This window comes from Melozone crissalis, unplaced genomic scaffold (genome assembly GCF_028551555.1).
Source record: "Melozone crissalis strain CALT ecotype California unplaced genomic scaffold, PUWL_Pcris_2 ptg000013l_1, whole genome shotgun sequence".
NCBI lineage: Eukaryota > Metazoa > Chordata > Aves > Passeriformes > Passerellidae > Melozone > Melozone crissalis.
The window spans coordinates 2,577,408-2,721,586 of record NW_026535791.1 but is presented as its reverse complement, the minus strand read 5'-3'; the positions used below and the strand labels follow the sequence as shown (position 1 = coordinate 2,721,586).

At 40.7% G+C, this 144,179-nt stretch overlaps 2 protein-coding genes across 3 annotated transcripts; one reads left to right on the top strand and one right to left on the bottom strand.

Moving 5' to 3' along the window:
- Positions 1-10,367: 10,367 nt before the first annotated feature.
- Positions 10,368-54,811, top strand: RDX (radixin). 2 transcript variants are annotated; one of them, XM_054271437.1, is made up of 15 exons: positions 10,368-10,495; positions 18,590-18,661; positions 27,365-27,448; positions 32,338-32,433; positions 33,729-34,003; positions 35,317-35,400; positions 35,843-35,989; positions 37,490-37,586; positions 38,203-38,366; positions 38,983-39,113; positions 41,205-41,365; positions 42,111-42,203; positions 43,045-43,287; positions 44,258-44,418; positions 54,115-54,811. In XM_054271437.1, the coding sequence occupies exons 2-15, from the start codon at positions 18,650-18,652 to the stop codon at positions 54,149-54,151; spliced, it is 1,785 nt and encodes a 594-aa protein (XP_054127412.1). In that variant the 5' UTR covers positions 10,368-10,495; positions 18,590-18,649; the 3' UTR covers positions 54,152-54,811. The 2 variants fall into 2 exon arrangements, with proteins under 2 accessions (XP_054127412.1, XP_054127413.1); XM_054271438.1 differs by lacking the exons at positions 10,368-10,495; positions 18,590-18,661; positions 32,338-32,433; positions 33,729-34,003; positions 54,115-54,811 and having other exon boundaries at positions 27,390-27,448; positions 44,258-44,648.
- Positions 54,812-67,629: 12,818 nt separating this feature from the next.
- ZC3H12C (zinc finger CCCH-type containing 12C) lies at positions 67,630-106,009 on the bottom strand. Its single transcript, XM_054271643.1, has 6 exons — positions 105,931-106,009; positions 85,383-86,149; positions 73,966-74,105; positions 71,060-71,294; positions 70,075-70,181; positions 67,630-69,326 (listed from the first exon to the last, which is right to left on the bottom strand). Exons 2-6 carry the CDS (start codon positions 86,075-86,077, stop codon positions 67,927-67,929), a joined length of 2,577 nt encoding a protein of 858 aa, XP_054127618.1. The 5' UTR covers positions 86,078-86,149; positions 105,931-106,009; the 3' UTR covers positions 67,630-67,926.
- Positions 106,010-144,179: the final 38,170 nt, after the last annotated feature.

Below are 144,179 nucleotides of genomic sequence, written 5' to 3'. Positions count from 1 at the left end.
TAAAAATCTCTTCCAGGGATTTTGAAAATGTAATGCAAAGCAAATAGCATCTCATTATGCTAACATCTTGAAGAAGGCCTGAACCTTCTGTAAAGCATTGCTCTGAAGGCTTTAGCTTTGATGAAGAAATTTCAGCAGCCGTTCAGCAGAAGTGAAGAAGTGAGCAGAGAATGTGCCTACATGTGCATGTGACAGTACTGCTGCTGGTTTTACTCACAATATCTGAATTAAAAGCCCTTATGCAGACTTCAGGCATATCTTGATTTTGCTTGTAAAACCACCTTAACAATACAGCCTTCCTTGCTATATTTGGCAGGATGTGGTGTTTCAGTTTTATCATATAACTACTAATGAAAAAGACGCATAAGCAAAAATGATGTGCTCTGCTCAGCTACCATTGGCACTAATATTGTGATCACACTGCTAACTGAAAGATAAGCAGGTTACAGCGAGAGCTGGACTCTCTTCTTCCATACAGTTGTAAAGCAGGACTACTGCCATCAGATTTTGGATATCTGGGAGAATGAATATCAAAATGAGCCTTTGCAAATACTGTGACCTATAAAGAATCTTGGGTGGAACCACGATAAATGCTTCCACAGGGAATGGTAGCACTTTTGAGGATCTTAATAGTTGGCTATTGCAGTTTAACTTAAAAGTTTAAATTTCTTAGATGAGCTATACACAGAAATCCACCTCACCATTTTCATGGTCTGTTGCATTTGTGAACAAGGTTTTCCAAGCCCAAATAGTTGTATAGTAACATCTGAAATGGATCTCTGAGTAAATGAATTTCCCAAAAGCCTAAGTAGCCTAAAAGAACTGACTTCCTACAGTAATGAAGGATTTTCTGAACAGTTCTGTAACATGTATTTCTTACATTCCCCTAAAGGGTACATGCTCCTAAAGGGAACTGAAAAATGACCTTTCAGAAAAAGAGAGTTTGGAGCAATTACTTGCTCTTCATCAGTCTCTTTGAAATTTTGCTTTACAGAATTAAACCTTAGAGATTCCTTCCTCTGCTTTTCCTTGAGGCATGTATAGTTTGATCACTGACATGCTCTCTCTGTGGGCTAAACCTAGTTTCATTTCTAAGAAAATGTTGAGCTCGCTGAAGCATATAACTTGCCATACTGCATTATGTTCATTTAGCCCAGCTGTGTATCTGTAACTGTTGTTGATTCCCAGTGCTTTTGAGAAGATGCAAAACCGAAGCAAACTCAAACATATTTTCGACAGAATTGGGGTGATGGAGGCTTCATCCTAACTACTAACTTGTTTAAACTTTGTGTTTCAAGCTACTTTTTTTCTTTTAGTACCTCTTATGTAAATAACAAGAATATCCAAAAGTACAGTAATCCGAGACGAGAGAATATTGTCCTCCCTCTTAGACTCCTGCTGTGTGTTTTGTCTTTAATAACATCCTGGAGCAGTGAGTTTTGCAGTGTATTTCGTTATTTGATGAAAAGAAAACACTCAGAGTTGTCAGCTATGCAGCCTGCCTCCTCTTGTACTACAAGACTGAGAAAATGAAAGCTCTCAGACCAGGTTCTCTATGCTATTTTTGTTTGCAATCTGTTTGCTAGACCTTGAAGAAGAATCTATAAGGGAATTTTACTAAAAAGTAACCTTAAAATACTGCATTTCCTATTCACAAACAGCTTAATCAAACAGGACTTAGAAAGGATAAAAGTAAAGGAAGGGAAACAGGATAGCAATTACACTTTCCTTTAAAGACAGCAGTCGTAACTTAGAGTGGTCCCCTGATTTCTCAGGGCAGGTGACAGCTACTTACCCCCTTAGGTAATACTTGGTTCACTGGCACTAAAGCTCAAGTCCAGTGTATCCACCACAAGCCTCAATCCAGGCTGGATTGTGTGTTGAAGCAACACCATGTAATTTGGGTTGGTGGATCCCAGTCCTCTGCTGTCCTTTACTACTTACCATCCTGATGGCTGTTGCTTTCTCTTAGTCACTTGTTAGAGATTTTGTGTTTTTTCATAGGAAATAACACATGAAGACACAGATAACCCTTGTTGCTCCAGGAAGATTGTTTTTTAGTCTTCCCTTCTAGGAGATGCTGCAACCCCAGGCCTAAAGCTAGGTTTTAGAGTCAGATGACTGCTAGCCTGACTTATTTTGCCCAGGCTTTTCACACATTACTGCAATTACACCACAATTCCAAATTTATACCATGTTCTCTTGCAGTGTCTGAATTGTTAACAGAAATGCAACAAAACATATCCTTCCAAAAGAAGGTTTCAAGCCTGCTCCTTTCTGCTCAGCTCCTATTGTATCCACAGAATGCAAATGGAGCACTCACCCCCTCTTAATTTTCCATTTCTCCACATTGCTCAGAGAAGGGTTGGCTTTGTTTTTTCAAGGGTTTTTTTGGTTTGTTTTGTCCTCTCCTAAGCCTCAGGCCTGCATATTTGAATCTCTTCTTATTTATTTAATTTCTTAGGCAAAATGTTCTAATTCAGTCACAGGCCTTTTTTCCATGCCAATTCTGTATCCAAATATCTCCTAATTCTGTAGCCTTCTAGACTGCCACAAAGAGAGCTCTGCAGATATCAGAGATTGTATCATTTGTACATATTATGAATCTTAAACATTTTCTTGATCATAACCAAGTACTGCACTGTCTACATTGATAGCTCTGTCTTTTTCTGGAAACAATATTTTTAATATATAATGCACACAATTAATTTTTTTATCTTCTCTACCTTGTGCAAACTTAAGTTGACACTGTGCTCCCTCTACACAAACACTGAAGAAATTTCCCCATTTAAGTTTCAGATTGACAACAGAAATGAAGTTTGCTGGCACCACTGAAGCAATGAAGGAAAAAAAATCTCAACTGTACTTAAATCAAAGGAATTATGTAAACAAACAAGAAAGGGCAGATCTTCAAGGTACTAAACCTTTATTTTCATGCAAAACCTCAATGATTTTGACTGGCTTCATGTAGAATAAACTCCATATAGAAGATGATGAGCAATCAGCAGGGCAACCAGAGTAACTCTCCTCTTGATCTGCTAAGTGGGTGCAAGGAACATATTTTGTTTTAAAAGAAACAAAAAGTGAGCAAACCAGACATCTTTGCAGAAGGAATGCTCCATCTCATCTAATTAAACTCAAAAGATGAACAGTTGGGCTACAGAGATGCATGCACCAGACAGATGTTCAACTTATTCCCAGAATTCAAGTTTGGGATGTAACAAAATATTGAATTTTCAGATGGAAAAGGGTGTAACCAAAGAATGTAGGCTGCAAGTAGCATGTAATGCCAAATATCAGATTTAATAATGTGTTATCTGCAGTCTAATCAGACCATTAGTTCAGGGTATAGGAAAAAAACCTGTTCATTGTTTAACAAGGTAAATAGCTGGGATTGGTATTTCTTCTGCCTTCATAGGGGATCTCAGTTTTATAACTTTATTTTCAGCCCAGATTTTGTCATCAAAGTAGGCTTCTCTGCAAGTTTACTTGATAACTTCAAAACCTGCTAGCCAAATGCAATAAAGGTAGGAGCCCTGAAAAAAATTAATATCCTCGAAATGTTATGTAAATATACATCAGGAAAGAAGAAAAAGACAACTGAGGTGTTGCCAGCTGGGAAGGACTGACTGAGCAATCTAGTAACTTGGCTCAGAGGGAATCCACACCAGGCAGAGCCCTCAAGTTTGCCTCAGCCGCAGGACAGAATCACAGCTACTCCAAGTCAGTCAGTCCCAGGGCTCTGTTTCCAAGCACACACAACCTAAGTCAACCTAGTTTTGTGCAGAAACTTCACTATTTTGTAATTTCAACTTCAGCAGCACCTGCAATCTCAAGTCTGCCCTTGTGTACCATCCTTTCAATCTCTATTTACCAGGTAACAGAAAACCATTAGCAGAATTTAAATTCTTAGGGGGATTAATTTCCTGTTTCTGTTTAATCATGTGTCATAGTTTTGGTACTTGTTATATTGTAGCCCACCTGGTTCTTCAAATGCCTTTGAGGTATCCTTAAGGGTAGTCAAAGACTGCATCTTTTAGTATTTATTTCCTAAGGCAAATAAATACTCTTAAGTCTTTCAGACCTTCTTTGTACACAGTGAAATGAAAAAGAAGCATCCTTTAAAAATACACTGGGAGACACAGCACACTGAAGATCTGAGCACCCTAGCATTATCTTACCTTTCTCCTTTTCCTGCCTTGTTTCTCTTTGATGAATTCCAGTGAAGGGTGATTTGATCTGATAAGTTTTGATGGCAACATAGCTGCTGCAAAAGCATGTGCCCTCTTAAGGCTAAATTACCTTCATGCCTCCAAATTACATCTTTGTAGGTGTGCTGATGATAAAGTTCTGTGGTATTCTGGTTCAGCAAGAGAAGTGCCCTGATACATTCCTCGCTTTTTATGCTTGCGAGGTGGAAAAAATTAATCTGGGGGATATCTGCTTCAGCAATAGAGCTGTAGCTGGTTTTAATAACACATGCTTTTGGTAATTTCAGCTCAGCCTTCTTGTTCCTAAATTCCCTCAGAAGTGTAGAATGTCTGTGCAGTTAAAACCTTGTACTCAGTACTGGCAGATTAACTCTGAAATAAGCCAGTGATTTTGGTGGAGGCACAGAACATTTAAAATAAGAGAGGAATTGTATTCAGTCTCTTGCTATCTCTTTACATAATGTTAATGTTGAGACGTTTTTGGGGTTTTTGCTATTTTTTAAAGCAGTCTCATGACTAAGGTTTAGCTGAAAACAACTTTGGCAAAAATGGGTTGAGGAAACTGTTGTGGAACATCCCCTTTAAAGAAGCAACGAAGTGTTTCCTCCAGGCATTTTTGCATCTTTTGTGATGCTACTGGAATGCCATCAAAAATGTCCCATATCCGGAAAACACAAACCTATTTAAATTTTCACTATTCCCCCTCCCTAACCCCTCAATACATACAAGTATTCAAAAAAAATTCCCATACTTAAAAGAGGCTGGATGTGGGAAAAAAAAATGTACTTCTATTTTGAGGTTTTGACATCTATATTTTTGTAAAACTGGGAGATGACAAAATATTGAGAATATATTTTGCCTGAAAAGTTGTAACACTCCTTCTATGGTTTTGCTTATTTCTACTTGTTAATCAAGAAGCAAGCAAATGCAGTAAAATTAGAAGGGACTAGGACCTGAAAATAATCCACTGATGGATTCCTAGTAAAAAGCTCTACTTTTTATTATGATTTTATTTATTCACAAAGTTTATGGCTGTCTCTCAGAACAGTGTACACCCATGTTAGAAAAAACAAGCAAAAACCCCCGCAAAACACAAACCCAACAATAACACAACCCCTGAAAGCATTTGCTTTGGCTCGAACAGGTGTATACATTTTTCAAGTTTTCAAACACTTACATTCAATTCCCTGGTAATCATATTAATTTTTTAGGTTTTTTTGCTGCAGAAATAGATTCTTCAAAAAAGTTGTCTGGATTGGTGCCCTTAAGTGCTTAGTACCTCACATACTATTTTATTTTGTTATAACATTATTTTGCTGAAGTGCATATGGTTATCAATGACTTTGATTTGCAATGCTATGGACATGACACAGCTCCTGCCACAATCTATCTAAATAAACACCACCGCTAAAAAAACAGTGCTGTCACTACAGAACAACTTGTACTTGTCATAATAATTATAACTATGAATGAGATAAAAATATTAAGTGGACGCAAGCAGGAAGTGCAGCTGAGTGTCAGCTGTTAGATGACAACCTTATGTAGCAGTGAAGGCATGTTTGGGTGACCTGACACAAGAAATCAGACAGCTTGCCCCAGCCTTAACTGTAAGCAGCTTTATTTGTTAACCTGTCTCTTGTGCAATTACCGAGTTGCAAAAAACAAAAAAAAAAAAACCATAACATTATAAAGGTGATTGAAATAATAGATGGAATGTAAGTGCTGCATAATACACACTTTGTAATGAGCAAATTATTGCCAAGTGATATGAATACTGATTCACTTGGAATGAATTGCTGATTGCTGAGATCCATATTTGGCACTTAAATAAACACAGTCTTCTACAAGTGATTCTGCTACTGCCTGTGCATTAAGATTTGATTCTGTGATAGGTGGACACCACTATGGTATGTTTGCTGTAGTACCAGAGACTAAATATCAGGGAAAAGCCAAAAATCTGTTGGTGGAAGAAGTCACCACGTGTGACAGACCATCAGTGATAAAGCCTTTGGGCTTCTTGCTCACCTGGGTCTTAGGCTTCCGGTGAGCGCAGTCAGCAAGAGAAACAATGTTCTTAAATCTTACACTGGCAGGAATTGATTGGGCTGCTGGACAAAGCTTTTCAAACAACCCTTTGGATTTTCCATGGGAAAGGTGTGTGCTGGCCAGCCAGGCTTCACAGTCAATAATAGAGGCTGTCTCTTCAGCCGGGTGATCAAATCAATGGGTGAAGGACAGAGCTAGCTGCCAACACTGCAGTAGATTACCCTGCCCACTGTTGTCCAGGTGTTTTGTCCAGGCTTTCAGGTGCTGATTTATCCTTTATGTCCACTGTGTGTCTCTGAAGAGGGAGCATTCCCCTTCCATATGGCTTTTGGTACACTAGGTCAGTCCTCCCTCATTCCAACACTCATGCAGGGGATTATCCTGGACATGGGCTCCTGGACTTCTTCACTGGAGCTGAGCATTCTGAAGGTGCTGCCCAAGTGCAGGATCTTGGCCCTGGGGAACACCTAAATAGGCTTCACACACCCATGGTATTTCACAGAGAGAAAATCCAAATTCCCCAGGATCATGCCATATTTTGCCTTTTGAACTTGATCAAAGCTAACACTGTACATATGCATGCAACAAAGGCAACTTGGAATTCTCAGTGTTGCTACTGGAACCCTTTCATTCTTATTGAAATCTGGTATGTTAATACCATGCACGAAAAATATTTTTTGGAATTAGATACATTTAGTTTTAAATGACAGGCAAATTTAACAAGAGACATAAAAACTATTACTTTAGACATTTATTGTAATTTCACCAAATATTTGAAGTATCTGTGAACTGGATTCATCTGATGACCACAGAATGCTTTGAATTCCATTTGTTTCTAGCAAAGACTTTAAGGGGTAATCTAACATACTTTTTGGAAAAATAATTACTATTAATATCCATTAACGCAATGTATCCTTTTATTGTTATTCAAAAACTAGCAAAAGAAAAAGCAATTTGGTTTTAGACCATGCAATTAGTAAGAGTAGAATTGCCCTGCAATAATTTTAGACAATGTCAGGTCTGCTTCTGTAAACATATTAATAGCTGAGTATGTGTGTGTTGAGTCATATGTATAATTATTCCCAGAATGGCTGCCTTCCAGGCGTGGAGGCTGAGTCCGTGTATAACTCCTCACGTTGGGGGCTTGGCATGGGCAGCACTACACTTCTACCCAGGCTGCTGGCATAAATCATAATTGAATTAGGTAAAGTCAAGGTGTTTTGCATACCGTTTAAAAATAAAAAAAGAAAATCAGAAATTTCTCATGGTAGTTTTTTTTTTTAGTTCTCCTTTCCAAAATGCCTTTTCTAGTAAATGCCCTTCGAACTGTACATTTGGCTTTAATAAAAGTAGATTCTAACACACAAATGAGTATTCACTGACTGATGCTTTATGCTTTTGCAGGTGCACTGAAGAAGAGAAACCTTGGCCCAAAAAACATTACTTTCTAAAAGGATTCTAGGATTGATTGCTCAGATCAGGCAATAGAAGTTTAAAATCTGTTTTTTAATGAAGAGCTGGGTTTTGGCATTACTGCTGAAAGACAAACTTTTATGTCTTGCACTTAGGGCATTCTTATCGTTAGCTTTATCTTTATAACCTACCTCTTAAAGAACTGTGTAATTTAAGTTGATAGGGGTATCTGAAAGCTCTCTTTATTGCCTGTAGTTCTTTCTGTAGTTTCAGTTTCATGGCTACAAAGAATATGATCTCTAACTACACTTCTGTTTTTACTGCCCTGTTTTATCAGACAAACTGCAATTTTACACCTTGTTAAGGAAGCAAGGTGAGAAGAAAACCACATTATACTGTTGACAAGGAAGATAAGACTATTATTTACCTTGACATTTCTGAGCAATAATATTCTTCTTGTAACAGGATAAGAGATAGAGCATATCCTGCAGTGATAATGCACAAACTGAAAGGAACTGGCTTCCACATGCTATCAACACCAGTAATGAAACTGAGCCCTAGTGCAATAATCCTACATTTGAGCCAGTTCAGAATGGACTATTTGAGAAGAAAGCAAGCCTTTAATTCGGTCAGCTAAAGTAAACACATTTTATCTGTGCGCTGCAGTGAATCATAGCCAATTTATTTAAGTGGCTGAATGAAACAGGGTTTGTTTTTCTGCATTTTGTTTGTTTGTTTCATTTGCCTTGCTCTGACCTGCAGGTAAAGGCCATCTGAAGGGGGAACAGTACAATGCACACTAACGGTGGCTGATCCGTGAAACTGTGTATCTGCAGACACTGCAAGATGCCTTAGAAGTTTAATGTACTGCAAAATACTGTTTCACACCAGGATGTTCTTCACAATGAAGAACAACAGAGACAACAAGGAATTAGCCACTGTCACTTCTTTGTTGGAGCAAAACGGCAGACAAAGCTGGAAGTGAAATTTTAGCCCTTGTGAGGAAATTAAACATACCTTTAATGGACTGAGATGTTCAGATTCTGTGATGATGACTTAAGATAAATGCCGGTTTGAAATAGTCAACAAAATGAATAAAAATGTCACCAAATAAAACTAAATGCCTCCCAAAAAAGTAATTATGTTCAAGCTTCTATCAATATTTAATTTTATAATAGTTTGTGTTATGTGGTCATTTACCTTATCAGAATGTTCTTTAAATTTTGTTAAAAATTTTTTATAATATTTAGTCAGTGAGGCTCCCACAAATTCTCTGGGAGATTATTCCCTCTTTGCCAAGCTGCTTTCCTTCTCTTCCCTATCTCTACTTCACCACAGAATGTTCTTTTTATTCATTTTGAAGCAGCTTTAAATTGAAAATTCCTCATAGTTCTTCCCCCAACCTCTCTTTATCAGACAGCCAGAGGGTGAGGTGTATTAATAGCAGCTGCATGACTCAGAGTTGGTAGCTCGAATGGATCCCTGTGCACTGAGCTTTGCTGCTTGGCCTCCTTGCTTGGGTTGCCACTGAGCTCCGGGAGCACCTTCGCTTCCTTGCAAACAAAAATAAACTGAGAAAGCACAGTGGGGGCTGGGATTGCCTCAACCTCTGTGTCCTTCAAAAGGATTCTCCTCACTGCTATTTTCTTCTACATTCCCGTTGTGACTGTATACAAAAAAAGGAGAAAAATATAAAAAAAAAGGTCTGATCCGGTCCACCAGCGTGACTTTTTCACACGACTGAGTGATGGAAAAAAGAGAGAACGCCCATCACTGCGATGATACGAAGGAGATGAAGAGGGTCAGTGCTCTCCACTCAGACTGCATTCCATGCTCTTTCCCTGAAGGCATCCCTGTTCTCGTGAGCCATCACAGCTCGACCCTTCCCAGCCCTGGCTCACCGCTCACCCAGCCCGGTGCTGCCCGCCGCACCGCGGGGCGGTGCCATCGCCAGCTCCGAGCCCCCCTATCTGCCGAGACACCCGGCCTCCCGCCGCGCCCGGAGCACACGCCTGCCTAAAAGGCGGCACGATGCCTGGCGGGGCTTTGAACGAAAAAAAAAACCAAAAACCCAGACCACGCCGCCAACTCCCCCTCGCTGGCTGAAGCCTTTTTTGAGATTGTCCTTTCCCGCCCGCGCTAACGGGAGAGCTGCTCCTCCTCATGCCCTCCTCACTCAAGCGAGCAGGGGGTTTCTGGCGGGCGGCTCTGCCGCTGCAGCAGCTGCTACAGGCTCTCATGACACGGGCAGGGCTGCGCTCGGCTGGGCTGCGCGGGGTCCCCGAGCACCGGCTCCGCCGGAGCGCGCGGAGGGGCGCGCAACCCGTACGGACAGGACTGCGGTCTCGGAAGCAAAGCGCTCGCCCCGCCGTCCCCTCACGGGAGCTCCGTCCCCCGCCGCCAGGAGCCGCGCTCCCCAAGCCATCCCCGAGCCGTCCCCGTCCCTCACGGGAGCCCCTCGCGGCCGCCGCTGCCGCCCCCGCGCCCCTCCGGGCAGCGGCTTCGCGCCGCGCGCCGCGCATGCCCACCCGCCCGCGCCGCGCGTGCGCAGTGCTTGCGCAGGAGCCACATCTGATAGGGGGGAAAATCCGAACGGCGGCGGCGGCCGCCATATTGCGGAGCTGTCACAGAGCCCGCTGCGCTCCGCGCCGCATCCCCGGCGAGCAGCGCGGGGCGGCCCCGCAGCGCCTCCTGCCCCGCTGCGAGGGGGTGGCGGGGGGGACACACCGCCCCGCCAGGAGCGGAGAGCGCCGCGCCACGAGCACCCTGCCCCGGGGGCTCGGCGCCCCCCTCCGCTCGGCGCCGCGGAGGGAGCGGAGTCCCAGGTGAGGCTGGGGCGGGGGGTGCGCGGGTGGCCGCCCGCGGGGCCCCGGGAGGGCAGCGCGGGGGCGGGAACGAGAGGCGTGAGCCCGCCCGCAGCCCTCGGTGGGCGGGGGGCACCGGGCGACTTGTTGCGGCGGCGGGAGCGCGGCACCGCGCCGCTCGTGTGCGGGACACCGCCTCCGCCCCGGAGCGGGACCCGGCTCGCCGAGCCCCGGCTCGCCCCGCTGTGTCGGGGGGCCCCGGGAGCGCGCCCCCGGCGTGCCCGCGCAGCCTCCGCTGCATTATTCATGTCCCCGAGCGGCGCGGCTCGGCAGGTTACACCGTAGTAGACATGTGGCAGTCGGGTCGGGCCAGCTGAGTGCGGCGGTGTGGGGGAATAATAAGGAATTACTTCATAAACAAGTGCTGTGGAGCATCTGTTGCTGTCTATTGTTTTCGACAAATGCGCGTTTTTAAGAGTCCTTAAGTACTGACCGACGTAATGGGCGCAGCGGCCCTGAATGAGCCTTTGTGCATTGTTTTTTTGAATGGATTAATGTTTTGTACAAGTCGTGGGCATTTGTAATTAACCTTATCGCTTAAAGTTTAGCGCAGATAAGGGGTTTTAGTTTCAACTTTGTGGAATTCGCTTGTCTTTTGTCAGTTTCTTAATCTGAACGCGAAAAAAAATTCTCTTTGGACTCCATGCCAGCACAACTAATCACTTTGGTTGTAAGGTGCTGTTAAGCTGTCTTTTCCAGTCTGTCTAACACCCTAGACAAGTATTTCGTGTTCCTCTTTCTAGTACAGGCTTTTAAAAAGATTCAGTTTCTCAAACTGAGTTACGGGAGTGGCATTTTCTGAGTTTCAAGGAGTTCAGCCTCTGTGGCCGGTTCGTGCCAGGCTTCAGGTGTCTCGCTGCACGTCGCTCCGGTTTGTTTCCCTCGGCGGTGCCTGTCGCCGTGCCTGTGCCGCGGGAGCGGGTCTGGGGCCGCGTGTGCCTGCGCAGCGCCTGGCACACGGAGGAGATGGTGGAGATGCGGTTGTTGCTGTCAGCTCCGGGTGCGTTGGCACAGCGCTGCTGGGCAACGCGTGCTCCCGGGGAACATGTGGAGTTGGTGTACAGTAACGTGATGGCTACTGCCGTGAAGTTGTTTTTTCATCCTTAAAGATGGCACAAGTAGCAACTGTTTGTTGGATTGTAAGACTTACCTCTATTGATCTATTGATTTAGCATGAGGGACTGTGAGAAAAATAAACTGCGAGTCAGTGCAGTGTTCCCAGATAAGCAGCCTCCCAGCAAATGGCAATTGCAAGGCAGTGGCGTATTTCCAAGCTTTGTACTCAAGTGACACAGTTGTTCTACTAGCTTGGGAAACTGGAGAGCAAAAGTGAAAAATCTTTAGAAAATGCATGAAAAAATGACTTGGTGTGACATGTCTGGAGCTGTCCAGAGAGTTTTTGTTGAATGCTGACTCAAAGGGAAGGAGTGAAAGTGTGTGTAGAGATGACAAAAAGAGTTCTGCTCTGACTGTTTCTGCCATTGCAGGGCTATGGTAATAGTACTGCCAGAAGAAGCTTGTTTCACAGAAAATTGGGTAAAGCTGTAAAGAGAGTGAGGATTTAGATCCACCTACGAGCTGCAAAACCAGGAGGGTAAGACATGTAGATGTTATGACGTGAGAAGGCAGTTCCTGGCAGAGTTCCTGTAGCCTTTGCCAGGATAGGTGAACGGCCTTTCTTCTTCAGCAGCCTCGCTCCACTTTTTGAGAAGGGCTGCCTCTGTTGCCAGAGGTGAAGAGGAAAGTTGTTGTAGGCATGACGTCTTTCTGCTGGATGTGTTAAATACATCAAAGCTGTCCTATCGCTTTATATTGCATTAGAAGTCTGTGGGAGTAGAGGAGAGGGAGGATTTTCAAGTTTGTAAATGTAAACAAAGCTTTTATACAAACTTCTGGAGAAAGAACTGATTGTGGAAAGATACTGATCCATTAAAACAGCAGCCAGTGTATCCTGCGTGCTCAGCAAGTTTACTCCAGAGCTGAAGGAGCCTAGGTGAACTCTTTCCTTTCAACACCAAAGAACTGCATTTGTTGGCTAACTGTACCAATAGGCTAATACCTCGCTGTACTTTGAATATAAAAAATGTTTTTTTCCTTTCTGCTTTAGATATTTATTAATCACTCTGTGAAGTGAAACCTTCAAGTCATGTAGTAAAAAGAAAAAGAAATATGGCATTGGCCCAAAAAGGCAGTTAATCTTTACATGAGTACATTGCAGTTTAAGAACTCTAGCTAGTTCATATGGAGAATGGTGAGTGACCAGTTCATAGGTTTCCTTTATTTTATGGAACTGGTTGTGAGAGACTTAACAGCATCGTTCAGAAAATACAGTACTTGACTTTGAGGTGAGATAAACCCAAATATTCTGGGTACATGTCCTATTTCTTTGCTAACTGTATGTTTAGAGAGAGGATTATTGCACTTGGAAGCTACAGTACTTCTATCAGTTTATATTCATGATTTCCATTTTTGATGGTGCATCCAATGGTAAGATTGGCCTTTCTATCATTGTAGGACTCTTCAGAATCTTTGAATTATTTCCTATAGGGCATTTGGGGGTACTTGAAATTAAGGTTACTAAACTCAATAAATATTAAATGTATGTAAATCGTGTAGCATGTCTAAAACATACCAATTTATGAACTGGCAAAACTGCAAGTAGTGCAGAAATATTCTTTGACTGGTATGAAGTTGCTTTTAATTCAATACTGTGTTGGCAACTGCCAGGTTTTCATTTTACTTCTGAAGTTGACAGGAAGTCCAGTTTAGAAGAACAGCTAACTCTTTGAAATGTATTTTCCTGTAGATACATTGAATACATAAGTTGTACTAGTTCTGTTGCCGTTATTTTTCAGACACAGCAAGCCTATTTTGGGTGTTTCAGGGAGGGGAGGGTTGGGGGAAATAATGGTTTTAAGAAGGGAAAGATACAGTCTATAAAAAAAAGTGTGTGCAACTCTGCATGTGGTGTCTAGCACTGATCAGATCTCAATTTTTCCATATTAGGTGTACAATTCAGGGTTGGATTTTTGGCTGGGGTGGTTTTTTTTGTTTGTTTGTTGTTTTTTTTTTTTTTTTTTTTTTGGGGTGAGATAAATGTCTTGTGTTAGTTCCCGCCCTGGTTTGCTTATATTGCAGACAGCTGTGTAGGCGGTCGCTCTGTCCGTCTGAAAAAGATGTATGCAGAAGTAAAGTGTGTGGCAAATGAACTTCTTTATTGGATTGCAGCAAGTGTGTCATTAGGGAGCTGTTAGTGTGAAAGATGATTGCCCTGCAGACATTCACAGACTGCTTTGGAGTGGAGAGACATTTTTGTAGAAATCTGAGACCAGTTAGTCAGGTCCAATGGCCTCTGAGTTGCCTATTGCTTCCCCCGCAAAGATCTAAAAACTTTTAGGTACCACAAAAAATGGAATGGGATAAGACTTTGAAAAGAACAAGTATATTAATTTTAAATAAGTTTCTGTTAATAAATGAGTGAATCATATTGCTGTGGGTAAAGCTCTGTGGTCCCTGACATCTATCTGTATTTAGGGAAACAGATGGCAAACCTCTTGCTCAAGCTTAGGAGGGATGCTGCTGGAGGGGCTGCTTCTGAGAGAGGGCCCTAAGCTATCAGACAGGGATCCTGCTTTTGAGTGTTGCTCCCCTACCAGCCAAGCATCCTGCTCGAGCTTTCTGCCTGCTGTCCCATCCTCACCTGACCTCAGAGCCAGGGCTGTGTCTATGAATATTTCTTTTGAAAACAGCTGCTGCATAAATTATTTGACAGAATTTTGGCATCGGGCATTTTATGCACCATCATTTTCTGAAGAAAGCTTTCATTGTCATCTTTCAACAATTGCTTTATTTGTTGCTTTCTGTGGCATAACTCAAAACTTGAGTTAAAAAACTTGATACTGATTTAAAAATCTCAAATGCCTTGTAGTGAAACTAATTGAAATCACAGCTTTTCATTTCAAGAGAGTTCTTGACATTCTGGATGACTTTATCTGTTTGTGCTGTGGAGCCTGCAGATACTTTTGTTGTTTTGGTCCAGAGTCCAGATTACTGCATATACTTCTGAAGGTCCTGAGTGTTGTAGCTGTAGGAAGTCTGCAAAGTCACAGCCCTGTTAATCCTGACTTGGAAGAGGGACCTTTAGGATTTTAAATGCTGAAGTGGTGAGCCTTTATGCCTTGTAGGTCACAAGCTGCTTTCAGAATGCAGGAATCAAAAGGAACATCATTCCCAATCCCAGCTGGCTGGGGTCTTTTTTGCTAGGGCTTTTTTTTCCCCCCACTATTTGCAATGCCATTTCCCATGAGTGTTGAGATTAAACTAAGTGTAAGTAATTAGTTGCTTCAAAGTTAAGAATTTGGCATCTTCTAAATGTAAATTTATCTGAACTGGCATTAGTAGCAAAAGCGAACTGCCACCCCAGTAATAACAGCGGAGATATACAATATTTTGCCTGGCTGCAATTTTTGGTTTCTTTTGGCCCAGTGTTTCCCTCATGTTTGTTTTGTTTTTAATGTTAGCTGGTGCCAATGATTGGGAAAGATAGGGTGATTTTTGGTTTTTATTCAGTGCTTATTTGATGTCAATGTTTGCAATTTTAAGATCTGTGAACTTCTTGATTTGTATATAAATATAGTTACAATGCATTTGTATGACTGTACTTTTTCAAAATTGCACAATGTTTTGAATATGAAAGCATATTCAGGCTGACACAGGCTGTTTTTTGTATTATATATTGTAAGATTGACACAGGTTGGTTTTTTGTATTATATATAAAATGAAAACAATGGAAATAAGTTCAGCACAGTTGGCTATAAATTTATACTTGGCTAAATTTTTAAAAAAGAAATTATAGATTTTTTTTTACATTTATAAAAGATACCGCAAGCAGACACTTCAACAAAAATACACGGGATACTGTTTGTTTTGCATAGATTTTATTTTTTTTTCTGTTGCTCTTATACTGTGATAATTTCTCAGGCCCATGAGGTCTGTGGGACTAACAGTGAGGCTAACTTCATTTCTATTGAGTTTTGCTTAAGAGGATTCTTGCTTTTTGCTGATAACTTTGTTCTCTTGCATGTGAAAACATGTCTCCCAGTTGTGGTTTGATGACATAGGATTAACCTGTAAAACTTTGTACTCACATTTCTGATTTAAAAAGTTACCTTAATGTTTTAAAGTAAGTTTTCAAATAAATAATTTTTGGTTTGTTGGTAGTATTATAGCAAAATGTTTGAGTAAATCCCGAAGCAAAAATCTCGGACATGTTTATGAATGAATTTGTGGTGATACAATGTATGAGGGTATGACAGTCATTGTAGTAATTGCTAGACACGTTGTCTCTTAGAAAGACCTCAGAAAGGAATCATTTGATAACACAGATCTTGGTCCTGTGCCATGTGCTGTCATTGCTCTCCTGGAGACTGGACTCCCTTATCAGTCATCTTACCATACCCCTTCTTTTCAGTGCTCTGTAACTAAAGGCACAGGAAGGTAGCTGTGCTACTTTCTGTTCCTTTTGGTACTGTCGAGTTGGCACGCTCACAAAATGGTGGATGAGAATCTAATTTAGCTTTTGCATCCTTAATTAACTGAGTGTAACTCTTGGGCTTCAATCTGCCTTCAGTTTGTCAAGCATTGAGCCTCTGCTGTCAGAGGTGAGCACAGGGATTACTACGGCTTGGAATCGTGCTAACTGGTAGCAGATATTGGAGCCAAGCTTGTTTTGGTTTCTGTTATTCTCTTGAATTTTTCCAAGGTGTACATTAGGGAAAGAAGGGAGAACAGGAGGCAGTCTCTTCTCTGAAAGGGAAATATGCTGTTGAATTTTTATCAAAAGCCAGGTTTTTTTCCTCCCCAGGAAGCTTTTGTGGTTAAAAGCAGAGGGGGGGAATAGAGGAAAAGTCTATTCATAATGTTCAAGGATATACTTAACAGTATCGTAGAACAGTAGTCTTACTGCTGATGTCCAGGTGTTAGAAAGATAAATGACTTGTCAGGGGAATTGCCTTGTTAAAGTTTGGGGCCTGACACTCTTCAGCCATCTCAGACCCAGGGGAAAGTTAGCAAAGTTTGGAAGAAGGATGTTCCATTGATAGTGGGCACAGGGAATGTAGAATTCACGAGCCGCAAGGACGTTTGGCAGAACTTCCAAGATAAGGAAAAAATAAACAAAGCCAACTCAGCAACTGTGTTGAATCACCTCCAAGTGGAGAAAAAGTAATTCTGGCAGGGTTGACTGTGACCACAACTCAGGGCCCACTGGCTCCTCAAGCCCATGACTCCAGAGGGGAATGGCTGAGCATGTGGAGTGATTGGCAGAAGTGAGGGAATCATTGAACCAGTAGAAGGTAAAATGTTGATTGAGAAGAGAGCCATATGACCTGTAGCCAATAAAATGTGACTTCTTTGCTTGCTAAAATATATGAAAGGTGTGAAGTTTGGGTGATGGGGGTGCCAGCCTTTGGTGGGTTCGTGCCCAGCTCCCTGCTCTGAGCAGATCAGAATAAAGCAATGGAAATGCCTTGGCTCAGTGCGTGAATTGGCACTGCACATCAGGCAGCGAGCCTGCATTTGGGACATGACTGATACTGTCCAGTTCTCTAGAGTATCTTCTGTAATTAAAAAAATCTATTAGAATGTAATTGTCTTTATGCTAGGCAAACAGGGTATTATTATACCTTTAGAGTTGGGCTGGATTGGTTATAGCGGAGGTAATGCAACTTTAGATGGTGTTTTAATGTTTCCAGGCCGATTTTTCATTAAACACCAGTTTTGTTCCATATCTGAATTATGCCATTAGATCTGTTTCTGTAATCTTTAGTCTTAACGTTTGTTTTCTTTACCAGCCAACAACAATTATGCTTCTTAAATTCTGTTTTCATCCTTTATCTGTTTTTTTTAGTCCATTTTCAAACATATCTCTACAGATTAGAAAAAGAAATAAAAAATAAAGGGCTAATGCACCTTAAATTGCTGTGCAAATGTTTCTAATATTTACTGTATTTTTATTGCCAAGAAGCAGGGAAAATTTTCTTCTTTAATTTTTTTGTAAAAATACTTTATTTTTTCATTTTTCCTTATGAATGAAAGATCAGTTATACAAAAGCTTGGTTTTGATAACTGGATCGCTCTCAAGTATTCTGTTTTTCTCTAGCTTTCTTTTAAGCACTTCTAAAGATTTTATTCATCTGTTATAGCTGTGGAGTTACAATACTGAAATTTCAGATTATTCTGACTAGCATATCACAGTCATTTTTCTTAGTATAAGAGTAATTCCAGTTAATATTATTTTTGAAGACAATGCAGTCTGTGATGCTCCTTGCAAACCAGCCACAGTCTGATTTGTGGAGGTCATTACTGTAAAAGTGTGCAGGAAGGTAACTAGCTGCTTGCTCGAAGTTAGGAGTTGAAAAGGAGGTAGGATGATATCTCCCAATAACTTTGCAAGCATATTTTTTCAAGGCATAAAAACTTCTTTTGGAATGGAAAATAATAGTGAATACTTTCATCACCACATAAATATAACTTACAGCCTTCTGCTTAAAAAGAAAAAAATCAGTGTTATTTTAAGCACAGCAGAATTTCTTCCTTTTTTTACTGTTGGTGTATTTGCATTTATTTTCATTTGGAAAAAATTACTGTTGTTCTTTTGCTGAGAGAAGCAAAGTATTTTATAGGCAGGAAATAAAAGTTTTGATGCTTTAAAATTATTAGAGCGGGTTTTTTGTCTTTATGATGTTTCTTGTAAATAATGTTAGAGGTTTTTAATAGTCAATGATGTATGATAACTTTTAAAAGAATTTGTAGCATTGGGGAAACTGTTGTCTCTTTATGGTAACATTACTGCATAAATGTTCTACAGAACCTAGGAAGGATGTTACTGCTTAGAGACGTGTAGATTCTGACTCTGGCTAAATTAGTTGCTCTTTCTACGTGTCACCTACTGAGACGTGTATTTTGTACATGTAAAGCACTTGTATAGGAATTTGTACTATTTACTGTGATTATTCATTCATTTAAAAACAACCCTCTTAATTTTATTTTTGGCAGAAGGGGGCAAAGAGTTTTTGGAAGATTTAAGTGGACAGGAGACTACAGAAAACAACAAAAATGCCGAAACCAGTAAGTAGCAGATTTATATTCATCTCAAATCTAGGAAGGTTTTTATGTTTTAGAGAGATAATCTTAACTGTTCTAATTGTTTTGACTCTGCCTTTTCTAGATTTTGTAAGACTTGATCTTGTACAATTGAAGTTGAGACAGTTTAGTACCAACATGTGGAAAAAAAGATCAAGAAAGCTTGGTACTGCAAATTGCATGGAGGACAGTTGGAAATGGGAGCAGTACCTGAAGCCCACTTGGCTGGCAGGAGGAATGACTTTTCAGGAATTGTTGACTTTGCAATGAGCTACTTACAGTAGTTATTTTGAGATATAATTTGAGCCTGACTCAGTATCTATGAGAATCAGTGGAAGGGTTTGGTGCAGGATTTGGCAGGGGAAGATAGAGCATGTGTAAAGTGTCTGCACCAAGTTACTAATTTTACCATGGTAGAGGGTATCACATAGAAAGTAAGTTTGAATGGAGGAAATAAGCAGAGTTTATGCTGTCCTGTTCTGCTCATTTGAGCTAAGATAAGGGTTCATCCACTTTCTACCAGGGGGAAAAAAAGATCATCATCTTTTGTTTTGATAATAATTCTAGAAGTCTTTGAGGAGATTATTATTCAGTAAGTTGATTCTTTTTCTGGTAATGTTATATTGCTACCTTAGGGTTTCATCTGCCATGTGTTAAATGACTTTTGCTTGTCTCTTCCACTTGTATCCAGTGAGAAAAGCATTCAGAAAGGGAACTGAATTGTCAGATTGTTTCTACTCAACTCGGTTGGTTTATGTAATAGCCTTCGGGCTTGCTTTGTTTACTGATGTTTCATTTTGGTAGCAGATTAGGAGCAGGGCAGGTCTGTTGCTAAGAATAAATGTGTCTATGTGCACGTGTATACACATACATCCTGATATGTAGATGCATAAAAGGTTTTTGCTATTAATAAGAAATTACCCCTGTAAATAGTCAGTTTTGTGTGCTGGTATTTGGAACTAGTACAGCTCAATGAATAATGTGAGCATGGGGCTAAGGGCTCAAAGTTCTGTTCTGAGCTTTGCAGTTGGTCTGATGACCAACTGGTCATACCTTGTTTCTGTAATTTCTTCTTTTCCTGCCAGTGGATTAGGGGCAGTTTCTTGGCTCTTTTTCGAGCTGGAAGTAGCTGTCTCTATCGTGCTCATTGGTGGGAGAAAGCTGCACTATAAAGGGCAGGAAAATGAATTAGCAGCATACTATTTTCTGACCTGTTTGAATGCTGGCTATGAGAATTGAGTATACTGCCTTTGATGGAGCTTCTCAACTGGAAAGCTTTGTTTTAAGAATGAGGCAAAAAGTCATTGTGAGCTCATGCAGTTTGTGAGGCCTTTTGCTGAATGCAGCTGGAGACCCATGGAGCCACAGAGGTTGTGACTAGGAAAAAAAAAAAAAAGCCTGGGTGAGGTAACTTCTTTTTAAATTCTGGGACTGGAACTATGAAATTTAGGCAGGCAGGGTTCTCGCTATTTTAAGGACCAGAGAAAATTGAAGGAAATAAGAATTTTAGGGTTGCTCACGAGGAGAGCAATATCCTTAGAACTGAGAATGCAGTGGTGTTGAAAGAGTGCACAATCCACCCTAATAATGGATATTAGCTACCAGATCTTGGCAAAGAAGCTGGCCTGTGTCAAAGAGATTTTTTTTTTATAAGGGACTTTTTATGAAGAGTTCGTGTGTCTCTTGATGATGTGGGTGCATGTGAAATCCTAGAAGGAAGCAATGTGAAAGGAGCCATTATAAATGAAATGAAATTGATTACATTTCTCAGTGTCTTCCTGTAAACTGCAGGTTGCTGCAATTATATTTGGTAATCAGTGAATGAAGAAATAGCACACTTGCCAAAGGTCAAATAGTATTACCTATAAAAGTCAAACCTCAGATTTTGTTGTGGTTGCTTTTAAATGATAGGTGGCTTTGGAGCTCTCTTCCTCCCCCCTCCTCTCTTTTTTTCCCCCCTTCTTTCTTCTTTGGAGACTGTAAGAGCCTAGCCATGGTTATGTTTAATGAATCTGACGTTGTTCTTTGAAGAGTTTTGCTGTTCTGCTCAGATTTGATAGTACTGGACAGTAGGAGGTCTCTTGCTATGGGTATTTACTGGAGCTCTTGGGAGCTGTCTTTATGGACAATCCACAAGAACCAAATGCACTTCTAGTCCAGAAACTACTTATGCTTTAACTCCTTGTTGCTTATTTTTGACAGCTGTTGCAATAAGACAATCAGTGTTCTGTCACTTTATTGCTGGAAATCATTTAACCTGAAAACTAATGAAATATCATGGGTAAAAGCTAAGAAAACCCAGTTAACATAAGTGGTGAGATTTTTGACAATGTTATTTTATCTCTTCTGTATAACTGTGACCTATTTAGGTTTTCTTTTTTCAGACTCTGCTGTGATGATCCAATTGATAGTTTTCAAAAATGTCTGGTATTTCTTGTAAATATGTAAACCTGTTCAGTACAACTATAAATTCTTCCCAGGTTTCTGGGATTAAGTTTTTTGTTGAGAAAATAACAAATAAATAAGCCATAAATCAATTTAAATGAAATCAGTACCCACAGAAAAGGCAATTAAATAGATTTTGGTTTCCCTTGTTTTGGTTTCACATTGTAAAGTTATGTAGTATTCCAGACAAAATTAAGTAAATGAAGACCAGTAGAAAGTCTTAGAGTATCGGAATTTATAGCAAACGTCTTTCATTTTTTCTTGGAAGTCTCAGTCTGAAATAAGTTTCATGCCACTGTGAATGATTGTTATACATGGCAGTAAAAGGGCATGTGTTTCGGATTTTCTTTTTTAGAGGATAGTAGGTTAAATAGTTTGGGTGAAAAGGCTGTTTTGAAAGGGTAAAAGCAACTTTAATATGTTGTCCTGGGATACTAAGGTAATATGTGGTTGAAAAGTATACATAATTAAAACATTTTCATTTTTGATTGCTTCAGTAGAAAGTCTGCTCCTTCATTTTGCCTGGGTTTGTGACAAAGTGGCTTTCCAGTTTTTCAACTGTTACTCAGCACCTACTCTGATTTTACAACCAAATAGTTTGTTTCTAAAAGAGACTTACTGTTCTCAGTTCTACCTAGCAGTGTGAATTTTAGTTTCATGTAGCATGATGTGATCCACCTGAATAAAACTGATAACTTCTTTGTTTAATTACGTCTTTGCTGCTGTAATCAAAATTTGAGCTGTTGCAAGTGCTGTTCTCAGTATGCTTAGTTCTCAGCTTGCTGAAGAACAGAATATTTGTTGACTCTTATTTTCAGTGCTTTCTTCCTAAAAGAATAGATACAAAATGCTTCTCAGCTCTAGGCATTCTCACAGATCTGCACTGAAAATAGAAACATAGAAGCTAAAATTAGACATCACGGGTTACGTAACTGTTAATCATTTCATATGCTAAGAAGATTAGATTTAATTGACTGAAATATTGTATTTATAGGGTGTAGAAAGAGTTAAATTATCAGCTGGTTTTGGTGATAATTTGCAGCACTTCTGTACAAGACTGCAAGGCATGAAAGAAAGCAAGCATTACACTGGGGAATAACAGGGATAGATGTCAAAGTTACTAAGACTAAAAAGGATTTTTTGTTTAAATTTATGCAACATTTTATGATATTGTGTATTCAGAAGGAATAAATAAATTCTGGAATAGTGTTGTGGTTTAAAATTCTAATGTTTGCAAGCTCAAACTAATTTCTGTAAGGTGGTTGAACTGAAATAGTGTATAAATTTTTTTTACTACAGTGCTGTTGTTACACGGGAAAATCTTTGAGTCTGTGTAATTCAGTATTTGAATTATGGCTTGAATTTATGATTTATTTCTGTAGTATAAATAGACAACTGATGTCAGCTTGGAGGACTGCTTTCTTGATTCGTCTATCAGTAAAATCTGTTTGGCATTATTCTGTAGCCTTCTGTTCTTAATGCTGTTTAATCCTTACCTTTTTACCTTACCTTCTTCATAAAGTTTTTTTCTTTCATCTCTTCCTATATCTACTTTGATGGTAGTATTGAGAGAGTGCTGTGCAGTCTGTGAAGCAGTGGGACTAACGCACTGCTACTCTTAACACAATTTAATATGCAAACTTGAAATTGTAAATGGCTGAACTGGTGTGAGGGAGCTCTTTGAACAAATTTTTTTTGCCATATGCAATGCTCTTATGAATCAGACTGGTTTTTGTGGCTTTTAGAAGTGAATAATTTGTATTGCATTCATTAAGCCAAAGCAAAACTTCTGGAAACCATTTCCATGTTATTTTAAATGGCCTTTTTTTCTCAGTATTAGTATCAACTCAGTTTTGGAGTTCACGATGAAGTGCCATAACTAATATTTGCAAAGGATGGCTGAAGTACAGTAAGATAAAATTTTAGATTGTTAAGCTTACAGCAAGTTTTTGTGCGTGTTTCATGGACTATATCTGTTGGCGGAGAGGTTCAAAGGTTAATGCGGTGACGGTGTAATAGTCCTGTAAATTGTGAAGGGTTGAAGTTAGGTACTACAAGAAAATCTAGACATACTTTTTCAAGTCCTTAAAGGTGAAAGAATACATGCAATAAAAATATAATTCCCTTATGAAGTGCAGGCTTTTATTAAGTGCACATCCGTGTTTGTTATTCCAGATATTTTCAATGACTGTACTCTTTATTTAATAGATTATTTGCTGGGGAATATTTTCTATAAATAGTATTTTGTGAGCTGTGGCAAATATCCTGGTAACCCATTAGCAACATTTGTTACCAAAACATCAGTTGCTCCCTTGGCAAAGAATAATCAACGTGTAATTCTTTAGTGTGTGTTTTCCCTTTCCTTTGGCCATGTTTAATCATTCTGAAACAAGTCTGGTAAAATACAGATAAACTCAGTCTGCTGCTGCTGCCAAGGAGCTGGACAAGCTCGAGAAGTGAGACAGTGTGAACCTGCTGAGGTTCAACGAGACCAAGTACAAGGTGCTGCACCTGGGTTGGGCATCCCCCCATGTCAACACAAGCTGGGGGTGAACAGAGAGAGAGCAGCCCTGCTGAGAAGGACTTGGGGGTGCTGGAGGATGAGAGGCTGGCCATGAGCTGTCAGTGTGCTCCCACAGCCCAGAGAGCCAAACGTGTCCTGGGCTGCATCCAGTGTGGGCAGCAGGGCCAGGGAGGGGATTCTGCCCCTCTGCTCTGCTCAGAGCCACCTGCAGGGCTGCATCAGCTCTGGGGCACCAGCACAGGGAGGACATGGTGCTGATGAAACAGTTTTAGAGGAGGATCACTAAAATGGTTTGCAGAATGGAGCATCCCTCCTTATGAGGAAAGGCTGAGAGAATTTGGGGCTGTTCTGCCTGGGGGAGAGAAAGGTGCAGGGAGACCTTATTATGACCTTTCAGTACTTGAAGGGAGCTTATAAGAAAGGTGGGGACAAACATTTTATCAGAGCCTGTTGCATTCGGACAAGGCTAATGGTTTCAAGCTAAAAGGATATAAAAGAATCAAACTACATAAAAGTAAGTAAATTTTTATGATGCCGGAGGTGAAACTAACAATTGCCTAGAGAGATGGCAGATGTCCTGTCCCATCTTTGGAAAGGTTCAAGGTCAAGTTGGATGGGTCTCTGGGCAACCTGATGTAGGGCAAAGTGTCTGTGCTCGTTGAGGGGGGTTGAACTAGGTGACCTTTAAAGGTCCCTTCCAAGCCAAACTATTCTGTGATTCTATTTAATATGCAAACTTGAGATAGTAATTGGCTGAACTGTGTGAGGAAGGGACCTGTCAGATTCTGTAACAAAGATGTGGGATCCTGGTGAGAGCAAGTTTGAAAAGCAGGCACTGAATGGATCTTGTGGCAGGTGTAGTGGTAGCCTCCCAATACTTGCTACAGGAAGCCTTCATGCATTTCTGTTGCCACCATTGCAAGAGCTCCTTCCTGTTTCTGTATTTGTGTGGTAAAGTTGGTTCAGATTAGTGACTGTCCTCGTAATTTGTGGTTCAGATAATTTCCCCACCTAAAGAGCATTGTGTCAAAGTAGCCAGATAAGCAGCAGAGGTTCTGTGAGTGACAGATCATTGCTGAAGCTCCTGGACCTTCTCTCTCTGCTTGTGTCTTCTCAACTCCCTGCCATATTTATGATGTGGAAATTTCCCCAATGACTCTTGTTAATGTAGTTTGCCAGCTTTATTTTACAGGCAATGCAATTGGTACCAGAGGTTTGATTTTTGTTGAGAGGGTGCTCTGTTATCAAGGTTTAAATTGGATAAGTAGACCTTCAGGGCTCTTCAGATTTTGACAAAAGTAACTTTCTTACGTTCAGTGCCCAGAAATAATTGAAGGTGTGAAACAATGTTACAAGTTTGTAGAAGCCTGGTATTTGTATGCCAAAAATCAAAGCCAGTCCAAATTCCTTCAGAAAGAAAATGAACTGTAGTGTTAACTTTTGTCTCTGCTTCAGTAATTCATATCACAAAAGGTAATTTTTTAACATTACCATAATTTGATTTGAAACTTTTTTATTAGAACTGAATGTGTAAATATTGATTAGCAGCTGAGTGATTGTTAATTGGAAGTACAAAGATAAACAGAAATGCTGCAGGCTTAAGCAGTTACTGTAATGTGTAGAAGTGGCTAGGTACTCTTAATGCCTGTTTGTACCTGTTGGAGGTGTAGAAGCTCCGTGCTCTTAGAGCACTCAGATTTTTTTGGGCAGTAATATCCAGAAGCAAACAGAATTTAGAGCTGTATTGAGTTTGTCTCTGTATTACAGCTATTATTTTACTGTTTGGGTATCCTAGTTCTTGTGAAGGATAAACTCTCAGGTAGTATTTCTTGCATTTTTAGATGACATTTGTAGTAAGGATATTTATATAAGAAGTTTTTGCTGCTGCAATTAGTTTTAACTTGCTGTGCTTTGTAGATCTGTGATGCTTCTTGTTTTGGCAACGGTGCTGTTATATAACAGAGCACTTTGGCATTTAATAAAATTATTTTTTGTCCTTATTCTTTGTAACTTGCTTGTGACTGCCCTAAAGAAGGCTTCATTTTTTAAGTAAAAAACTGGTTTTAAAAGTTAATCTTTTGTAATTAAGGAGTAATCCCTCATGCTTAAACTAGTGTAACTGGCAGAGTGAGTTAAAGTGAGTTAGAACTACCATTTAAAATTAGTTATTTTGTTAGATGAATTATATTCCATAAGGGTTTTTTTTCTTCTCTTGAAATAAAAAGACTGAGAATTTACAGAAAACATCTTCTTCCCTCTTCCTGACACACACCTTCTATTTTTTAAAATTTTTTTTTGCAATAAAACTAAACTATCTTTTACTCCAAAGTCTTCAACTCTTGTTCTTTATCAGTGCTTGCACACACAATAAAGTTGGCTAAGCCCCCTCTATCATTCTTGTTTGCAAGTCTGTAACCTTGATGTCCTCAGGCTCCTGCTATTCTTGTCTTGTATATCCCCCTCGTGTTTACCTTGACAATGAAGGCAGCAGTGATCAAGCTTCATCTGTTGCATGAAGACAAACTGCTCTGCAGTTTTATTTTCCCTATCTTAGATCTCCCTTCCATGTGTTGTCTTTCCTTCTTTTCCAGACAATCACTTCTCAAAGTATTCCACCTGGTGGCAAAATTAGGGAAATAGTTAATGGAAATGGTTTGCACATGAATAGATCAAGTAGTGTAAGAACCTGTAATACAAGTCCTAATTTATTCCTCTGCCTTTCTTTACAGTAGAGAGAAATTAGAATATATCTGTGCGAGTTGGATTTTTCTGCATTTATGGGAAGGTGTATTTGACCTTTTAATACTTACATTCTTATGCACTAAAGATGAATAAAATGTGATTGATACCCTGGCAGTAGGAGTTGGAGGACTGTTCTAACACTGAGAAGACAGTGGTGTGGATTTAATACTTTGTTCTGTTTCATGGAAATTCTCACTTCTATATGTACCAGCTGAAGGGAAATTGGCAAAGACTGCTGTACGTCCAAGTAAGGCTTCCAATTATCTCCTGCAGTATTTGACTTCTTGTTTTATAACAAATAAACCCAGTGATTGTCAGGAGTCATCTGGAAAAGATCCTCCCTTTCAGGAGAAGGAGGTTCATTGAATGGTGGTGAATTTTTAGTCTTGTAGTAAGGGAGTTGAAGGAGGTTGGCACTAAGGAGAGCTAACTGCTGTAGGTTTTCTTTCCATTGGTGAAAAGCTGCTTCTAGTCTGTCCTGAGATGTACAAGGTCTAGTGCTAGAGCTTGGTGAAAGTGCCTACTTTGACCCCCAAACTGCTTGATTTTAGAAATGGTAAGCAGGAGGCTGCTTGTCTTTTTATATTGCTAGGCATAAATACCTTAAAATGACATATATGTGACCAAGAACTTTTTCTTTTGCATGCATTTGGGAGGCCCTCTGAAAGATAGTGCCCAGTAGCTCAATATCCCAGTGTTCTTCAGCTGTTCAGTAGTGATGTCAGCTTTCCCATAAAATTAATTTTGAGCTTTGTTCCCTAATTTAACTTTCCAGCCTAGGGGTAAGTACTATGCTGATTATGCTTTTGGACTAAATAATGATGAGAAATTTTTTAGATTCAAATTTTCTGTTTTTCTTACTGCTATGTTCTGTGTGTACACAAGACCATTAAAATTGTTGAACTTATTGTTTCTTACAGGCAATGGAAGCATTACATTGTTACAGTATGATTTAAATGTTTCCTTTTATTCTGTAGATCAATGTCAGAGTAACCACAATGGATGCAGAGTTGGAATTTGCCATCCAGCCCAATACAACAGGCAAGCAGCTCTTTGACCAGGTAACTTACATGTCTCTATGTATATTCGTGCAAGCACATAGGAGTATTGTGGTTATTAAGGCATAGTCTGAAAAAGTGGTAGTGTTCTCATGCACAGACTGCTTTCCTTCTGTTATCTAAGCTGGGCTCTGAGTTAGTGTGAATTTCCTCATTATTTCTCCTGCAACACATTGAATTCAAAGACAACTCTCTAAATATGTTACCAGTGAGGCTTTGGTTAAATGGTGTATGGAACTGCTTTGAAGTTAATTGTGCTTTTTATGTCTAATAATATTCTAGTTGCTACTGCAATATAGTTGTTAGAATTGTGTATTTTAGAAATATGTATGTAACAGTAAGTTCATTAATGAAAGCTAACACCATTGCTTTCCAGCAGTAAATACTGTAAGATGGTTTTTCACTTCCCAAATGGTAGAACTAAATACTGTTGTCCTATGAACCAGTTTGGAATTTATGTTTAAAAGAAAAGGAAGAAAGGTTTGCAGACCACAAGCACATTAAGGTCATCATTTTCAACTATTCTATCACAGTTACACTCTGTCACTTGATGATGTGTTATACATCAGTCAAATGGACCAAGTGAACAATTTCTTGAACAGGGCTGTTCTTGCACTCATGTGATGTTGGTCTTCAGAATCTTGGAACAAGTTTTTTGACCTGTGTTGTGGGGTGTTTGAGGAAACCTTAAAAATAGTCATGACCTGTCAATGTGTTATGTTGTTTTCCAACAAGATAGCAATAAATGTTTTATTATCTAAATCTAAAATGTATGCCTTTATTTAGGAAATCTGGAAATATCTGAAATTACCCTTCAAAAATAGTTTAAGTAGATCAACAGTTCTGCTTAGTAGTTGTTTCTGTCCATTCCACTAGAGATGCTTGAAATATGTAATGATGAGTACTAAGAGAAAGCAACACATCAAAAAAGTTCTTTAAACTTTCAGTTGACCTTTTAGAGTCAATTAAATGTCATATTATATAAATTGAAAAGAAGAGAATGTTTATTGTTTTAATACTGAACTTTTAGATGAATGAAATCGCCTTTGCAGTTTTTGTTTGAAATGACTGACTCTTAACACTTACAGCCTGCCCTTTTCTGTAACATCAGTAGCAGTATATGGGTACACGTATGAAGTAGGTCTTCAGCCCCTACATAACAATAAACATCATGACTCTTAAAAAGACTTCTTGAACAAAGAGGCTGTCTTGCTTTTTGTCTAACTAGCATCACCATCATCAAATAAAAGTATGATATTCTGTGGCACAGAAGGCTCAAGCTGTTACTTGTCTTTTGCCAGCCTTTGCTATCTTATGCCATTCACTGTTGGGTGGGGTGACATGCTGCTGTGTAATGTCTTGTGCCCAGGTAATCAGGCTCATCCAAATTGGAGCATTTGCAAACAGCAAACAAAGATACAGTTTGGAATTTGTTGTCATGCTCTCTTCTTTGTTCCTCAGTTCTCTGTGTGGTGTTTGACATCACACCAACTCTTACCTCTGGAGTTTTAAACTGAAAAAAAAAATTTAGCTCAAGAAAAATCAACCAGGGGAGTTGTGTGTGAGAAACACTTTTTAGTCTGATCTTAAATTCATCTGTGAGTTCCACCACGTAACATCAAGAGCTGAACTGTATTGTGAAACCAGCATGAAATTTCCAGACAAAAAGTGATCTTGTTTCTCTATAGAAAGAGAATTGAATAGCACTGTTACTGAAAGGATTGGCCCTCAAGGTTTATGCAGAAGTGGTGAACATGACAAGCAGGTTGGTTATTGTGTGCAGAAAATAACCTCTCCATGGATTCAACTGTTATTTAGTGCTCCCCTACATTTTTGGTGAATGACCTTTCTATCTTTTACCAGCCAGTGTTCTTTAGGCTTTTAATTGGCATTTTCTGGAGTTGTTGATTTGTTTCTCATTCCATATGTACGTTCTCATCATCTTCATCTGCTAGCAGGCAAGAATGCGGCTTTTGAAATCTGTGGCTATCTCTTTTCTCTTCCATTGTGAAACTCAGTAAACTTATCTATTGCACAAGCTTTTTTTTTTTAGTTACTCGCATTTCAGAAGATGTACTAACATACTTATCATTGGTCCCTCTGTCTATCCTGTCACTGGTCAGAATAGGTAAGAGGGGATCTGTCCTCCTCTAGTCAACCAGCTAAGCATCTGTAGCTTCCCTGAGAGAGGAAGAGCCCTGTGAGGGATGTTTCCACACACTGGTGGTAGCTGTGGGGGAGCTGTTTTGTTTCGTTAGCACTGTGCATTAGTAGCTTTTTGTTGACTGTAGCTGCCATTCAGAAGGAGTGTGAGGGTTGTCTCCTTTATTTAATGTTGTAATTTTCCTTTATCCTTTTTACATTGTCCTTTCCAGATGTCTCCAAAGCCTTCTTTACAATCTTGTGGAAGGTGATGATATGAAATCCTTGTTAAGTTGTCTTGTGTATGTTGTGATTTGCCCAAACATACATTGTTCAGGTTGCTTTTCCTCTCCAAGAAGTTTTTATTGCCTATTAATAGTCAAGTTGTAGGATGTGATGGTGGATAAATCTGTTTTACAGATGGGATGAACACTTGCCTGAAGCTACTTAATAGAATTTTGGGCCAGAATCAAACTCCTAAGTTTGTCATTCTCTACTTACTTTTCATTAACACGCTACTGCAGTGCAGAAGTGCATGTATTATCTCGGTATAAAGTTTCTGAAGGGTTATTTCTCTTTCCTTTGAGCTGAGAGGCAGTGTAGGCAATGCTTTTTCCTTATTTGTGGGTTCTACTGGTTTAAGTGTTGATTTTGCAAACTTGTGTGGCTGTGCATTGCTGTACTCAGGTTGTATGTACTTAAATCATGTGCATCTCGGGGCCATAGTTAGTGGGTTGAGAGCAGAATGTTGTGATGTGAGCCTAAGCACTTGTCTCCTTATGCCTTATGGGCAGAGCTGTTGAGCATCTGCAGTTCTGTGCAGCTCACAGAGGTGATAAGGTACAAGGGCTCAGCTTGGACAGCAGCTGGGTAAAGAGCATTCTCAGTCATCTGATAAAGCCATATGTAGTTTGATCAGTGTTGTATAGGAGATCTGTGCCAAAAGAAATAGCAGGTCTGAAATTCCTAAGCTGGGGCACCAAATTTAATGCTGCTTGGGACCATACTAGTAATATAGACCTGTTCTAAGCATTTCTTATGGTCTAAAGTAAATGATGTGGACATTCTAGAGGAAATAACCATGCTCAGTCAAGGCATCAATCAGGTTGGATCCACAAACATTGTCTGTTTTGTGCTTTGGAGTTTGATGGTGAAATGATAAAGGAGGAAAAAAGATGCACACTCGAATGGTTGTTAAGTGATTATTCAAATATGCAAGGCAGCAGAAGTAAGTTTGCATAGCTATCTTATGACATTTTCTAATTTTCAAAATCTTAATTTTGCAACCCGATAGTACTACTTTAAAGTGGAGGAGGATCTATGTGTAAAATTCTATTTACTTCACATGCATCTGAATGCTTCCATAAAACAGCCTTCAGTAAAGCAGCTTGGCACCATGGTCCAGCCTGAGGACATATGTAAGTACTACTATACATGATCTTTGGAGCCAGAGTTTACAGTCATTTAATAATCTTTGCTGGACCTTTCTGATTAATTGCTTATTAAATCCAAATATGCTTTTGCTGTGCAAAAGACTTGTAAACAGTTCCACAGTTTCATTATACTCTGTAGTAAAAGTGCTTCTTTTGTTTGCTTTGAGCCTGCTATGTCATGATTTCTGTTGATTCTCTTGATTCTTACATTATAAGAAATAATGAACAATCATTCCCTATTTTCCTTCTACATGCCATGCAAATTTTATAGACCTTTATCATTGCCTTCCTTATTTCTCTGTCAGTAGCCCTAGTTTGTCTTAGCTATGCCAAAAATGTTCCAAGTCACTGGTCATTCTTTTCAACATTTGTGAAACATTTCCACTGCTGCGGCATCCTTTTTTTTAAAGTTGATGTGATCAGTCCTTATGTAGAATTAGAGATTTGTGAATATCATACATGTGTATAGTAATGTAATAGCTTTCTTGCCTTTTGCTTTACAATTAGAACTTTGTTCACATAATTTAAATTATCTTTTATGTACAGTGTTTTGCTTTTATTAAATATGATCTTTTATTGAGGTTCATCTTTTTACCATTACTCACAGATCTTTCTGTAAGGTTTTTTTGCATCAGATTTTTGTCACATCATTTTCATCCTTTGTTGAAGTCCTGGGAGACTTCCCTTGTGGTTACACTACAATTCTGTTGTGAAAACAGCTTGTGATTTTCGTCCATCTTTTTAAGCAGTGTATCCATAAAACAGCCTTTCCTCTAGTCAAGGACAATTTTGCTTTTTAGTAGCTTTTGGTGGTAGACCTGATCTGAAATCTTACAGGAGAGTCGTGTATGTTAAATTAGGAGATCATCCTTACCCCTTTTATCATTAATTCTTAGAAGATGGCAGAACTATTTGAAGGAAGCCGTTCATCCTCATTACATCATACTTGTTCACAAATATTACTCTTTATTATCATTTTACCAGTTGTCTTCTGCTGAGTGTACTCACTTCCCCATAGGGCTGCAGGTCACTTTCCAGATGTGCTTTATAACCTCAGGGTCCTGTTACTACCTTCTGTTCCTCAGGTGCTGATCTGCACAGTGGGCTGCATGCTCCAGCTGACAGCTTGGAGCGTTTGAGTTTATTTGGAACTCTGGGGTTCTCTGAACTTGATGTTTTGCTACTATTTCATCTTTTTTTTGTTCTTGTAAGACTTGATTACATTTCAGTTTGTTCACGTAGCTTTATTAAGCTACACAAGCCAGTTAAAAAATGTATTGTAGTGATGACTGATGATTATGGCTCATTTATCTGTAGGTGGTGAAAACTGTTGGTCTTCGTGAAGTCTGGTTTTTTGGGCTGCAGTATGTGGACAGCAAAGGCTACTCAACTTGGCTGAAGCTAAATAAAAAGGTAACAATTCCCTCATATTTAGCCAAGTGTACAGTTTGAATATATTGTATAAGCTTTGCTGATTTAATATCTTAAGTGAGGTATGGCTGGCTTCAAATTTAGTTGAAAAATTGCTTTTCGTGTGCTTTAAATGACAAGATAGTGTTAAGTTAGATTAGTTATAAAGAATATGCAAAGCTGCATCAATATTTAATTTGAGCAGATAGTTTCCAGTACTGTGGAATGCATGCATGCATGCATGCATTAAGAAAAGTTGAATTCATATGATTATCTCATTTTCATGTAGCAGAACATAATAGAATTATTGTTTTACAGTTTGGGTATGTTTATGAAAGTATTTGAGCCTCAGGAATTTGTATGCATACAGCTATGAATCATGAAATAAGGCAAAATAATCTGTTTCTAAAATTTAAGTATCTGATAGGTAGACTGTAGGATAATATTTTTTTTTCCCAAACGACATTGAGTACCTTGTATCTCCCAGTTACTGGGAACTGGTTCATTTTACTTTAAATTGTATTTGTGAATTTGAATAGTCACTTCTTATTTTAATATTGGCTGTCAGATTATTTGTTAATGCCACCGATTAGAATGGAGATACTTGTTTTTTATTTCAAACTAATCAAGAATACCTTTTTTATCTTCAATATTAAGAGGCAAATTGGGTGGGTTTTAGGAGCAAGTCCTACTCTCTGCACTCATGTAATCTTTGCTTCTCCTCTGTGGAAAATCCAGTCAGTTAAGCCTGCCAACCACCAAATCTGTCTCCTAGAATTTCATATGTGTCTTGTTTCATGCACAATAAACATTGGTAGTGGTACAGATACACAGAGACAGGAACAAAGTGCATATATTTATTTCAATAGTTGAAACACTTTTAAAAGAATCCAACTCCATATTCACATTGAAGTAATGTACTGTAGTTCTTGCTGAAGAACCATTGTTAGACCCTAATTTATTACTTCCTGCAAATCATCCTTGGATATAATTTGATCTTTTTAATTTCTTGCAACTTCTTAGTTTCCAGATCTTTATTGTGATAAATAAAAATTCACACAAGCCTACCAAAAAAACCACCCAAAAAACAACTTAATCAGCCTTTAAGTAGTATTTCAGAATTGTCTGGTTTATTCAAATTGACAAACTTGTTTGCACCTTTCAGTGGGTTCCACAGTGGGCTTGTGTGGAAACTGTGGGTTTCAGTGTAGAGAAGCTAAAGACTTAAGTACTATTAAATCACATTTAATTTACCATGTAGTGCTCTGTTTATTTTTCTCTTTATTCCTCTCCCTCAGGTAACGCAGCAAGATGTACGGAAAGAAAATCCTTTGCAGTTTAAGTTCAGGGCCAAGTTTTTTCCAGAGGATGTATCTGAAGAATTAATTCAGGAAATAACTCAGAGACTTTTCTTCCTGCAAGTCAAAGAGTCAATCTTAAATGATGAAATATATTGCCCACCAGAAACTGCAGTTCTTCTGGCTTCCTATGCTGTCCAGTCCAAGTATGGAGATTACAGTAAGGAGATCCATAAGCTGGGCTACCTAGCCAATGACAGGCTTCTCCCCCAGCGGTGAGTGAGATGGGTTTTGCACCAAATGGTGCACATAAACTTAACTAAAGCACATTTTTTATAAATAAAATATTAAGTGATAACATGCATTTAAGAGTGGCTTTCTTAGAGTTCCTCTTTTTGCTAGTAAAATTTAGAGATCCTGATTTAGACTTTAATGAAGAAGCATCACGGCCACATGTTTCTTGACATGTATTTCCTGTCCTGTCCACAAACATCTGCACAGATTTAATTTTACACATTTCCAAAGTATTCCAAAATAATTTAATGTTAGTGTAGGCCTGCTTCTGCCAAATTAAAATCAAAATACTCCAATTCAGAAGTAACTAAAATTAATTTGATACTCTCTCCTTTTCTTCAGTTTTCCTGTTTTTACACACTTAAATGACAATAATTTCCTGAAAGTAAGTGTACTGCAAATAAAATATATTGCAGTGCTTGAGTACAACACAAATTTGTATACTAAAGGTGTTCCTTTTCAGTGGAAAAATGCTCAGATGATCTTTTAATTGTCCTTTAAAACAGCTTCTCCACAAACACCTGAAATGCTGGGTGCCTGGAATGAAAGCATAATAACGTTATCACATGCATTTGATTTATTACTGCAGTACTACACTGAAAGTTCCAGTAGGCCAAAATATAATTCCATCATTGCAACCTCTTGTAGATTAAACATTTAATTACTTTCTGAAGCTGCTTCCCTATTGATTTTATTCATAAAGGAAAAATAAAAAGAACCCAAAACTACAAAAAAAACCCTCAACAAGGTTGTCTGTTAATTTGTTGTAATGTCTTACCTTTTCTTTCAAATGACAGCAGAATGAAAGCTTGGGTGTATCTTTATGCACCTAGAGATTAATTTGCAGCATTGTTCTGCTGCAAAATTAATCTCTAGGTGCATAAAGAAGATTCTATAGGTGTGCATTTTCAGCTGTTGTAAAGAAGATTCTATAGGTGTGCATTTTCAGCTGTTGTAAACATTACATTTTATGACTTAGCTGAGGTATGCAATGGCGTGACTTTTATATTACAAAGAATATAGAATACCAAGAAAAAAGAGGTGACTTTTATTGACAGTATTTTAGTGTGGGAATTTGGAAGTACAAATTCAACAAATTCCCTTCTAATTTGGAAATAGAATTTAGAAGGGAATTTGTTGAAATACAAAGTTTCTGTTTCTGTGCTGAAAATATGAGCAGTATATAGGAAGTCATCTTTTAAGTTGATTCAGTTCAAGCATATGTTGTGCTATGCTACAAAAGAGGTTAAGTTTGTTGTCAGTGTTGTTTAAGAGCAACAATTTCTATTCACAGTGTGTTAGAACAGCACAAACTGACAAAAGAACAGTGGGAAGAAAGAATACAGAACTGGCATGAAGAGCACAGGGGAATGTTAAGGTAATTATGTAAAAAATGTTCACGACACCTTTCATTATTATTAGGGTGTATTTTGGGAGGTATTTGTTTGGGAAATGTTTCTTTTATACTGACCAAGGTAGGTAGTTATGAAGGATTTCCATGAGAGTTGAGTTTCCAGCTAGGTTGTTGGTTTACCTACATGTTTTCTGGTAAGGCTGTCAACTGCCTTCATCCACAGTTGCCTGCCTCTAAAATACATTTATTATTTGCTTGACTCATGGGGCAGAAAGACAAAGTGCAATGATTGGACTCTACGTGGATATTAGGGTATAGAGCTCTTAAAGGTATCTGAGTCAAACTATTTTAGAGAGAGTTAATTCATAACTAATCTTACCCCAGTTATTTTTTCTGTAGTTCCCTTATTCTTACATTGTACTTATGATTTGTTGTCTAAACTATACCAATTTTTCTTCTTCATCAGGGAAGATTCTATGATGGAATACCTTAAGATAGCACAAGACTTGGAAATGTATGGAGTCAACTATTTTGAAATAAAGAATAAAAAAGGAACTGAATTGTGGCTAGGAGTTGATGCTTTGGGTCTGAATATTTATGAGCACGATGATAAGTAAGTGGGAAATACTCATTTTGCAGTTCTGTGCTGGGAGTTGCTATCTGAGATTGTACAACCCTCACCTTACTGTGTGTTCAGTAAGATCTGACAAGACAGGTTCTCCTTCTAATCTATGTAAGAGATAGAAAAAGAGAGAGAGAAGTTAACTGCCAGAATGTTTGAATTTTAAAGATTAGGGAAGCAAAAGGAGGGAAACGAAGAGCAGCTCTATGGAAGTTTAAATTTACATTGCTTTATATGGATTACTGCGCTAAACCATCTTTGTATGATTTCTTCCTATTCTTTTCACTCAAAACATTCCCTTGGGTCAGGATGAAAAGGATATTTTAAAGCTAAGCAATGTATTTAATGAGAAACATTTGTAAGAGCCATAACAAGGAGTATAGATGTTGGAGCATGAAAAACTTAGAAATTTAAAAGTGAAACCTTTTAGACACCAAAGAAAATAGGTCGTTCATGTGTCCTGATAAAGAGATCAAATCATCTCTTCTACTTGAAGAGGGAAGAGCTGAAATGTGGGAAATATGAAGAATTTGGAAATAGAACAACAGACTTGCTCTTTTCTTTCTTTACAAGCGCTTGTTAGTAGGATCTCATGTCAACAGACCATTCACAGTGATTTGAAGTTACACATGATAGGTCAAATTCCAGATGGGAGCAGTCAACTTTAGATGTATATACTCTGTAACAAAATTCTGTAAACCTTAATTGCCATTAGATGGCAATATAACTCCTGAAAGCAGGAAATATTCAAAATGTTCAGATGAGATTGAGCTATGAGGCAATTTTTTGGTATTTCCTGTCTCCTGATGTTAGCAATCAAATACTTAAATATTTTCTGATATTTATAATTAAGATAATATGAATTGAAAAAAAGTCTGTGCTGACAGAAAAATATTTGCTGTCATGGAGTTGATGCGTAGCACTGTAACGGTTTCTGAATTTAGTGTATTTTACTTAAGATGCAAGGGAGATAAATTTAACTTGAATTCTGAAAATGTAAGATCACAAATCTGAGCTAAATGGAAGTACAGCATGGCTGAAAGTTACTTTAATTTCAGTATTTGGAATGGCAGTTTCTCACATTTCAGTATTTACTCTTTCAAGTGAAAATACACTTACTAGTGCCATATAAGGAATGAGTACATGATCATGATGTACTCATTGATCACTAATGCCATATAAGGAATGAGTACATGATCATCTAGGTAATAGTAGTAGAATAAGTCACAAATCAAAATTTCTATTGTTACAATGCCATGTAATTTATTAAAATGTAAATAATTTGATGGAATATTTGTAAAAAGAAAAATCTACCAAAATATGCTTGAACTGTTGTTAATGTTCACATTGAAACATAATATTGTAAATGTAATATTCTAAATGTAGCTAGGTGTAGTAGTGAGAATGGTACAGACAGAAGCCTTATTGAATTCATGTGTATATAGAGTGCACATCCTTGCTGCTTCTAATGAGAACTTCTTCTCTCTGAAGGCTGACACCCAAGATTGGTTTTCCTTGGAGTGAAATAAGAAACATCTCTTTTAACGACAAAAAATTTGTCATAAAGCCAATTGACAAAAAGGCCCCTGTAAGTAGTGTGTACAATAGCATCACTTGATATATGAAGAGATTTAAGTCTGCAGGGACTTGCTCTGGCATTAAGGCATGAGTAAATATTGGCGACATTTATTACTTTTACTGATAGAATAGTCAGTAATCAAAAGAAAATGTTCATTTGAAATATGGTATGTTTATTTTCTCTCTTTTCCTTCTCATTGATACTCCTAAATTGTTGCGAGGTTTTATGTCAATTAATACTCTGTGATGCATTGAAAAGACAGCATAAGATGGTAAATTCTCTACCTTTTCTTTTTGCTTTTTTTTTTATTCCAACAGCAAATTTCATGAGACTTTCTAGGTCAAATGACTTCAGAATAGAGAATAGTATCATTAAAAAAAGAAATTAATATTTTATATAAACTAGCTAATTCCTGGAGTATTCAAGGTGCAATTTTGTATTTAAGTCTCTGACAGTAACTAGGTTTATAGATTATAGGTTTATAGATTATGGTGTTCACTTGCTCAAAATATCAAAAGTTTTGTAAGTTTTCGTTTAACCAATGCAAGAATGCATTAATGCTTTGAATCCTGTCTAAGTGTGCTTTTTTAGGTTAATGGATATACTGGAATAACTTCTTTCCTAGGATTTTGTTTTTTATGCACCCCGTCTGAGAATTAACAAGCGAATTTTGGCACTGTGTATGGGAAATCATGAATTGTACATGAGAAGGAGGAAACCTGATACAATTGAAGTGCAACAGATGAAGGCCCAAGCTAGAGAAGAGAAACATCAGAAACAATTGGAAAGGTAATTAAAAAACTTCCATGAAACAGAAAAAAAATTCTACCTTTTTAAGAAGTCATAGAATATAGTATAGCTTAGAATTCTAGAAAAGAGAGAACCGCTTTTCTTTCTGCACTGTGTAGGCTGGTTTGTGAATTGGCACAGCTCCCCTGTCTTAATATAAAAGCGTATCTTTTTTGAGCTTCCAGCACAGTAATAGTAGTTGTACTTTTGTTCCTGTTATGTATTTTGTGCAAGTCTTACCTCTCTGTTTCTTGATTCATAGGGAGTTTTATGCTCTGAGTGAACCCTTTAAGCAAGTTCAGTGAAGAATGTCCTGGCTTACCTTTAATGTATTTAAAAAATACTGTTGCTGTTTCTAGCCCAGATGAAACATAATGCCTAAAATGCAGATATAATTCTAGATTTACCTGGCTGAACCATAACCAAGGTTGATTATCAGTCCTCTTCATGAATTGTTCTTCTCTACAGTATTTTGAAGTAGAAAAAGGATTAGAAGTATTTAAAATTGTCCTTCCTGCTAGCTGAGTAAACTGAAAAATTTGCTACCTGCACCCAAAGAGTGTCATTTAATATGTTGGAGAGTAAAAAAAAAAACCTTTTCACTATTTTTTTGCAGAGCACAATTAGAAAATGAGAAGAAAAAAAGGGAGATAGCAGAAAAGGAAAAGGAAAGAATAGAGCGTGAAAAGGAGGAATTAATGGAGCGCTTAAGACAAATTGAGGAGCAAACAATGAAAGCTCAGAAAGGTGAGGTCATAGATTTCTTAAATCTAGTGACAATGTTTAGTTTAGCTGGGTCCTTCAATTCCACAATTCTTTTCTATGTCAAAAGTGTGTTTTGGTACTTTGGTGAGAGATGGGGGGGGCTAAGTTTCTTTTACTAAGAGTGGCAAGAATTTAGTGGTGTTCTATTTGATATGAGAGATATTCTTTTGCAGTGTTTAAATGTGTGAGTCCTTTTGTCTGTATCTTTTTAATATAAAACCAACTTCTAATGTAGCAAAAGTTTTGATTTAGTAAAAAGAAAATTAATGCATACACACTTCAACTCAGAATTATGAAATACTGAAAGTGCTGAACACCTGGAGTTGAAGGGAGCAGGGAAATTAGAGGGGAAGATTCAAAGTACTTTCTCTAGGATTTTGTTGAATTTAGCTTTTCATTTGGAAATTCCTTGTTCCTCCTCCTTTCCTATTCCCTTGTAAGATTTGAGAAATTGTCAGACATGAGTGACAAAACATGTTGTTTCACCAATCACAGTTCTTTGTGTTTATTCACCCTGTAGAGTTCTTACCTCCATGATTTCCAGTCCCTCCTCTCCATGTTCTTTTTTTTTTTTCCCTTACTTCAGGTGTGGTTCACATTCATAAAAGTTTTGTCGCTCCTTTCTTTTCCTAACCCTTGGTTTCAAGCATCATAGAGAGAATCTCTGATTAACTCTATGCAAATAAATTGCATATGCCTGGCACTGCTCTCCAGCTCTACACCTGCATTTTTCAGTCTGAATGCAGAACAGATTGGACACATCCAGACAAGTAACACTCTAATTGTGCTGTGGAATTGTTTAGGGAGAGCTATTTTGCCCAAGACAGGACAGTGTCAGAGTAATTCTGAAGGTTTGACAATACGCATTTTCTCATAACTTTGTGAGCAATATAGCCTAATTTCTGATACAATACAAAATGTTAATGTGTTGCTGGTCTTTTTAGCCTTCTATGCACACATGGCAAAGTCTTTATATAAATGGTCTGTGTTAGTTTTGTGTTCTCCATCTTCATAGGAAGATTTGTTTGAGTAGTGTTTTTAAGTAGTTTTGTTTTATTTAATTTCTAGGTGCTGGATTTGTAGAACCCCACATACTTGTGATGCTGTTAATTTAAATTTATAACTGTAGTAGTAGGCCTGGGAAACCAACTGAAGAGTAATGGTCATGTTACTACATAACACTAGAAGTACAAAGATGAAGCATGTGTCAGCATATCTGGGGAGGTGCTTTTATAGTATTAAAGCTTATGGTGAAGGCAAATGGATTGTTGGAAAAAAAGAATAGTTCTTTAGCTTTTCTATTGGAGGAGACTATGAAAGCTCTGCCTAGCCAAGATCATAGCAGAAATCTTATCATTAGAACCAGCAAAGAACTTTAGAAAGACTGTTTTTCATAGTCACCTAGTTTTTCTTGTTGGGGAGGAGTATAATTTTGTCTGTGTAAATGTAACCTTGCAGTACTTCTAGATTATTACTTCTTCCTATTTCACTTAACGGTTCTGTCCTTTAGATTTCAATATTTTGCTATGCACACAGCTGGACAGGTATTATCTCTCCCTTGATTTAAAATTTTCCTCCTCTGATATACAAAGAATTTTTCTGACCCTTCCAGTGGGTCTTAAGTCATTTTGCTGGAGGCATGTGCTTAAATTTTTACCTGCAATTAAGGAATCTGTCAGGCATTTCAATATGAAGAGTTTTTTTGCTTTCTTTAAGAGAGTGATTAAATGTACATGAAGTATCCTCACGGTAGGAGCACGTGCATGTATATGTACCTGTGTTTGGGTTTTTACTTTTATCAGTGGAGTGACACTTTTCAGAAACACTAGGCTGTCAGAAATGTCAGGTGAGATGAAGTACATCCAAAGAATATCTTAAAGTGGGAGAGAAACCAGACACGGAACGGAGCTCTGGGTAACGTGCTCAACAGCTTTTCTTAGCTTGAGGTGGTCTTGTAAATCTTGGTTAGTGTTCTAGGTTACTTTATTTTGGGCATATTACAGCTGGTATCTGTGATACATTGGAGGAAGAGCTAGGTGGTGATACCTTGTTTGCAAACCTTTCTCTTGGCAGAGCTAGAGGAGCAGACCCGAAAGGCTCTAGAACTGGATCAAGAACGGAAGCGTGCAAAAGAGGAAGCAGAACGCCTGGAAAAAGAGCGTCGAGCAGCTGAAGTAGCCAAAGCTGCTCTAGCCAAGCAGGCAGCTGATCAAATGAAGAACCAGGAGCAGCTAGTAAGAAACTTTATTTTTTTCTTCAAAATAGGATTAAAATTGGAAAAGGCAGTTGAAAATTTTGTCTTTACCCTTGATTATGTCAAATGAGGAAGTACATTGAAACACAAAAGTACTTGGGATACCGTTACAGAGTGTTGTGGGAACTGTTTTAGAAAACTGGGGTAGACTTGCCACTGTGTTACAAGGCAAAAATAAAACTCTGGATCTGTAGAAGATGAAAAGATGACCACCACATTTCAGAGTGACAACACTTATTACATTCTCTTTCTAATAGTTTTAGGCTTATCCAGCTGAGAACCAGAGTAGCTTCCTTCTGCAGCCCTTTGGGAAACTTGTTCTCTTGATCTTCTGTAAACTTGGCACATAATTCTGATGGCGAGATTTAGTTTAATAGTACTGAGATTATGATCCAGAATCATAATCTTAATGGTGGGACCGTTGAAGTTGTATTAGACTGAAATAGCCTGAAATGCTAGTTTGTAATGACAGCTTGCTGTTTCCCAGCAAGCTTTGGAAGTGCAGAAGAGAAATATTTTTTTTCCTGGACGTATCTCCGTTAGGCAAGAGTACTCTGATTCATTCCCTCTGTCATGTGCGCTTAAAATTTCTATTTTTCACAGAGAAGTGGTGGATGATAACTAACTTTTCAAGCTGGATCATAGCAAAGGCTCTACTTTCTTCTACTGCAAAGCCAGACTGATACCAAATTAAAACTTCTTCCTTGTTCTTTTGTTTGTTTCAGGCAGCAGAAATTGCTGAATTCACAGCCAAGATTGCACTTCTAGAGGAGGCCAAGAAAAAGAAAGAAGAGGAAGCTTCAGAATGGCAGCACAAAGTAATGAGCCCATGCTGTGTGAAGTCAGAACTTCAAAAGGGCTAAGGGAAATGAGTGCGGAAATTTCACTAGAAGTCCATGGGGTCAAATCTCTCCCTTTCTGTTAGGCTTCAGAAAAGTCTTTCTTAAAGGTTTTTGTCCTCCAGTCTACTGAAGCCAGCCCATGCTTCTGTTTAACTCATTTCTTGATATTACATAGTCAAGAAGGGAGGGCAGACTCATTACAAAGGTATGGTCAAAGATTAGAAATTCCTTCCTTTTGTGTGACGGTGAAATAGATTGGAGCTTTGTGTTAGAGAGGAAAACACCTCAGGAGATGTGTAAAATCATGAGGTTTGATGGAAAGCTGAACCAAAACGGTTAACAAAGGCACGGTAAATGAAGCTGGGCAAAAATTTAAAGCAAAATAGTATCTCTTCATAAAATCTATAATCAGCTATGGAATGTCAGTAGGTTCTGTGTGTGAGTTCCAAGAGGATTTGAGCAAATTTTCATAAGTTCTGGTTAAGTATGAAATTTGAAGTCATCACCTTTGATCTAGGAAATTCCTGAGTCTTAAATTTCAGAAGGCTAGGAAAGTTGGAAAACAATTGGTATGATTGCTCTATTCCTTTGCTCTTCTCTTGTCTACTGCTGGAAATAGCTGGACCCCCTAGTACAGCTTATTTTGAGTCATGTCTGGTTTTTACTGTGTCTCTATTTGAAACAGTTTTCAGTGTCTAAGCTTGTCATGTCAGTCATAAAGAACAGTTTCGTGTGTCTGAGAACATCTCAAATTTTTATTTTCCTGACTCTTGATAAATCATTTAAAAAGACACTAAGTACTGTTTACTGTATTTAGGCTTTTGCAGCCCAAGAGGACTTGGAAAAGACCAAAGAAGAACTGAAATCTGTGATGTCTGCTCCTCCTCCACCTCCACCCCCACCAGTTATTCCTCCAACAGAGAATGAACACGATGAACATGATGAGAACAATGCTGAAGCCAGTGCAGAACTGTCTTCTGATGGTGTCATGAATCACAGGAGTGAGGAAGAACGGGTAACAGAAACACAGAAAAATGAACGTGTTAAGAAACAGCTCCAGGTAATGAAGATTCATAGTTGTATCAGCACAATTCAGGCTTTGGGGTTTCATCCTTCTTTTGTGAGAAATTTCACTGATGTTATGGTCTGCCAAGGAAACAGCTTCTTTGTCATTTGATAGATTTATTACCAGTTTACCAACCAATATCATTCACAGTGTTCTAGAAATGGAGTATATAGCAAGATTGTGCTTTATAGCTTTAAAGTGTAACTATGCTGTTGCATTAGCCAGTAAATGTTTCTAATAATTATATAATTTCCAGAACTCTGCATGTTAAAACATACTGCTTTCCTTTATCAATACCAAAACTAATTAAGTGGTATGAACAGATGCTTGCTTGGTAGTATTTATGTTTGTTTGTAGTCACTCATAGGTGTTGTAAATGCAAAAACTCAAATTACACCCATTTTGGATTATTTATTTCCCTAAAACTGAGCAATTCCTCCCAGGCTAAATCTTCTCCCTCAAAGCATAATAATCTATAGTACTGGTAGCCCTTTTCCTCGTTACAAGATGTTTATTTGGGAAGAAAACAGAAGAAAAGGAAAGCTACTACTTTGTCTGGCAGCATTGTCTTAGTAGCATGCATGTGTAGTATTCTTGCTTGGTCAGTCACTGACCAGATGAGGGAGATAAGTCTTTAGTTACAGAAAAATTTAAAAATAAGGTGATTTTCTTGCTTTATCCTGCTGGTTCCTTTCTTCTTGGATTTTATGGTGTATGGGGCTTTTTTAAAATATAGTTTGATGTTTACACTCATGTAAGGAAAGAATCCTATGCTCTCCTTATCTTTCCTTCTACATTCCTTCTGATAGACCTCACAACTTGAGTTACTGAGGAGCACAACAAGCATTCCATAGGTTGGCATTCAAGCAATTCTTATCCAGATTGCAGAATAGTTATTATCAGAAACTCCAGAACTATTAAAGGATTAGTCAAAGCACTTAAATTCAAATATTTTATTCAACAGGCTTTAAGTTCAGAGTTGGCTCAAGCCAGAGATGAAACCAAGAAAACACAAAATGATGTCCTTCATGCTGAGAATGTAAAAGCAGGCCGCGATAAGTACAAGACTCTCCGGCAAATCCGACAAGGCAATACAAAGCAGCGTATTGATGAGTTTGAAGCAATGTGAGAGCTGGTATTTTGCATATATGTTCCTCGTAAAGCTGAACCACCAACAGAGAAAAAAAGCAGGCCTTTGCAGATTTGATGGATTGCACCCCACTTTGCCAAAGCACTTAATACCAGGTTGACTACAGTGACTAGAAGACAAATTTAGGGGAAGCTATTCAACAGTAAGGCAGTCTGTTAACCCTAGGTTTTGGGTGGGGGGAGGGTGTGGAGGTTAAGAGCAGGTTTTTTCCCCATTGTGCTTTCAGTTTCCTTGTTTGTTTAGGTTTCCCCCCCCACCTTTGGAAACAGATGTGAAGTATTTAATGACTGACAAGTGTATATATTGCTTAAACATTAAGAAATAGAAAGAAGAATGAAACTGTACCTAAACAGGATAGATCCTATTTCAGTATGAAGTTTGAAATTGGTTTTCAATGTAGCTACTCCATTAAGAGTTTAACACTGCTCACTTTCAGTTTTGGTTGTTTTTTTTCTTATTTTGTTTTGGGGGGTTTTGTGTTTGTTTTTTTTGGTTTTTTTGTTGTTGTTTTTTTTTTCCCAAGTGAAATTCTTTGGTGTTTCATGTCCTGTCATCATTGATGGTTTTCTTTGCCTACCTGTTCACAAAGGTCTGGATGGCAGGTGGTAGTTCCAGGAAATGTTTTTAAATGGAACACTACCTGTGGGCAGCACATGGCTGCTGATAGGCTTGAGTAAGTATTGCTTTTCCTAGCTGATTCTTTTAGATGTGCAAAATGTTCCAATGGATCAAAGAGGGAAAAAATAAACAAAGCTTAATGTGCTATTTGTTTGTAATTATTTTATTTGCAGTAGGGAGACCTGGACCTTTCTGGCAAGGGAGCATATGAAAACATCAGTCCCAGGGAGGGGACAGTATCCTACCTCACTACTATGTACATGATGACTGGTCCTTCAAACACCATGAAAATAACTGTTTAAATTTACTGTCACTACACAGTAACATCAAAAATTGCTAGGAGACCTTACTCCTATAATTTTATTTTACTTTATTATGGATTTATAATGTTAAGTACTGTCTAACTGCCTTCTGTTGAGTTTAAATTGTAAAAGCATCTGGTGTATTTTAAAGCTGTAACCTGTCACTGGTATACTATATTCTGGGAGGGGTGTAGAATGTGTGTGTCAGTCAGTTTGGGTTTCAAATACAAAATGAAATTTCCCAGAATTGGAGTAAAAGTGTTTGTAGCTTCAGTTTTCAGTGAAGCTAGTATTGTAATTGTCATATCTGATGTCAGATTATTAAGTCCTTTCCCTCTTGAAAAGGAAACCTGCTCTTTTAAGAAATTTGCTTAGAAATTGAACTTTAGTAATAACTTTGCTGTTAATGTGGACTTCAGTTATTCCCTATGTTAGAGTACCCTAGTAAATATTGACAGTGGAAGAACCTAGGTTTCTCTGAGGATGGTTCAGCTTTTTTTCTGTTTGATATTATGCACTCATAAATTTACACTCATCTATTAAAATTTGCCATTTTATTAAACATTTTTTTTCATGCACAATAGGTCTAAATTTCTCATGAACAGTCTGACCAAGTTTGTTTTTTTATTTTGCGGAGTTAAAGTTTGGCTATGTGGGGTGACATCATGAAAATTAAATAAAGATGCATTAATATATTTTTGGTTTGTGGGGCTAAACATATCTGCTTGACCTTGAAGACTGATGTGCAGATGCTGTGCACATGCTTTAAAATGCTGCTTGGTGGAAGTTGGTGTTTCAACTTGCAGTGCATTGTAAGAACAGTTTTTGTTTCCCAGGCTTCATACACCGAAGCTTAAGCAAATTTCTGAAGTATTTGAACAGTTTGGCATGGCAGGTGAAATACTGTGCTTCCAGTGAGTTTTCATTTTTCCCTGAAAAGTGTGCACTAACACTGATCCATCAGTTTCAGTGTTTGGAGAAAACACCGGTAAAGATTGTTGTTCATAAATCTGCAACATGTAGAGTAGGACTGAACGGATTCGATCCATTTATAAAGCTGTGTGTTTGTTTTTTTTTTTTTTTAATTCAAACAACCAGGAACAACCATTTGTAATACAGGTTTTCACAATGAACAAAGTGGTAATAGCTGCTGTCACCAGCAGTTGGGAACACTTACTGGTGCAGAAATACTAAGAATACATCTAATGATTACTCAGTGAAGTAATTTTCCACGTGCTTTTTCCTTTAGCATCATGTTTTGTGTTGTACAATTAAGCTACAATTACATCTACTATTTTGGATAACATTCATTGGTTAACAATAAAGAGATACAGTTAATTTCTCTGAGGTCCACTGTTGTTATTTAATGCCCTTTTTTTTCTGACCACTTTACTGAGCACAGTCCAATAGCTTCTCTTTCCAGAGCAGTGTAGAAATTTTGATCTTTTTGTTTCACACTCTGGTCAGAATGATATTAAAAAAAAAACCAAATTGTACCCCTAGAGAATGGTATTTTGCTTAAGAAATTACCACATACAGTTAGGAGGAAGCATTAGTGTTTGTCGATTCAAAACAGGATGTGAATCATCACAGCAAATTTGCTCTCTTGCGAACAGAGGGTAGAGGGTAATTTGGCCATAGAAGAGCTCTGTGGGTAATGTAAGAACTTTCAATCACTGCCTACATATTGCTTAGCCCCTGGTTAAGTGAAGTTTAGTTTAATGGGTCAATATCTTAATTATTGTTAAACCTTGGTCTCTTTGTTTTTTGTTGGTTTTTTTTTCTTTTGATACTGTGCCTTATAGTATACAGTGCTGTCAAACACATGCATGGCCATGTGCTTTAAACAATGGCAAGTTAATGGGCTTTTTCATTTTTCTAATACACTTGATAAAGACAGGAACAGTCCCATGTAAATAGGTGTACAAATAACCTGCTAAAATGTTCTCACATCAATTAGACCTCCTCTCAGGTGCCATTCCATTCTCTCTTGAATTTTTTTGGCCTTGCACTCAGTACAAGCACATGACCCTGTCTATTGCTCCATAGGGCAGAATTGCCATGAGGAATTAAAACTTGGTGCTTGTAAACATGCATATTTCTAGTTTGATACTTCCCTCTCGTTTGAGCCCCTGCTGCTGAAGCCTTAGCTCTGAGGTTTCTCACTTGTAGAGAGGTTAGAGAGCTTCTGCATAGGTATGTGGCTTCCCAGCAGTGTGGTTGAAAGGGGAGGCAAGTGTTTTGAAAGATTATTGTTTCAAAAATATGCTCTTGAGTTGGAGAGAAAAAGATGCAAAATAGAGCCACTATTTACAGACTATTACAATCAAACAGAATGCCTCATTGTGCAAGAAGATGTTCTGTCTTCTTGAAGTAGTCTGTTCTACAAATCCAAACCTACATTTTCTGTCACTTGTACCAGTTTGGAAAGCATTATAGTGCTTTTGCATTTTTCTTAAAACATGTTCTTTAGGGTTTTTCAAATTATCTACTTTGAGCACCTCTGAGGAAAAAGGTTTGTTCTAAATGAGGTATTTCAAACTTCTGAATAAAAAGTACCACAAATACTTTCTCTAAATTTTTAAAGAAAATCTGGAGAATAAAATAATTAATTAAAACATTTTGCTTTTGAAGAGGAACTTTTATGCAAGCATTTTCCATGTCTGTTTACTTATGGATAATCTAAAAAGTTGTTCTGCCCAATACGTCAGGGTTTTTAACAACGATGGTGTATCCAAGTGGGCTGAGGTATTTGATCCTGGTGTTTGTAAATATACTTAGAGTAAAAGTGGCAACATGAAATTGAAAGCTTCCTTACAAAAGAGTAAAGTTCAGTTATTAATAGAAGTTGTCTCATACACATAATTCAGTTTTTCTTGGCTGGGAGATACATTTTCCAGGAAAATCTTAATACGTGTCAATGTATCAGCATACAAACTGCGGTTATTTCTTTGACCCCCTTGGGGTGCGTTCTGGTGTTTGTGCTTGTAGGCAGAGGGTACCTGCTTCCCAGTGGGAATGCTCGGCTGCCTGAGGAGGTGCTTCTGGCTGGTGGCCATGGGCACCTGCCCAGCACTGTGTCCCACTGCTCCGTTCCCAAGCAGCACAGTCCAGTGCCTTTCCTCCCCGCAAGTTGGTCTGCAGGCAGGGGACTTCTGCCTGGCTGCTCTTTCTCCCACTTTGGGGCCCAGTCAGCAGCAAGGGGCAACTTAAAGCTGAAGGGCTGGTGTGATGGTAGAGGGCTCAGTGAGGGGAGAAAACCCCCAGTGCAAATGTGCACTAGATGCCCTTACTGGCTCATTTATTTACTTGTGTGGAGGACTCCTTTTCAGCATAGTCCTGTGGCAGGTGTCTGACCAATAATCTGCTTAGCAAATTTAGCAGTCAATTTCTGGAGCAAGTTGTACTTTTCATTTCACTGAGCTGAGTCTTGATCCATAGGCATAGGCCAGTTGCCTGGTTTTGTTTTGATTCATGGAGTTTGTCACTTGTGTTCGCTTTACTGTCTGAGTTGATGAACTGCCACTTTGGAGTGCTATTAAGAAGCTTAAGAAGCTTTGCTTTGCTTGGCTTTTTTTTTTTTTTCCTTCCACCCAAGAGATTGCTGCCATATCAAATGTGTATGTTGTGTTCAATGTGAATGCAGGACTCACCAAGCCCAAAAGACTTTCTCACCAAGAAGAATTTCTTCAGAAGGGATCACAATACTTGCAGCAGTGCCTCAGGAAGGGACAGATTATGCCCACATAGCTCACAGTTTAGGGAAAGACAAAGTTAGCAGGAGGAAACAGAGCATTTTGAATTGCTGGTATTCCATGAGGTGTCTTTATTGGCTTTTGTAAATAATATGTCAAGAGTGTTTCTGTTCACAGCAGTAGGCTTTAGGCAGCAGAAGAAACGAGGGGAGATGGAAGTGCACATCAAAGGAGGCGGCCTGCTTGGTGCAAATGTTCCTAATGCACGTGTGCATAAAAGTTAATGTTTCCTGTGCTCTGGATAAGTGGATCAGGTGAAAAGAGATCAAGCTCAGAGGTAGGACAATTGCACTGCTTTTTGTGCTTGTTTTTCTTTTGTGGTTTTTTTTCTTTTCTTTTTTTTTGTTTGTTTCTTGGTTTGCTTTTAAGGTACCTTATTTACAGAGGAGGAGTTGCCATTATTTGAAGACTTTCAGAAAGCCTCCTGCCCAGCACTAAAAGGTCTTGGAGTTCTTAAGGCCATGTGCTCCCAGCCTGGCCTCTGTGTTACAGCTATAACTTCCTCTGCAGTGTGGGAATTTTGCCCCAGCACGTTTCTGCAGGGCCAGGAGCCGTGCACATGCAGGGTTCTGCTGCCCCACTGCTTGGTGCAGCAACACGAAACCCATGTGTGCCCCCATGTGAAACAGTAATCGCTCCACAGCCCTGCGGCTGCCTGCACTCAGCTCAGTGGGATCTTGTATCCACAGCTCCCCACAGCCTCAGCTTTCACGCCTCTTATTTACCCTCCTTTTCTTCTTTAAACTTGATACAGTATTTAACTTCATCATCTGTGGCTTCAGTAACGTTCTGCTAAACTAAGCTTATGGTGAATGGTTGACTACTGTGTCAAATGCTTTCTTAAAATATATTAATGAGCCACACTTTTATTCAAATAGTGCTTCTGATTAATTAATAATCTCTGTGAATATGGTAATTGCAGTTGTGTTGCCAGAAAGAGATTAATTTGCATTGAGACTGAGGTGCAAAACTTTTCTGCCAAGTGCATTTCAGTCTTCAGCGAAGTTGAGAAATAACATCCAGAATACACAGATGAGTGGATCCTGATCACGACTGCCGTTGTTGCTGGGAACAAATTCATTTACATCCAAGTGAGCAGATTTAATTTGAGATTCAGGTAACCTTGTTCACACATCAGAAAAAACTCTAAAAAATTTAAGAAATCTTCACACCATTAATCAGCACTCCACTGTTTTGTTTCATGTCCTTGATAGTGTTTCTTTAGTTTAATTCACCTTTTGAATTCTTGGATCTCTTTTCTTGTCAACAGTGTTTTGGGCACCTGTCTCACTGCTCAGTGCCAGTTGTACTTTTCCATACCATTTGGAAATGCAGCTCTTTCTCCTTTTGCATTTGGGATCTTAGTGTTGTTTTCAGCAAAGCTAGAGAACTCATCTTCAAATTTAGAACTATTACTGCTGCTTCTCAAAATAGTCTTTGGATTAATTTTGCATGCATGTTCGCTTACCAGACATGCATGGCATATGCCACCTTATAGCATAAATAATTGTATTGACTAGTTAATAATTGCTGGTAGCTTTCTGGAGAAAATGTCAGAAAATAAATACGTTAATGTAGAATGTGAATCATGGTGTTTATACCCATGAGGTTCAGCTTTGAGCCTAGCTCTGCTCACATGCACAAGGGAGTATGTAGGAGAGAGAGAAATTCTGTGCTTTCACTATGTACCTCATCTGTCTGGACTAGGCAGGAGAAGGCATTGGAGCAGGGTGGTTATTCCTGCTCAAACAGCAGAGCTGTCAGGCACAACTGCCTGGTGCTGCAGCTTTGCTTTTCTGCACAACAGGTGTCCTGGCTGTAAAAATAAAAAAAGAAAAAAAGAAACAGCCATGAAATAGTTGGCTTTTCCTGTAGAGTCCTAAATAAGGCTTATTTATTGTTATATTCCTGTCTGGCTTGAATCTTCTCTGCTTCTCTGCAGGTCACTCTTGTAAAAGCTGAACTCCTCTATAGCATAGGCACAGATACCTGAGTCCTAAGGGGTTCCTCTAGAAAGCAAGTAGTGGCCCCTTCCCCAGCTGGTTTGGGGAAATATTTCCTTGGAGAAAAGTGGAAAAAACTGTTTATTTACCAGGCAAAGCACTCGCCAGCACAAAAGAAAAAAAGAACAGTATTAAACAATAAAACCTCTTGCCCCTCCAAAGAGATGACAAACTCAGAAAGTCCCCTTTGTGGGCTGTAGCTCACTAGCTAAAACTAACTGAAAAGCAAAAGGAGAGCTCTGTCCTGCTGTCTGTCCATCTGTCTGCAGACAACCCAGTCCAGGATCAGGAATGTGGCGTGAGTGCAGCTTCTGCAAACAAACTGCACACTTCTTCTCTCCCCCTGCTTCACTCTCAGGACAGCCTTAAAGGTGCACAACTTATTTGTGGGCCAAACAGACAGGTGGGGATACGAGCATCATAAAGTCACCCCAGGACACCTCTCTGTAAAAACCAGTGGCAGGTGTGGGGGAAAAATACCTGTCTCTATTCCTTGTAATAGAGGGCCATGAAAAAAGAAATTCTGGAATTCTACTTCTTTCTAACAGTGGCTTCTGTATGCTTTGGGATGATCCTTTCATATGTGCTTCTCCCTGTCTCCTTTGAACTGGTTCTTGCATCTTGCTTCTCTTTGCTGCTTTACTGCTTGGCTTTGGTTTTGGTTTGGGCTTGTCTTTGTTATGTTGTTTTCTTTTTCTTCTTGCTAACGTGTCATGTCTTTTATTTCATCTGAAGAACAGATTTCAGTTTACATCACTGACAGTTTCAATGCAATTAAATAACTTTGTCTCAATATGAGAATGCAAATTAAGATAGGGAAGGAAGATGTTGCATAATTGTGAATTCAAAAACATTGTGAGGGTAAGTTTAAGCTTGCAGTCCTAGCAAAAAAATAGGGTGCACTGAGCTAACTAATTAGACCTAAGGTGAAAAATAGAGGCAGACAGCTAGGTATGACAAGGTAGACTTCTCAAACTAAATTCATGATAGAAAAGTACTTTGGTAAAACTCATATGGTTTTTTATTTATTTGCACTTGCTGGATTATTTTGAGAGCACTGGAGAAGAAAATATTGAATCTTTCTTCAGTCATATTTCACTTAATTACTTCTGTTGTGTCTTGTTTTATTCCACCAATTTAAGAGTAAAAATGCTTTTTTTTCCTCTCCAGCAATTTGGTAAAACTATCTTTTGCCTATGACACTGAAATTATCTTTGCAATCTGGAGCTTAATGGAAGAAACTATTTTCTGAGGGAGAGGTATCATGATTTGATTTGTGTTTACTGAGCTTGATAATTTATATATGTACATGCACATATATATATTTAAAAATATATAGACAGCATGGTTAAACTGGAGATTTCTAATACAGCATGTGGCATCAGGCCTTGTAATGGTTGTATTAAAGTGAAATGTACAAGTTGCTACTTATAGGAACTTCAGTCTTGAATAACTTCAAAAATTAGACTTTTTAAAACTGTGTTTAAAATACAATTTAAAAAATATCACATCAAACAGAGTGAATATGATTCAGTTCTGTTCTTGATCTCAAATCAATCTACTTATCTGCATGTTTGATTTTAGCCACCTGTGAATGCCAGCTGTTCTTGGGGATCTCTTGGTACCAGGAAACATTTCACTGGTTTCAGTGGTGCCTTCCCAGCCTACGGTTTCACTCACTGACAGAAACCTGTTTCTTCTCCCCACCCATGTCCAGGAATTGCTGTCAGACTTTTAAAGCACCAGTCTTAACCACATGCCTTATTTGCTTATGGTCAAGCCCTGGAAGTTCTTGCTGACTTTCTGTGCCAGAAAATGATCTGTGAGGGAAACAGTCTGTGGTATAGAATTTTGATGTTCCTACAGGTTATATACTGTACCTGCACTCATAAATGAAAAAAAAAAATCCTATTTAAGGCTTCTTTGTTTTGAATAGATGCTTATTCTCCATGCTTACTAATATCAAAGAAAATTTTGTTATTTACTGGTTTTACTGATTAATTTTGAAGAGTATTATGATATGTTGCTACTTACAGCTGAAGTGTTTCTTGCTCTAAAACAACCAGAATGAGATGTTCGCAACAAAGGAAGGTTCACATAGGAAGGTTGAATATAAAATAGTGGTTATTCTTTGCCTAGTCATAATACATTTAAGGGAATCATTCTCTGAAAGGAAAACAATTGTCAAGCCACTTCAACAATGTTTTTCTCTACATGGAAAATACAAATTTTTGAAATGTGTCTCTACTCAAGTAAGTTTTGATTCATTGTGAAGATTCCAGCCGAAAACTTTAAACTTTAGGAGATAAATAAATTTGAGAGAGATTCTTTATGCTGTCCTTACCTTTTTCTCCAAAAGGCTCATGCAAAGGAGCAAACGGAATAAACTAAATGCCAGAGCTTACGCAGCAAACAGCACGTGTGCTGTGCTAAAACAAAAATATGTCTGAAGTCATACTGGCTGTGATTGAATGTTCTACAAATATGTCCTATATTTGGTGTATTTGTGCGCAAGGCATTTTATTTCAGCCATCTTTGGGAGCAGTTTTAACAGAATCTGTGTTGCACTCACATGGGGTTTGTGTTACCTGCAAGAGCGGATTGGTCCTTTAAAACTACCCCCTGGGTGGATTTTCAGTTAGGTTCTTTGTAATTCTAAAATTTGATAGCAAAACTGAACTGCCATGTGCAAAAATTTGGCATAGAAGAGTACATAGAGAGTTGGACCTGCTCTTCAAGCTGAAAGCCTGTGAAGTTGGGTTCTGGGTGTCCCTGGGTGCCTTGGCCATAAGAATCGTGTGTTTCTGAAATCACTGTGTTTGTGATGCTCCCTTGTTCTGCTGACACCTTAGGAAAAAGCTTCAGTCAGAAGTTATATATGGAATAGCTGCAGGAAGTGAAGTATGGCTCATATGATGTTGCTGCATATTTCTGTCTATTGTTTAGTATCCTTTTGCTAAATCTGTTTGATCTCTCTGTGTCTTTCTGTGCAGGTTACAAAAGTACGATCTCTTGCAACCCTTAGGATAGGAGCAAGGTAAAGATCTGCAGAGGACCTGGGGTCTGCCAAGGCCTGCTATTGCACTTCTGTAAATCTGGACAGTGTACAGTGCTTTAACTTAGGTGCCTGGTCTGTGAAGAGTTTTTGGAAGGACCAGGAAATGCTGTTACAACATTTCATTAGTGTTTGATTCTCTCGTGGTCTCTAAATCTTTCCTTTGTTGTCTTTTCCCAGGAGAAAATTAGCTATTTGAAATATTTAAGCTGTTGTTATTTCCAGGAAAACAGGAAATAAGACTAATGTGTTAATCTTTAACTTGTAATGGGATGTGCTAGAGGAATGTGACCCTCCAGAGTACTTGGGGCATCCTATAGGCTTTGTCCACAAGTGATGTAGTGTGGGAAGCCTGACTTATATCCAGCCTGGGTAAAGTGAAATGACAGTAGATACTTTCCAAGTTTTATTGGTTTTCTACACAATTTCTAATAGCCTTGATGATACCTGAACAGTGTCAGATAATTTTCTAATGTAAAAATCCCAGTTTAATATGTCTGTATATACATTCCCAGTGTAAGCACCCCGTTGCTCTTTGCCTTTTTGTATGCTGTCAGGATGTGCATACTGTGTATACGTAATTGCTGGACTGTGCACCCTGCACAAAAGCCTGAATAAATGGGTTTTAACATTCATCCAGAGAATCACTATTCATTTGATGATCAGTGGTGCTAATGGATTTTCTTTCACTTCTCGGAGAAGGTTTAATTGATTTTGTAGCACCAATCCAAAGTGGAGTTTCCAGGTAAATATCTGGTGCTATGACCAGGTAAGCCAATGAGAGGCTTTATTTACAAAGAATGGATTACTGTTGAAGGAAAAGACAGCTGGTAATTAAGGAGCTGTTAAATGAGTAGATGGACACCCAAATTATTCTCAAATCCAGCTAGCAGCCCTGGGAATATACCAAACCTTGGTATATTCCTCAGTGAGCATTTTGTGTTCCTTGCAGTGCCTTCTTGCACAGTGGCCTCCTGTATTGGGAACTGTGCCAGTAGATCCCTCAGAGGACTTGGATCCGAAGCAGCAGCTGCCAAAGCCTCTGGCAGGTGCCCAGAATCATTGGATGATAACTGCCCAAGGAGGAAGCTGCCCCGGGGCCCTGCAAGCATCCCACGGAGCTGGGACCTGCCTTGGAGCTGCTGCTGTGCCTCCGGCAGGCAGAGCCCTCCAGCCTGGCTGAGGGAGGAGGGGCTGTGTGCCCTGGGCATCCTGCCAGGGTTGGGAGCCACATCCCCCACACCTCAGGGCTGCAGGGGGTAGGGTGGGCAGTGGGCTGTGGCCAGGCTCCTGCTGAAACCCTTGCAGAGAAAGGGGCTGTCAAGAAGGAAGCCTCCCCTGCCTCTGGCTGGGACACCAGCACACCACCAGCTGAAACAAGGCCCTGGCTCAGCCCTTGGAAGACAAACTTTGGATTTAAGATGCCAAGAGGAACATAAAATCCAAAGCTGTGGAGTTTTCAGGGTCTGATTTGCACACATAGGCCAGCACTGGGGTCTTGGGACTGCCTTGCTCAGCATGTGAGTGATTATTTAAAATTATTTCTGCAGCCTCCCTCTCCCTGCATGACCCATGTAGGGGCTTAGAGATGTTCCTGCTGCTCAGGGGACCAAGGCACAGAGGCCACCATGAGTTTCACGTCTAGCAAGTGTTTCTGCAATAGCTGCTGCTTGGAGGAGCCTTTGTTAGGACGGTGCTTGCTTCAGGTACCAACAGTTAAACGTAGTAAAACCCTTTTGTGCAAATATTTCTTTAGTACCACCACAAAATGTTCCTGAGGATTCTGTCTAGTGCTGCCCTAGCTGCCTAGGATGCTTTTTAGCTTCTCTAGTCAGTGCTGAAGTTCTCTGGTGGATGCCCTGCAGAGGGGGAATTGGGCAAGATGAAGTGTACCTTAGCAGCCAGGTTTAAAACCAGAAGCATGAAAATAGAGTTTCTGGTACAAGGAAAGCTCTGGGCTCCTCTCACTGTTGGTTGTAGCGTTGCTCAAGCTGGCCTGGTCCGGCTCTGGCAGGTGGCATTGGCAGCTCATTAGCTGGAACACGCAGGTTCACATCTGCTGCTAGCAGCCAGCAGGAGCTGCTCTGGGAAGGGGTGGCAGCTCCCCCAGCAGCTGCTGAAGGAGCCGGCCCGGGAACAGCGCTTGCCCTGCAGCAGCCGCTTTGGATGGGCCTGAATGGCCGGGAATGGGCGCAGTCTGCCCTGCGAGGGAATGGGACGGGGGCGCGGCCCTGCCCCTGGGCAGACACAGGAGCTTTCTCAGCCACCTCCGCGGCAGGCGGGATTTTGCCCTGGTGAGGATGTTGTTGGAATTGCAGATTGGTATTTACCTGCAGGTAAAGGTCTGTCTGAAATGTTGTAGCAGAGTTGTACGATGAAAAATGCTATCCAGCAGGGCAGGAGAGAGTGAATTCAGTCGTGCCTGTGAATGTCTGGCATCAAAGAGCGGTGCTTGGTCTGTAAGGCAGGAAGCAACTTGACTGCCACTTGAAACGGTGTTGTCCTTCCTTGTCCCTCTCTCCTCCATGCTATTTCCACACTTGATGGCTGGCCAGCAGCTTTGCTTCTCCTTGTAGTTCATCCTGGGTCTTTTCTCTAAATTCACCAGTGATCTTTGCATCTGTGCCTGCAGCAGGGTGTGGATTTGGAAGCAGCCGGGCTGCAGGTGGCCCTGGCCAGGTGGGCAAGCAATCGATGGAGTGCAGGCACCCTGAGTCTCACAGCTGAGCCACCTCACTGCCCTCACTGCAGAGGGCAATGTTGTAAACCTGCAACCATTTGGGGGTTTCTTCCCAGTTTTTGTCATAGTCTGACTGAAGTTCTGCTGCCGCCTGGCTTTCCATGGTTTTCGTGCACTGAGGAGTTAGAGTGTTAGCCTGCCTGCCTCCTGCGGCAGCACTTGCTGGCCCTCAGCTGGGGGCGGGTGTTCCATTCAATTCCTTTTAAATGGTAAAAGCTGGGGTGAGCAAGTTAACTTTCATTAGAAGTCTGATCCAGGTTTAGAATAAGGTAGCAGCCCCATTTCCAGGCAGCACACGGCACACTAACACTTTCCATTTTTATCATGCTGACGTTTTCCTTTTTCCCAAATCATTCTATAGATGTAGCCCGTGCCAACCGTGCGCAGCTTTGCCGCATCCCATGTGCGCAGTTTCAGCATTAATTAAATCACTTTGTCGCAGGGGAACCAAGGGGAGCTCATCTAATCAGGTATTAAATAAATGAACAAACAAACATAACATCATCCCTCTCTGCAGTTCCTGGAGCGCTCCTTGCCATCATGACCATGAGACCAGGGCAGAAGATTGGGGGCAGCTCAGTACTGAGGACATGGTCTGCACCTCCCAAAAAGCCCAAAATGTTTAACTGGGTGTGAGTCCCAGCAGCTCTGTGCTTATAGGCACTCTGCAAACATGTGACTCATGCCAGCATCCCCAGCAACTGCTGGAGGTGGCTGCAGTGGGAGAGCAGGTAGCAAAACACTGCCTGAGACAGGCACTTCTGTCACTGAATTTAGTTCACTTTCTTTTTCCCCCACCAGGGAAAATAGACTTTCTATTCCTGAAACTGGTAAGACATAAGTTAACATCCAGGTTTGTGCATGCCTGAAAGTTTTGTAGAGCTGGATGAAACCCAAATATTCCTTTTCCCAGGCACCCTGGCCAGACCCCAAAGCAATTTTCCCCCTTTCAGGCCACTTCCCGAGGGCTGGAATGTTGGGTCACCCAAAGCACTGCTGCAGTTCTTGTTCCAGGGTGCAGTTGGGGATCTCTGTAAGGTGAGCCTGGCTGGCGTAAGGAACCTGCCTGGAGAACATTGCCAGCTCCTTATCCCCCACACTCCTCTTGCTTACGCTTCACCCAGCTCATGTAAATTAATAGCAGCGTTGAATTTCTGTCATATCTACCTGCTGCTCCTGGCAGATCAGCTGGGAAAGAAAAAGCCTGACTGTTGCTATAGAGACCATCAGATGGAGTGGCACCAGAACATCTTCAGCACCACTGCCACCGAGTGCTCACCTGTGTCCCAGCACCCGACTGGTGACCATGCTGGGAGTGGGACACCCCTGCTCCTCAAGCCACCCCTGTCCTGCCCTGCAGAACCCCAGGGAGGGCTGATCTCTGAGTCTCCTATAAGCTGGATTTATGCAGGTCTTCCTCAGCAGGAAGCTTCTCCCAAGCTCTCCTTGAACAGGCTTGTGGGTTGGACATGTCCCCAGGGATGGACAGGGAAATGCAGGGCAGCAGCTCCTTCCTGGTGCTGGTTGTAGGACTGGGAGCCTGCTGGGAAGGCTGAGTGAGACAGGGTGTGTGACAGAGCTGGCTGGTGGAGGCAGCTTCAAGCCTTTCCAACACTTGTGCTGCTGGCTCTGCCAGGCCAGGTGTCCCAGGGGTGGGTGCTGAGGTTGCTGAGCACAGGTCTTCTGTGTGACACTGAGGAGCAGGGTGATGCTGGTGTTTAATGCATGTGCTCCTAATGGGCCCAGTTCTGTGCCAGTTTTCCTTCACTGTTACAGCAAAGGGGGCACTTTATGCAGCAGGACACCAAATCTCTAAATGTCCCTTCCATTTCTTCAGCAGAGAATGAGCTCAAAGATCCTGTGAGGCTGGAGGATGCTGTCCAGAGCAGCTCAGTGACATTTTGTCCTGCTTGAAAATGGTCTTTCAGGGAGCATCCCTGTGTGTTTGTACAGCAGCCTCTCCCTAGCTTCTCCAGGCAAGGTCATGCAGGTTGCCAAGTTCAGGTTTCAGCTCCAGGATGAGTGACAGAGCCCTTTCATCTCCAGTGTCACAACACTTCAGCCTGCATCAGGGGCTGCTGTGATGCCTGCCAGGCTCTCGGGCCTTTTGTTAAAGCTTTTGCAAGAGAAATTTGTAAACTGGTGAGAGAGTCTCTAGGCCCGCCCTGCAGGTGATGTGTGCAGATCTCATGGGATTTAGAGAATTGACTGAATTGGGGAAACTCATGGTCCTTGATCAGCCCAAGGGAGAAAGCAGAGCTACAGAGGGGAAGCCTCAGGTGCTGGTAGAAGCACCATCCAAACAGACCATACCAGATTATACAAACACCACCAACACCAGCAGCTTGATGTTTTGAGGGAAAGAAAAAAAAAAAAAAAAAAGACTGTAGTTTAGCTGGTATTCTTGAAACAATCTGAAAAACTGAAATCCATCCTGTGCCAGCAAATCACCAATGAAGAAACCAGCAAATTTAGGGACATGGCAAATCACAATTGTGGCTTTGTAACTCCTAATTATCCAGCACACCAGTTTCTTCCAAAATGAGGAATAAGTGTAAGTGTGGTAGTGGCTGTGAGGTCTCACTGAAGACAGAGTTACAGCTGGAATATGGATGTTTAAAGCAGTTCATTGGTCAAGATCAGCCACAGCACTTCTACTGCCCTTCCCTCAGGGTTTAACACTGCTGCTGCTGCTGCTGCTGAACACCCTATGTGGAACAGCGTGGGTGATCTTTACAACCACTCGTGGCTGGAAGCTGGGCTCTGGGGGTGCTTGGCCCCCTTGCAGGAGAGAGAAGCATGATGGTCAGCAGCATCCCACAGCTCAGGAACTGGAGCCTCCTACAGCTGAGAGTCAGGGAAGTGACCAGCTATTTTTTAGAAAATAGCTTCAGTGTGCCAAAAGCTTAGTAACAGAGAATATAATGTCAGATGATAATCTGTCCATGCCATTTTATACTGGTCTTACAGTCCAAACTCTGGACATGCCCCAGGCCCTGCTACCTCTCACTCTTTGCAGGGACCATGAGCTGATGGCTGTTGTTGGTTATCTACCCAACCCCACCATCTGCTCCTCAGCTCTCGGGAGTTACAGCTCTGAGCTTAGGAACAGCACAGCGTCAGCAGCACTGTCAGTTTCTTCTGCATCTGAAACTGATGATGTGGCTTTTCCTTTTCTTTTGCCCTAAGCAATGCCTTTGAGAGAATAGGGACTTGCAGGGAAAGAAACACATCTTCTGAACTTGCTGGAGTGGAGGCTGCAGAGCAAGTGGAGCAGGACAGAGCATCATGAGACGTGTAGGATCTTGGGACAGCTCTGCTCAGACTGGAAATGCAGCAGAAGTAATTCATAGCTCTGATCCCATGAAGTGAACCCTTCCTTTACTTGTGCTTTGAGGGATTTTTGCCCTTTGAAATTGCATTTTCTTGCCAGGTGAATAATATGACTTTTAAAAATAATAAGGAATTACAAAGGATACAAGGGAGACGTTATTTGATTTTTCTCTTCTACTGCAAATAGAAGGTTTCTGGATCCATCATGTAGAGACACAACAAAAGTACTTTAGAGACTTTAAGCACCTGGCCAAAGGAACCAGCAGCTCTGGGCTGTGCAGATCAGCAGCCAAGGAAACTTCACCTTGGACCATGGATCCATCTCTTTCCACCAGACATTCCTTTCTGCTGAAGCTCCAAGCACTGATTTAATGAAAAGTAGCTGTGACAATTCAAACAGTGTAATTCAGAAAAAAATTATGTGTTTCTATGTGGAGAATATAAGGGCTCAGCTGAGCTGGAGGCAATGGGAGCACCTGGGCCAGCACTGCCCCAGCCTGAGTTTTGACAAGAGGGCAACAGAAGTACTCAGTGTCCAGCAGCAGATCAGAAAAATGCAGTCTTTGCACTCACTAGAATAGTTCTTAAACATTCTATTCTAAATTCTATCCTGCTCTATTTACCCCTGCACTATCCAGAGCTAGGCCACACTAACAATTATGCAATGGAAGACAAATAAATATGGAGGAGTACCTAAGAGGAGAGTAGGTCCACTGGCACAATGTCTAAGTCCAAAATTTGCCACTATAAATGAGTGATGTGTCTTCTTGACTCCAGAGCCTTTTTTCTTGGCAAGTAAAATGAAGGGAAAGAGCCTAGCAAGTACAAATTACTACATGGCACCCTTCTCTCTCAATTAGAGAGATGTGTATTTGATGGCTGGTCTGTTCAGGCGATAAAGAATTGGCTGGATTGGTGCAGCCAGAGTGGTCAATGCCTTAATGTCCAGGTGGAGGCTGGTGCTGGATGGTGTCCCTCATGGCTCTTTCCTGGGACTGGTGCTCTTTAAGATCTTGACAGCACCGTCAGCAAGTTTGCATGTGGCACCACACTGGGTGGTGCAGCTGACATCCCTGGAGGGTAGGAAGCCTCCAGAGGGAAATTCAACAAGTCCAGGTGCAAGGTAGGTCCAAGCAACCTTAGACATGAGTACAGACCAGGAGAACTTACTGAAAGGAGCCCTGTGGAGATCTGGGGTTGTTTGTGGATGAAGAGCTGGACACGAGTCAACAACGTGGCCTCATAGGCCAGAAAGCCGCTTTTATCCTGTCTGTGGGCAGCAGGGCAAGGGAGGGGATCCTGCCCTTGTGAGAACCCACCTGCAATGCTGCTGTGTCCAGCTCTGGGTCCTCAGCTCACCTGTATGAGCAGGTGCAGAGGGGCACAGAGATGATCAGAGGGCTGGAGCACCTCCCTGTGAAGACAACCCAGAGAGTTGGGTTCGTTCAGCCTGGAGAAGAGAGGCTCCCGGGAGGCCTTACAGCACCTTCTAGGGTCTTAAGGGGGGTTACAGAAAGGAGGGATTGGACTCTTTGTATGGGCAGACAGGACAAGGGGCAATGGTTTTGAACTAAAATAAGATAGGTTTAGATTAGATGTTAGGAAGAAATTCTTCACTGTGACAGTGGTGAGTCACTAGACTGGGCTGCCCAGGGAAGCTGTGGATGCTCCATCCCTGGTGATGTCCAAGGCCAGGCTGACCAGGTCCAGTGAAAGGTGTCTCTGCCCATGGCAAGGGGGCTGGGACTGGATGATCTCTGAGGTCCCTTCTACATCAAACCTTTCTATGATTCTATTTCTAAAACTCTTCCAGTTTACTCAAAGTAAGCAGTTTTGCTGCAGGTTTTGTGCACCTAAGAACACAAAGCTGTCTACAATTCACTGCTAACTGCTCTAGAGATTTTTTTATGAAACAAAACCAGCCCATCAATGAGGAAAATGAATCTTTATTTTTTTTCTCTAAAAGCAGAATCCATTTACATGGTTATTTGTATGGTTTAGAGGTGGTTTTAAGATGTGAATAGTCACATCACAGAAACAGTACAGAACAACCAGTGAGGGAATGAAGAGCCAGTTTGACAACTGCTTTATCAAGTAGCCCCAACATTATTTTTAGCTAATGGTTTTGCCACAGTAGACTTCAGGACAATATTAAAATCTCACCTACTCAACACAAATACAGAGATAACGACTTGGAAAAGAGCTACAAAATACAATTATTGCTGCTGTATCTGCATTGCTTCCTCACAGGATACTCTACTGTATGCTGGGAAAGCAGTTCTTAAATTTCAGTTTCATTAAGAATGTCATTTAGATAAATAAAAAGTAACGAACCAGCCAATCTCACATGGTTAATTTATCTGAGAGAAAATCTCACATGGTTAATTTATCTGAGAAAAACCCAAAAGAAAATGAGTTGCTCTACAAAAAAAAAAAAAGTAGAGAGGTTTTGTTTTATAAGGCAAAGAGTAGATTGTTATAGTTTGAAAAAGAGAGGATGGATGTGCTTAAACATCTAAGTAAATTTGGTTTGTAGGTGTTCCCAAAGCCTGCAAAGGGCAGTCCTGGCTGAATGACCTGTCAGCACCAGTGAGGTCTCCCCTGTGCTTGGGAGGAGGCGGCTCTCAGCTGTGCTCCTCCAGGTCCCAGCCCAGCTGCACTTACACACACAGCTCTGACTCAGCTTCTCTCACACCACTGAACCACCCACACCTCTGCTTCTGCTGCAGTCAGGTGCAGGTGTTGGTGTTTGGGAGTCTGCGCCCTTCCATGTGTGTGAGGGAACGAGAACTATTGCAATAATTTAGCTTAAAGGGTAGACAGAGCGATGAACACTCCAAGCACAAGTTATGACAACCCTTTAAGACCTGAAAATGGAAGGTGGAAAATTATTTTAAGCACACTGATAACTATGAACCACACATGGTATTTGGTAGTGCCTCTACAAACATCTGTGAGAGACTTGATATGCACCAGCACATCTCCCTGTACTACACAGCAAGGAAAACCCAGCACTCTGCAGGATGCTTCCCATGCAAATGTGCATTTCCTAGGTGATTGGGTGCCTAGGTCTGTAGCTTCTGATGAAGCCTTAAGAAATGTATTCTAGAACATCTGAAGATGAAATGTGAACATCTTTTGTGTTACTGAGCAAAAGGTTAGCTGGAAAAAACCATTTAATACAGGTGATTCTAGGTTCAGTTACATGATTAGCCTAAACAATGTGCCCAAACATATTTAATTTGAACAAAGTTCTTAAACTATGCCTCTCTAAAATTTACAAAGTATATAAAACATGTGATTTGACATTTAGAAAACCTCAGCCCTTTTACAGAAAACAAAACAAGGCCATAGAATTTTAAGTTTAATCTACTGGGTTTTCTTCTCAGCAGTTTTAGTTCCTATGATAAAAAAACTTCAACAAACAGCATTTCACCATGGCCTTATAATGCAAGGAATAAATTAGTGAGTCACACTGTAAACAAAAATAAATAATTTCTAAGTTTTTTTTTTTTTAACTATCTTTTTAATTGCACAGTATTTTAAATTTTCAGTAGCAATGAAAAGTCAGTTGGGTATTTTCCTAAATGCCCCAGAGAGCAGGAAAGCATTGTGTCTCATTTTTCAAGCTCTACACATTGAAAATACCTTGGTCAAGCCATCAACTGATAAAGCTGGTAAATGTTTTGTTAGTCTCTCACTGTGGCAAGACGCTGCAGCATCTCTCCCCCAAGGCATTCAGTCCTCCGGCGCTCACCCTGCTGGGGCAAACGCCCCCAGGCTCCCCTTCCAAGTGAGGTACTCTGGTTTACACTGGCAGCTTGGGTATTTTTGGGAAGGTGTTCCCCATCAGCTACAACTTTCACAGCAGAAGTTCATCAATATCTCAGCTACATCCGCCCCTGCCGAGGCTGCAGGAGTCTCCTTCGAGGGCTTCCCCGGCCCCCCTCGCCTTCTCTCTTCCGTGTCACATGAACACATCAGAGCTACTCTGCAATGCAGGACCAAGCTACAATTCAGACATACCAAAGAAAATGGGACACCTGGAAAGGTATGATCTTACCTCAGACCATTAGCAGTGTCTTAAACCCACTTGCCAAATATATGTGTGTATATATACAAATATATATATATACATATATATATATATAACACATATTTGAAAAAATAAAAAACAACAAAGTGATTAATACTGTCATAGCCTGGGTATATTTAGCTCAAAGTTAGTTACCTACAGGACATACTTAAAAACCCTTAAATACTTGCAACATGTTGTTGTATTGAAAACAGTTGTGAGGAGATGCCTAATGTATGTGCATTAAAAATACTGTATACCAATATACTATTACTGATGCAGTTGTAACAGCTTGGGATTTTATCTAAAAATACAGAGTTTCTGCTAAGTATCAAAACAACTCTCAAGTACTGAGGACAAAGGGAAGTTTTGCCCTCTTCTTAGCTGAGGGACAACTCTAACTTGAAGGTACTAAATCCTTCATTGCATCTCTGGCACCCAGCTGGGGCCAAGAGAGCATCACTGAATTAGCTCTGCTATTTAAGGATCATGGGAGGTTACAGCTCAGTTATTTGCATCAATGCAAGTACATAGACAAAGGTAGTATTTGACCAGTATCAATCACTGCATCCATGTTTGTTACTGGTGTACCCTTCAGAAGTTGTTACATATATAGACTGATCTCATTGTGGAGATGTTCACATACAATTCCTTCGTTACCACAGCAAAACAAAAGGAAGTATCAAGGCAAATATTTTGTCCACAGTAAATTTCCTTTACCCAACATAAGCGAGTCTAAGGGGAACTAGCACATCATTGCACAACATTAAAATCCACCAAATTACTCCTGCTCTTGTATTTTTAAAGCATTTTCAGTGCTTGGGTACAAAGCACAGAACCTATCACAAGAATTCCTAGGGATCACCACCCTTTGGGGATTCAGCACTGCCCTGGCTGTGTGCAGAGGCAATGGACACTGGTAACTCAGCCTGGGCAGCTCTTCACATGGATATTCCAGTGGCCAAGCCTGCTGAGCCCCTGCTCTAGGCCAGACTGTGACATGTGCATGGCAGGAGCAGCCTGGTGCCCACACCACAGGAAAAACCACAAAACACTTCTATTACATATGCACCTTTCAGTTCACGCTTAAAGGAATTGAACTTTTGGCAGAAGTAAATACCTACACAAAAAATAAACGTAGAAACCCATTAAAACCACAAACACAATAACTGCATTATTAAAACAGCTGCATCTACACTATGGTGTAGTACTTCAGTGTAATTCAGTTTAACCAAATCTTAGCATACAACTAAGATGAGACCTATTTCCCAGTCCGAACCTCAGCGTCAGCGCTGCATCAATCTCTACATTAAAACACGCTCTACGGATGGTGACCAACCAAATCCAGGGAAAAACTGTTGCCACAGGTGAAGAGGTCTTCTCCCTGAACAGACAACGCAGGACAGATGGTGTAGAGCCCCTCTGGCCATGCCATGGGGACAGGCAATGGCAGAACCTGCAGCGCTCCGGCAGCGGAAGCTGCAGGAGCACCACGTCCTGAATTGGTTTGCTGAACATGGTTCAGATTATTGGATATGTCTATAGCACAATGCTCTTTAGAAGCATTTACTGTATACCCAAACCCTACTTGCTGCAACACACGGTGTCACACAAGTAGTGAAAATGTCTTTGTATTCAAAGGTGCTTGGACATCATTTTCAGGCAGCATTTTACCTTTATTTTAGTGAGTTTCCACTACAAAGATTTTAGAAGGAAGAAGATGCCAATAGTCTATTTTTTTGTTTTAGTATGTGAAATTGAGACAGACACCTAAATAAATACCTACTTTTACTTCCCTAAATCTATTCTATGTCTGAAATCTCTAATTTTTAAATAAGGGATAAAATGTTGCCCAAAAGACTAGTTATAATTTTACATTTGTGTTTTTAATCTACAAATCAAAATAGTTCTCAGTTAAAAAGATACAATTTGTATCAACAGTAAAAGGTACTTTCTGGTTCTTCAGGGCCTTACTTAAAACTCCAGCAAGTGTACCAAAATTATCAGCTGTAATAGTGTAAATGAGTGACATTTTTTTAACACTGAACATCATTGCAATGGATGGAAACCTAAAACTGTTGGCAACTGCTCATGTCATGGAAGTACATCTGACATCAATTGCAAAAACTATTTCTTTTTTTCATATATATATAAAAAAGCTTAAGAGGTGCTAGTAAAACCCATGACTTTAAACCAGAAATATCCCTTACTAATGCTAAAACAGACTTGGCTTGTCTGTTTCTAAAACTACACTATTTGTGGCAAGAATCAGGCCTACACAATGCAAAAAGCGAAAAACTAACTCCAGGAACACATATGGTATCTTCTCTCCCCACAACCCTCCCCTCCCCAGCCAAAAAAAAAAAAAAACCAGTTTAAGTTATCATTTTGAGCTACAATATCATTACCATAGTGCAGATAATAAATGTTGCATATCCTGAACACACAAAACCTTTTCAGGCCAGCCTTGATAAATAGCAAGAAAAATCAAACAGTATCTTAAATACAAAACTTGCATTGAGATAATTAAATTCATTTAAAAACAGGTAAATACTTTATGAAAAGCATATTTTATCCAGTACAGTTGTGCAGCAATACAAAAGAAAAACATATAATACAACTAAACAGGGCCCTACTGTTTCAGGTCCCCATCTACTGACCAGAGATACACAGAGCTGGGTAACAACACATGGGAACTGAAACAGGGCAGCCTGGATTGGGGTGGTTCTGAGCATTTGCAGTTTCTCTTAGCTCCCAAGGGGGCTGCAAATTCTCAGTACCTCTGAAAATCAGGCAATAAGGCTTTAAACATATCCATAAATAATTAAAAAAAATCTTTTCCCCCTCTGTTTGCATCTGATCTTACTAATTGACTGCATCAACAAAAACATGTAACTATTTAGGCAAAACAAAGAAAGCAACGAAAAGTGCCATACTATAAATTACCAATATATTGTTACCCATTTCACTGTTAACTGGTAACTTAGTTATTTGTTTCAAAAAATGAAGTCAGTGCTGTAGGAAATCTTTTTTTTCTACGAACAGGTGATTACAGCACAAAAAAGCTCACAAAAACAAACAAACATACATCAGACATACTCGTGGCGGTTTAAAAAGTTCAGAAACTTGGTTTGAAAATTGGCTTGAAAATTCCCTGCCAGAAGTAGCAAAATCCTCATTCTGCAGGTTAATATCTCACAGCCCAAGGATAAGCATCCAGCAAGTTAAAAAATGAAACTAAAAATCCCAACAAAATGTAACAATGATAAGAAAGTGCTGCATATAAACCCCTGATGCACCAAAGATTATAACCAGAGACCACAGATTTTTTTTAATATATATATATATATTAATTTAAACTGGAACATCCTCCAGATGTGAAAATAGCCATTTAAAAATTTTCAAACTAGAACACAAAACTTATCTGGTACTTCCAATGCATGGGGCTATACATACAGACTCCATGATACAGTATTTCACATAAACGGATTACTATATAACCTCCTTGCTGAGAAGGAGATCCCAAATGCTATTGTAGCAAACCTCCCTCAGCCTTAGAGCTGAGCTGAAAACTACGAGACACCACAAAGATGCGTCATCTCTCAATAACCTAGCTGAGATTTCTCCACTAAGATGGCAGCAGCGAGCTGCTGAGCGTCCGTCACGTGAGGGTTCTTCTTCATCACCATGCGCACGAGATCGGGGGGGAAGATGTTGCAGAGGTTAATGTAAACCTTCTCCCGGGTGTCTTGGAGCCTTGGGGGGTCTTGCGGGGGGATTCCACAGTAAGGGACGCGCCAGGGCTGCTCCTGCTGCTCGGGAAGGCTTTGGAAGGCGAACTGCTCGTAGCACGGCTGCGTGGGGTTGCTGGGCAAGGAGTACGTCTGGCGGTAGCCGTAGGCATCCATGCCGTAACTCTGCCTATCCCAGCCTCCCAGCCCTTCCTGGCCAGAGTAAGGCTTCCTGTGTCTTAAGGGGGAGTTTTCGTACAGGCGCGAGTCTGAGATGCTGTCTATCCTCGTGGACACCAGGGCTCTCCCCAGGTGCAGCGCCTTCGAATGAGGCGAGCTCTGAGGCGCAGAGTACTCGTTGGGACAGCTGGAGCGAGCACCGACTGCTGCGTGCTGCAGATGCACAGCCATGTACGGGACGGGAGATTTGTGGTGGTGCTTTGGTTCTTCGTGACTGTAGCTCTGCACTCGAGCCAGGGGCTCGTGGTAGCTCTGCAGGAAGGGCTGAGCGTTAAGGCGGCCGTGGGCGTGCATGTGCTGGCACTTCAAGTTCTCCTCCAGCTGTGGGTCAGGAGAACTCATGTAAGAGCGGTCACTGTAACCCACGTAGGAATCGCTGCTGCCACAGCTGACGCTCCCCTCGCTGCTGCAGTCGGAAGCTACGGAGCTAATCCGATAATCTGTGTCCAGGGAGAAGCGCCTCTCGGGACTACGCGGTCCCGATATGCTGAGATTTGAATATGCACTCAGCATAGAGTAATACCCTACGTCCACCGGAGACTCACATTTTGGATACTGGTCATAAGGCATTGGTGTTCCATGATTTTTGGTTGCCATCATCACTGTAGGATACTGTCCCTGTGGTCTTTGATCCTGAGGTGGGAAGTGAACTCCGGATGGAAGGCCGTTAGTTAAAGGTGCAGTACTTTGGGGTTTTCCAGCAGAGGAACTTGGTATGCTAACTAAAGAAGGTACAGACCTGGTTTCCAATTTGTTTTTGGTGGGAAGCTTTTCCTCCAAGTCCTGATAGACTTGAGTCCTTATACTAGGATCCGATTGCCTCTTTGGAGCAGCGCGCTTCAGCTCTGAAGTGCCCTCGCTTTTAGTGCTACAGGGAACGCTATTGCTTTTTACCAGTCCTCCTTCACTCGTAGTTTTGGCAGCTGTGCTTCTAGACATGGCACGGAGTTCATCAGCTACGGATCGCTGAGGCTGATTTCCTCTTTCTGGATGATAGTATTTGCATTTGTGTCCATAGGTACATTTCTTCCCTATTAATACAAACATAATCAGATTTTAAAAACTTCAAACAAAATCTGTTAGCCATCAAATAACAGAAATGCCCCTCATTTGAAGTTTTACTGTTGATTTGAAAGATCTTGCAAACAAGATTGGTTTTGTGCCACACAGGCTGTGCTCTAAGAGCTGCTCTCCTGTTTTGTGGGGAAAAAAGAGGCAGTGGCAGTGTCCTGCAGCTGGTGCTCTGGGAATGCAGACCAACTCTACCAGCCAAGTTTTGAGCTGGATGTGGCACTGCCAGGGAGGCTGTACCTGCTGTGTTGAGCCAAGGCAATATACAGGGAGAAAATTTAATTGGGAAGTCCCACAGCCATAAGGCCAGCAGGTTTCAGCTCAGTCAAGATGCCTGTAGGAATGCTCAGTAGCTAAACTTCAGATAACTCAATTAATTCTCTGGAAGAAAACCTCAATAATTCATGATACTAGAAAAGGGCTTCTGGAACCTGCAGAATTTAGGTGCTGATTTGGATTAATTCTAATGAATGATTAATTAAGTTGCTTCTTTAGCTCAACTAGTAGACAGAAATGTTTTTTAAGTAACACATGAAAAAATCGCTCCAGTTTCCACCATCAGCTCAGCATTTCAACCCATCTCAGGCTAAGATAACAATGTTAAAACCAATGTTAAAGCATTTAAAACAGTTTTGGCAGTGTTAAAATAAAGCAGGATCTTGGTCCCCAGTCCCAGTCCATAAAAATTGACGGGTTAAATCAAATTACCATATGGACATGGTTGCTTCTTATGCTCTGGCACAATAGGCTTCTTCCTAAGAAAATTGTCCAGACTTGGACCATGGCGGCCAAGAGGATCATCAGGAGGCATAAATCTACAAAGAAAGAACAAAGTATTATGGAAGCAAACAAGCCTTTTCATATTTCTCATGCAATGACCAAGAACCTCATAACTGTGCTACACCATAACCTGCCATCCTGATGTTTTTAAATCCGGGAACCTCAAGAGCAGTTTTGGAAAGCCACCTTTCTGCTGCAGGTACTGCCTTAGAGGTGGGTCACAGGAACAGACTGTGTGGACACCTCTAGACTGCTAAGGACTCCTCTGGTCCAGCTCAGCTGATGCTTTGTGGCAAAGCAGTGCTGCAAATAATCCATCCCGAATTCAAAAGTAAGGCTGCAATACAGGCAGCCATTTCTTAAAACACCACTACTAGCTTTGCAAAACGGTGCTGATTCTTGCATCAGCATTCAGGCACCTCAACATAAGTGCCTGCTTAGGGGAGCACTGAGTGCCTCCCACTACACAAAGCCACCAGCAGGAACTGCAGTGGATCTGTAGGCTGGGGTAGAGTTACTATAGATGGATCTAATCAGACAGTTGAACTACAGACCCCCTGAAGTTCATTCCAATTTGGGTTCTTCTATGACTCTAGGACTTAGGAGTCTAACCACAGGCACTCAAAAATGTTGGTTCAGTATATCAACAGAGCTGGAATATTACACCATAGCATACATCAAATATACATTGACATACACCAAAGAGGAAAAAATAGCATAAAAAGACAAAAATGTTGCTACAAAACCAGTTTCAAGTACTTCTGATAAGAAGATCAAATTTATGATTGACTATTCCTCCTGTTTTCCTACATATACCTAATGATTTGGGTGTAAGATGAAAAATTTGTACAAATCTTCAAACTGTCCTTTCCTCAATTATTTCAGTGTCACATGTAAAGACAGAATGACTTACTTGTCATTAACAAAAGAATACATCAACAAGCGTTCATCTATGAACTTCTTCCATTCTGGCTTTTCATTAGCTAGATCCCTGTAGTTATCATTGGAGACGATGATGCCATCTGACTCGAAGGCCAACTTGACTATGAATCGGTCATCGTAGCACACCACCCTTCTCCCCTGCACGCGCCGCGACGGAGTGAACACGAGAATCTTCTCCTTCTCCAACTTACGTAAGATTTCTTGATCTACAAGGAATAAGAATCAAAAGCCAAACAACAAAGAAAAGAAAAAAGTTTGTTTAGTCTCTAAAGGTATTAGACTTGAGGAAGAAAATCCAAGCATTTAGGACTAAAAATGTTTTATACGTTATAGTCCACATATGATATCTGAACTTATAGTCAGAAGTCTTCTGCCAATACTTTCAAAAAACCCTAAAAGCAAATCAAAGCCTCCTGCTCCACACCATTTCTCTAAGACTAACACAGGGAATCTCATTCATGTTCCTGTGGCTCAAAAGAAGAGCCATTTTATCAAAATGCCTGTGCAAAACTCCTCTGGCTAAAGGGGTCATTTTAAACACCACTGAATACAAAGACTATATCCAAGTACAGCCACAGTTTTCCTGTAACTAAGATCCTTGGTAGAACCCAGCAAGAAACATCTTTTGAAAGAATTCCAGTAGCTCATATTAATGTGACAGTCTCATGAAAGTCTCTGCCCATCAACAGAAGGGGGTACCCACAAGGACTAGAAAACCCATATTCTGTACAAGCAGGCTCTCCGCAAATATTAACAGCATTCCTCTGAAAGGCATCTAATGTAATTTTGTAACCAACAGCAAAAATTGTGTTGCTTTGTTTTGGTTTGGTTTTTTTTTTTGTTAATACCAGTAATAGTTTAGATTGTGTCTTTGCTTGGATGGTTTACACATGTATATTTAAGTATTATCAAAGCCAGACAGATTTCTCTTCAACCTTCTAAATAAGCATATTTAGCATTTTATGTAGTTCCTTCTTGTTCTACACAATCTGTCACTCAAATATCCCAAAAGTATTTTATTTTCCCTTTTTTCTGTATAGAACCTGGAGTTCCCAAGGAGCTTTGAAAGACAGACCTCAGGCTACAAAGGACATTGTACCAAGTACTGGGGCACCTTCCCCTTATGTTGATTCTCCTACCTATCACTCTCCTTGGAGCAGACAAACTATGAAGGAAAAATGCACAAATAAACTAGGCAACATCTAAACCAGCAGATGCTTGCATAGTGAATATGAGTCACTGCTATGAGCAATGGTTAAGATCTCAACTCAACTGTTTTGTAGCATAAGAAACTTGACAGGGAACATGTTCCATCTGAGAAAAAAATTCCAACAGGGAGAAATACAGCATTAATATTACATATAAGCAATATATTTGATACAAGCATTTATTTGCTTAGTAGAAAAAGCACACGATTTTAAATGAAATACAACCTTTTTGATTTCCACCCCCCCAATGAGTGAGAATGAGATGGAAGGTGATTTTTTTTCCCTGCTAAGAAAGAATAATAAAAATCTGCCATGTGATTACTGGTGGGCACTGGTAAGAAAGATGAGGCTGTTGTTCAGTCCAAGAGGCTTCTCAGGAATGCTGACAGTCTAGAACCATCCCCATGTTAGTCATCTAGGGCTTTTTCAGAACTCCAGCTGGCCGCGTATCTTAGGTGCGTATCTCTGGAAAGAGAGTGTCAGCACCAGGTATTTTACATGCCTGGTGGCACACAGGCTTCCTGCATCCTTAGAGGAAAACAGAAGATGCAATATTTTTACAGAAGATACAATAACCTGCTCTGATCTTCCTCCCATTCTCAGGGTCCATGATGACACATGGAAAACTGATTTCTAAGTCAATTCTAGCCTTGCTGCTTTCTTGAAACACCTTTTGGGGCACTTAGCCCTACACAAACTTCAAGCAGATGTCACAATTAGAAGTGATCAAATTTTTATTTCTTAGCCAATGTTCTTCTCACACCCCAAACACCAGTACAGCAAAAGAGAAGGGCTTCAAGAGGAAGGCTCGACACTGCCAGCGCTGACAGGGTAACAGCATCTTTCCACATGTTTCCTTGTGTAACATGCTTTATTCTAGCAGCAATCAAGCAAATGGAATGAAGTGTTGAGAGGATCTTTCTAGATATTTGAAAATGCACATGGCAGTCAAAACATGCTTCTGTATTCTTTTAGAAGCTATGGCTATTAGCCTCAAAAACTTTCCCTCCTTTAATGGTAGTTGTGTAGCCTCCTCCTGCTAAAATAAACAAACCCTTCCTCCTCTCTAACTTCTAGGGTTTTTTTTAACCCCTAACTCCATTCTATTTCAACTTTAGGGCAGTTGGAGGATGTCTCTCCAGCCTTCACAAAGAACCTGTTAATTTGATGAAGGAATAAATACTTCCACATTAGATTTTTTTTCTAGGATAAACACATTCAAAATTAAAATTTTCAAAAGTTGCTAATAGTAATGACAAAGAGGGGAACCATTCCCTTTCTGTTTAGATAATTCCCACAACCCAAAGCATGGGCAGTGACAGGCCAGCCTGGCAGAATCTGCTCTCCACAAGAAATAATACTCAACAAATTACAACTTCAAACCTCTTTGCTACTAATGCTGCACAGACATAGCAGATTTTAGAAAAGGCAACTACATTCCTCAAGAACTAAGTAGCAATGGTATGGAAACTTCAGCAGATGATCAGAACAAAACAGGAGGACTTGATGAGGGCATTGCTTTGTCTTTTCCCTGCCTATAGATCACAATGAAATTACTGCACCAAAGGTGCTCTCTGTTACAGCCGTTCATTGCTGAAGGTTTGCTCATTTGAGCAATAGCACTCCTGCCAGGCAAAGCACTGAACAAACAAGCAAAGATGGAGCTTACCTGTTATAAGAGCATCTGGTCTTGACTGCTCTTTCCTCCACGCTGGCACAAACACAGTAACATCCTTGTGGCCTCTTTCCAAAAACCAATCTACTGCCAATTTGATTCCTCGACAAGAAAATACTTCTTTGTTCCCATGGCTGAAACAAACACATGGAAATTCTTTATTAGATGACTTTTTTCTATGACCATAAATGGAGCTCAGTAAAATGCAGATGTCATAGCCATGCTCTTCATTTGCTCCATGGTTTCTAAAGGCAGCTGGGAGTCTGTCTGAACCTTGCCCAAACACTGCCATCATTTCCAAAACAGTGTGGGAGAGAGTTTCCAAACATATTTATTACCTGTACACACATTTGACAAGCAAAGAAAAATATAAGTAGGGGTTTTTAAAAATCCTCATAGCCCAACCAAAAGTATGGGGTGTAACAGGCAGCTCAACGACTTGGTGAGGGAAAGCAGGAGGTCCAAAATACCAACAGGAGAGTGCACTGTGCTTAGGAAATGGCAGCAGAGGAGCATAGGTGTGCATAGCAGCAGGGGAAGGGACAGCAACGCCAGCTGCTGCAGGAGCTCCACAAGGTCTTGTGTGAACAGGGAATGAGAGAGGAGAAGGCCTCCAAGCCCAAGGGGATGGCAAGCACTCAACGGGACAAATTAAGCAAACTGGAGAGACTGTCCAAAATCAACATTGGCAAAACTAAGAATGTGCTTAGTATGTACTTCAGAAGGAGAAATTAACGTGTATTTAAAACACTGTGCAGAGACAATTAATTGTGATCAGACAAAAGCACAACAAAACGTGTCTGTTGTGCAATAACTGTCTGCGGTAAGGCAGGAGACGCAATGATGTCATTTTCCAAAGGCAGACAAGTCCTTGCCCTACTTCCACATCTAGTTTCAGGCATGGCATTATAAAGACATAGATGAAATGGAAAGGATTCAATAGAAAGTAAAAGGAGACCTATGGGGAAAGGCTGAAGGAAGCATATTTAGCTAATCTGGAGAAAAAAAGCAGCTTGTGGAAGAACAAACCAATCTTCCATGTATAGGAAATAACTGAAATGGAGGACAGCAATCAACCAATGGGTGTCCACAGAAAGGTTCTGGGAGCAGGGAGCTGCAGGGTGGTTGCTGTGAGAAAAATCTGAGATTGCCCCATGATGGGTACACCCAGCTCTAGCCAGCTCCACAGTGCAGGAGATGGGAATGAGAGAAAACCATGGCATGAGGATGAGGAGCTGCTTCATGAGGAGCAGGTACACCCCCAGAGGGACTTGGACACTAGAGAACAGAAAAAGTGCAAGAAGGAAGGAGCAGCAGAGAAAAACTGTGACATTCTGACCCCAGTCCCCTGCACTGCTCACAGCTGCTCCAACAGGACTGACTGCCACTTGCAGCTGTGACAAGGTGTAAAAGTGATGCTGTGGTGAGGTAGTGAGGAGGACACATGCTTGGAGTGAAGCAAGCCTGGAAAAGAAGAGAGTCTTTCCCCTAAATATTTTAATGTTTGTCTTTTTTGTCTCCCAATACCTGATTTAGAATTAAATATTTATATTAACTGGCTATAAATTAAATTAAATTCCCCAAGCTGAGTCTGCCTGACATAAAAAATTACATGATGAGTGATCTCCCTGTCATTATTTTGAGCCATGGTTTTTCTTGCTTCTGCTCCTCCTGTTTTCTCTCCCATTCTGCTGGGAGGCGAGCCACAGCCAACCCACTACAGTCCCACTGGATAAGGACAGAAAAGTCCTTAACTAGAGCTAGGAACAGTTAAGCACTATGTTAGTAAAAGCTTTCTCCCTGATCTGTGGACAGTGTGGCCATGGATTTTGGGATCTCCTCATGGGACACTTTGCAGAACAAGGTAGACAGCTCCTCCGATGCCTGTCTAGGTTCTCCATGCACAGGAGACAAAACAACTTTTGTGACATCCCTCCCAACCCTGCAGCTCTGTGTAGCAGAAGAAACACAGGGGCATGGAAAGAAGCCATCACCTTTCACTTGGCTGGCTTGTCATGAATAGCAGGTATGCCACAATCTGCTTTCCAGAAGGGTAAAAGACAACGCTTTGTCTGTGATTAGTGAAGGGGAAAATATCATGACAGATAGCCACAGGAATTTTAGAAGTCCCTTTCTCCTTGCATGTCTTTGGGTAAATAAAATACCAGAAAGTTATTTTAAAACTTTTTCCCCCTCAGTAGGAAAGTAAGTACCTACTTTTTCCACCTTTCTAAAACATAGCACTGTTGAGTCTTTCTTGACATTGTGGGAACTTGAGTAATTGTGCAATAGACAAAGTGCCAAAGAAAAAGTGAGAACACTTTTGCAAAAATGTTCTGATTTCAGAAGCCTGTGAAGAAGGTGGTGCACACTTGCCCCTGAGTCAAGAGAGAATGAGTCATGGCTAACACTTCTTACAAAGCATCATTCTCAGCAAAGGCTGGGTTGAACGTCACAGATCCCAAACAAAACGAGGAAAAAAAAAGGAAAAAGGAAAATAAGAGCCCACTACCATTAACTGGATTTAAGTGAGAAAGTGTCCTACTTCCTCTTGTAATGAAACTGGAGACAGTAGCTGTAAACATAAGCATGTACTCTGATATTGCAATTGTTGCCAGCCATAATGATCCAAGCTTGTAGATTTTAGCTGCCATGGGGCACTCAAAGAATAGTTTAAGCCCATCCTCTGTGCCTTTAGGGCTACACTAGGAACACTGTCAGGAACAACATATCTATGTACCTCAATATCCTATTTAGCTATAGTTATAGCTGTAACACATCCCCTGTTTTCTATGATCACATCACATAATATTGTATTACATCGTAACAACACTGTAATAATAGAACACAGACCAGAATATTTTTCTAGGCACTGTTTTATACTATACAACTATTCTTGTCTTGTTTGGCTGCAAGAGTGGGATCTCTGTGTATTTCAAAACTTACCATGAGTAGGAAACCAAACCATACACAGATGTGACACACTTAAAGTGCACATGCACACAATACATAGCAAAAATGGCCAATAGTATTTCATCCATGGTATAATTCCATCTTCCCTTGACAACACAAGATTGGGACACTTGGTGCACATTCAATGCCCAGGGGGCTGCCATAAGGCCTCCTTTGCAAAGCCTGAGACAAGAGGTTACTGCTCATGCTATCAGCAGGCTGGGTGCAATCATAAACATATTGTAATCCATTTTAAAACAGTCAGGAAGATCTTGTTCCAGCTATTAAATTCCACTGGAATCACTGTACTGTGATTACTCTAAACAATCTCTATGGTTTCAAGTGGATAAACCCACTTTTCACTCCTGACAATGAAAAAGTGGTGCGTTAGACTACGTTTTAGCAGCGCTACGTTTCTTTTTGCAAATCTGAGAAATAATTTCAGGAAAAAAATCCTGGACTCTTGGAAAAAAAAGACGTTCTTACTTATTGCTTTCCATCAGGTTGTAGCTCAGGCCATGCTTTTAAAGGCAAAGGGAGAACCAGGCAGTTCAGTTCCTTAGTTTTCTATTGCATAGTACAGAATATTAAAATTCTTTCATCCAGAATACAAGTTTAAATGCACTTAAACTGTATGAAACAGAAGTGGGGAATGCATTACAATGCATATCAGCTATTCTGCTCTGCTGAGCAAGTGAATTTATAACTTCTATAAATCTTCACTGTTTTTTCTGCTCCTTTTCAGACACGTGCCTGAGCTCGGATCTGAGCGGATACAAATTCCAAGGAATTGAAATAATTTAGTGAGAAAATCTGTGAAAGAGATGTGCAATTAAAATCTGTTCTTTTGTTTTGTTGTCAGGCAGATTTGATGCTCTTCATTTTGTGATCTTTGTGCTTCATCAGCTTTATGATACGTCATATGGTGAAAAGACTGAAATCATGCTGCTGCTTCTGACTTTTTTTCCTTCTTCTTAGTTGTGAAAAAGATGAGAAATGTTTGTACTTCTTTGTCAAGAAACTTCCTTTAAAAAAATCTCCTTCCAATCATTAGGAATATGAGAAAGCTCAGATCAATCAGCTGTAGCCCTGAGTGAGACACTGGTTTATAGTACTTTGGTTCTGTTTGATGACTATGTTTCATCTACCACTCTCAGTTGCAATATAAAGTTTATTCCTTTAGAAGTAACTATTTCTTTTTCATATCATGTATGAATGATTCCTTTTACCATCATGTTTATATTTGGTCTGTTGATATTTTTAAATGAAAGAAAATAAAGTAGCATGTCTCCTGAGCAAAAAATCAATCAAGCATTTTTTAGGCTAGGAGAATTAGTAAAAAGTGTAAAACTTCTGATGAGAACACTTCACTTTCATTTTCTGTTACCTTCCTAGACTCCAAATTAGATTCCTACTGACTTGGAAAGACTTGTGGTATACACACTTAAACGACTATTTAGAATACTTGCAAGACTTCTAGCGTCCTCCAATACAATATCCAAACCAACACTCAGATTCTGAAAGCTACAGAAAACATGCCATTGATGACAAGAGGCAAGGTCTACAATAACGTCTGCTGCATACAGGTCGTTATACAACTGAAATCTGGACACATCCACACATCTACCATGTAAAAGCATATTGATTGAAAGCAAGAGCAAACCAAAACACATACCTGCCAATTACAAGTTATTACAGAGTTACCAACTTATTTTCTTCTATCATATCATGGGAGGAAGAGTGTTCAGTCCATAGCACAGACAGAGGAATTGCCATCCTGTATCATATTGGCAACTCATAACCCTGCATTTTGTAACTAGCCTCATCCCTTCTTAATTACTTTTTTTTGAGCTCTACTAATTCCCTAATCACATGAATCATTTGTCCCAAACCATTTCAGATTAACCTGAGCCTTCTATCAGTCCTGCATTTGCTCCCTCTATATATGTATATTTTGGCGCTGGCATGAAGCAGATAGAACAGGTGCCAAATGTTTTTTTTTTCCATTATCCCAAATTACTTCAATTCTTTGAGGTGTTTTAAAGAAAAAAGCCTCGGAAACTGTTGCATATTACAAGATGCCGTTTGCCTGTAGGGCTTCCAGTGCTGGAGCACTCTCCAAGTGCAGCAGGTGCTGTCTCCAGCCAGAACTGCACGTGGGTCTCTGTCAGAGCACAAGCCACACACTCAGCACTTGAGGTCAAAACAGGCAAAGACAAGCTACACTCAAAGCTGCCAGTGACAAGCTCCTATCCATGTGATTGTTACTTGCTGGAAAAATATTTTTATCTATTCCTTATAGTGACTTCTCAAAATAAACTAAAAAAATAGATAGATAGTGGTACTGAAAGATCAATGTCTGAATCAAGGTACCAAGATACAACTACATCTACCAAACTCAGCAACACAATCTGAGGAGAAGCTAATGCAGCTATACTGTTAGTTTGTTAAAATAAATGAGCAATTAAATTGTCAAAACTCCATGTGCCATAGACAAGACAACTGAGCCATCATCCTGCCACAAAGGATGCAGTTGTGGAGAACCTTCTGTGTTAGTAGGATACCAGTGAACCTTTTACTACAGCCAAATGAACTGCCTCAGGGTTAACACCCGGGACCAAGGCTCAGTTGTCTGAACAGAGATATCTAACACTGGTTAGACACCCCAGTGACACTTTCTCCAGCTGAATGCCACTCCTGAATGGCACTGGGGGCTCTGCCCATGACTGTCACGCCTGGGTGTATGTTTCTGGTGCCACCAAGCACCTACAACATCCACAGCTGGCAGGATGGCTGGGCATGAAAGCTAGAAGAAAATTGTTAAATATCTGTCTTAAAACTGGGACTGTATTTAACTAAAAACCAACTCCCCAAATCAGCATCTTCCTCTTCCCAAACAAAAATGAGTACACTGTTTATCTCATGCTGTGCTTTCCCTTGTGCAACGATGCACAATCAAGGATCACTTAAATACACAGGCCAAGGTTTTCCAGAAAGGTAAGCTGAAATGCATCACCTCCATGGCCTGAGAATCCCAAGGGTAAATTTTTCAGAGGAATCTAATTGACCAAAACAAGATCAATTGATTTCCATCTGCAAATCAAAACAACACGATCAAAATACTTTGATTTCTTTTCCCATAAACTTCTGAAAGTTGTCTAAAACTAAAAATAAAGCAAGTAAAGTAATCAAATAATTTTACATCAGTGTTGTCTTCATGTTGCACTCTCTGTAGGCAAAGCAAACTTATTTTCTGCCAGTAAGTTTTCAGCATAAATTTTTATATATTTTGAAACATTCTATCCACAGTCAGCAAATAAAGTCTGAAGGCACCCAGGACACACAGTGAAAACTATCAAGGTCCACAATAGCTCTACGGGATTATCTAATTTGCTGTTCAGCTCTGATTTTAAGTTTATATACACAGAAAAATCAGTCTCATCTATAAGAGCATTCTAACAAAAAACTTTGATGTTTAAGGCTTAAACTGTGGGCATCTTTCCTCTTCTGAAAAAAGATTAACTCAACACCAAGAAAGGTAGAATGACAAAACAAGACCAGACTTGAAGTATCCTATAGGAAGCTAAATAGCAATTCTTCAAGTCACAGCTTGCAAAACCTCCTTTCTGCTATTCAGTTGAAAGAGGATGTTTTCTTTGTTTTTAAAACTTCAGCCAATTCATATTATTTAGACCATATTGTAGCTTTAAACTTGATATACACAAGATGCATTTGATGACTCATTTACAGTTTAATGCACAAATGACAAGCAGTGTCATATGAAAGTTTAAGGAAAGCTTTCCAAATGTTACCAAAAGGCAGAAAAAATGACTGTTGGGTTTTTCTGAATCTACAGTTTGCTAAAACAGCTTGTCTGTAACAGGAGTAGTCACCAGACGACTGGCATACATGCGGGCTCTGGCTTGCCAGAGTAAGTTGTTCTGACCCAAGCCTTTTTCTGTGCTGCTCAAAAGAAATTCATAAATCCATCAGTTCATTAGATGCAAACAGTTCCACAAATATGAACACATCCAGTCACATAATCAGACATATCCTTCCTCCTTTGTGTTGATTGAGTTGTTCTCCCAATGACAAAAACATCAGGTTATGTTAACATGTCAAATGGAAAAATAATCTTTTCTGATCCTTCCCCCTGCTCTCTGATTTAGGAAGGTGAATCAACTCATTTTGCAGCCACCCAGTCACTAGATGAGACACAGATAGGAAAGCATACCTGGCAGTGGGATAGAGGCAAGGCTAAAAGTAAATCACTCTGTGTCACTCACCGGATGTTTTGTGAAACTGCATCCTTAATTAGTCATGGAATGGAGACACAGGCTAGCACAGTGTTGGAGCCTTCCAGAAGAGGACAGCTATCTCATCCTACTCGAATTATTGGACATCAGAATCCTTACCTTCTCCATAAAACTTTCCCTCCCCATCAAATACATCCCTTAAATGAAAATTAGTAGCTATTATCTAGAATAATTCTAAAAGTAAATGTTATCATCAAGTATGTGCATTACAACAATATGGGAGTAAGAATACAGATCACAGTTTAACTATTCCTGTGATAATGTGTGAGAAAGCTTCCAAGAACACCACTCAAAAGACTATCTACAGTCTTACTTAGGGCACAGGCCCATTTTCCTTTAGCAATTCCAGAGTGAACTCCTTGGCCACAGCTTGCAAGAGTGAAGACAAAACCATGACAATTTTTAGCTACACATAACAGGACCCTGGACATTTGCATACAGAAATCTGAAGAAGACTGAACTGCAAGTGAACTCCTGTCTCTCCTGCATGTAAAAGCGGAAATCTTTCCAGTTTTTGAAGTGCTTAGTTACTAGTACCTATTTTCTTGGAGGGGAAAGGGCAGATCCTGTGGGCAAACAACTGGTTGCGCAACTGGTGTCAGCAGCTGAGACTCATCTTTTACATGCATGGGACTGGCTTTCCTAATCAAGGAGTGATTTCTATAAAAAGGTGGGATGCACTGGATCCATCAGCCAGTTGGCAAAGATGATTTTGTCCTGACCAACACAGCAAGGCATCAGTAATCCAGGAAGTTTCTGGAGTGCTTTTGCGGTAACTTCTTAACAAGGGTGACTGAGTACCTAACAAGTGCACCAGCTGGGCTTCATACTTAGAAACAAGGGAGAAAGAGACTGAGATGGGAAGGTCAGGGGCAGCCTCTGCTGCAGTGACCATGAGAGACAGATCCTGTGAAGAAAGAGCAAGGCAAAAAGCAGATTACAAAATCAGAATTCTGGAGAGCAGATTTTGGCCTACCAAGGAGAATTCCAGGCAGAAGAGTGCACAGGAGAGAAGGCAGATTTTTCAAGGATGAAAGCTTGCTCATGCCAAGCTCAAGACTGGCCCAAAGCAAAGTGCAGAAGTTGGGCTAAAGTAACAGGACAAGACTTTCCCTCAGGTCACTTTTGGGAACAGCGAAATGGGTTATTGCCAGGCTTCTGGGTCCTGGCTGATGGGTGTTAAGGGGGCTGGCTAATGACATTGTATGGCCTCTCTTGGCAATTTTTGAAAGGTTGTGGTGATTTGGGATATTCCTAACATCTAGAAAAGGGCAAATATCCCTTCCATTCTAAGGGGATAAAGAAGGGTAATTCAGGGACCTACAAAGCTGGTCAGCCTCACCCTGATCCCTGCAAAGGTGATGGAGCAAATTGTCCTGCAAACCATTTCTGCATGTAGATTGGATGAAGATGACTGGGAACAGTCAGCATGGATTTATGAAGAAATATGCTTGAGCAGCCTCACAGCCTTTTATGGTGAGATGACTTCTTCAGTGGATGAGGAGAGCTGTGGACACACTGTTTATTGTGGCTTTAACAAAGCTTCTGACAGCTTTGTTGTTGTAGCAGCCTTCTCTTACCACAGCCTCACTGCTCCTACTTCCCTAGTTTGTCAAAGTTAGAGCAGAGATGGACTGAAATCTGACTGAACTGCTGCACCCAAAGGTGGTCAGTGGTAAAACGTCCAGTTGAAGGTCAATCAGTATCTGTGTACTCCAGGGACTGGCACAGGGGAATGCATTGCTTAACATATTCGTAATGACCTAGATAACAGAATAGAGTCCACCCTCAGCAAGTTTGCAGAGGATGCTCAGCTGGGAGGAGAACACCAGATGGGTGTACTCTCATTCAGAGGGACCCTGGTCAGGGTAGAGCAATAGGCCATGATGTACCTCAGCAAATCCAACAGAGGGAAATGCCAATCCTCCAGCTGCAGAGGTCTAACACTAAACATCACTACAGGCTGGGGGCTGATCACCTGGAGAACAACTCTGAGGTGAAGGACACTGGGGTTCTGGTGAACACCAAGCTGATCATGAGGCACCAATGTGCATTTGCAGCACAGAAGGCCAGCAGCCTCCTGGGCTGCATTAGGAAAAGCACTGCCAGCAGGTCGAGGGAGGGGATCCTTCTCTACTCCTGCATATGGAGCGCTGGGCTCAGTTCTGGGTTCCCACATACAAGACAGGCATAGACAACACTGGAGAAAGGCCAGTGAAGCACAGTAAAAATAATCAAGGGACTGGAGCACCTTTCATACAAGGAGGAGGGGCTGAGAGATCTAGGACTGTGTAGCCTAGAGAGGAGAAGGCTCGGGAAGATCTTATCCATGTGTCTAAACACCTGATGGGAAAAAATAAAGGGAACAGAAACTGATTTCTCACTGGTGTCCAATGACAGAACAAGAGGCAATGGGCACAAAACAGAATACAAGAAATGTTGCTTTAACATAAAATAAGGAAACTTTCTTACAATAACAGCATTCAAACACTGGCCCAGAGAATACATTGAGTCTCCATCTCCTCAGAGACATTTAAAACCCAATTGGACATGGCCTTGAAATGACACAGCTCTGTGTATGCATCTGCAAAGGGCCCTTCCAAATGGAATGATTCTGTTATTATATTTGGTAGAAAACAAGTAAAGACTTGATAATTTGATTCTTAGATACAGAACAACCATTCTGAGAATAGATTTAATCTATTTATTAAGGTCCTGCAGCATGCATCACATACATTTATAGGTGATTCATTTGATGCAGGTGGTCAAGAAAGTAAATTGGACATACGAAGGCAGATCCTAAATATTTATGCTAATAGCTGAATAAACATTAAGGAAAAATTACAGATCTGGAGCTAATTCTGGAATGTGTTCAGTATAGTTTGTAGGAGAAGTTGAACCTAAGTCCACTCACCAAGTCTGAGCTGTGCAAACTAGCTGACACACAACCACTTTGGATTTATGTGAAGTATAAAAAACCCCCATTTTAGAAGTCACTGGGTAACTTGGTTGAGTGCCACAATTGTGTTTGTTCAACTGGACATGCCTCCTCTACAGCTCAAGTTGAACCAAGAGAATGACACTTCCAGCAAAAAGAACTCACAGGAATATACCATATTAAATAAGTAATATCTTTGCCTTATGTGCTAACTCCTCTACTTAAAAAACCAAACCCCATCATATTGGCATAAATAAGTGGTATATTTAAATTTAATTTTAAAAAGCTTCATTTAAAGAGTATTGACTTGATTAAAAGCTAAAAAAAAGTCCCATGGAAATGCCAGGGGTTTTCTTTAGCCCAGCAAAGTCTTGCATATTTCTAAGGTAATGAAAACCACATCAAGTCATCAGAAAACTGACCTCCTAAATCTTGCTGTTAGTAATCAGACAATCCTTATAACATACTTAACCAGTAACCAATCAATTTATCATTTAATAATTTATATCTCCATAAAAACCTAATCTCTCAGCATGTCTCTCTGCCATTTCCTTCTCTCTTTAATCACCGATGAAGCATGAACCTCTCGCCTTCACAGGCAAGTTTCTTGTTATGTACCCAGATGACTGGGTCAGCATCAGTGAACACTGCAGGTAAATGTGCTAGCTGTGGGCATGTAAGTGAAAGTGATTTCGCACACTAATCTCAACAATTAATGGCGATAAAACCTAACTTCAAATCTGACAACCAAGATCAATCTTATGGGCAGATCAGTTCTCACAGATTAGCCAACTAAGAAGTATCCCTTAAACTGCTTAATTCTACATCAATATTTTATACTCTTAAGGAATCTTACATTTGCTGTTACTTTCTGTACATAACTCCATCCAGAAATTGCCTGTAGCAATGGTGACTACCAAAAATTAAGGACTAGAGTGGTAGTAAGAAGGAGAGATTTGCTATCTGCCTACAAAGGGACAATGGCATTAACCTCTGGTTGTTCTAACAGTGAGCAGCACACTACTGAAGTCCTACAGACAGTAGCCTGATTGCAAAACCAGCACTCTGTGTGGTTTACAAAGACACTTAAAACAGACCCTGCATACAGTTTATGGAAGTCACACCAAACATCAGTGCTTGAACTGAGGGGGAAGAACCTTCTGTTTCCATTTAAATAGAAAAGCAAAACCTTCATGGTCACATACCTCATTGCAACATTGCTGCCATCAATAACTATTGGCCTCAGGTTGTCTCCATCCTCTGTCACATCCTCCTGCAGTGGAGACTCTGACCTCTGAGACTCTATGGAAGACGCTTCACGCATTACACTAGTGTTAGCATTAGTTACAGTCTGATCAGTCTCAGTTTTATTCCCAAGTTTGACAAGTTCTCCCAAAATATCATTTATTAAAGCATCAGTACCAAGTTTATTTAGTACAAGTTGAACCTGCTCTTCAGAGTAACCCAACTTAAGTGCAAACTCCAGTTTGGTTTGGTATTCTTTCACCACATCAGGAGGCTTTTTGACTTCCTTAGGTACTATCTGAGCCTCTTCTATCCTAAAGTCTTGCAAGATCTCATTTCTTTTTAGTATATGAGGCTCTAAGCAAGGAGATCGGCACAGCTGTCGATGAGTCTTAGGCAATAAATGTGACTCCGATGCAGAATTATTCAGTCTCTCTGAATCATTATCAGAATTTGTGCTTTCTTCGGAGTCACAGCTGGAGCTTCCAGAAGTCTCTTCAGATGTCTCCTTTTCTCCGTCTTCTTTCCTAGAATTAACCTTATCCATCGTTGGCTTCTCCGCCATCGACCAAGGTACAATTGCATTTATTTGTGTGCCAGTGCTCCCCACATAAAGGTGGCCTAAGTCATGCCCCAGATGATCCTTCAAGCCCATGAAGCTGCTGCATGCACTTGACTCCACTTTGCTGTTTTTCTTGTATTCCTGAATATAAAGTGTTCCGTATTCCTAAAGAGAAAACAAAAATGTTGCAACTGGTTACACGCATTACTTGTTTTCTATTTTCTTGCTGCTTCCTCAGAACTGCATTTATTCTCTTGCAGCTGAGAAATAGAACTTCTTTCTTTTTTTAAACATGGAAGGCTTTTTGTGGAAAAAACTTTCTAAGGAAAATCTCTACTAAGAGGATAAATAACTAACCACCTGTCTTCTGAATGTATCAAATGTTTTACTTATACATTTCTAGAAATGGATTTATGAAAGAATATGAAACCAAAGACTCCAAGTTTACCTACTGTAATGTAGAGACAGGAGTAAAGTAACTATTTAAAAATAATGAGATATTTCTTCTAGCATAAGACTATGTTGTAGCAACAACAACAAAGAAGTGACTATAAAATATTCTAGAAAAGGTTTTCAAACTAAATACCTTACAGTATGTTGTACAGAAAGAAATTAGCATAGTGCAAGATTCTCTGGCTTATTAGTAACAGAAAGCATGATTAAATAAAAACTTATTGGCCCTGAAAGACACTATCAAGCTCAACTGAATACACTCAAACTATTTCTGAATTCCCTTATAAAGTGATAATTAAGTCAAGAAAGACTAATTGCTCTCAACAGAGTGTTGTACTACTAACACATACAGCATTTAGGGACGTGGATTGATCTAATGGCCAATAAAGCCAATGGAAGTCTTTGCACTAGTTCCAACAGACCATTCATCAAGCCAACAAGGCAACAAAATCAAAAGCTGGTTTCAGCTCCTATATTAGATTTTTGCAAGCCTTTAGATAAATCAAAACTATGCATGTATAAATATGAGTCGTTTAGGAAGAATGGAAGAAAGAAGTTGCAATTTTCTGGACTTCATATACTCGCCATATTTTTTGAGGAATTTTGCATAGCCGTAGTTATACAGAAGTTAGTTACCCATTTCATCACAAACAACATTACTTCAACAACCTACATTTAAAGGCAGATTGCTACCTCTTTCCCTTACTTTGTTCTTTGAAACAGCAATCTTTGCTAACTGCTTCAATAAAGAAAATGAAACATAAATTATTTCTCATAAATAAAAATGGACCATATGGACCAATTGTACTGCAAGGTTACCATGAAAAAGAAGAATTTAAATTAAGGAAAGACTATGAAACAAAGAGTTCTTTCACACTTCCATCTTGTAAGACAGAATATAAAGCAAGATATAGAGACAAAGGACTTCAAGTGAACTTAAAATTTCTGTCAGCAAATACATTAACTCTCCCATCCCCTTACAGGTGAGAATTTAAGATTGGCGTGGTATTTTTAATATACAGTGTACTTTCCTCTTCTTGCAATAAAGATTTGAGAGTGCGCACCAGAGCAATTAATCCAGGTTTAAGATTAGAGAGAATCAAACAAACAGTCCAATCCATGGCTCAGTAAAAGTAGATTCTATAGGCAGGGAGTATCAAGACATCACCATTGTGGTAGAGCATTCTGGGCCACAAAAATCTTACTTTACCTGAACATTTCTAGTTAACATAAAGAGAGCATATCTATCATCAGTGCTTTCATCTCCAACACCTCAATCACAGCAAGGTTAATAAGGAAGAAAACAGTTTTATTTAGATCTTATCTTGTTAGAAGGCAGTAGGGCTGTAATTCTCAGGCAGTGTATTAATGAATATTGCCTTCTCTTAATGTAAAGGATTTCTAGCAACCCGGAGATAAAACACAACAAGAATTTAGGAAATGGACCTTTTCACATGGTGATTTATTAACTAAGATAATACACTTGATAGCACAGAGGCAGTAACAAATCACAATATTCCAATAAAAAGATACAGTTAAAAAACCAACACTGTGGCCTTCACAGGACTGACACACACACCCCATACACAAAAATTAAAACAAATCGCAAACAAGCAGCCCCTATTGGAAGCCAGGCTGCCTAGCAACCAGCCTCTAGTTGCTAGGATGCGCTCCTTTAACATACCATCATGAATACTAGCACAGCCAAAGAATAATTTGGTATGAACAAAAGCCCATGAAAGAGAGCGGGACTTAAGTGCGTCTGGTTTCCCCTCGGAGAACAATGCAGCTGCCAAACCAATCTGGAAGCCCCGACATCATTGTTCCACCAACCCCACAATCTGCTCTGACTCGAGGAAGTCTAGTTAATGGGCAATACTTTTAAGCTGGACTGAAAAGTTGAGCTGGCTCATGTACCGCTGCTGCAGAATACAGGGAGATAATGGGTCACTGCCTAAATCCGTGTACTGTGAAATGTCATTTTAGTATTGAACTAAAAGTGAAGGGAGGGTGTTTTTGGAAGGGGGAAGAAGAGTTTGCATATTAACAGCATCAAATACCAAAAGCCTGAAGTGCATAGATTAGAAAGAGGATTTTTTTTTTTTTAGTGTTAGTTAAAATAATACTTAAGTCATTCTCCAATCACTTCTTTCTTGAAGTTTAAGTGCTTTACAGCAACTACAATCATAACACCCTCCAGTGCAATTCAAAGAAGCCACTAGCATATGAATGTGTCTGAAGATCAGGCATTATACGAAACGTACTTTAGATGATTTGCACATCAACTGCATATGAAAAATGACCGTAGCCTGAGCTTGGTCCATTGTTAGGAATATATACATAATCAGCCTCACATCTATCTGCTTTAATTTTCCTGTCAATCTCCATCATTCTTCAATATATAATTGCTTGTTTTCCAAAGAACTCTACTGTTTTTCAGAAACTATTTAAAGAACAGAATAATAGAAGGAGCTTTAACATCTCCCACAGATAATATATAGTCATTATACTATCGCTTTAAAAGCATAGTTAAAATTGTATTTGTACTGTAAATTCAAAGCGAAATATTTCTGAAATAGTTTTGCATAAGCAGTACACTTTTCCTGGCATTTGGCCTAAAATCTGCATGCAAACTGGACTTATTTACAGAAAAATTTTTACAGTGTCTGGAAACTTTGTATATCATATTTGTGGTCAGTAGCACGTCTTAGAAACATTACACTTGGAGCTCCCATCATGATGTCCTTTATGAGATTCACTGACTAGAACCATGAAAATCAGATGTCACTATTGAATGCTGCTGATTATTTTGTCTTGGTTTGGTTAGTGAAGAGCAACATGCCAGGCAGTCAATTTGAATGAATTTGTATTCCAAATAAATACCAGTGTACCTATATACAGGACAACGGAGCTCATGAAAACCAGAAAAGATCACATTTATCTAAGGAGCAACAGCAGCTAAGAATTCTTTATTCAAAAGGAGCTTTTATTACACATATGGTTTTAAAGTATGCTGACTGATACAACTCAAAATAGCTAAGAAAAGCATCTACTATGAATTGATTTAAATGAAAGATAAACAAACAAAAATCATCCCAAAAATTCCAGTCATGAAAGTCTTTCCTTTTTTGTTATGCTCACCACAGCTCAGTAAAACAATTTGTATTTATGAAACAGTTAATCAAACGGGTAACTCCCAATTTAGACATACCTATGACAACATAAGTTTTAAACTGTAGCCCATTTGAAATGACAGTATCTCACACTGTGTTCACTGTTAAAGGCTTAAAGTACTGCACATACATTTATCAGGTATAAATATAGCAATCCAGATGAGCACTTCATTGTAGAAGTATAATATTTTATAATTTCTTAGAAGTTGTCACTATTTTCCACTAACCATTAGCAACAATCAGCCCATCACTTCATCTCCACACAAAACAGAAATATTTCTCAAAGGGACGTGGGCTAGTAGATCACCTAATCTTTTACTGTGTATTCAGAATACTTTCCACTTACAGTTGAGCATAAAAAGTCATTTTATGCAAATTTAGTTCACAGAGGAAAATAACAGAGTAAAGTAATGTCACATGGCACAGTATAACAGAAAATGTGTATTTGCAAAAGACCATCAACAAGTTTCTGAAGATACAGTCTACAAGGAAAGAGTTCAACATGTTTTCACAGAGGTAGACTTTTTCTAAGTCTCCTGAACACAAAATGTAAAATATTGAAATCATTTTGTTGAAACACTGCTTGTCACAAACAGAAGTGCAGAGTTGATCAGAAAAGAGAAAAAAAGAACGTATCTGTTATCCAAATGATAAAGATACTGCAACAATGCAAATAAAATAATGAATATGTAATAAATACCTACTGCTGTAGTTTCTATGTATTTAATTACCATTGTATTTGAGCGAGTGCTGTTGTCTGCATCATTCTATCCAACAAAAGAGGGATGTCCCATTGAACAGATTGGTTAATGCTCTGGGGCAACAGATGTCTACTGGAACTGCAGGAGACCAGCAACTGGTGGCCTGCCCATCTTCTGAAAACTTTCAATAGACTCATGCATATGTTCACACAATAGGGCATGTGGTAGAAATGCAAACCTCTTTTTAACCCTTTTATATGCTCTCTTTCCCTCTCAACTGATATATGAAGGTCTTTGTTTTGGACTTTTTTTTTTTACAGGATCCTTGGAACATAGGCTCATGTGTGAGCACACAGTGTTTGTTCTTCAGCCTAATATCTGAACTCAAAATATAAAATAAAACAGATTAGAAACATTATAAAAACAGCTGGACTAGATCTGACATACTGATAACTGGTTTTAAAAACTTAAAACCTTTGACTGTATCTGAGAGCACTCTCATGCTTAATCTTACATGTCAGTCTCTTCAGATAGCCTATAATGGAGCTCTTCCTACTCCCACAAACATGGCAAATTTCACCCATGGTGTGGTATAATGGAAAAGGCGTCTAATTCTGGTTTTCTTTCTAAGAGCTTTTTCTACTACTCACAATTTAAATAACAGCTTATTTGCAAAAAAGGGTAAATACCTGTAACTTAGAAGTTGAAACCTCTCCTTCTCCCCAATGGACTAGAGAATTCATTCTGTTGATGGCTACTCCTACCATTTTCAAATTCTGGGAAATGCACCATTACTGATGCTTTCAAAAGTTCCTTAACAGAATGCAGTGTGAGTCAATGCTCTTTAATATACTTAATCTTAGTGCATAACTGTTTTTCTATCCCTTTTTTTCCAAGAGACACCCAAAGTGTGCAAATCTCAGCCGACACGCAGGCTAGCTTGTTGTCCAAAAGCAAAATGATAAGGCTGCAATGCCAGAAGGGTGAACCGTCCCGTTTGTGCAGAGAGAAGCCCCCATACTCACGTTGGCTGGAAAACACACAGACATTGGTTTCTCTTAGCTGCTCCAGAAGCAACTCCTTAACACGATTTCAGCTGCAGACTTCAGGCAAGCAAGCAGAACAATGAATGGATGAACAGATGGACCCGCGATGTCTTTGCTTAACCTACTACTGAGCGGCCGCGGAGCCAATCACGGCCGGCAGAGCTCACAATTAGTTGGCCGGGCAGATGCAAGGCAACCTCCCCATCCTGCATCAGGTTCCGAGGTTTCTAAGATAAGCAAGTTGATGTCATTCTCAGGGTCTGCCCCGGGCAGCATGTGTATTAACGAGGGGTGTGCAGCAACAATAGGCCATACAAAAGAGACTAGCAGGCAGCTGCTGTATGAGAGCCAGAGTCATTAGGGAGCAGGCTGCCAACAAGAAACACCTGGCTTGGGCAGACTTCAGCTTCTCCTCATTGTTTCTAATTCATGAAACAAAGAAAAGAATTATTTTTTAAGTAGTAAAAATTGTGAGTTTCTATTAAAATATGTCAGTCTGAAGGAATATAACCCCTTTTATTATGGAAACAAAATGTTCTTTGTCAGGAAAAATATTAAAGAAAAATAAATCTATCAGGAGCTATTGTAGTCCCCTTTTCTTGTTAGCAAAATTAATCATAGTGGTATAAAGCACAAGGAGGTATGAAAGGAGCCCACACTAAACACTGAAATGCATTCAGAAACTGCTTTCTGAATTTTCTGACCCTTCTCTACATTAGTCAATAATTGCAACAAACTTGCATTTACACACAACTGTAAGAGTACTTGTGGGTAATTTCAATGGAGTGGGTGAAAGCCTTTAAACTAAAACCCCATAATATTAATATATGGAATAATGGATATTTTTAAGCAGTTGAAACACTAGAGCACTTGACAGAAAGGAACTACAAACCACTCTTTTGTTCTGGTCTCCCTTACATTTGTTTGCAACACAACTGCTTTCCTCTTTTATTTTTTCACAGATCTGTTCTAGATGCCAAGATCTTTCCATCTCTTCTCGATGACAGAATATTTCAAGAGAAGTCTGGAGCTAGGCTATAGCTAACTCTTTACTGTTTTTATTTTCAACTGAAGTAATCCACAGAAGAAACACAAACTCCAGTCCACATCTCCCCTCACTGCCCAACATTTCCATTGCCCAGCACAAACATTTAGCAACATAACTGTAGCAAGGTTTGATGCTTGATTAAAAAAAGGTAGTGCACTGTGGACTTTCAAATAAGAATTTGCCACTGCTGATAACTTCAGCTGAAGACAGGTCAACACACAGAAGGAAGAGATTCTGCATTTTCAAATGTTCATCTAAATGATTACTAGAAAAGCGTATTTACTCAACTTCAGCATCATTACATGACTAAAAGCAATAATGAGAACCACAGAGGCAGCTGTCCTCCTCTGCTTATGAGGACAGGCAAACTGCTGGGAAATAGCTACTGTGATTTAACAGAAGGGAAGAATGAGACTAGGTTTGTTAGAACTGTTTCAAGTAACTTTCCAAGCTCTATGTGAAATTAAAGCAATTCAACACAGTAAATGAAATTACATACTGTCATGCTATTACACTGATGCACTTATCAGGTGCCCAGATATTAAACTTCAAAGAAGAAACCCCAACTATAGTTTCTCCACACTGTCCATTAAACACTCCTAAAAACAACTACTAACACCGCAATTTTGGAGCTTTTAAGTCGGAGACAGGAGGAGACTCCACACTAATTTCTGCCACTGTGAACACAAAGACTGAGAGAAAGCTACCCACGAGCACAGTGGGATGCCTGATCCCCAGCACTGGATTAAGCCTCTTTGCAAACAGCGAATAAAAGCAGTGATCTGAAAAAGCTAATCAGTCCCTGCTGTGGTATTTAGACTACCTCAGTTGACGGTATTGGATAACGTTAAGCATATTAAAACTTCTGTAGGCAAAATTTGAAGCCAGTCCAGTTCACCTATGTCCAAGAACTGCACTTAAATGCAAACAGGATCACTTGGCTAGTCATTTGTTATCTCCCTGATCAGAGCCAGGCATTTCTTCGGCAATACAGAGATGTTTGCTTTGCAGAGACACATATGATACCCTTTATATATATCTATAACAGAGCACTCTCTGGCAGAGAAGTGCTGTACTTGTGGTTCTACAACCACGACTAGTGCAAGTGTATTACCCAGCTTAGAAAACTGCCTTAAAAATAATGCTGTAAGACATTCACTTGCAAAGACCTGCCCCCTCTACGTCTTCTACAGCAGCAATAAGAACACCACCCTGTTTCATGTGCCCCCAAAATCTCCACACACCAAGTGCATGTCTTCAGGGAACCAGGGATAAACTTTAGTTGCAGATTAAAGTTCACACAAACACCATTCTGCAGCACTATGACCAAAACGAGAATGGATGCAATCTGAAGACTTACACTATATTGTAAATTTACAAAAGATATTCTAGTAAGCTAGAGTTGGGTGAATTAGGAAGACTTTTTCTAATTCTATTGTGTGCACAACATCAGTTACTTAAACCAGATGCCTCTTCTGGAAGCATCCTCTCAGCTCTTCCCTAAGAGAAGTTGGGTTGTTGAAGGTTTACAAGGTGTCAGATCATCCTATTAAATCATGCTTGTGATGACAGAAAAGCATTCATACTGAAGCTTATCAAGTACATGAGGCTTCCTTGTGGGAATGATGAGCTCACCTGTGGTGGTGCCATCACATCTGTGAAAGGCAGATGTGCCTAACAGCATCACCAGAAGGTACAAAGCAAGCACAAGGCACACCGCACAAAGGGACAAAGCAAGTTCCACTTTTTGTCCTAAAACCTCCAAATCCAATAATGAGTTCAACAGCTTCCTATTATGATACTCAAAATACAAAGAGGTAGTAAATTAAATCCAGACACAGCAAATGTAACAGCTCCTTCAAATTTCTGGTCTTGCAAGATGAGTAAGCTATAAAAAACTCTATTTGTGGCTGCTAGGTATGGGACATTTTGTACAGTGCTCATCAGGTCCTTAGTGCCACTTGATTAAACAGCAGGCCAGCACAAAATCCTGAATTGCTTGGAGGTGATGGGCTTGGAGTCTCTGTGGTGGAAGGAGATTTCAGAATGGCATAGCAGAAGGGTATGGGATGCTACAGAGAGACACAGACCAGGCTGTCTCTTGGTTTGGGTGAGGGGTGGGAAGGAGAGCATCCCCTTTATCCTCCCGCCCCCCCCCCCCACTGCCCAGTGTGGTGTGAAAAGTATACATGGAAGGGCCAGAGAGACCAAAGGGGGGAGAGCTGGAGCAGCTGGGAAATTCAGACAGCAGAGGCTGAATATATTAGGGAAGCAATACTATAAGGCAGAAAAAACCCTCTAAAAACCCTCCAAAAAAGCTGCTAGCTCCAGCCAAATCTTGTTGTTTCAAACACATTGAAAGCAAAGCCTTATTTAAAGAGAAATTATTTTATGCAAGCATACAAAATGGTCATTCTGTCATTCTGTAACTCCAGTGGTATTATTGCAGTAATTAGATAGACAATTTGTCCCATTAACATGTTTAATTTTCTTTTATTTTAAAACTTTGTGCTAAGCCTCCTGTAATAAATTATGTTCTTTGCAAGAACACACTGTAGAAGTTAAATCAATCACGTACCACTGCATTTATGAAGTAGAAATTAAGATTATAGGCTACAGACAAAACTCAGCCCCAAAAAAGGTGAAAAACTTATTTTTAATGTTGGACTTGGGAGCTGCAAGGGAGATGCTTATTTTTAAAATTACAAGGTGGCAATGCAAAAAGAATATTCCTTTCAAGTTATACGAAGAGATAGACTATCTTAAATAGAACACTTGAAAGAAGATCACCTAGTTTTGAGGGGTGGTAAGTGGTGCTCTCAACTGGATCTCCTCACAGTCAAAACCAGACAAAAAACCACCACTCTACAGCCATACAAAGGACTGAATTAAATGACCCGTAAAGAATGCCTAGAATTCAGAAAAAGAACTGATATTATGATAAAGATGAGTAATGTTTTGCCTAAAGAATGACTAACCTTTCAAAACCACCATATTTTAAAATAAGGTTCAACCGTATTTTCAAATGCAGTGCAATTGCTCTGCAGAAAAATATGCACTTTCAAATGCATTAAAACAAAGTGGTGAAGAGTTCTTTCACTCTCTGAAAAAAGACTCATCTCTCTTTAGTTATCCTGAAAATTAAAAAAGCAGAGATGCATTTTCCAGCAGGACATCATCTTAAAGAAGGCCAGAATGTCTACAGTTTCTGGTATAATCCCATTAGATCATTGGTATATTGGCTGCATGCAAGACCTGAGCAAACCACTGCAACATTTATCAGGATGTCCTCTGAGGTGTTGAAGAGAAGTAGAAAACCCCAAGTGTTATCATACATAGCAATTACTTTTTTTGCTAACCACGGGTGAAACAGATCCAGTCTTCATTTTTCTGTTGGTAGACAAAGGCAGTGACCATGAGTTGTTCATCACAACATGACAAAGCACCAGCCTGCAGCTGCACAGTGCGCCTACATGAGGAGCCCAAGAGGCTTGAGCCACACTAACCAGCTACACAGAAAGCATAAAGCAGCATTCTGTGATGCCAAAAAGCACTGGCATCACCCTCACTACCACACTGAGATGCAGCACCTGAAATGAAATACATTTTCTGAAGCATATTTTAATTTTAAAATTAAATAGTTTCGATCATGTGACAAAAAACCCCTCCACTGTTTACCTAAGAGGATGATGATTTCGTCAGTACTGTTACTTACAGATATTCACTGTAGGCATGGATTCCTAAGATGCACTCCTTTCACAGTGTCACAGAATCCCTGAAGTTGGAAGAGACCTCTATAGGACATCAGGTCCAACTCCCCTGCCCCAGCAGGGCTACCAAGAACCAGGTGCTGTCCCCAGACAGCATCTGAACACCTCAAAGAATAGACACTCCACAACCTCCCTGGGCAGCTGCCAGTGCTTGGTCATCCTCACAGAAAAAGGTGCATTTCCTAATGTTCAGAAGGAATAGTCTGTGCCCACTGCTTCTGGTCCTGTCCATGGGCACCACTGAAAAGAGGCTGGCTCTGTTTGCTTTGCACACATCCCTCAGGTATTTATATGCATTGATAAGAAACCCACAAGTCTCTTCTCCAGGCAGAACAGTCCCAGGTCTCTCAGCCTTCCCTCCAAGAGGAGATGCTCCACTCCCTTCATCTTTCTGGCCCTTCATTAGACTTGCTCCATAACTCCTTGTCTCTCTTCTGCTGGAGGGCTCAGATTTATCTCACCAGTGCCAAGCAGAGGGGAAGGATCACCTCCCCTGCCCTGCTACACAACCCCTGCTCGTACAACCAAGTCACTGCTGGCTGCCTCCAGCACAATGACATACAGCAGGCTCAAGGATTTCCCATCTTTAAGTGGATGCTCCAACCCAAATGTGGTTAAACTCCAGCACAAACACACAAGCCACTGTAACCACACCTGCACAAGCACACCAGGGCATGCACACAGAGGGACAATCCCAGAAGTCTTGTTTCCAAGGGCAGTAAGTCACACGGCCAGAAATTCTTGGGGGTTTTTTGGGAATAGACACAAAGCTCTGCTGGAAAGTATTCAGCAAGCCAGAAAGCACTGAAACCCCTTTCTACACACTAAGGTGGCTGTTGGGCAACTGCTCTCATCAACACCATCTCATAAACTTCAAGTGTGAAAAGCACTGTCTATTTCTGCAACAAATGGGGGAACAGCTCACTTAAAGATTGCAACTGCTTTTCTATTTTTTAGTTTTATTATTTATGAATTGAAGGAGACACAAAGCTACAAAGTGTTCAAGGGAAAAAAAGTTTCCACCAGTACATACATGTCAGATTTGATCTCCTCCCACTTCCAGAAAGAGTCACGTTGTCTGGATGCTTTCTGAACATGAAAATTTGAACTGTCTAATTAACTTTCCCTGTGACAATACTGGGTGGCCAGACAATGCCTACAACTGTACAAAGTGTATACCATCATGCTTAGCAAAGTACTTTTATTCAAATTTGTTCTGTCAGAAGAAAATCCTCTTACAAAACTAACATGGTTATGTGAAAAAAAGTATTCTCTTCATTTAAATAGACTTATCTAGTCAACTTAATATCTTTTATCTCTGCCACAGACTATTGTTAAGAATTTGAAAGGTTTGTCAGAGGAAAACAGGCTTCTCAAACTGTCTAGAGACATGGCCAGGTTGTGTTTCAGGCCATGTTGCTGGCAATGGAGCCCCATAATCTCCAGGGTTCCTGGACACAGTTCAAGGTGTTGGTTGGACTCTGTGTCGCCCTAAATGGCTTCACAGTGTTATGCTTATTTGAGACACAATTCCTATGCCTGTACCACACGGCTGCAGTTGTCTTTTTGGCCTGGAGCCTTCTGCAAGAGAGCTGCCAGCAGCGGATTTTCTGCACGACTTTCAGCCTTGCCATTTACTCTCTACTGGGATGAAAGAGTCAGAGAACATGTTAAGGTTCAATGTTTTACCCAGATTTAGTAAGCTAAGAATCAGAGAAGACGGAGATGATCATGTGGTTTGTAGACACACTTGGCACATAACTGTTTCTTACTTTCTGAGGAAGCTTTTAACAGACCTCACAAGTGGCAACAATAGCCACATCTTACAAAAAGTGGGTTACTGTAGCTGCAAATCAAAGTTCCAAATGAACTTGGATTCTTGGAATGAAAGAAAAGAGCTGCACAGAGGTCTATCTTATTACCTGTCATTTAAGTATAGCTTTTCTTCAGATTTACTGTATTCCTGAACTCAGGAAAGACCATCAGAAAGTCTCCACACTGAGCTACATACAGGCTTTGAAATCCTAGTATCTTGCACGTTAATAAAACAGCTTGCTCATGTTTAATAACCTAATACATCAGAAAGAGACAAACTGTGTCAGTGATTTCACATAATTTTTCCAGCTATTTGTAGTCTCAGAGTAATCCTGGGCTCAGAAGTGTGCAGCTTTTAAAGTAGTAATTAATACTGCTGACCAAATTTTCTTGTATTTGGTTGAAAAGCCAGCTAGATTTTAGACCTGTGAATTCATGCACACATTTCTTTAATTAGGCTAACATTTTGAGCCCTTCTGAGACCCCAGTGCTCATACTTTGTTTTTCCAAGTCCTTGTCATGAAGTTAGATCTGATAAAGACATGCAAATGGGAATACTTTATTCAGAACTGGTGATGCTTTAGCATTTAGTATTAAATAATTTAGTTTGGAAGGAACCTCTGGAGGTCAACTAGTCCAACCAACCCCCACTTAATACAGGATCAGCTGCAGTAGGTTGCTCTGTGACTTTTCCTTTTGAGCATTTCCAAGGCTGGAGACTCCACAACTTCCCCAAACACCTGCCCCAGTGTGTAAGTATTCTCATGGCGATATTTTTCTTCCTCTTCAGCCAGAATTTCTCATTATGCCTTGCCAACTGCTGCCTCTTGTCCTTTTGTTACATGCCTCCACACCGAGTACTCTGTCTTCTCCAAACAAGTTGCAGAGCTGAAGATGGCAACAAGATGCCCCTTTGTCTTTTCTTAAATAAGGCTGAACAAACTCAGCTCTCCTGGTGTCTCTCCTTGTTACACAATGTACTCCAGCCCCCAATCGACCTGGTTGCCATCCACTAGACTGGTCCCTGTAAGGCAATGTTTTCTCTTTCCCTTTAGAGATCAAAACTGGGCTCAATGCTCCAAATACAACCTCACCAGTGCCAAAAAGGTTAATGATCACTACACTTAGCCCAGTGGTGATCCTCTTGCTAATATGCCCTATTTAGCCTTATTATCTATTTCTGCAACATCATCTTACACTCATCAAGGGACAAGGCTTTACGGTCCACAAAAGGATCCCATGTCAGCAGATGAACTAAACCCTATTTACAATGCGCACTGGAGGTGTCTGTTTTCAGTCTGCCCACTACAAACATTTTCTCATCAGAGATCTCACAGGCATAATGATAAGTGCATTCAAGCTGCAGATGAACAATTCAAACTGCTCACAGAAGTAGCAACAAAGATCAACTTTAACATGATAATGCTTATTTCACACTAATGAGTTTGCTTATCTGAGGTCTCTCTTGCAACATATGTATTTATCAGAACCAAACTGATTTGTAAGATACTAATGTCCAAAATTTATCAAGGCATTACATGTGAATTATAGTCCTACCACAGCCTTCTAAAACTTGGAGCGGCCAGTTTTATGAACAAATCAGATGGCAGACTACCACCAAATGCTGTACAAAACCTTAGGGAGACACCATGCACTCTACCAACACCATTAAAACTTATCAAAGAACAATTATTTTCACTCCTGAAAAAAACTGGCTGCATAATTTCACAATGCAAACACACACAAAATCTCAGTGAGATCTGTAGTTTAGCTTCTCCTAAATGATGAGGCAAGGGTGGTTTACCAAGTTTCACTTATACTACACAAAAACTCATGACTTTGAATGAGTCCTGGCAGTAAGGTCAAGCTCCAGGAAGTGAGCACTACCTAAACACTATTAGCCACACAGACTCTTGCTAGAACCAGATGAAAATCCCATCAATGTATGCATGATACCAGGTGTTATTTTCTTCCACAGAACAGCTACAGTAAAAAGCTATGAAAAGAGAAGTGAACAAGTGGCTGGGGAAACAGTAGCTGAAGTAGAAGACTCTGATTTTAATCTTTCACCAGAAAGCATGGGCTGTACATGCTCAACAACTTCAAGAAACCCAGACTGTAATCCCAACAGTGACAGGTCCAGTAACTCTAATGAGTCCAACTCCCAGCTCGGCAAGGATGGCAAAAGCCTAGCTGGCAATGCAGCAAGAATAGCAGTACAAACCCCAGAAGCAGCTGCTACAGAGACTTGTGAACCCAGCTGCAGAGCCCTGGGCACTTGCACATCACAGTCCTTCCCTAGCCAGAACAAACCATTTCCAGAGGTGTATCTGGCATTACAAATAGCATGTATTAGAATTATTGCTGAAGCAAAAAATATCTGAAGTTTCCAAAGCAGCTGAATGTTTTAAGGTGGAAAAGCCTTAGGGGATGTTGCTGCAAGCTATGAGGCTCTAAGGCTCTCCACTAAGATAAAGTTGAGAATGTTTATGGCAGTTCTTACACGAGAACTGTCTCTCATCAATAATGACGCCATGTATCGAATCTGGAAAGACAGATAACTCATCAATTCAAATATTAGCTTTACAGATAACAAAGGATTGAAGAGACCTGTTGAGACTCAAGGCACCAACTATAATGGTAACTATGAGAGCAGAGAGATGAAGAATGAGATACCAGCTACTTATGTTAACAGTTTAAAGAACAAAAGTAGACTTGGAAAGTAGCTTCTGCCAAGACAGGCAATCTGCCTTTTCCAGACAATCTCTGCCAAACCACCAAATTTCATTAATCCTAAGATAAAAGGTCTAAGTCATAGCAACACTGAAATTTTCAGTTCGTCACGAAACTTCAAAGTTTCATGGGACTGATTCATTGATTTCACAACTTAGCACGTTACTTTTTACAGCTCATAGGAGAGCATGGCTCACACAAATGGTTATTTAGGAATTATCATGTGAGTTTCTGTCAAGCAGTAAAGGGCTCAAGGATTTTACTCTTTAAGATGCTCCCTAGACTCTGAACTTTACCTACGCACAGCAAGCAAAATGCTTTTCAGGTATTTGCAATAACCTGTGTCACATTTACTGAACACCTCCAGCTTCTCTGATTCTCCAATCTCTGGCACTCCTCTGCAACTTTCAATCTCCTCCCAAGACATTCCTTTCATACCAAAAGAAGCTACTCTATTTCTTCCATTGGGAGGATTAATAACATCCATTAAACTTTTCTGCACTCCCATCCATTGAATGACTGGCCCCTCCCTCCTCTCTACCCACTCTTTTCTCAAAATACCAACCTCTCATAAAGTAAAATCCCTCCTTCTTAACAAAGCTTTAGTTTCCTCATTATCCACCCTGAGGAAAACTGTAATTTTAAGCAAGAATACATTTTAAATACTTTGTATAATACTGCAGAAATTTTATGCAAAGAACACAAAGAATTTAGAACCAAATCACTTTGGTCTAAAACAGAGATATTGGGAGCTACATTTATGAGCACATAGAAGGTTTCTACATTTAAAGGACAGCAGAACCTGAGATGGTCTGTCAGATTTTGGTGCTGTCTAGATGGTCTGGGAAAAGCCCAAAGATGGCCTTGGGCCCCCGGGGTTCGAAAGGACGAGAGGAAGCCTCAGAATTGTTCTCGGTCTCGGTGTTTATTAATTGCTTATCTAAAAGATTTTCTCTTGGCCTGACAGAGTTCTGCTCAGCAGTCAGCCATGGGCACACACTGAGAGCCCCTGGGGCGGTCGTCTATCTTTATACTTGGAGTTACGTATACAATATTTATCATTTTTCTCCAATACCCTCTACCCTTATTAACCAGTGTTCCCCTAGTAAGGTCCAATCCCAGAGTGTCAACTCCACCACAGAAGATGGAGGCCTAGAGGAAGAAGAAGAAGGAGAAGGGCACGCCCCAATTCCTCCATCTTACCTCTCTAGACCCCCCTGTACAGGGATCTTAAACCCTGTATCTCACACTCCAATTAACTTATCCCTTCACCATTCACCCCAGTGAAATCCTCCCGTCCTCATACTGATGTCATCTCCCATGTGGGATCAAAGTCCAGCCACCAGACATTTCTGGCAACATTCCAGGACTCCCGAGCCCCCCCAGGGGCGGTCTGGTTCACCCTGCGCCCCAGTTCTGAGAGACTGAGATCCCACAATGGTCTAGCATTCTATTCTGTATCCATCTACATGTGTACACACACACATGCACATATAAATATATAAATAGACACCCACACTCCCAGGGAGGAGGATGATGTATGTCAAATTTTAAAGTGTTACACTGGTATCATAAATCAAGCAAATATTACCTTTAAATGGTCAGCTCATCAGGAGAGGTAGTCTGGTGCTCACTATGACATAAGCCTGGAAGAATGATGAATCTCACAGTTGCAGAGGGTGAGCTATGTTACTCCTCAGGGGAAACATTGAAAACATCTCGTCTGGACCTTTTGAATTGGGAGAGTGGAGGTGCCAGTCTTAGACTTGAGGTATGCTCTCAAAGCATTCTCATTTTGCAGCTATAACTCAAGAATGAATGGAGCTTGAGTTTACGAAAGCCCTAAAATAATTCTTTAATGGGCAGTACAACACTCTAGCAGAATGTGAAAAGTCAGTGTCAAATGTTAAGCCCAGCACTCCATGCTAAGGAAAACACAATTTGGATTTTTGGCAGTGCAAGCTAAGCTTTTTACATAAGACATGTGATCTAACCTGAAGCAATCAATCCTGATAGGTAAAAGAGAAATGCCTGGTTCATCTAAGCAGAAATCCCCAAGGTTATGAAAACCTCTGTCAATTTCTACTCACTACTAAACAACTCGGTAAGGAACATGCTGTTTGACAGAGCCTCAAGCTGTTATACAAAAACATTTAAAGATGAAGACCTTTGCAATGAAAATTCTCCTCTAGCTCTGGAGATCTGCCTATTCCACAAGATACACAGAGGAAAAAATACATACAGTGAGAAAAAAAAATTAAAATAAAAGAAGGATGAAGAAAAAGGAGTGGGGGAGAGGGGAAGAAGAGAGAGTGAAATGCTTCATAACTCTACCAGGAAAGCAATTATGAGCAGATTACAATTGATTTTCTATCTATTTTCTAACTGAAAATAACTACAGTTTGAGGCCAGGAAGTAAGAAAAATTACTCTGATTCTTATTACACCATCTCACCTCTGGTTTTTTTATAGTTTACTTTTAACATATAATTTAGCAATTAAAATGAAGTGTCAATTCTTTCAAGCATAAAAATATGGGCTTGTTCAATTAATGGGTTTCTTGATTCAAACATATGGTAGAAGTAGTACATTTATTGTAAATATTTAGCAAGCTTGGAGACATGAGGCATTTCACACATAACTATATATGATAAGAGATATAAAGCATCACTCTACAACTTCAGTCCGAGAACAGCTCAGCCTCTTCACAGAAACAACTCACTGCAGTTTTTGTACAACATCTGTTTCTTACAGTAGCTCAGACAGTTTTCAGTACCCCAAGTGAAAAAGCAAGGTGCAATCACCTCGATCACTAATAAGGCCGCTGGCTAGCTCCCATGGCAACAAACACTATGGAAATGACTGAATGATGAAATATCTCTTGAATAACTTAGAAAAACTCTTATCTATGGCTACCTAGCTACATGTGAGACATTGCTTCACAGAACAGCAAAAGCAGCAGAATAATATTTACAGAAGAGGAAAAGCAGAAGTTTTACATCACACGTTTTCTACCCTTCCTCCTAGTTACTATAAATCTCTCTCCTCATTATTTACTACTGTTACTCCCTCTGAAACATTTAAGTTTTTAAGAATTATTTAAAATAGAGATTATGAAGAGATTGATCATTGGATGTTGAGGCTACCAAAATCCAGATTATGATCTGTTTTAATTAAAAAATAAATAAAGGACAATTAAGGGGGGAAAAAAATAACAGACTCTTTAGTTCTGGGGAGAAATTTTTTAATAACTGGCTTAAGATAAAAGTTAGGGAGATGATGCAGAAAATACTGAACAAGATTTTATGACTCCTGTAATGAAAGAAGTCAAACTAAATCACACATCTCTTTTCTACCAAATGGAGTTGCTTAGCTGTAGCCATTTCTAAGTACAACAAAAACTGACCTGAGCCAAATAAGTTCCTCATTTTACTTCACACTGACTTTGGACTGCTTTTTCTCCAGCTTGCTTAAAGAGTGCTTTCAACTGCATGTAGCATGTGTAAGACCTCACAAAATAAAATTTCCTAAGGTTTTTGATTTTCCTACGTAAAACTGAGCAGTAAATATCTAGTCAATAGGTTTCATCTAATATCTAACTGCATCTCCAATATTTTCAAGTCTCGCCAACTGCAAGCCTAGTTTTCCTCAAAAGTATCAACAGTTCTGGAACACCAACAGTGTTTTTAAAGGTTGGTACAACCCAGAGAAGCAGGCAGTGAAATCACTGCAGCAGAGTGTTGTTCAGCACAGCAGTCAGCATGAAATGCACAATCTGCACAGATGAGTCAAGTCTGGATAATCCCTTCATGCTCTGTCAGGTTGAGAGTATGAGGTTTGTTTTTAAATTGCATACCTTCAATAAACTCCACTTCTCTGCATTCACATTTTAAGACAATATTTTTCAATGCGTGTTTTGATTTGCAGATGTGTAAAAATACTGTTAGTGGAGTTCTGTCTATTAGGATCTTATAAATAATAACTGCCTTTTAAAAAGGACTGCAAATGGTAATGGTAACTGCAGCTCCCCTGGGTGACTGCTGCCCAGAAGTCTGGTGTAGTAATAAAGGTGTAATAACCATGGTAAGATTTATAGAGAGATGAAATACTTTGAATTGGTTCAACTACACCCATCTGGAAAAAACAAAAAGCAAGTTTTCGAATTTTCAAGAGTAAGTGGTCTAATTAATAAAGAAGAGGGAGCAGAGAGAGAGAAAACATAAAATTTTCCCCCTAATTCCCTAAAATTGTTGCATATGTGTTTTACACTGACATAACAAATTCTCTTTAAAATGCCAGCATGCTTGAGTTCAGATTCATTAATGACAGATTACACCCTGTTGAAGTGTAGTATCACCCTGGAGCACTACCAGTTAGAAAATTTAGTTCACTAAGATATATCTAATATAATCCTTGAAGAAGTCTTATTGTTAGCTCACTGGCTTGCTATATAGGCAAATGCTACATGGTGAGGAGACAGTGAAAGAGGAAGTACCCCGCCAGTTTGAAAACCCAGACATACTTCAATGGTTTATTTTCCTTCCAGATCAAAAGACCGCGCTACTGCTATCTTAAGTATGTTGTTAATTGCATAACCCTAAGAGCTGCAACTATGAGTTATGTCTCCGCTTTGCAAACACAGATCAAGAGGACAAGACACAGTAAACACGACATTTCAATACATCTGTTGTTCAAGAAATGTAGCCCGCCGTTCAGCGGGATGCATTTACTTAACCCAACTTTTGGCAACACCATCGCTTATTTCGCCCTGTCAGACGCACCAAGCCAGAGCCAGGCACGGGAGTGCGAGACAGGGCCAGGTCCGGCTGCAGAAGGAGCGGCACAAGCACAGCCCGGCGGAGTTTCCTCCCCCGGGGCATCATAAAACAGCGTCACCGCTCCACAAATACAACCCTACACGCCCGGCGCTACTCAGACATGCCTGCAGAATTACGCCCCAAACACACAGGTGATTGAAAATTAATTCTTACGAGAAATTACTGCTTAGAAGCCACAGCCAGATCTGAGAATGGTGAAACCAACAGATATTGCGGCTCGGTTAGAGAAAGCCAAATTATGCAGCCTGTCCTCTCACACAAAGCGGAGGAAATAAATCGACACCCTCCTCACAGAATTATTAAAAACAAAACAGCCACAAAAACAACCTCAAAAGTTAGAAGCAGGGGAACGGCAGGGTAGGTAGAGTACCTGAAACAAGTTTAAAATTCCTTGTCAGGCTCCCGGTGCGGGCGGGTACGCGTGTCCCCGGGCCGGCCGCAGCTCCGGCACGGCCGCGGGCGGGGCCAGCCCGGCGCTGCCAAGGGGGCACGGCCGCCCCCGCCGCCCCGGCCAGCGGCTCCTGCCGGGGTCGGCAGCGAACAGGTCGGGGAAAACTTTCCTGAGGGACGGGGCCTGCCGAGGCGAGGGGCGACCCCGCTGGCCCCTCGGGGCAGAGGGCCGGGGCTGTCTTCTCCCTCACCGGGAAGCGCCGCCGCGCCGCGGCCTCCGCCGCCCGGGCGACCTCCACCGGGACGACCTCGGGGAGGCGCCGGGGGCAGGGCCGGCGCGTGTGTCAACACGGGGCCGCGACGCCCGGCCCCGGCAATGGGCGGCGCCGGGGCGGGAGCGCGGCAGCCTCGGCCCGGCGCTCCCCGCCGCCATCACCGGGGCCCGCCCGGTGCCGCCGAGCCCCGCGGCCCCGCAGCCACCCATCCACCTGCGGCCCGCCGGCAGCCGCCACTGCGGGCGGGAGGAGCGGCGGCAAGGTCGCCTTCACATCGCCCGCCGCGGCGCCGCCGCCCGCATCCCCCGGGGCCCCGCCGGGCCGCCTCTCGCCGGCCACGGCCGGGGCGGACGGACGGGAGGCAGCCGGTGCCGGAGCGCCGCGAAACCCGGCAGGGGAACCGCCCGGGCCGGCCTCAGTGGGTGAGAGACGCGGCTCATCCCCCGCTCCGTGGGTTCCCGCCCGGAATTGCCAGGGTTGCCGCTGTGCCCCCCTCCCCAAACGCCGCTACGTTACCGGCTGGGGCCAGCGGGGAGGGCCTGGGCGGCGCGGCCTGGGCAGCTGGTCCTCCGGCCCCGCAAAGGTCCTGCCGCCATCGGAGAAAACCTCCCGGTGCTCACGGGCGCTCGCTGTGCAAGTGTCCCTGTGCCCCACCGCCCCGGCTGTGCAGGTGGAGAGAGGGCGGTCGGAAAGCTTTCCGCCAAGGATCACGAACTCCCTTTGTGACAGAGCTGGTAGAGACCTTAATTTCCGTCCCGTGTTCTAATTACGAGATGTTTCCTCCCACCCCGCAGTTACTTTTATGCAGTTGAAGTAATCTACCTCTCACCATCCCACCCAGCCTTCTGTGCTTCTGCCGAGGCGGCTGAGCGCCAGGAGCTGCTTAGAAGATATGAATGAAAGTCTGGTGTTGTGATTACGGCTTGTAGCTGATGGAGCATATCGTATACAAGATGAGACATACAGCCATTGCTACTCACAGACTGCAAATGTGTCTGTGTGTGTGTATATATATATGTATATATATATATATTTATATGTATATATATAATTGTTACCCACTGCTGTTCTACTATTGGAATTTATAAAAACCTCCTCTGGTACCCACCAAAAAAATGGGCTAATTTAAAAAAAATTTACATCCAATTTACACAAATTCTACACAGAAATGTGAGCCCAACGTGCCACTTTGAAGGGATTATTTTTTCAAAACAATGTGATAGATTTGCCTCAACAAAAGACTGTGGAGGCACAGGGCTATGTTTCTTTCCTGTATGTTTCCACAAACCCTCCCTCTAAGAGCTGACATAGCCTGTAGAATGATGTCATGATTTTGTTTGTTTGAGTCATTCATTACAAAGTCTGTTGAATTTTTCTATGGATCTCATCCCCATCCTAGGCACGAGTTTGGAGGGTTCAGTTCATGATGCAAAAGGCCACCTCTCACCCCTGGTTAGTTTACTTAGCTGTACAAAAGGAATTTGAGGCTTCTAGTTAAGAAATCAAAATGCTTGTTCCCTCAGTCCCATATGCTGTTTCAGAGCCAGAGTGGTGTCCAAATGGGACTGTGAATATTAATTTAATAGGGGAAATTGGTGAAAGCAAGATGAAAGAATGAGACACTTGTAGTGCGACTTTGCTGCTTATTATGGAAGCCTTTGCTGGTGATTGAGAAGCATATGAGTCAGTTAAAAGCACTGCAGTACTGGAGAAAATGATTCTCAATTATCAGAATAAGAAAGAACAGAGCAATATGGAATTGATTTTGAAACTACTTCAAATCACGAGAATTTCACATTAACTTCTTTTTCTTAGTATACTATAGCTCCTCCTGAGTTTGTCTCAAGGGTCTTTTTGACCTCATCTCCTGTTTAGAAGATCTTGTGATTCTGTAAACCTACAGTACATTGTGAGTGATGAAAACACCACACTCATAGCCATGAGTTACGTCTGCTCAAATGGGAGGGCTAATCAAAATGAAGAGAGCTGCTTGATGTCACTGCACTGCTCATTGGTAAAACCTCATTTCCTCCTTATTGCCTTAGAAAACAACTTGCTTCTCAATTAAAATAGAAACAGGATTCTGACTTGGGAGTCAGAAACCAGGATTTTTCTGTTCCGTGACCACACACCCCCGATATGGTAATAGTTCTTATGAAGGAGGGATTGTAAGTGTTAAAAGACTTTCTCGGGGTAGGACAGTCAGAGGCTGGGGATTTGTATGCCTTCAGAACTTCCCACATCTCTTTCTTCCTTCCCCATTGTATGTCCCCAGTCATTCCTACATCACTGTTCTTCAGGTTTTGCTGGAACTCAGGATTTCCGTGGCTTCTTTGGGACTTTCACAACACTTTCCTGGTCAGCTAATGAAATAAAAAGTTATTAGTAAATGAGAACATACTCACAGGATTAGTCAGTACTTAAAAGCAAGAAAAGGGAAAGCGGGAGCAGCTGCCCTCTTTGGAAACCAGAACCTCCTTTGTTTCCAGAATCTGTATTGGCATAACTACAATGTAATATAGACTAGCAAAAGTTTATAAACGATACTTTTTCTAAAACTGATCTCCTGAATGTGTTAACTCTGATTTCCCTTGTCTTCCTTGTCAATCTCTGTCAAGTCAAACTTCCATTAACAGCTCTACATCAGTTATCTCTCTTTTTAGTGTAAGAAATGCACATTCATCTTTTCAGAATTCCTTTGCCTTCTCAATTGTTGTGCACTTTAGCCATTTTCCATTACTTGAATATTTTCTGCCTCAGACAGGGAATGGCTCTTTAATTCCTTCAGTTGTCCAGTGCACTGGCCAGCCCTTCTAATTGAACCTACTCCTCACCCTCTCAGGCTGGGAAACCTGTGTTTTGTGCTTCTATCCACAGCAACCTGCTTCTAAGGCAACCCCCCAAACTCTCTTGATCCACCTTGTGCTTGAGATATCAGATATGCCAGAGCAGATAACTGATTTCAGTATAATGTCATCAGTATCAGTGCCTGTTGCTTTTGTCTTCTTAAATAACTGCTGCTTTACTTGAAGATCCTGAACATTAAGTGTGTTTTTTGTTGGCTTTCTGCATTGGTTGTTTGAATACCTTTGGTAGGTAGACACTTATCCTTTCCTTGCACTGAACCACCATTATGGTGCCTGATTCCAAACTGACATCCTTGAAATATCCAAGTGGTTTGTCAGCCCTTTGTTTAGCCTTCACCTGGCATTTTTTAATCTTTTTTACCTTTTTTTATCCTGATATTTTTTCATCTGAGATTCTTGTGCTGCTTCTGCCATTCTTTGTGTGGAAAAGCTTACGTACTTATATGACAAAGCTGCTACAACAATGTACATTTTGTTAATTTATGTTACCACAGCAACTGAGTCATGCAAAAATGTAGTGTTTCATTGTTTGGTATTGCACTTTGGCATTCTGATAAAAAGGTAGGGGAACATGATCTGTGTGCAGCTGCTATGGAGCTGGATGTTAACTAGGTAGATAACCGTGCCTGTTGACTAGGTATCAATACCTGTTGTCAAAATGGGCTTACCAGGTAGGATCCTATAGGAATCTCAATCCAGTTCTGTTCAGTTTTGTGAGAAATCGCGGGCATGCTGGAAGAGGGGGTTGGGATTTTGACATGTAGAAAACTGATTTAGAAAACATAAGACACAGGCTGGGAGAACAAAAGCAGTGATCATACATAGGTATAAAAAATGGCACAAATTCAGGAAACAAACAAGGGGTTAAAAAGTAATCTCCCAGAAAGGAATCTGGAGTCTTTGGTAAGCCACAAGCTGAGTATGAGTCAGTGATGTGTTTTCCTGGCAAAAATGGTAAACATTCCAGAAAGCTATAGCTGTGGGGAGAAATCTGTGGGCTCTATGCAATATTGGCAGGACATCAGTGGAAGGGCTAATTTTGTGCACCACAGCTCAAGAACTATATGAGCCAACAGGAGTCAGTGCAGGGTGGGCAGAGGACTGGGAAGGCTGAGGAAGCTGGAGTTGTTCAGGCTAGAGGAAAGAAGGCAGGAGACAGACATGCTAATACTCTTCATAGACTTAAAAGGCCCTTGCAAAGAGAAGGGGAATCATCTATTCTTGGTAGGTAGGGTAAGATGTAATGGACTTAAATTGCATCAAGGAGGAAAAGCTTTTCTAATGGTAACATTAGTGAGGCACAGCTTTATATCGCAGGGTGTAATGGTGTCTCTGTTACCGGATGTCTTGAAGTATGTACTGGACAAATATTAAGTACTATTGATCTGGCATTGGAGTTGGAGGATGGACTAAGTGACTAATCAAGCTCTGTTACAGACCTATTTTTCTGTGATTACATATAATCTGAGGCTTCTCATTAATCATTGTTTCTTTATCCAGTCCCATTGTACATTCTGTTTTCTTTTTAAGTCAGATCCCTGGTCGTCTCTCTGTTCTCTGAAGGACAAAGGAATATTTTGTTCCATTTTTATTTCTGTGTAGTTAAAGGCCAAAGCTTTTCTTGTTTTTTTGGTAGCCCACAATAGATATGAACTGATGAGTTACATTGCATTTTACTGCTGAGATAACTATTATAATTACACCTGAGTCAAACACGCAATAAAAATTATTTAGATGTTGTCAATCTGTTCAGACATGTTCTACATAAACTATACAAAATTTTAACATAAATCTGAGATTCTCTAGTCATATTCTAGAAAAAATTACTCAATTCTGTGTTCCAGACTGATCTAATGCATGTAATCTCAAATTTGCTGATCTGCGCTGACAGGAACCCATAAAAATTTTTAATGTAAACTGTACTATGTTATTTATTTTTAAGCATGATTTAGTTTTGAAAAATCTTGTAAATTTAAAAATTTCCATGCAGTTCTACATTTCAGTTTAAAATAAATAGCTTATACCAAGAATAATTGGCATTTGTTTACTTGGCAGCTCTATTCAATGGCCAACATTCCTGATAGGTTTTCTGGTTTTTTTTTCCTGATCGTGTTTTCTAAGTAGGTATTACTTTTTTCTAAAAACTTTGGTGTTTATAGCCTTAAATCAGCATCTCTGTCAGAGTAGACTCATGTGTGTTTTGAGCATAAAAAAATCTGTTGCAATAAATGCCAATGCTAAATACTTTATTTGCTGAGCTTGTAAAGGGAATGCCCATCAAAAGTTTAAACCTACTCTTTTTCACCTTAAGGACAGCTTCTCAACTGTACAGTCATTTTATCCTGTCAGAGAATGAGAATTTTCTTTCTGTAATGATTTTTTTTCTGAAAGATTAATAGTGTGCTTTTCTACACAGAGCATGTATTGCCCATGTACCTGTGCTGATGCCCATATTCATTGGTGATGGGGAAGAAATAGGTGGGGAAAAAGGTGACAAAATTTCTCTATAATACTGGATTTCTCAAGGTCATAAAAATGAAATTCTAAAATGAAGAACCATTGACTTCATGTAAGGCCAAGGATATTTGAATTGTAATGAAAACGTCAACTGTGGCTGAAAGAAATACATATTAAGATAAGAATAGGAAACATACAGTATCATTATGCCCTTATTTATGGTGCTCCAGGTTTTAATGCCACAAGCGGTTCTTGCCTTTGCATCTCAGAAGAGATACAGTAGAACCAGAAAAAAGTAATATGGATAATCAGGGATTTGGGACATATTTTCCATGAAGTGTGGCTGAACACACAGATTTAGCCTGAAAAGGACACAGCCAAGAGAGGGTACGAAACAGATCTCTAAACCATGGACGGCACAAACCCCATGAAATGAGTATTTGTCACAACACAAGACTGCCACAACATGGCACCCTCCACACCGTTCTGCTTGACACCATGCCCAGCCCAGGCCTGCTTTTACAGCTCCACCTAGGGTTAGGGTTCAGAAAACCACAAAACCCAGAGCTCCATGCCCACTTCACCTGCAAAGGCATGCCAAGGAGAGCACAGGACTGCCACAGCATGGCTCCCTCCACACCTTGCTGCTTAGCTGCAGTCTCTGCCCAAGGCTGTTTTTACTGCTCCTTCTAGGGTTAGGGTTAGGCCTAGGGTTAGGGTTCAACAAACCAAAAACATCAGAGCTCCAAGCGCAATGCAGCTGCAAAGTCATGCAAAGGGGAGCACACAACTGCCACAACATGGGTCCCTCCACACCTTTCTGCTTGGAACCAGCTTCAAGCCATGGCTGCTTTTACTGTTCAGCCTAGGTTTAGGATTATGCCTAGGGTTAGGGTTCAGAAAACCACAAAGCCCAGGGCTCCAAGCATACTGCAGCCGGAAAAGGCATGCCAAGGGGAACACAGAACTGCCACAACATGGCTGCCTCCACACCTTTCTGCTTGGCCCCAGCCTCATCCCATTGCTGCTTTTATTGCTCTGCCCAGTCTTAGAGTTACACGTAGGGTTAGGGCTCAGAAAAGCACAAAGCCCAGAGCTCCAGGCTCCCTGCAACTGCAAAAAGTCATGTCAAGTGGAACACAGGTCTTCCACAACATATTTCCTCTGTCTTTATATTGGAGCTCTGGAGCAAATAAAATAAAATTGTCAGATGCAGTTTTCACCCATAGAAAAGGGGAAATTCCCTGAAACTATCTTATTTTTCAGAATGCAGATGTATATGCCCATGGAATAAAAATCCTGCTAGATCTGTGAAAAGCTAAGGTGTAGGTATCTGTATTTCAGTATGTCCCCAAGGCAGCCCCAACTTCCAGCCTTGCTTGAGCCTTTATACATTTGTTTAATCCCTGTGTTTGGCAAAAGGCATCTTCATCTGGCCACTGTCAGAGGGAGATTGTGGGCTAGACTTAGATACGTGCCCCAGTGTGAGCATTCTTACTTTGTTGTTAATTTGCCTGCTGACTGAGAAGTGTCTGAGACCCTTTGAATTTTGTGGGTCTGTGCTTCTACAACCTTACAGCGCTGCAGGAGACACAGCCTGGGAAGTGATCAAAAGAATAAGCAGGAGGCGGGAATCTGCTTTTGATATGTAATTTTTTTAAAGTAAACTAAAAAAAAGAAAAAAAGAAAAAAAAAGAAAAAAAAGAGATTGCTTCTCACATCCTTGGACACAGTCAAGCATGGACAGATGCCTGACTCCATTATCACCTTCTCCTGCATCCTGATAAAGCCAAGCAAACTCTTAAGGCACTTTAAGACCACAAAAAGTGTTAATAATGCTGGGGGAGGGGGAGAAAGAGTGAAGAAATTCCCTTGCTGTGCCTTCTTAGGCAGATGCAAAACTACTTTCTGCAGCTGGGAGATATCACAGGGCATCCCTGAAGTGGGTCAGGGCGGGGATCATGCTCACTGTTATCAAAATTTTCAGAGCATCAGCAAGAAGGAGAAGTATCCATTGTCGTCACATCTAGCAGTATGAGTGAAAACTAACATGGGATTCTTCTTCACTGCAGAACACAGGAAAGTATGAATTTGATGCTTGAAAAAGACTGACTGACAGGAATATGAAGCAGGCCTCCAATGAGCAGGGTGTGTACGTCTTGGCTTCTGGAGACCAGGCAGGGTATAAGTCACCTCAAGCAGCAGCTTGCTGGGAAACTGTGAGACTGTACAGACAGAGGGAGCATGCCAGGCATTCTTCATACCTGTGGAGAACACTGGTAGAGGGTGATGGAGTAACCCAGCAGTAAAAAAACAGTTAAGGAGGTCTTTATTTACCCCATATACTTCATCTGTTGTGACTGTCATGCTGTGGTTTAGTGAATAAAGAGAGAAGGATATGGTAGTGTAAAATGTACATACCATGTAGTTAGTTAGTTAGTTACTTGTATTTTGAAGCAATGAAGAAAATTCAAGCAAAAGTAGTTGCTACAGCATTTCAAATTTTGAAACAGAAACCTTAAAATATTCAGCAGTTTAGTATTCCTACGTTTTACAGAACTTTTGTTTACTAAAAAAAATTTGTGCTTCCATCTTTAATTGGGGTTTTGACTCCTTGATTAGGAAGACATTTTCTCTGAAATTTCCTTTAGTTTATCTGAAAATATTTTAAATGCTAAAGATTCAAATGAAAGAGCACTTGGGAGATAATTTTCAGATACTCAAATGTTTTATTTTCTTCACAACTGGCAAAAATTGGCAGAGAATTACAGAAGAATTTCTGTTCCTCTGCAGCCAATATGGCTCTTGGTCACGTTCTGCTGCTTCACCAGATAGTATTTTTATTATAAGTTTTATACTTCAGTATTGTGAGAAGTTAGTGTTTCTTTAAGGTGAAGTGATACCATTTTGTTTCCTTCATTCTGGTGAAATCTGATATTACTGATGAAAAAACCCCCTCAAACACCAATGCTTGTGCTTTTTTTTTTTTTCCTGGAGTGGAGTTAGTGTTATTTCCTATAAAGTTCTGTTTCATAACGGCTCAGAAATGAACATAACAGTTACCACAAATGAACAAAATGGCTTTTGGTTGCAGTGAAAATAAGAAAATAAGTTTTTTTTCAGGAACTGTGCAATTTGCTCAAAAGCTGCTAACAACATGCTACCATTTTCTTAGTGGATTTGCATATCATTAATAAGAAAGCAGTAATATCTTCTCTCATAATGATTGCTGTTCTTTAGACTTCATCTCCTTGGAGATGAGAGCCTCTACTTTCTTTATTCCCTCCATTTATATAATTTTCTGCCCTTTTGTTTTGAATGAAGACCTGAAAGGAAGCAAAATCAAGACAATTGAATTGTCTCCGTATCTATTAATTCATTATATTTGAGATAGAAATGCTGTGATAGTTGGGGCTGAGCATCCATGTTGTCAGACTTTGTTTCACTTTGATTTCTTTAACAATTTTTGAACCAACAGAAGAGTTTCCAGTGTCTGTATTTTAGCTGGGGGGCAATATTGACTTTAGACACTTATCTTCACTCTGCTCCAGTCTTTGAGTCATTTTTGGAACCTTTTTCTCCCATTCCTGGCCTCCTTTGTATGTTCTTTACTGTGACAGTGGTCAGGCAGTGGCACATGTTGCCCAGAGAATTTGTGGATATCCCATCCTTGGAAGTGTTCAAGGTGAGGTTTGATGGAACCTGATCTGGTGGAAGGTGTCCTTTCCAGAGCAGAGGGATTTGAAGTAGATGGTGTTTAAGGTCCCTTCCCACCCAAACCGTTCTATGATTTTGTGATTATAAGCAGAATCATAGAAATCATAGAAAGTAGTATGAGAAGAGATGTTATTTGGCCCATCATTATAGTCCACAGCAGGATCATCTCCATGTAAATTAGCAATGAAGGTGTTTGTCCTACTCCTAGATAATGTGTGTTGATGGAGACACCATATACTCTGTAAGAAAAATTCTCTAGTACTGACTGGTCTGCACTGTTTTCACAGTTTCCCTGGGAAATGCCTTTCAAATAATCATCCTGGGATTAATTATCTAATTGTACGTGTCTATAGGTATATATCTACATGTACGGTAAGCTTCTGAGTTTCTACTAGAAGAAGTGGAGATATGGATTGTTCTTTGTCTACAGATGGGCCTTTAGACCCATCTGAGTTAGAAAGACACTCCTAATGTCTCATCTGTAGAACAAAGATGGAGTGCAATTTATTCCTTTCCTCTCTGTCGTGCCCTTTACCCTTATTTTTTCATGTTGCTTCTCATCTTATAAAGGCTAAACTAGTTGCTATTTCTTTAAACACTGTTTATTTCCAGCTCATCCTTTTTGTTCCTCTTTTGATCCTTTCAGCTGGTTCACACAGTTCTCATAATATGGAACTTGAAACTAAGCACGTGGTGGATGAGAGACTGCATGATATCAAACCTCCTCTGCGAGAACCTCAGCTTATCTTTTAGGAGGGCGGGTGGGGAACTTGATCAGAGGAAAAGCCCTCTCCAATTACACCACCACTGGAGCAAAAGCAGTACAGGCAGCTCTGCATTGCTTACTTCAGGCAGTATTTGCTGTGAAGCTGAGCACTGCATACCAGTGAGCCACAAGGCCTGGTAGGAGAGTATTGAAATCAGCAGGCACCACAGCAGCAAGAGGGCTGATTCTTTCTTGGCGTTTTATGTCTACATTGCTTAAAAAAGGGTGCATGCAAAAGCAAGATGCCAGAAGTGCTCTTTTATTGTCTTTATTGCAGGTTTAAGAAGGTATCACCTTCATTCTTGAAGTTCTGGAGTAAATATTCAAATTAACATGTGAGGGAGGAATACTGAGAGGATTTTTTTCATATATCTGAAAAGCAATTTCATCTAAAAATATGGTCCATTTAGTTAAGTGTTCAGAAATATTACTCTTTTCAGTTCTATTTTTACAAACAGCTTAAATAATAGTTCCTTAAAAAACATCCTTATTACTATAGTACATCCTATGATGGAGGATAATTGCTTCTGAATCTTCTACTTTTTCATCTGTCAATCAATCTATATGAAACTCAGAACAGTTTTGTGAGAATTACAGAACAAACTTCAAGTAGAGTGAATTGTCTGAAGTCAAGTAAAATACAAAGGAAAATGAAATACAAGTGACCAGACTGATGTTAGGACTGTGGGAGAATGCATGAGTATCTGCAAAGAGCATTTGGGATAAATCCATGCTACTTTGATCATACCCTAAGTTTAATAGCATTATGATACTAATAATGAATGTAAGGCATATGTAACCTGTGATTCTGAATTTCACGTGATTATCATTGGTTTAGAGAAATCATCAAAATTTCAAGGATAGAAACTAAGACTGAAGATAGAAAATTTATTTAATGTGCTGTTTCCTGTGTTTATTCATCTAGAAACATCTTATTTAGCTCCTGCTACTTTAATATTCTGGGTTCAAAGTCATCTGAGAGGAAAGATAGGACATACTTGTCTTTGTGAAGATAGAGATGAATTAATTTTTCCCTAATAAACTGTCCTTGCACCTCCGGATCCCTAGGACACAGCCCACTGGAATAAGCTTTTATGATCAGTTGTTTTGATGCAGACCCTGGATGGGTCACAGCCATGGGACCTGACACATGCACTGAAGGCTGTTATGTAAAAAAACAGAGAATTCTTTGGTTTTGTGATTCTGAAATTGAAGATGAATCTTGATAGAATAATTTCTGCTTAGTGGTATTATCTAATAATGTTTAAGATTTTCTGCTGGCACCATAGTGCTTTGTATTCATATTGCTATTCATGAACAAATCTCTCCTGCAGTAATCTCTTACTATTGTTACTGCTACTTGATATAATTTTAAAATTAATTATCAGCAAATCAGAATCAGTTTATTCATAGAAATACAGATTCACGGAATATTCTAAGTTTGAAGGGACTGAAAAGAATCATGGAGTCCAACTCCTGGCCCTGCACAGCACCATCCTCAAGAGTCACACCATGTGCCTGAGAGCATTGTCCAAATGCTCCTTGAACTCTGTCAGGCTGGTGCTGTGACCACTTCCCTGGTGGGGAAGTGCCCAACCACCCTCTGGGTGAGGAACCTTCTCCTAATACCCAACCTGAACCTCCTCTGACACAGCTGCAGGCCATTCCCTCAGGTTTGTAACTGGTCACCACAGAGAAGAGATCTATGTCTTCCCCTCAAGAAGAGGCTGCAGACTTCAAGTCTCTCCTCAGTCTCTCCTTCTGCAGGTTGAACACCAAGTGACCTCAGATGTGAGGGGGGCTTTCGCTCAAAGGCCCTTTACCCATCATCATTGCCCTCCTTTGGAGACTCTCCCATAGTTTAATGTCTTTTTATGTGGTGGCACCCAGAACTGCCCCCAGCACTGGAGGTGAGGCTGCCCCAGAGCAGAGCAGAGCAGGACAATCCCCTCCCTTGCCCAGCTGGCCATGCTGTGCCTGATGCCCCCAGCACAGGGTTGGCCCTCCTGGCTGCCAGGGCACTTCTGGCTCATTGTGATGTACAACTGCTTCTACATTTCTCCCTGGCCTTTGGGATATGGGTTTTGTCTTTGTAAGGCTTTACATTTATCATTACTTGCTGACATAAAGGACAACCTGTTTCTTCCAGTCATTCAATTATTATTTATTGTTTGTATTATTGCTACACTTGTTAATAGTTGTTCAACAAGGACTTGTTCTGGGTGTTGTACAGGGAATGAAGATAGGATCTCTGTCCCCTCCATAACACACCAACTTAGAGCAAGAGAAAGTAGTGCCTCAGTCAGAGGCATGTGATCTGAACAACCATTGGTTTTAGACATATGAAATGAGAGATTTCAAGATTTACATGTAGACAGTTCCATTTTTCTCATTTGAAAGTGACTTTTCTACTGAAACTGATGATGAAAAAGCCCCAAATCATCAAAACTGAACTGAAATCTACTTTAAACACTGGTGGTTTGGTTGTTTTTTTGTTCGTTGTTTTTTTTTTTTTTTTTCCCCAATTGATGCAAACACTGCTTATCCTGATTAGGGGTGGAGAATTTTTCTCAGTTCCTGAAAATTATTTTCAGGTGGGAAAAGGGAAAATCACTTGCAATTTGCTTCTTCCCCAGAGGACTGTGGAATGAGGGAAGGCTCTTTGGGTCTTGTAGCATAGACTTCACAAACACAAGCTTGCATACTGTAAACTCTACAGCTTTGGATCAATTTTGAGCAATTTTAAAGTCAATCTCCCTGATTTTGACTTCTTCCAAGTAATATATAATAGCAATTATCAAGCATGTCACCAGTATTTCTCAGAATTTAAAGGCAACTGTGCTGTAGGTCACCTGTGTTAAAGGACATCTCTTTAGAAGCACCATGAAAAACAAACTGAAACTAAAGCTCACCACCTAGCATTTGAGAGGTAGGATGTGGAAAAGGCCCTGACCCTGGTTCTTTTTTATTTTCTTGTCAAATGTCAGGGTAATTTTAGTAACCACTATTGCTTTTACTTGATGTTTATCCCAATCTGTAGCTGGTTTGAGCACTGTAGGCTATTGATGTTAAGGCAGAGTAACACTTAGTAGGGTTGATTCTGTATTAGCAGAAGATTTGTTATTGTTTGGGTGCACTGTTGGGGGGTGAAATCTTGCCACCTATTTAAAAATAATGGTGTGAAAAGCTGAACACCTTAGAGAGGCATAATCGTTTCCAATTTGATGTTTCAATATCTCCTACTGCAGAATTAGCTGGCTGGCTTGATTACTCTGTGGGAAATTTGTCAAAATTACTTATGCAAAACATGATTTGAAAAGGTGGCATCTTAGGCAGAGGTGAAAAAAATGCTAAGAAATCCTTTCCTAACCCAAATATCCTTGCCCCATGCTAGGCCTGCCCTAAAAAGGGATGATTAATCTTTCAAATGTCTTCAAGTCCCCAAAAGTATTTCTGCATTTGACTGTGTATAGAACACATTAGCTACGATATATAGTGATTGCCTTCATGGTTCATGTAAAAATAATAGTGCAATTGTTTATTAAAACACAGGATTGATTTAGCACAGGTCTAGAGGAATGTACGTAATGCTAGATGGAAAGCTGCTTCTCTGAAAACCCCCAGCATGTGGGTTTTCAGTAAACGAGAACATTTGGTAAAGTTTCAGTTTTCACAGATGAAAGGTAAGAAAGATTTACATTTATATATAAACATGCACAGCAGGGGGAAGGTTCGTCTGCCTCACAGCTTGTGGCAACTCTTCAAATGAAAAGGAACACTTCTGAGGAGTTCTATTCTGGGAAGAGCTACGAGTCCATGCTGCTCACTGTGCCAATGGCCCCAAGAGCAATACACCTTAGATGTATCGCACAACATGGCCTGGCTATCAAGCATGTCCTCAACTTCAAAGTTATGGAGTTCAACAATTGTTTATTGATCATACATGAAAGAGCTCAGCAGCTCGTGGTGAAGGTTCCATCATATACCAGAAATAGCCAGACTTTGTCCTAGGGAGTGACACAGGTTGGTAATGAAACACCATTAATACAATTAAGGAAGCAGCAGGAGCTGGGGAGGCAGGAGGAGTCTGGGCTGTATATCTGCCTTGGCACCTGAGCACTTGTATTTCTAATTTAAAGAAATGCTGCCCAGTTTGGGACAGGCCTCTGTTGCAATATCCTCAATGGATTTGTCTGACTGGAGGTAAATCTGCCTTAATGTTATTTGAAGGGATGAGCACAGAGCTGCTCTGTTCCTGGGATAGATGGGAGAAATGGTGTTCCAGATTTATGTGATGCTGGAGGATCCTCTTGTTGGGTTTGGGAGGAGTTGCTTGATGGCAACATTAAACAGATTGGATTTTAGCTCTTGTTGGTTGGTGGCTTTTGCCACAGCTAACAGTCTTGCTTCAGGAGTGTGCTCAGGGAGCTGCTACCTAGGTGTCCTGCATGAGATTTATGTTCACTTTGAATACTTGGCTTTTGGTTGGCAACCAAACTGTGCCTGTTTATTGAGCAGGAGAATTACTCCCAACCATGGAGAGCACAAATTCTCATGCTGCTTCTTAGAGCCATAACCTGTTAGAGATAGAGCTGTGTGTTCCTGGAACAAACTCGTCATGTGAGAGGTAACCAAGTACTATAAAGAAATCACAAGATCTTTGCTTCATCCAGGTCTTGCTCAAAAGGGAATCATTTGGTCGCATACTTGCTGCTTTTTAGTAGGTAGCAGCAAGACTTTAAAGTAAGAGATAGTTACCTGACATCAGCCAGGCCTTGAGTTTTGTCTTACCTCCTCCTGTAAGAGGCATTTCTAACCAAAGAGTTGATGCTTGTAGCCCAGGCTCAGCTTAGCCATCTTTATAACAGTTTATAGGTGTCTTGCCAAAAAATTAGCATAATATGTATTAGGACTGGCTCTAGACATACTGCTGCATAAAAGAAGCCTCTTTATAGGCTTCTCCAAATGTGTTGCTGAAGGCTACAGTTGCAGGAGGATGATACTCCAATAATGGTTTGCATAAAGTTAAATTTGTATCCTGTTATCCAAGAAGAGCTTGCAGCAAGCCTGAACAAAACTTGCTGTTCTTGCCTCATTTTCTGTTAAAGCATTTTCATAGCACCTTCTACTATTACTGCATGTATATTTGCATTGTAATTAATCAGTATCATCCATCTGCCCTTTTTGACAATCTTCTGTATTAGGAAAATGCCAGGTCCTTACCTTAGATGTCTCAACAACTCTTCCCATATCAGTTCTTATTTTGAGGATTAATTAAATTTGATTGAAATGGTGTCTTACCTTGGGATTAATACTTTTTATTTGAGAGTAGACAAATGTTTCCTTCTCTTGTGTGATTTATTGTTTGCCTGGGTGAGAGTTATGTGTTTGGAAGAAAGCTAACATGTGTCTCTCCTCCCACTCCTGAACCATCCATGAGGCTTCCAAGGAGTCTGAAAGGGAATCTGTTGTCTTCAGGATCACTCCTAACTGTGGTGTATTTTAGTCTGTACTTTTCCAGCTATCCTAAAATCATACAGAAATATGTGAGGTTATTTCTTTTTTGTTCACCTACAAAGCTCTCAGGTTGCTCACTGGATCCAGTTTTTTAATGACTCATCCTCACATTTGCTTGTCTTGGTATGGATTCTCATTATTCTGATTCAAACTTATATCACTGCTTTTCTCCTGAAGCCTTTAAGGAAGAATTCAAGGAAGCCCTCAAGTGAACCTCTGTAAATATATTTGTGGACTTTTGGAGTACAGTTTATAACTGTAAAATTATAACTGTAGCCACTGAAAATGAAATTTTGTGTGAGCATATTATTTAAGTATTTAATTGGAGACAGAATATTTATGTTTATAAAAAGGTGAAAATTGTAAGTGATTACTGGTGCTCTATAGATAATACCTATGAAGATACCAAAATTAATCTGGGAACAATAATATTGGTGGCAAATAACTCTCCTCTTTCCCTGTAGTTCCCCAGGTCTGGTTTTCTAACACTGGGATACCATAATGTATACTAGAAAATTGATAAAACCTCTGACAGTTCTGTGCTGGTGCTTGCACATGAAATAACATTTTATACTCAGCAGATGTTGTCAAAAAAGTCTTTATTTTGGATGCACCTGGTTCAGCTGAGGGAGGAGATTCGTAGTGCAGTTTCTCACTGTTCATTGCTGGCCTGATGGCACTCATACTTCACTGCTCTGTTGTGGGGATGTGGAGGAAATGTATTGCAAACTGTGATAACTCCATCTGGTGCTTGTGTGTTTGTAAGACTTCCAGCTATTGCTTGCAGGAGGCTTTATTTATATATATATATGTATATGTATATACACTTACACGTATAAAAAACAAGATTAAATGCTTTCTGCATATTCATCTTTAAAATCCTAATTTATTTATTGAATAGTGATCAAATGTGGTATGTTTTAAAATTTTTTTTTCACTGTGCTCTGGTAGCTACGCAGTATCAGGGAGGGTGGCATTACTAACCCATTCCATGTGATGTTCTGCACCTGTTGATCTGCTAGTTTTTACTTTTCCTTCTCAAGAAGTGCAGTACTTAACAGATACCTTGAAAAATTGTTCTATTTTGCCATATTTTTCTTCATATTTGAGGAATGTGGTTTTACCATGAAAGATTTTGATAGAGAATTATTTTTCCCCTCCGCTTGGTGATTTTGTGCCAGGCTTTATGAAATGCTGATGTGTTTTTCTGTCCAGAGAAAGCATTGAATAATGATATTAACATTTAAGGGGAAAATGACTGATCACAGAGGATTCACACTAGTGGCTATGGGAAGAGCCTTGTTCACTTCAAATGCTAATGGGTATTGCATTAAACTAAAACAAAGTTATCACAGGCTCACTGCAGTTATTTGCAAACCAGCTGGGGTGAGATAGTTGGTCAGACAAGAGTCCCTGAGCTGTTCTATTTAACTGTACAGGTGTGCTGTAACAGATAGTCACATGAGCCTCATTGTCTATATTTATTAATTGTCTATAATTATTCTCTGTCATGTGAGTTTAGAAATTATTACAGAAGCGCTTTGAGATAGAGCATATATTGAGAAAAGGCTGTGAGAACCTCAGAAAACCTGGCTCAGGACTGCCTAAGCACTATTCATTAAGTGAAGCCCAGTATTTAAATAATCTCGGCCATTTCTTTTTCTACCTTAATGTTCTTCCATGCTCAGCATCAGTAACACTCAGAAAGCATGGAGAAGTAAGTGGATGGTATATAAGCCCTCCTTAAAATAAATGATAGGAGAAAAATAGCCTTGTCATCAAAGGCACATATTACTCTATTGCAAACCATGTGAAAGCTTCAATTCCTGTAGGTGTGAGTTTTTCTCACCTACTGTGACTCTTTTTTACTCTCTGTGACATAAAGAAAAGCATTTTTAAGGCCCTCTTAAAAAATTAGGCAGTGTGCTACCATCCCAAAAAAGCAGCTCTTTCTGCATCCAAGGAGTCCTTTTGGTCTCTCCTGCAGTACTTTTCACACAGAGCCTGACTAGAAGAAGACAGCCTGCTGCTCCATGCCTGCTGTCCCAAAGGCTGTCCCTGATCCCAGAGCACAGCCCCAGCTGTGATGTTCCATACACCAGAGCTCTTACATGGGTCTCATGAAGCTTAAAGACAGCAACACTTGTTTGTGCTAAGTGACAGTGTGTTTGCTTTGTGACTGTGCTCTATCCTGTACTGCCTGCCCTCCCAGTGCAGTGCCTGGTCCATGGACAACATCCCCTGAAAGCCCCTACACCCCTAGCATGAGCCTCCTGGGCACCTGCTCCTGCTGTTCTGGGGTGGTGTGTGATGGAAAATGATGTTCCCTTCTGGGGGGCATTATGGACTTGTCCCACAGCCAGGCATAATCCAGCTTCCTCAAGGTTAAAGGCAGTGCCATGCTCTGAGGGAGGTCTATTTAAAGCCCTAAGTGTGCTGGAGTTTGTTTAATGTCAGAGGAACTCACACATGCTAGCAGCTAAATAAATACCTAACTGCAGACTCACAAATATGGAAACCTCTTTCAAGATGAGGTTTTAATTAGGAATCACCCTTCCCAAGATATCTATCTAGCTTGTCCCATGGGTCACCCCAGCTACATACTGTACTAATGAGACCAGGAATCACTCTGTCTTCCCAGTGAAAATATGTAGCAGGTGTCAGCAAGGTAGGAGGCCAGGCTGAATGTTACCTTTCCAAATTAAAGGTCAGATGTGCCAGCCGAGAATTGCAGGAGTCAGAACAAGATGCCACTAATCAGATCTTTGAAGCACCTTGTCCCAAGATGAAGCATGGGATGGAGGAGCAGGGATCTGAAGTTTTTATCTCTCCTGTCCTACAAGATATCATGGCTCTGAGCTGCAGCTCTCTGTGTTCCTTGTGAACACTGCTCATCAGATTTCTTGGTTTCTGAGCAGCAGATTGTCCATCCCTCTTACTCAGCAGGGACTAGCCTTTGTAAAGTAATTATTTTGAAGGGCAGCAGCCCAAGGGAGGCAAGGTAGGGTTAAGGATTGGAAAGATGTTCAAAAAATTGCTAACATCAGTTTTTGAAAAGTTGTGACTTAGGTTCCTACATCCTTCCCTCCTTCCCTCCCTTTTCCCCACTCAAATTGCTGCTTTTTTCTTTAAAACTCTTACTTCTTTTTTCTTCTGGCCCTGCCTTCCCACTGCCTGCTGGTGTCTCCATTCTTTATTCCTGCAAAGTAAAAGTTAGAAATTGGATCAATTTGTCCTAAAGGCCAAGCTCCTCATCTGACTGCTGGCACCAAGCTTTGAGCTGGAAATGGGCCGGAGTTCGGATAACAGCCTGGCAGCTGAAACCATAGAATTCAGCCACAGCTGAGAATGGACTGGGACCCCACTCCCAGACTTTAGGCAAATTCAAAGGGTAGAGGGGAAAAGGCAAAAAAATGCAGGAAAATGTATTTTAACAGGGTCAGAGGAGAAGGGCTGAGAATGAGGGTCTCAAGGAGCAGTTTTGTAGTTCTGTGCAGAAAAAAAAGTGCATTAAGGAGCAGCATCAAGGTATTTGCGACATCTCTGCCTTCCCAACTCACTAGTGGGATTGTCTATGGCAAGTGCTTACGTTAGTTAAAAATGGTCCAGGACTGGGATTTTCTTTCATGAGAGTAATTAAAATGCATAGAAAAATATGGTTTTCCTTGTGTCTTTGGTGATGACTGCTGTCAGCCTGTTGCAGACATTTTGGCCTGGATATGTCAGGATTAGAAGTGCTGTTAGTTGTTGTCCTGCATGGGCTTGCTCTGAGTCCATTTTATACTTCATCCTGCTATCTAGGCCTGAAAGACCATTAGGATAAACTCAAAAATAATTTAGGAGAGTACCGTGCTCTGAAGGGAACAGTGGTGGTTGGAGTCAAAGATGTCAGGATGTTTCTTTTCCACTAACTAATAGGGCATAAAAACAGTGCTCATCACACATCTTCTGCAAAATATATCCCTCAAATATGCCAAAATTAGTAGATAAAATAAAAGTTTTAAAAATCAGACCATAATTTATTATGCATTTAGGTTTTTTTTGGTTAAGAGGATTGTAAAAAATAAATGTAAAATTGGTGAGCCCTAAAAGCAGACTACAAATAATTTTTGCCCCTGTAATGAAACACAACTTTCCATTAGCTGAACTCCTCTCCTGGTGGGTCAGTTCCAGCAGCAAGGCTGAACTCCCCTTGCATTTAACACCTCTGAATGCTCCTGTGGTCATTACTTGCAGTGATACCCAGAACTAATTTGTAGAAACAATAGGCAAGAGAGGGGAACTGAACATTTCATTCTAGAAATTACAGGAAAAAGTTAATAACATAGCGAAAACCTTAATTAATATTATTTTTCATCTTCTTTCTGAAGCAGAACTGCTGACATTTCTGGTGTAACCTCCTGGACACAAACCCAAAACAACCTTCACCCACATATTATAGGAACCAGAGATGTGAGCATATTCTTGCTTGTTGTCCTGTTCAATCAACCTTACCTACCAGCAGCTTTGCCTCAGTGGCAATGCCTTGGGCATGATTCTCCATGCTCTGTGCCCTGACTCAGTACCTTGCCCTGAATGTAACCTTCCTTTTGTTTCTTCAGAGAAATTGAGGGCAAAACCCAATTTTCTGGTAATAGTTCTGCTTTTATACAGATGGAGAAAATATTCAGTCTATTTATGGAAATGTACATTTGCCTTTAATGTGCTTATCCTGTAAGCTAAAAAGATATTGCAAGGGTTTCTTTTTCCCTCATGGGTTTTTCCACATAATTAGTGAGAAATGGCAGTTGCAGTGCTCACCATGTACTTGTGCTGTAAGCAAATGGAAAACGTAGTGTCATTTCCCACCAAACTTAGTGAACAATACTGTTTCAACTACTGAGTGGCAATCCCTAAAGCACTGTCTGCTCAGGAGTTGATGCAGAATCATAATTGAGTGGCTGACATTCTCTGTTTACTTACAGAGCCTGAATAATATGAATTTGTAGTCCAAAAGATTATGCATAGCATGTAAGTTTTATTTCACAGAGTCCCTTCTTGAGGGCCTGTCATGGTTTTGGTTTGCCTGAAAAACTGGCTATCAAGCAGCCTCAGGTGTAAGGGCCATACAGGGCTAAATATGGGCTAGCTTTGGGCTGCTCTCTCAGGTACTGGTAACAGGGTAACAGTGGTGCTTGTCTTGTGCTGCCCATTTGCCCTTTGTCCCAGCCTGCTGACTGAAGCTGGCAGCTTTGAGGGTGCAGATAAATTCCCATTAATAGTAGAATGGGGATCAGAAACTTAGTAACTACTTCAGCCTGAGAGGACTGAGATAAATGGGCCGTCTTGGAGGATAAAACGTCCTCAACCCCTTCGTTAAAGCCTTCCAGTGAATCCACCTAGGTTTTGTTGAGATGAAGCAAAGAACCACTCACTGCCCTGTTCACTTGCCAAGCCAATCAGGGAGATCTGAGGACTTAAAGTAAAGCAAGGTCTTTAAGTACAAGACACTATGCTGATTCCTCTAGGGAGTATTGTGTCCCCTTTAACAAACAACACTTCACTGCTCCTACACCATGCAACAGTTCCTCCTTCAGCTGGTATCCAAGGGCACACGCTGAATAGCTGGAATGAAATAGGATGCAAAGCTGAAAAAACCCCAGTTCTCAGTAATTTTCTGTTACCTGTTTGACAGGTAACCCTGATAACAACAATTTATTAAATGATTCATTATTTTTTGTACAGGAGGTAGTAAAAGGTCAGTTTTTCACTGTTAAGAGAACAAGATTTGTATTACAGGTGTCTGGGGTGCAGTATACATACTGTGTGCAACATCCTGAACATAAAATCTGAGTTTAACTCTCCTGGCCAGTTCCTGACTCTGGAAGAGTACAAAGGCCTGATCCCATAGTCCTTCAAAAACAAGGAAATTACTGAAGTGCACTTCCATCCATTACAGAAAATGCTCTATCATGGATTATTTAGGTTAACTACAACCTCTGTTGAACTCAGTGCAATTGCTAAATATTTACCTGGGTACAGCAGAACAGGAAATCCAGCAGGTTATTTCTGCAGTGAACCTTAGTTCTCAAGGCAGCAAACTCTCAGCCTGGTCATAGGACACAAGCCTTATTATCTGCTTAGAAATCAGTGCAACAAAACTTGCTTTCTACTCTTGCCTTGCATTGTAAATCAGCTGCAGTATTTAACAGCTTTCAGGCAGAGAAATCTTTCACACTATATTGAAGAAGCCATTTTAACAATTACTTGTTAGATTAAATGGAAAAGCATAGGAAACCAGGTGCTGTTTAAATGGAATCAGAATCAGTACCTTTATAAACAGATGTTTCTCTAGCAGTGTCAGAGCTGGGGGTGCTGTGGGACATGCTACACTCCAAATTACCATATGGGAACCCAGGTGTGATATTGGACACCCTGGCCCCTTTTCTTGTGCCAGTTTCCTATGCGACTGAGAATTATAGCTGGAAAAAAACCAGGGCTGGATGGCTCCCTACAGGTCACCTACTTGTCCTCTTACCTAAGGGAAAATAAACTATGCCGTCCCTGAAACATGTTTATCCAGTAAGTTCTTATGGATGATGGGGATGAGCAGGCCTCAGCCGAGACCTCACCTGCTCTGAGCTGGTTGTGAGCATCTTCCCCAGGTTTCCTGCTGGCACACCTTCAGTGTATTTATGTCTCTTTGAAAGAATTTAACTTTTTTTCTATCCCATGCTTCTCTCTAGCTTTAGCCTTTCCTGAGCTTTCCTTTGTCTTTCTGCCTGTATATAGCATCTGTAAATGGGAACTATGGGAGTGTGGAAGTATAAATATTATGCTAAGGAAAAACAGAAATACTATTTTTTTTCTCTTGTTTTTCAGCACAGGAGATTGGGAAAAAAGGCAGCACTTCTTATCTTGGTTTGGTTAATTCATAGCAAAGTTCCCAGCTGTACTAGGTCAACACCATTACCATTCCTCTTGGTTGCCTGGATAATACAAATCAGCGGGATGCATTCTGGATGCATCAACTATCATGTCCCCCAAGGCAGGAGGAATGTGGAAAGTGACTTAGCTTTTAACTCACTTATGAGCCTGGTCCAGACACTCTAAATTTGAAATAATAATAGAAAGTGGCACTTGGGGCTGGTTCAATAGATGAATAAAGAATTTTAACATTTGTAGCTAAAACTTGACATGGTCAGTTTGCACCAGATTTATGAAGACATCTACACCCACAGAGAACAGTATTATTTATAGGAGAGTGTCACAGATGGAACAGACTAACCGAGATAATCGCCACATCTTTTTAAAATTCAGTAGCAGACCTACATTTCAAGAGGTAGTTCCTTTCTGTTTCCTCTCAGCTTAATTTCAGCAGGACTGAATTCTTGTTTTAAGGCTGGTTTGCACAGACGGATTATCTGGCAAAACATAATAAAGACACTTGAAGAATTAGATTTCTGTAGCTGGTTGTCATAATTCACAGCATATTTGAGCCTGTAAAATTTTGCAGCAGAAGGAAAATAGAGAAGAAAAGATGAGAAGCAGAAGAAATTATGCCAAGGTCATTTGAAGATCATTAAAGTCATGGACAGGAGATTAATTCTTTTCCATAGCCTTTGGTTTGGGCCCATAGAAGACAATTTATGAGAGCCCAAGGGCTTTGGAGTGAGTTTGTCTCTGCAGTTTGTTACAGGTTGTGGGATTACAGAGAGAGTGAATTTAGTGGAGTCATTAATCTCTTGAACAACTCCTTGACATGCCTCCTCTTTCTCTCCTTCTATTTTGCTGTTCCTCCTTGGCAGCTCAGTTTTGCAGCACGTGGAGTAAGAGGCAGATGCCTTCCAGGTCAAACTGGGTTGGGGTATTGAAGACTCACCTGGTTAATATGCTATGGGAAAGGAGAGTAGGTCAGGGGAGAAGAGCTGCTGTGAGGGAAAGTTTACCTCAAAGTCTCCTGCTTGAGAGCTGCAGGCATTATCTACTTTGAGAGTTCCCTGCACCTGTGACAAGAGTGGAAAAGAGAATTTCTCCAGGCCTTTTGGACCCATGAGTATTGCCAAAGCCCTGATAATTAAGTCTCTAGAGGCCACCTCAGCTTCTTTGGCAAGAGAGTTAAAGACAAGACACAATTGTCCAACATTTAGGGTAGGACTCAGTTTGAGATTACAAAACCTCAGTGTAGGGGACTGAGAGCTGTAGTGCCAAGGAACCCATCACAGGTCATGGCATCCCAGCTGAGATATCCCTGGGGTGGAGGGAGCTGCTCAGTGGCCAGCCACTGGAGACCTGCACGCCTGGTTGGGTGGCAGCACACAGTGTCATTTCAGTTGCCTTACCTCCAGCAGGCCATGATCCTTTGTAGGTTATGAGAGGTGTCTGCCAGCCCCATCTTGGGTGTCCCATGGCACCCCAAAGAGCATTAAATCCTTGTGTATGCAGAACTTAGTATAGGCAAATATACCAGGGTGAACTGTTCTCTGAAGTCTCCCGGCTATACTTCCTCAGGGTTCAATCCAGTTGTTAGCATAGAGGTGCCCATGCTGTCGAGATGTGTTTGAGTATCTAAGACATCCATGTGGGCTGGTACACATGGCATAGGCACCCATAGGAGATTAATGCCTTATGTAGCTGCAGTTGGGGACCACAAGTGTCAGATGGCACTGAACACCTAATCTGAACTGGGCTCTCACCACAGTGGGCCCTTGGTGCCTAATTCACAGATAGATTTCCCTAAGTAAATTCCTAAGAGTACAAGGACATTCTGCAGCTGCTGGCAGCTCTAGGCTGGCTACCCTTATCTCCTTCACTAACCATACCTCGAGACAGGGACGTCATCTGATAAACCCAGAAGGCACTTTCGCTAAACACAGTTCTGTCTGTAGAGTACAAGTTCCTTACCTTTGAACAAATGAGGCAAAAATAACTGAATATAGACCAGAACTTTTATTCTTTACTTAGGCAAAACAATGTTCAGGGTTGCTGGCAGTGATGAAGAGCATACATTCATATTGAATAATTATTTAATACTGTGTAATCATGCTAAGATATTGCAGAAATTCCCCAGGCAGTAATCTCTAACCACAGAGAACGATAAATTTACTAACATCCATTGATTTGTTTGTGACAGTATTTAAAAAGTAGAAGTTATCAAAGTACTGTTTTGAGCAAAATTATTTAACTACTATATATCTTATCTATCTTGATAGGTTGATTACACTCTATATTATTAAGTCTGAAACTTGGTTTCTTCCAAAAAAGAGTTGTTCTAAACCCAGTTTTTCCATTACACTGTTATTTCTGTCTGTTTTTTGCACATGTACTGCTAACAGCTGAAAAGTCAGTGTTGGCAACATGGTGTTATGTGAAGTCCCAAATACAGGAGATGAGGTACCCCAAAATGCTGACTGATTAGTGACAGACACCCTTCAAATACTGATAACATGCTTGAGAAATCAATGTCACAAGGATACCACATCACCTGGAACATTTTCTTCACACTGCAAAGACCCTCTGTGTGGGATCTGTGCCAGCAGGGCCCTGAAGCCATGGCAGACTAACTCCAGTCATCCAAAAGTAAGGTCCAGGCTAAGCTTTTGAATAGCCTCCATCTATGGCCAGCGAGGCAGAGGAAGACATTTCAAAAGGTGATTCACTTCCTCCTTGGCTAGAGGAAACTTAATCTGTACCTGAGGCTGGATACCTCACTTTTAGAGAGCTGAAGTTATGTGACATGAATACCTCCAAAGTCCAAAAGCTGTAGGAGTATTACTCTTGAACCTTTTGCTCTGTAGTTAGAAAATTGCTGTGTCTGCTATGATTTCAAGTAAAGGTCTTTTGTCAGTAAAATTGAGGCTTGAGCAATAAGCTTGACATTTAAAATTGTCTTAATGAATGGAGAGACCTGGAAAGACCATTTCAAGTTCTATGTCTTTCTATCTGTGCACTGAGTAACTAATGCTGGTTGGGTTACTAATTTCTGCATGGTATAGCAACTTACTCAGCCTATTATATTACTCATTTAATCTAGACCAGAATCTGAGACTGACAAGTACCGCTGTGCAGAATATTATCAATCACTGCCACTCATTTCTGCAGTTCCCTTAATTATGCTTCATTACTTGTGCCTGTCTCTTGCATTCCAGGACTTCAAATAAAATGATCTTAGTGTAAAAAGGTGCTAGTGGAGAGGTTGGACTGGACTTTGGTACCTCTGAAGACTGTTTGACAGTGAAAAGTTTGCCAAAAGGCAGAAAGCTTACAATTCTTTATTCTACCTGATATTAGCTTTTCTCTAAGTGTGATTTTAACACTTATTTTCCATTTCAATGAATCATATGTAATGGACTGTATTTTGATCATCAGCTTTGATTTTAGAGTGAGATTTGAATCTCCTAAAAGGACCTTGATTTTCAATCATATGAGCCTTTGGCTTTTTTATGATAGCACCAAGAACCTTGATTTTCCACCTTGAGTTGCCTTTTATAAACCCAGGGTTACTGTTTTAAATAGGAAAACGTAACAGAAATACCAAAAAATGGGTGATTGTTAACAATTGGCAATAAGTTTTATTATGGTTACAAAGCAGTTTAGGAGTCATTGAAATGATCAAATTTTAAAATGCAGATATTGGCCAGTATCCTTCAGAGCTGACAAATCACTTAAGACATCTTATTTCCTAAGTAAACACCTTGACACCTTGACAAAAATTGCTGGATTTGACAAATGTGCCAACTCTCAACCTCTGAAAAATCAATTCCTTTCATTCAGTCAAACTAAAACTCCAGAAACATTGACTGCTAAATGTACTGATCTTAAGTTTAGGAGCAAAAGGCACACTTCTTGCTTCCCAAGCTATTTTTTCAATCAATCAGATTAATGAGCTATTTTGGCTTAGAAAGTATTTTCTGTACAAGTTTTCTTTTGACCTTGAATATTAAGTTTGGCTTTGACAAGCAACACCAGTCAGAATTTAAATATATATAGACTTGGAATTTCAAGGTTTGTTTTTATATTTGTCCCCTTTATCTTGTGCCAAAAAGTCTTTTATTACAGAATTATTTCTTTGCTCCTTTTCAATGAATATGTAAAATTCAACCTATGGGAGAAATTTGTCTCCCTTTTGATAGGTATGTTTGCAATATTTTTTGCTCACTTCCTCTTCTCATCCCAGTTCTACTGAATTTGAACTGCATAAATTTGCAGTTATGATCAACAAAAATATTTCAGTTTTCCAAATGCCTCACTGAGAAATCTGATTATCTCAAAACGAAAGAAGCAGGGGGCTTGTATTTACAAACTGTGTCTTATCGGGATCAGAGAATAGAGTTGTTATATTAAGATGACAAAAGCTGCTTATGCTACAATCTCATATTCAAGACTTAAGATTTCCTTTAATGAGATGAATTATTATGGTGTAACCCCAGCCAGCAGCCAAGCCACATGCAGCCTCTCACTCACGCCCCTATTGGTGAGATTGAGGAGAAAATTGGAATGGTAAAAGATAAAAAACTTGTGGGTTGAGGTCAAGACAGTTTAAAAGAGAAAGCAAAAGCCACACACACATGCAAAGCAAAACAAGGGATTGATTCACTGCTTCCCATGGGCAGGCAGGTGCTCAGGCATCCTTGGGAGAGCAGGGACCCACCACGTGTAGCAGTGACTTGGGAAGACAAAAGCCATCACTCCAAACATCCCTTCCTTCTTGCCCCCAGTTGACACAGAGCATGATGTCAGATGGTCTGGAATGTCCTTTGGTCACTTGGGGTCACCTGTCCTGGCTGTGTCCCCTCTCAACCTCACAAGTACCTTCAGCTCCCTCCTCAGCATGGCACTACAAAAGCAGAAAAGGCCTTGGCTCTGTGTAAGCCCTGCTCAGCAATATATAAAATTATCTTGACATTATCAACACTCTGTTCAGCACAAATCCAAAACAGATCCACTGTCCAGGAAATTAACTCTACCCCAGCTGAAACCAGCACAGGAAGAAACTCACCACCGATGGCTCCAAAAAGTGTCTTACACAGAAAGACATATAGCCTATAATTTAGCCTTCTTATTTTGATGTGTAAGTCTGAGAGCTCCATCAGACACTGATTCTTTTAAACACATCTTTTTCTCTTCTTGTTGCTGCTAGTAACTGATGAGAACGTCACCTTTTCAATGCCAGCGTCAGTTTTTGTGGGAGAGTTTTGTTCTCCTTTGATGATGGGTCATCCTCAGAGTGCTGCCTGTCTCAAAGCCCATAGACAGGCACTACTTCTACAACACTGAGAGCTGAGCACTCCCATTAGATGACATTCCCTTGCACACCTGAGGTCATGGCTGATGGGTCTATTTGGCACAGAACACCTTGAGATGTGGCAGTGTCCTTGCCCTAAGGTATGAAGACACTCTGCTGTCTTCTGAGTGAACAGAAATTGAAAGGATTGATGTGATTTGGAAGATTTTGAGAGACTTTATGGGCTGGTAGGTAAAAGCAGACTGCTCTCTTTTGAGCTTTCCTTTTCCCACTGCCTGTAACCATCCAGCAATAAAAGTGACAATGCAGAACAATTAATCAGAAACAACTACTCGAGGATTAGACTTGGATCAGAAAAGTCAAGAAGAATTTGTGTGATTTTTGGAGTCGGAGGCTCTGTGCCATGTGCAAATCAGATCCTCTATCCAGCTTCATGTCAAATTTCTCAAGCTCATCCTCAGACACCAAGGTCACCAGAATCAGCATCTGCTTTTTAAAACATGGACATTAATCCCACATTAATTTTAAAATGTGGACATTGATCCCAAGTTTCACATTGAGATCAGAGTATGCGATTGAGATTTGGTGGAAGAGACATTAATATTAAGAGATTCAGAGATGATTTAGTGGATTTGTCTGCTGTTACTCAGAGTGCACCACTTGAATGAACTTAAAGTTTCAGCTTACTTGTGGAATTTTCATCGTGATGCGAATGAAGAGGTCACAGAAATGTTTTGCCAGGCATTTCAATGAGCATATCCCTTGGAAGCACACGGAAGCACAAGGAATTGATTCATTGACTCAGTGAATTAAATCATGTTTTAAGCGTTAAACTGGCAGCTGCTAAGCAATTAAAGGATATGCCTATTTCCAAGTGCTGCTATAAAGAATATAGCAAACATCTTTAAAAAAGTGTACCATTACAGCATACTTTATGACAGGTTTCAGTCTCTTACACTTCATGAATTATTTGCAAGTTTGACAGTGTAGGCAGGTTTTGATCAAACCAGTCCAGAGCTTCACCATTTCCCCAGAATTGCAGACATGAACTCCTGAAGAAAAATTAAATAACTTTCCTCCCTGCTTTGGGCTACAGTGAGGGGAGTGTAATTGCTGTTCCCATATAATTTCGTATTTGCAACACTGGAGCTTTTTTTTTTTAATCGTCAAGGAACCAGTATCACAAAGAGACACTAAGCTGTTTGCAGGCATCCCCTTTGTACAGGCTGATTAGGAGCCAGACACTGTCTGCCAAAGTCAGAGCGAAGCCTCCCTCTGGGTCTCATGTCCTGCCCTGGCACATGAGCACAAGCCCCAGCATGGCATGGGGGTGACAAGTGCTCCACCAGCTTCACTCACCAGAGACATTCCCGCATCTTTTTTCTTATCAGAGACTTTGTTTGTGGGGATGAACTTCCCAAACTCAACACATCCTAACACTATCTTGACAAAATACTGCATCTCTCTGCCTGTTAGGTTCAAAATATGTTTTTGCTATTAATTTTCAAAACGTTTTTCAGTAATTGTGCCTCTTGTCTTCTTTCCCTTGACATTTCTTTGATGAAATAAAAGAGTCTGTAGCTGTCTGTTTGAGGAAAACCCCTTCCCTGCTTCTGAAGACAAGCAGACTGTACTTTCGGTATAACTTTCTTGTGTTAAACCCTGCTTTGAAGAAGCTTATGATTCACAAGACATGCATAAATGCTACCTACCTACTGTTCACCACCTCTTGCTATTACACAATCTCTCAAATCTGATAAACACTTCTAGGGCTTTGTCATATTCTCTTTGTTTGGTATGTGAACAGTCTTCTGTAGGATAACACATAATTGATATAGTTTGACTTTCACTGTATTGCAGATTTATATCCCCCTGAGCATCCTAGTTTATCAGAGGAGAGAAGTCTTCCATTTGGGAAAACGGGCTTAGTTCAGTACAAACTACTCTCTAGTGAGGCTAAGAGGGAAAAAAGAAAACTAAGCTGGAAATAATAAAAAACACCCGTTCATCATCAAGACCTTGATGCAAATAATAAAAAAAATCTTACCTCTAGGCCAGCTACAGAGATTGCTGCTGAGAAAACACCTTAATGGCAAAAAGGCAGCAAGCTGCCAGAGAGGGAAATTATCCCATTGGTAGACTGCTTCTGCCCTGTGAGGACTGCACCAGAGATGCTGCATTTGGGAGTGCCATGGGAAATTTCTCCTCATGGATGGCAAGAGGCAAGTTAAAATGGAAGACGCTTTAACTGTCCAGCATGTAGATATCTGCCTTTTTGATGCCAGCTAGATGCAACAGTGGGAGATCTTGTAGATCTGTACCTAACTTTTAAGGAGTAGCTGCACAGTGGTCTGCCTTTTCCCATGGCTGTCTTTGCTGAAATGCTCCCAGTGCCACGTGTTAGCACAGAAAGCCTGAAAATCACTCTCAGGTTGTGATTTAGGAAATGAGGAAAAGAAATCATGCAGAGTTGACACACACAGGAATCTTTTGAAAATGTGGGTTCTACATTAAGAAATGCTAGAAATGAAGGTGGTATTCAAAGTGGGAAAAGTTTTATGGAAAATAAATAAACAACTGTGAGAAAGCAAAGAGCTATAGCATCTGGAAAGCATGTCTGAAAAGCATGTCCTCTGGTAGAAAGGCATGAAAAGCGACATCTTCAGATGAGTGGCAGTGTTGAGGCTGATAGCTCAGGAGAGAAACAGTGAAAGTTATTCTGAGGAAAAAATTCCTGTTAGAACAAGGTGCATGTGCATGTCACCACACACACACAGACACACACAGACACACACAGACACACAGACAGACACACAGACACACACACACATAGAGACACACAGAGATAACTGTATCAAGGGGTGTGTGCTTCCCTGAAATACTAGAAGTCTAAAAGCTGAAATTATGGAAGAGTTATGTTTGCTTTTACATTTGAAAGTTGACATAGCAGACACCTCAGAACCATAAAGGAAAACAATAATTGTTGGGATATTGTAGCAATTAGGGAAAAAAAATTATTATTAAAAAAAAATAGGAAAGAGTGGCTGCCCAGCTCTAACAGTGCATCTGTATATTAAAGAAGACACATAGTCTAATCAGGTGATTAGTTTGACTGACTCAAAATGCATTTGCCATGCATAAAAGCTCCAGATGTAAATACCAAAAATGAAGTTTTATGACTATACTTTAGCCTGGGATGGATAGATAGAATGAGTACAATGATGAGAATGCAGGAAACCCAATAAGAATGAGGCACATGGGCTTGTTTATATAAATGAAGTATGTGCAGTATGATTTTATATTGTGTGTATATATATATACATATATATATATATGTACACAATGTATTGGTATATATATAATATATATATATATACATACACACCAATAATAATATATTGGTATATATTATAATATATTGGTATATCTTGTATATATATACATATATACCACAGATGAGCTAGTCAGAGAAAAGGCAGGTAGAACAGAAGCTCCAGACTGAAAATGGAGCTATGCACATGACTGGAGTTAAAATCCTACAGTCAAAGCCACAATGGTCAATTAAAAAAAACCCTAAAGCAGCAAACAAAAATATAAATATTAGATTTGAAAGGAAACAAATGAAAGGGTGAAGTGTTCACAGGTGATATAAGAATTGTCTGACAATACCACAGATTTGAACAAATGCATGATCCCTCAATAGCAGGGAGACTTACAAAAAACCCACCATCAAACTGCTGTTGTTCAAGATTGATGTAAGGTCATCCTTAAAAAATTATCATGGTGTGTAAGGCAATCTGGTTCATATACTTGGGTTTCCAGAAGGCTTTCAGGAACAGCCAAGCAACACTAAAGACTCTTCAAAGACAATAACTTGCCAAGGATTAAAGAACACATTTGCTCATGGATTAATAACTCATTTAAAGCTAAGGAAAAATGAAGACATGGATCCAGAGGTATTCAAAGACTTTCAAATCTTTGTGGGAGTTATTAAAGCTCTTACTGGAGGTGGGATGGTATCAGACAAGTATTTTGAGGAAGTTCATAGCTGTACTTTTATGTAATAGCGTTTCCTTCTACAGCGACATGTGATAAATGAAACAAATGACTCTTAGTTGCATAAAAGCAGCAGCATGTCAGGACCTCACAGGATTTCATTCAGTTTCTTCTTTTCCTGTCAAGTCTTTCATCAAAAGTGATTCTGCACTGTGAAGAGTGGTGTTTCTATTTTTTTCTTCTAATGTATTTGGCTAAAAAAAGAATCTTTCCATAGAATCCACAGAATCAAAGAATTATTTAGGTTGGAAAAGACATTAATGTCATCAAGTCCAACCATAAAACTAACACTGCCACATCCAGCATGTCCTTAAGTGCCACATCTATGTATCTTTTAAATACCTCCAGGGATGGTGATACCACTGCTTCCCTGGGCAACCTGTTCCAGAGCTCAACAACCCTTTTCATGAAGGAATTTTCCCAGCTATCCAATCTAAACCTCCCCTTGTGCAACCTGAGGCCATTTCCTCTCATCCTGTCACTTGTTACCTGGGAGAAGAGGCTGACCCCACCTGGCTGCACTCTCCTGTCAGACAGCTGCAGAGAGTGATGAGGGCCCCCTGAGCCTCCTTCTCTCCAGGCTGAACACCCCCAGCTCCCTCAGCTGCCCCTCACAGCACTTGTGCTCCAGAGCCTTCCCCAGCTCCGTTGCCCTTCCCTGGACACGCTCCAGCCCCTCAATGTCTCTCTGGCACTGAGGGGCCCAGAACTGAGCACAGGATTGGAGCTGTGGCCTCAGCAGTGCTGGGTACAGGGGGACGGTCACTGCCCTGCTCCTGCTGGCCACACCTGGCTGATCCAGGCCAGGATGCCATCGGCCTTCTGGGCCACCTGGGCCCACTCTGGATCATGTTCAGCTGCTGCTGACCATCATCCCCAGGTCCTTTTCCACCAGGCAGCTTCCCAGGCACTGCCCCCAGCCTGCAGCACTGCCTGGGGCTGTTGTGACTGAAGTGTGGGACCCAGCACTTGTCTTTGCTGAACCTCATTCCCTGTGCTGAGCCTTCCTGCCTTCCAGCAAATCAACACTCCTGCCAAATGTGGTGACATCTGCAAAGTGACAGAGGGAGCTCTTGATTCAGGTCATCAATGACGAAGTTTAACAGAGCTGTCTGTAAATCTGATCCCTGGGGAATGCCACTAATGATCAGCCCCCCAGCTGGACATAACTCCATTCAGCACCACTCTCTGCATTTGGCCATCCAGGTCGTTTTTTTACCCGATGAACAGTGCATGCATCGAAGCCACAAACAGCCAGCTTCTCCAGGAGAATGCTGATGGAAACAGTTTTAAAGGCTTTACTAAAGTCGAGGTAGACAACAGTCATAGATTTTCCCTTATCCACTAAGCAGTAAAAGTCACTTTGCAGTAGAAGTTCGCTAAAGGAGAACTTGCCTTTCATAAACTCATGCTGTCTGGTACTGATCCTCTTGTTGTCCTGAATGTGACACATGATGGCACTCAGGACAATCTGTTCCATGACCTTCGACAGCACCGAGGCTAGGCTGACAGGCTTGTAGTTCCCTAGATCCTCCTTTTGATCCTCCACATTGATGGGTGTCACATTCACCACAGTGTCCTGGGACCTCCCTGGTTAGCCAGGACTGCTGATAAATTATTGTCTTCTATTTAGGCTCCTGAAGGTTAATACAGTAATTCTAAAAGTTAACCTGTCCAGCTGTCTCAATAAGAAGTGTGCATTGATAAATCCCATATCTCATGACAGGGAAGAGCCCTGTAGGGGTGCCTCTGGAACTGTAGGACTCCATCACCTCTGCAGCTCCTCTCAAGATGGAGCTTTGTGCTGCCACCTTCTCTGGTGGCCTGTACCCCTCTGAATGAAGGGTTACAATGCCTCTCAAGGCTCACGTTGACCTCCCAGAGTGTGTCCAATGTGTTGGTGCACCTGGGGTGTAGCGGTGGCTGTGATGAGCATCCTGCTGTCAAGGCTCCTCTCAGGTGGGTGCTGTCCTGGGCAGGGCCAGCCATGCCCCAGGCACTATGGGGACCTGGTGCAGAGGCCCCCAGTGCTGAGGGCTGACTGAACATTTCCTGCTGCTGCAGGGCTCACAGGACAAGCCCTCATGCATGAGCCTAGGCTGTCTTCCAGCTGCAGGAGGGAAGCCACTGATTCAGATATTTGAGATCCACTGGGCTCAAAATGACCATTCGGGTCCCTTCCATGGTTTGCAACAGAGGTTTCAAAATCGGTTTTGTGTCCAGAAAGCCTGAGGGTAGGTGACCAAATTTATCTCCTCGGTTGAGAGCTGAGAAGAATGCCATGGGAGGCAGAAAAGCCAGGGCTTCATTGACTGCCTCACTGAGCTACAGCCAATGTAAACCAATCATCTGCGTCTGCAAATTTTAAGAATGATTTGAAAAACCCCAGATACATGTTTTGTTATTAATATAAATCCCTGAAAAACTACAGTAGGTTGTGATGAAAATTTTCAAAATGTGTTCTCTTATTTTGTGCAGCCTACATCATGGAGCTAAAAATGATACTTGCGTTTCAGTGTTGCTGTGGTTACTGATACTATTCTTCTGAGTCTTCAGAGGAAATGAATTGATTGTGTTAAGAAGGGGGCTGTATACAGGAGCTAACCTTGGACCTTCACAATGGTTTCATTTATATTGGTTTGGTTTCAAACTTCCATGGCCTAATCTACACTTAGCCAAAGTAGCTGGTTTTTAATTTTCCTGGTTTTGTACTGACAAGTTAAAACTTTTACAGACAAGGCTGAAAGTTTTGACCTGGACCCCCAGACAACAGAATTTATTTTTCATTTACTATTGCTTCCCAGAGCACTCCATGAGATAAATACTTTGTTGAATATTCAACTTTGTTGAATATTCAGACTTTCCTTTTAATTTGATGAATTCCATATATTTAAGAATAGAGAAAATACTTTTTTCTCTTGTAGTAGGGATGATGTGACAACCAAAAAGATTTGTTCATTGAAGCACTTTCCATACCGTTTCTCCCAGACTCACACTGATTCTATGTGCAACTTGCTGTGAATCACAGCACCACAGGATGGCTCATGCTGGGAGGGAGCTCGGGAGGTCTCTGCTCCAACCTCCTGCTCACAGCAGGCTGGCTCTAAGATCAGACCAGGCTGCTCAGGGCTTCATCCTGAAAAGCTGAGTCTTGAAAACCTCTGAAGTGTTGGTTCCTGCCCCAAAACATTTGTGACTTTCACATACAGGAGAGGGAGAGGCAGAAGAGCAGCCAAGTCACAGAAAGGGTTAAGACCATAGAGTTAGGAGGACCAAGGAATAGGAACAGGACCAAGAGTTAGGAGGGCTGGTGACAGAGCCAGGAGCAAAGGCCTGATCTCTGCTACTCAACTCCAGAGAAGCCAACAAACTGTTTCACCAGCACTGCTTTTATGTAGTTCTCAGTTTCTCCAGAAGCCACACAGCTATGCAACCCTACACTGTAGGCAGGTCTCTCCCTGGGAGTTGCAGTCATGAGATGGTTAAGAAGACAATCTCATAGCTCTGGTGCCAAAACCACTCAGGCACATTTAGCTTGTGGCTGTGCTGGGAGAAGATGAGAACATTAAAGCAGACAAGATTCTGCATTAATCTTGCTACCTGGTTGTGCTGGATGAAAAGTGGATTATGGCTTATTAGCATGTGATGGTGGAGCAATGCCCCAGAGGAGGGAAGATAAGAGGTGCTGCTGCTTGATGATAATGCCTCTCAGCAACAAACTGCAAGTGGTTTGAGTATGAGGATGATTTAAAATTGGGAGCCAGGCAGGACTGGCCGTGTTCTCAGTACATTTGTGCTGTGAGCACGCTGTGCTGATGACAGTCATCTTCAGCTAACACATCAGCTGCATTCAGAGCCTGCTCATGGCAGCTCAGAGCACGTCTTGTCCTACAGTCTCACTTACTAATGAGACCATTTGTTTCTCCTCTGGAGAAGATGAAAGCATATGCAGTGGTTTACAACCAACACAATATCGTAGGGACAGCTTAACTTTATTGAAACTCAGTTTATCTTAAATCAGTTGGGTAGTTGTTTGAATTCACACACACAATGCTTGTATTGTTTTCACTAACTCTGTTTGGAAATTGCTCTGGCTAAATCAGGGCATCCCCTGGTGTGATATAATGAGGTCTCTCCACAGATGAGTTACACTGATATAAAGAAGCTATACAGGAATGGTCAATGCATCACAAAACTGTTTGTAAATAAGCCTTAAGGCACAGCAGATTTAGATAGCCTACTCAGGCATTTGCACTAGTTTAATTAATGTGCTTTGTTAATTGAATTCCATTAAATTACAGAAAGTTTTGATTTTAAACAAAGTCTCAGGCCCTGATCTTCTGTTTGGACCTGTCAGTAGCACTGGGTGAACTGCTTTTGGTGAATGCTTCATTTGCAACAGCACAGTGTTGGTCATCACCAGGCCATTAGTGAGTATGACCCAATTGCAAAATAGTTTTCCCAAAAAGCAGTTTTGGGGCTGATGATGAGGTGGTTTCCTATTTACAGTCTCTGAACTCTTGTGGGTGAGGCCCAAGTTCACTTTGAACCATCTGCCCAAGGGGATGTGAACTGATAGCTCCTCAGCTGAGCAAAAGGGTTTTCTTCTTCCTCTGCCTTGAGAGCTGTGTATCCTGCTACACCATTTCTTGTAGGGTTGGTTCACAGAGAAGCCTGGAGTATCTTGGTTGTGGCTGCTCCTAGACTAAGGAAAATTAGAAAGAAAGAATGAAAGAGGAACATTTTGGTTGAAGTAAGGAAACACAGCCTTGTTGGCACCCCATCTGGGAACTGCATTAGGTGACTGTGCCTTGTCTGAGGCTCTGCTGGCTCCTCCTTAGACACGAGGTGACATTTTAATCTGGAGTGGAAGAGGCTTAAAAGGGGTTTTCTCCTGAAACTACTGTGAAGATCTGATGTTAAGATTGAGCCCCATGTTCTAACTCATTGTGTTTCCATCTCTGTTTGCTTGTGCCGCGTTAAAAACAAACAAGCAAACCTTGGAGTTTTGGATGAGAGAGTAAGTCACTCTAACTGGGATAGTGGTATAGAGCATAACATTCAGAGCCTGCTCATTTCTGTAAATTGCATGGTTGTAGAAATGCAAGACAGGACCTTCACATCAAATAAAAGCATACAAATGCAATGTAATGATGAAGCTTTCTGTGAACGGTAAGTATTTTCTCAGAGTGACAAATATGAGCAAAAAGAGATAATCCAATGAGTAAACTGCAGCATTTTCTTGGAAATGACTCCCTAATTCCTGCTTCAGATTTCACTGGCAGTGATGCTGGCACCTCTTCTGAGGGTCTAGAAATTACCTGTGCCTCATGGGAGTAGCAATTTGGGTGACTAACCCTTGTGTTTTCCTCCTCGGGTGTGCTCTCTGCCTCGGTGATGCTTTCCTAGGGCAGCACATCTCTAGGGATGCCTTGTGGCAGTTGCACAGCCACTTGCCATTGAAAAGAAGATGTGGTAAATCCCAAAAAACACAGCCCCTCCAAACAGTCAGGTTCAGGGAGAAGGGAGCCAAGGGCCTTAATCTGGGAAGGGCTGTGGTACCTCTCAATTTGCCCATTTGGTGCAAAGTGGGAAATACCTGGCATGAAGTGATAACCGCTTTGATAACCAAGTTTCACGTGCTTGCAGCTCTGAGATGCTGTCAGGATGATGTGAAACCCTTTCCTTACCCTGGAGCCTGGTGCTCTGTGGGGAAGAGGAGCCCCTCATTTCACAAGGGGAGATGGGATAAGGCACCAGGAGGTGAGTGGCAGGTGGAAATGGAGCATTTCCTGGGTCGAGGGCTGGATTGCACACCGGGCTGAGCTCTGCACCCTCCAAGGGCTTTGTGCTCTGCCGGCTTGAGGAAGTACACCTGGAAATTTTGCTCATCTGGTGTGACTTGCCACTCTGGTGTGCCTTCTTCTTTGTCGTGACTTGCCACCCTGCAAAGAAGAACACGTGCCTGGCCGCATCCATTCGGGACTGAGCGGGGCATTCCTGCAGGTCTCACGGGTGGGATTCGGGATTCGGGCGTCTCCGGGATGAGGAGGAGGGATGCGGATCCCCCCCAAAGGGGTCGTCCTGCGGCCCCGGGCGCTGCTCCCGCAGCACAGCGCCGGTCCCCCGGGCACAGGCGGGGCATCCTCCGGGTAAATGCTGAGCGGGATCCCGACAGTGAGGGGTTTAGTCCTGTAGGACGGCACCGTCTAGCGGGCCGTGGGAGTACTGCTGAGAGCAGCTTGAGACCGTGCTTCGCTCTGGTTATTGAGAGGAGGGGTGGAGAGGAGAAATTGTGCTCCTGTGTCTGCAGAGGTGCTAGGCAGGATGTGGAACAGCACTTTCAGGGCC

What these genes read in the sequence shown, in the direction of transcription:
- RDX (XM_054271437.1), top strand. An exon ending in GGCTGAAGCTAAATAAAAAG is followed by an intron (nt 32,434 to 33,728) that starts GTAACAATTCCC and finishes CCTCTCCCTCAG; the next exon opens with GTAACGCAGCAAGATGTACG. An exon ending in TGAAGAACCAGGAGCAGCTA is followed by an intron (nt 41,366 to 42,110) that starts GTAAGAAACTTT and finishes TGTTTGTTTCAG; the next exon opens with GCAGCAGAAATTGCTGAATT.
- ZC3H12C (XM_054271643.1), bottom strand. Translation starts at nt 86,077, where the DNA reads ATGGGCTTGAAGGATCATCTGGGGCATGACTTAGGCCACCTTTATGTG. An exon ending in GGCAGCAATGTTGCAATGAG is followed by an intron (nt 74,106 to 85,382) that starts GTATGTGACCAT and finishes TGTTTGTTTCAG; the next exon opens with CCATGGGAACAAAGAAGTAT. An exon ending in TATTCTTTTGTTAATGACAA is followed by an intron (nt 70,182 to 71,059) that starts GTAAGTCATTCT and finishes CTTTCTTTGTAG; the next exon opens with ATTTATGCCTCCTGATGATC.